This window comes from Xenopus laevis, chromosome 9_10S (genome assembly GCF_017654675.1).
Source record: "Xenopus laevis strain J_2021 chromosome 9_10S, Xenopus_laevis_v10.1, whole genome shotgun sequence".
NCBI classification, from domain to species: Eukaryota; Metazoa; Chordata; class Amphibia; order Anura; family Pipidae; genus Xenopus; species Xenopus laevis.
In genome coordinates this window covers 113,889,384-114,030,193 of record NC_054388.1, presented here as the reverse complement: position 1 = coordinate 114,030,193, position 140,810 = coordinate 113,889,384, and the positions used below count along the sequence as shown (strand labels likewise).

The 140,810-nt window shown below is 44.3% G+C and overlaps 7 protein-coding genes across 20 annotated transcripts; 4 read left to right on the top strand and 3 right to left on the bottom strand.

Moving 5' to 3' along the window:
- Positions 1-13,612: 13,612 nt before the first annotated feature.
- Positions 13,613-17,118, top strand: LOC108704295 (zymogen granule membrane protein 16). Its single transcript, XM_018240804.2, has 4 exons — positions 13,613-13,674; positions 13,958-14,001; positions 15,124-15,256; positions 16,572-17,118. Exons 1-4 carry the CDS (start codon positions 13,628-13,630, stop codon positions 16,888-16,890), a joined length of 543 nt encoding a protein of 180 aa, XP_018096293.1. The 5' UTR covers positions 13,613-13,627; the 3' UTR covers positions 16,891-17,118.
- Positions 17,119-25,451: 8,333 nt separating this feature from the next.
- On the top strand, positions 25,452-29,762 carry zg16.S (zymogen granule protein 16 S homeolog). Of its 2 annotated transcripts, none has more exons than XM_018240800.2 (4): positions 25,452-25,618; positions 27,450-27,511; positions 28,651-28,783; positions 29,362-29,762. In XM_018240800.2, exons 1-4 carry the CDS (start codon positions 25,467-25,469, stop codon positions 29,684-29,686), a joined length of 672 nt encoding a protein of 223 aa, XP_018096289.1. In that variant the 5' UTR covers positions 25,452-25,466; the 3' UTR covers positions 29,687-29,762. The 2 variants fall into 2 exon arrangements, with proteins under 2 accessions (XP_018096289.1, XP_018096290.1); XM_018240801.2 differs by lacking the exon at positions 25,452-25,618 and adding an exon at positions 26,852-26,956.
- A 13,009-nt stretch (positions 29,763-42,771) lies between these two features.
- On the top strand, positions 42,772-72,154 carry doc2a.S (double C2 domain alpha S homeolog). Of its 3 annotated transcripts, none has more exons than XM_041578454.1 (11): positions 42,772-42,886; positions 44,060-44,316; positions 57,956-58,035; positions 58,907-58,981; positions 60,385-60,494; positions 61,015-61,141; positions 63,035-63,094; positions 65,631-65,788; positions 68,360-68,441; positions 68,756-68,852; positions 69,372-72,154. In XM_041578454.1, exons 2-11 carry the CDS (start codon positions 44,067-44,069, stop codon positions 69,506-69,508), a joined length of 1,176 nt encoding a protein of 391 aa, XP_041434388.1. In that variant the 5' UTR covers positions 42,772-42,886; positions 44,060-44,066; the 3' UTR covers positions 69,509-72,154. The 3 variants fall into 3 exon arrangements, with proteins under 3 accessions (XP_041434388.1, XP_018096266.1, XP_041434389.1); XM_018240777.2 differs by having other exon boundaries at positions 42,772-42,893; XM_041578455.1 differs by lacking the exons at positions 42,772-42,886; positions 44,060-44,316 and adding an exon at positions 56,078-56,294.
- A 2,706-nt stretch (positions 72,155-74,860) lies between these two features.
- ino80e.S (INO80 complex subunit E S homeolog) lies at positions 74,861-77,546 on the bottom strand. 7 transcript variants are annotated; one of them, XM_018240790.2, is made up of 8 exons: positions 77,408-77,546; positions 76,787-76,887; positions 76,621-76,691; positions 76,231-76,283; positions 75,965-76,040; positions 75,713-75,809; positions 75,376-75,504; positions 74,861-75,187 (listed from the first exon to the last, which is right to left on the bottom strand). In XM_018240790.2, the coding sequence occupies exons 2-8, from the start codon at positions 76,865-76,867 to the stop codon at positions 74,972-74,974; spliced, it is 723 nt and encodes a 240-aa protein (XP_018096279.1). In that variant the 5' UTR covers positions 76,868-76,887; positions 77,408-77,546; the 3' UTR covers positions 74,861-74,971. The 7 variants fall into 7 exon arrangements, with proteins under 7 accessions (XP_018096279.1, XP_018096277.1, XP_018096282.1 ...); XM_018240788.2 differs by having other exon boundaries at positions 76,787-76,967; positions 77,408-77,536; XM_018240793.2 differs by having other exon boundaries at positions 74,861-75,184; positions 76,787-76,967; positions 77,408-77,536.
- A 70-nt stretch (positions 77,547-77,616) lies between these two features.
- On the top strand, positions 77,617-90,608 carry hirip3.S (HIRA interacting protein 3 S homeolog). The gene is made up of 7 exons (XM_018240740.2): positions 77,617-77,821; positions 77,895-78,015; positions 85,487-85,607; positions 85,749-87,037; positions 88,057-88,216; positions 88,321-88,419; positions 90,274-90,608. The coding sequence occupies exons 1-7, from the start codon at positions 77,751-77,753 to the stop codon at positions 90,462-90,464; spliced, it is 2,052 nt and encodes a 683-aa protein (XP_018096229.1). The 5' UTR covers positions 77,617-77,750; the 3' UTR covers positions 90,465-90,608.
- Positions 90,609-90,615: 7 nt separating this feature from the next.
- dusp14.S (dual specificity phosphatase 14 S homeolog) lies at positions 90,616-96,889 on the bottom strand. 4 transcript variants are annotated; one of them, XM_018240630.2, is made up of 2 exons: positions 96,806-96,889; positions 90,616-91,655 (listed from the first exon to the last, which is right to left on the bottom strand). In XM_018240630.2, exon 2 carries the CDS (start codon positions 91,573-91,575, stop codon positions 90,937-90,939), a length of 639 nt encoding a protein of 212 aa, XP_018096119.1. In that variant the 5' UTR covers positions 91,576-91,655; positions 96,806-96,889; the 3' UTR covers positions 90,616-90,936.
- A 14,786-nt stretch (positions 96,890-111,675) lies between these two features.
- Positions 111,676-134,442, bottom strand: sez6l2.S (seizure related 6 homolog like 2 S homeolog). Of its 2 annotated transcripts, NM_001093958.1 has the most exon segments (18): positions 111,676-112,270; positions 113,403-113,505; positions 114,101-114,218; positions 114,505-114,543; positions 114,841-115,032; positions 115,640-115,831; positions 117,012-117,206; positions 117,774-117,970; positions 118,605-118,743; positions 119,296-119,490; positions 119,804-119,967; positions 120,053-120,233; positions 120,768-120,953; positions 121,371-121,563; positions 122,200-122,333; positions 122,916-123,152; positions 132,568-132,717; positions 133,814-133,935. In NM_001093958.1, coding segments are annotated over 18 exon segments (2,703 nt in total). In that variant the 5' UTR covers positions 133,872-133,935; the 3' UTR covers positions 111,676-112,240.
- Positions 134,443-140,810: the final 6,368 nt, after the last annotated feature.

The window sequence follows — 140,810 nt, the reverse complement described above, 5'->3', positions numbered from 1 at the left end:
CCATCGGGGCAGCCATTCAAGCACAGGATACACAGTAGATAACAGATAAGTACTACTATAGTTTATATAAACAAGCTGCTGTGTAGCCATGGGGGCAGCCATTCAAGCACAGGATACACAGTAGATAACAGATAAGTACTACTATAGTTTATATAAACAAGCTGCTGTGTAGCCATGGGGGCAGCCATTCAAGCACAGGATACACAGTAGATAACAGATACGTACTACTATAGTTTATATAAACAAGCTGCTGTGTAGCCATGGGGACAGCCATTCAAGCACAGGATACACAGTAGATAACAGATAAGTACTACTATAGTTTATATAAACAAGCTGCTGTGTAGCCATGGGGGCAGCCATTCAAGCACAGGATACACAGTAGATAACAGATAAGTACTACTATAGTTTATATAAACAAGCTGCTGTGTAGCCATGGGGGCAGCCATTCAAGCACAGGATACACAGTAGATAACAGATAAGTACTACTATAGATTATATAAACAAGCTGCTGTGTAGCCATGGGGACAGCCATTCAAGCACAGGATACACAGTAGATAACAGATAAGTACTACTATAGTTTATATAAACAAGCTGCTGTGTAGCCATGGGGACAGCCATTCAAGCACAGGATACACAGTAGATAACAGATAAGTACTACTATAGTTTATATAAACAAGCTGCTGTGTAGCCATGGGGGCAGCCATTCAAGCACAGGATACACAGTAGATAACAGATAAGTACTACTATAGTTTATATAAACAAGCTGCTGTGTAGCCATGGGGACAGCCATTCAAGCACAGGATACACAGTAGATAACAGATAAGTACTACTATAGTTTATATAAACAAGCTGCTGTGTAGTCATGGGGGCAGCCATTCAAGCACAGGATACACAGTAGATAACAGATAAGTACTACTATAGTTTATATAAACAAGCTGCTGTGTAGCCATGGGGGCAGCCATTCAAGCACAGGATACACAGTAGATAACAGATAAGTACTACTATAGTTTATATAAACAAGCTGCTGTGTAGCCATGGGGGCAGCCATTCAAGCACAGGATACACAGTAGATAACAGATAAGTACTACTATAGATTATATAAACAAGCTGCTGTGTAGCCATGGGGACAGCCATTCAAGCACAGGATACACAGTAGATAACAGATAAGTACTACTATAGTTTATATAAACAAGCTGCTGTGTAGCCATGGGGACAGCCATTCAAGCACAGGATACACAGTAGATAACAGATAAGTACTACTATAGTTTATATAAACAAGCTGCTGTGTAGCCATGGGGGCAGCCATTCAAGCACAGGATACACAGTAGATAACAGATAAGTACTACTATAGTTTATATAAACAAGCTGCTGTGTAGCCATGGGGACAGCCATTCAAGCACAGGATACACAGTAGATAACAGATAAGTACTACTATAGTTTATATAAACAAGCTGCTGTGTAGTCATGGGGGCAGCCATTCAAGCACAGGATACACAGTAGATAACAGATAAGTACTACTATAGATTATATAAACAAGCTGCTGTGTAGCCATGGGGGCAGCCATTCAAGCACAGGATACACAGAAGATAACAGATAAGTACTACTATAGTTCAAGTCTGAAGGGGGGCTCTGGTACAGTGATTCTCTTTATGGGTAAAAAGGTCCCCTGCTATTTGTCTATAATGTCCTCTAATGTACTTGTAAAGTGTAATCATGTCCCCTCACAAGCGCCTTTTTTCCAGAGAAAACAACCCCAACCTTGTCAGTCTCATAATTTAACTCTTCCCTCCCTCTAACCAGTTTAGTTGCACTTAGTCTCTGCACTCTCTCCAGCTCATTTATATCCCTCTTAAGGACTGGAGTCCAAAACTGCCCCCATACTCCAGACGAGGCCTCACCTATAAAGAGGCAGAATTATGTTTCATCCCTTGAGTTAATGCCCTTTTTTATACAAGACAGAACTTTATTTGCTTTAGTAGCCACAGAATGACACTGCCCAGAATTAGACAACTTGTTATCTACAAAGACCCCAAGATCCTTCTCATTTAAGGAAACTCCCAACATACTGCCATTTAGTGTATAACTTGCATTTATATTATTTTTGCCAAAGTGCATAACCTGCATTTACCACCACACTTTGTAGTCTATCTTTTAGCCAGTTCTCTATCCAGGTACAAATACTATGTTCCAGGTCAACATTCCTTCATTTAACCAGTAACCTTCTGTGTGACACTGTATCAAATGCTTTAGCAAAGTCGAAGTAAATCACATCCACTGCCATCCCAGAATCGAGGTCCCTGCTCACCTTCTCATAAAAAAAATTAAGTTAGTCTGGCAAGATCTATTACACATAAAACCATGTTGGCACAAACTCATAGTATTGTTATTTGCTATGAAGTCCAGTATCTTATCCTTTATTAACCCTTCAAAAAGCTTTCCTACCACTGACATCAGACTAACTGGCCTATAGTTTTGAGGCTGAGAACAGGATCCTTTTTGAATACAGGCACCACTTTAGCAATTCACCAATCTCTCTGCACTATGCCAGACCTCAATGAATCCTGAAAAATTATGTAAAGAGGTTTGGCAATCACAGAGCTAAGCTCACTAAGTACCCTGGGATGAATACCATCTGGCCCTGGACCTTTGTTTTTCTAAACGTGTTCTAGTCTCTTTTTAATTTCCTCATGTGTGAACCATGCATCATTAGTTGTATTACTAGAATTGGGACTATTAATAAGGAAACATTCATTAGCTGGTTCCTCATTTGTGTAGACAGACAAAAAATATGTGTTCAGAATTTTGTTCAAAGTTTTTTTTTGTTCTCATCAACCAGCTGACCCCCCTCTGATATTAAAGGTCTCACCCCTTCCTGCTTCATTTTTTTCTATTAACATATTTTATAAATAATTTTGGATTCTTTTTACTGCTTGCTGCAATATCATTTACCATATCAATTTAGCCTGCCTTATAGCTTCTTTGCATGATTTATTGGCCTCCTTGTACCTTATAAATGATTCGGCTGTACCAGCTAACTTAAAAGCCTTAAAAGCAGGTCTTTTCTTAACCACCTCAACACCAACGCTTCTATTGAACCAAAAAGGTTTTGCTTTGTAACAATGTTCCTTGCTTACAAGTGGAATATACTGACAAGTATATTTACTGTATTTAGCAGCATTTTAAAGACTTCCCATTTTTGTTCTGTGTTTAACCCTGTGAAAAGCATTTCCCACTTAATATGTTGCAGAGATGCCCTTATACTGTCACAGTTTGCACGTCTGAAATTTAGTGTTTTAGTCCCTTATAGAATTGTTTCTGCAACAGAATCTCAAAGGAGACCATGTTATGATCACTATTCCCTAAATGCTCACCCACACAAATGTTAGAGATGAGTTCAGTATTGTTAGTTATTACAAGGTCCAAAAGAGAGTTATTCCTAGTAGGTTCTTGAACGAGCTGGAATAAAAAGTTATCATTCAGCATATTTACAAACCTACTAGCTTTTTCTGTCTTAGCAACCCCATTACCCCAGTCAATGTCTGGATAATTGAAGTCACCCATAGCAACAACTTGACCCAGCTGTGAAGCCGCTTGTATCTGCAAGAGTAGCTGGGCTTCATACTCGACACTTATACCAGGTGGTTTATAACATACACCAATGAGAATTCTCTTTGTTACCTTTTGTCCAGTCAAAATCTCTACCCAGAGGGATTCTACACCCTCACCAGTGGCAGCTATTGTTATTTCTTTAGCGCATGGCTTTAATTCAGGCTTTACATACAAACACACTCCTCCACCCACTATTTAATCCCTCTGTCCCTCCTAAAAAGGGTGTAACCATTTAAATTCACAATCCAGTCACATGTTTCATCCCACCAGGTCTCAGTGATACCAATTATATCATAATGTTTAGAGCATGCAATTAATTCCAGGTCTCCCATTTTACCTGACAAACTCCGAAATTTACATTACTTAGTGGAGAATTATATGTTAAGTTAGTATTATTTTGTTTTCCTTGTAACAGAGGGACCTCCTTAGCTGGTAAACTGTATGCCCCCCTCACTCCTCCCCAATGACCACTTACTAACCCCACTGTCCCGTCTACCCTAGCTCCCCCATAATTCTTTATCTCACCCACCCCCCCCCTTGCCTAGTTTAAACACTCCTCCAACCTCTTAGCCATTCTTTTCCATAGTGGACCTTCCATTGTGGGGTAAACCGTCACGACTGTATAGGTTGTACCCCAAGGAAAAACCAGTCCAGTGTTCTAGGAACCCAAACCCTTCCTTCCTACACCAAGACTTGAGCCACACATTTAGCTCCCTAAACTCACGCTGTTTTCCTAAACTTGCACGTGGCACAGGCAAAATTTCAGAAAAGATGACATTGGAAGACCTTTCCTTGATCTTAGAGCCTAGATCCATGAAATCTCTCGTTAAGGTCTTCCATCTACCATCTTTTTTGTCATTAGTACCGATATGCACTAAGACAGTTGGGTCATGCCCAGCCCCACACAATAATTTGTCTACCTGATCAACCACATGCCCAACCCTGGCACCAGGTAGACAGCAAACTGTTCTGTTATAGCGATCTGGGTGACAGATTACCCTATCCACTTTCCTAATAATTGAATCCCCTATAACCACAATCTGCTTAGGCCTGAATCCTTACTTTTGCCCACCTTAGATTTTCTAACTGTCACCCAGCTAACTGCCTCAACATCCTGCTGCTGTTCTGTTCCCCCCAAACTATCTGACCCCGCTAGGTCCTGCTCAGTGAGCAAGAGACTCCTCTCAAGATTGTCAATCGACCGCAGTGTTGCAATTTGTTGCTCTAGTGCTCGAGCAATTTGTGCACAACCACCACAGAGGTAAGTTTTGTGGATCTCTTGTTCCAAATCTGCATACATATGGCAGACTGTGCACTGAGTCAGACCTTCAATCTTGCTAGCACTCATTATCCCAGTTACAGATCAAAACAGGAATAACACAATTAGGGTTTGACCTAGTTTGAACCTCTTGCAGCTCCACTTACAGATCCCCCACTTAAAGAGCAATATAGTCAAATCAGTAAGGTGCCACACTCACATTGAATCGCCTTTTGAAGCGTCGGTTGCACAACTGTGTTCCTCCCTGCCAAGGAATATATCCACAATAAAGCAATAAATCCAGCAGCACTCCGATATGTGATTCAATTATTTATTCATGCCATTAACAAAGCGACGTTTCGGGCTATTCCAGCCCTTTATCAAGCTAAAACTTAACGAGCAAACACTTAAGAGAAGCTAACACTAGAGCAAGCTCCACTGGAGTCCCAGGGGTTCTATTTATACAGTCTGTTCAGGTGCAACTAATCAAGTCCAACCCCCTCAACAGGGGCAATAAAACATTATATGGTAATTCCTTTAACACACTTTCATTTTTAGTTGTTACTGTTACTTTAAAAAGGACTGATTTATTGAAAATTTCTGAAAAAATGCTACTAGTCCCACCCCATCTGTTTCACTTGCTGCTGCCTCCTTTCCCAGGCTGTGCAGGGGAGCTGTGGGCACTCAGCACACTGTACAGTAGGACAGGGACCAATCAGCAGCTAGCAGGACCTGATAGGAAACTGAAGCCTGCTTGTGTGACTGCAGGACTGTGATTGGCGCGCTCTCCTACTATCTTTTGAAACATATACAGGGATTGTTACAGATCTATAGGGAGATCCAATAAAGAGGCCATTTTAATTTTAATTTTTTGGCCCCAAGTGAAACCAGCACTGTGTATTATTTATTATTGTCTACAAAATAAGGTTGTTTTTTTTTTACATATTCTATGCGTCTTCTGTAATGTGATCACACCCCCAAGCTGAACTAAAACAGCACTTCCTACTTGTCAGATTATCAGGACAAATGCCTTTGAATGGAGGTATCCCAAAAAAAACATTTAATTTTTGCATTTCATGATATTTACTTTATAACAAGAAACAGAGTGACACCCCCTGAATGAATTAACAAACAAACAGCCTTTGGGTCACTTTATCTCTGCAATCTTTATTTTCAATCTTATCCACTTGGTGGCAGCACATTATAAGAAATACTGCTTTATAGCTCCCCCCCCCCGCACCTTAATGATTTATTAATCAAATAAAAGCTCATATTCAGCTATCAACAGTATAAATACACTATATATCTGCAACAGAAAGGGGAAATCCCACTCTACTTTAAAGATGAGCATCATTTGGGTGCTTAAAGGATAAGTAAACCTTTAAAATAATGTCAAATTGATGTGGGGGCTATTCTAAGCACATTTGTCATTTACATTCATTATTTATTTATTTTTTACTCCAAGATATTTAAGGAGAGATATAGGATAAATTTAAAAAAAACTCTAATTTTGTAGGCAATTATGAGTAATATATGGTGTTGCTTTTACATGGAGCTAAAAATTAATATTATCTTTAAAAATAGCCCCTTTATTGGAGCTCCCTATAGACATTCTCTGGTCCCTGTCTGTGTTTTAAATGAGGGGTGGGCGTGTCCTAACGGTCCCTGCCAGAAGCACAGTAGGAGGGGGACAGCCAATCACAGCCCTGCAGTCACACAAGCACAGACAGGCTTCAGTTCCCTGTCAGGTCCTGCTAGCTGCTGATTGGTTCCTGTCCTACAGTGCAGTGAGCTGAGAGCACAGCCTGGGAATTCAGGGAGCAGCAAGTTACATAGTTACATAGTTACATAGTTAAATCAGGTTGAAAAAAGACAAAGTCCATCAAGTTCAACCCCTCCAAATGAAAACCCAGCATCCATACACACACCCCTCCCTACTGTCACATAAATTCTATATACCCATATATATACTAACTATAGACTTTAGTATCACAATATCCTTTGATATTATGTTTGTCCAAAAAATCATCCAAAAATAATTCACTGGCACTCCGAGGCTGATGCAAGCAGAGACAACCCTTGCGTGTTTATTAGCAGAAAATAGTTTTCTGCTAATAAACATGCAAGGGTTGTCCCTGCTAGTGATGGGTGAATTTGCACCGTTTCGCTTCGCCGGAAAATTCACGAATTTTTTTTGAGTTTTTGACGCCGGCGCCCGCTTTTCGACGCCGGTGCGAATTTTTTTCGCGAATTTTCGCGGGCGTTTCGCGAAATTATTAGCTGGTGGTGAATTGCGCAAATTTGCCGCGAATTCCAACTTAGACAAATCACTGTGCAAAGTGGCAGCATCCTGCATGGAACCTATAGTTCTGCACAATTTAGTATCATCTGCAAAAATAGAAACAGTACTTTCAATGCCCAAGAGAAGGGAGGGATTATTAGAGTTTTTGCAGAAACATTCAATAAATCAACCTGAAACACTACTTTTTAAACACAATTCTTTTATATCTAAATGAGTATAACTCACAAGTACATTCTTATTTTTTACACAAAATGTCTCCTTTAAGGAAAATCTGTACTGTTAATATGAATGAATTTTGTTACAACAGCACCACCTGCTGGTCAGTTTCCCACCAGTCTGACCCCCAAGTAGTCAAGGAAGTTGTCAGAGAAAGAAAGAGGCTGCTCCAATGTTGGACTGGGATGCCAGGGGCCCACCCGAAAACTTTAGGCTGAGGGCCCACATTTCAAACTTTTATACCTCCTCACTCAACCTCTTTATTCTCCTAGTCTCTTTTTTCTACATACTATATTCTATTCTTCCATTATTAAGCCTCTTTGTTTCCATAAAGAAACAGGAAATGACCATGAAATAGGCCAAATGGTTAGAAGCAAGAGGCCCATTAACACCTGGGCCCACCGGGATTTTTCCTGGTATCCCAGTGGGCCAGTCCGACACTGGACTGCTCTGATGTTCTTCTGCTTAGGAATAAAATTAGAAAACTTTCTCACATCTTTCCTAAGCAGAAGAACATCAGCCTCTTTCTTTCTCCTGACAACTTCCTTGACTACTTGCTGGTCAGACTGGTGGGAAACTGACCAGCAGGTGGCGCTGTTGTAACAAAATTCGTTCATGTTAACAGCACATGTATCCCTTAATATCTTGGAATGAAAAAAGAATAAATAATGAATGTACAATGCAAAATTTCTTAGAATAGCCCTCTCATCAATTTTACATTCACTTGTTTTAAAGGTTTACTTATCCTTTAACGTAAATCCTAGGTGCAAAGAGATGAACCTACTCATAGAATGACCCAATATCGTATGGTTCCCGGGCTCTTAGCTTTAGCCAATAATCTAAAATAAACAGATGCAGAGACAGCTTGCAGGTACAGTGACAATCTTTATAATGGGAACCTCCCCATTAACATCCTATATTATTATCCCTATCCCTGTTATCATGATAAAGAGGCACATCATGTTTATAGAGGGATTATTACACATTACAAGATCAATAGGTGCAAAGGAATACACGCATAGGTGAGAAACAGAATACCTCATATATGGATCTAACTAATAATAATATAGTGAATAAAGTACCCCCTCTTGTAAAATATAAGGATATTATAAGTTACCGAGGAGTTTCATGACCATATAAAAACACGAGGCCGAAGGCCGAGTGTTTTTATACAGGTCATGGAACTCTGAGGTAACTTCTAATATCCTCATATTTTACAACTGGGGGTACTTTATTTATTATAATACACAAATTTTAGTGAGTCATGTGACAGAAATTACATCACTACTCACCGTTTATAACTGATGACATCACTACTCACCGTTTATAAGGATATAATTTACAAGGTATTCATGGCTTTTGTGTATTATAATAATATATATTGCCTCTATTTAGACCATGTTCCCTATGAATAAATATAGCGCCTAGTGACAGGGAGCAGACAAAGCTAAGCCTCTCAGAGAATATTATTCTGGGCATATCTGTGGCTGATTATGATTGCAGTGCCTTTGATTATGGGTGCAAAGGCACTGCCCATCCTGATGGTGACACAGAGGGACGTTTTGTGCAGAAGTCCAAACTGCCCCCTCTGGCAGACAACTAGCTCTAGCACTGGTCAGGTGACAGGTGATCCCTTGGGTAAACTGCAACTGGCATTTGCAAGTGACAATCATAAGTCAAGGTCTAACACAGACACATGCAGGTATTTAGCAAAGAAAGTATTTGGGTTGTGCCCCAAATCACCCCATGTGCTATTGGCTGGATTGTATAATCATTTCTCATTTTTACTCACCCCAAGCTTCCATGAAAGTATTACTAGTTCAGCCTGGGTCCCATAATGTTTCTGGTCTGCTGGTGAGAGAAAACTACTAATTTGCCAGATTGACTGGCTAAATGAGTTGTCACAGGACCCTTAGATTGCAAGCTCCACAGTGGCAGAGGCTGATGGGAATGTGATAGGGACCTTAGAGTGTAAGCTCACTGGGGCAGGGAGTGATGGGAATGTGATAGGGACCTTAGAGTGTAAGCTCACTGGGGCAGGGAGTGATGGGAATATTATAGGGACCTTAGCTTGTAAGATCAATGGGGCAGAGACTGATGGGAATGTGATAGGGACGTTTGGTTGTAAGCTCACTGGGGCAGGGACTGATGGGAATGTGACAGGGACCTTAGATTGTAAGCTCACTGGGGCAGGGACTGATGGGAATATGATAGGGACCTTAGATTGTAAAATCACAGGGACTGATGGGACTGATTGGAGTGGTGTATAATAAAGTTGGTCAATACAGTAATAGTAATAGTAATTTTCTCTGTATCTGTAATGTGTCCATATGTGGGACACAGTATTTGCCGTCATTATTGTAAGAATAAAAGTAGTGAGAGTGGCACCATTAATCTGCCATTAGCAGTAACTATAGAGCAGCTCTAATTACTGACCCCCCTGAAATGACCAGAGAAAAGGCGTTTGTTAAAGGTGATGTCTGGGGAAAAGGGATAAGTGCTGAACACTTTATTATCCATATAGACTCATGTATTGTCTAGTCTGTAAAGATTTGGGGTGAGTGCTTATTTGTACCCTGGGTACCCCTGGAACTATAGCAGGATGACACCCCAATGTTTCTATATATCTGTAACCTTGTTATGAGCTAAGGGGGCCCGGTCTGAAGGTCAGTTAGGGGGAGATTTGGGGTGAGTGTTTATTTGTGCCCTGGGTACCCCTGGAACTATAGCAGGATGACACCCCAATGTTTATATATATCTGTAAACTTATGAGCTAAGGGGGCCCAGTCTGAAGGTCAGTTAGGGGGAGATTTGGGGTGAGTGTTTATTTGTACCCTGGGTACCCCTGGAATTATAGCAGGGTGACACCCCAATGTTTCTATATATCTGTAACCTTGTTATGAGCTAAGGGGGCCCAGTCTGAAGGTCAGTTAGGGTGAGATTTGGGGGTGAGTGTTTATTTGTACCCTGGGTACCCCTGGAACTATAGCAGGGTGACTGTTACCCCAATGTTTCTATATATCTGTAACCTTGTTATGAACTAAGGGGGCCCAGTCTGAAGGTCAGTTAGGGGGAGATTTGGGGTGAGTGCTTATTTGTACCCTGGGTACCCCTGGAACTATAACAGGGTGACACCCCAATGTTTCTATATATCTGTAACCTTGTTATGAGCTAAGGGGGCCCAGTCTGAAGGCCAGTTAGGGGGAGATTTGGGGTGAGTGTTTATTTGTACCCTGGGTACCCCTGGAACTATAGCAGGGTGACACCCCAATGTTTCTATATATCTGTAACCTTGTTATGAGCTAAGGGGGCCCAGCCTGAAGGTCAGTTAGGGGGAGATTTGGGGTGAGTGCTTATTTGTACCCTGGGTACCCCTGGAACTATAGCAGGATGACACCCCAATGTTTCTATATATCTGTAACCTTGTTATGAGCTAAGGGGGCCCAGTCTGAAGGTCAGTTAGGGGGAGATTTGGGATGATGCTTATTTGTGCCCTGGGTACCCCTGGAACTATAGCAGGGTGACTGTTACCCCAATGTTTCTATATATCTGTAACCTTGTTATGAGCTAAGGGGGCCCAGTCTGAAGGCCAGTTAGGGGGAGATTTGGGGTGAGTGCTTATTTGTACCCTGGGTACCCCTAGAACTATAGCAGGATGACACCCCAATGTTTCTATATATCTGTAACCTTGTTATGAGCTAAGGGGACCCAGTCTGAAGGTCAGTTAGGGGGAGATTTGGGGTGAGTGTTTATTTGTACCCTGGGTACCCCTGGAATTATAGCAGGGTGACACCCCAATGTTTCTATATATCTGTAACCTTGTTATGAGCTAAGGGGGCCCAGTCTGAAGGTCAGTTAGGGGGAGATTTGGGGTGAGTGTTTATTTGTACCCTGGGTACCCCTGGAATTATAGCAGGGTGACACCCCAATGTTTCTATATATCTGTAACCTTGTTATGAGCTAAGGGGGCCCGGTCTGAAGGTCAGTTAGGGTGAGATTTGGGGGTGAGTGTTTATTTGTACCCTGGGTACCCCTGGAACTATAGCAGGGTGACTGTTACCCCAATGTTTCTATATATCTGTAACCTTGTTATGAGCTAAGGGGGCCCAGTCTGAAGGTCAGTTAGGGGGAGATTTGGGGTGAGTGCTTATTTGTACCCTGGGTACCCCTGGAACTATAACAGGGTGACACCCCAATGTTTCTATATATCTGTAACCTTGTTATGAGCTAACGGGGCCCAGTCTGAAGGCCAGTTAGGGGGAGATTTGGGGTGAGTGCTTATTTGTACCCTGGGTACCCCTGGAACTATAGCAGGGTGACACCCCAATGTTTCTATATATCTGTAACCTTGTTATGAGCTAAGGGGGCCCAGCCTGAAGGTCAGTTAGGGGGAGATTTGGGGTGAGTGCTTATTTGTACCCTGGGTACCCCTGGAACTATAGCAGGATGACACCCCAATGTTTCTATATATCTGTAACCTTGTTATGAGCTAAGGGGGCCCAGTTTGAAGGTCAGTTAGGGGGAGATTTGGGGTGAGTGCTTATTTGTGCCCTGGGTACCCCTGGAACTATAGCAGGGTGACTCTTACCCCAATGTTTCTATATATCTGTAACCTTGTTATGAGCTAAGGGGGCCCAGCCTGAAGGCCAGTTAGGGGGAGATTTGGGGTGAGTGCTTATTTGTACCCTGGGTACCCCTGGAACTATAGCAGGGTGACTCTTACCCCAATGTTTCTATATATCTGTAACCTTGTTATGAGCTAAGGGGGCCCAGCCTGAAGGTCAGTTAGGGGGAGATTTGGGATGATGCTTATTTGTGCCCTGGGTACCCCTGGAACTATAGCAGGGTGACTGTTACCCCAATGTTTCTATATATCTGTAACCTTGTTATGAGCTAAGGGGGCCCAGTCTGAAGGCCAGTTAGGGGGAGATTTGGGGTGAGTGCTTATTTGTACCCTGGGTACCCCTGGAACTATAGCAGGGTGACACCCCAATGTTTCTATATATCTGTAACCTTGTTATGAGCTAAGGGGACCCAGTCTGAAGGTCAGTTAGGGGGAGATTTGGGGTGAGTGTTTATTTGTACCCTGGGTACCCCTGGAACTATAGCAGGGTGACTGTTACCCCAATGTTTCTATATATCTGTAACCTTGTTATGAGCTAAGGGGGCCCAGCCTGAAGGTCAGTTAGGAGGAGATTTGGGGTGAGTGCTTATTTGTACCCTGGGTACCCCTGGAACTATAACAGGGTGACACCCCAATGTTTCTATATATCTGTAACCTTTACACACATGCCTCCCTCTGTCTAACTCCTCACTATCAGACACAGCTGGTCGGGTGCAGCAATAATGTGTGGGTGTCTCATCTCCTGTTGCACAGCTGTGTGTGTTTGTGAGTCACTGGGTGATTGACGTGTGAGTGTGTGTCTGTGTGTGTGTGACTGCTCCATGCTGTGTACATGTGTTTGGGGAGCACTGAGAAAACCCTACTAGGCCCCCTATCTGTCCCACTTGCTTAAACACCATAGAAAATATTTAGGGAATGTATTTTGCAAAGTTGCTTAGAATTTTCTTTCATTAGGCAAAACATAATTTTTTTGGGTAGACATAGGGTTGGACTGGAGCAATGGGGGCCAACGGGAATTGCCACATGAAGGGCCCTCCAGGCAGTCACCGGGGGCCCTCTCCTGGCTTCCTTCTGCACTCCTGCCGGTGCGACGTGCAAGTTGGGCACCAATGGGTTAAATTTCATGCCCCCCCCAATACAGAGAGACTCGGCAGATCCACGGAGAGCAGTTTAAATGAGTTCTGGAGCCCCCTAGTGGAGGGAGTGGTGGTTGAACTGTAACTGGTGGGGATCTGGTTAATCATCAGCTTTCAATGCAGTCTGTCCCTACAGCATGTGTTAACCCTTTAATAACAATTGCCTCATGGGCTCAAGAAGAAGGATATGGATTTGTGGTTGTGTTGAATACCTGGGCTGAATATTCTACATGACAGTCCAGCAACAGCAGGAGGGCTGACATTTACATATATACTAAAAATATCTACTTTTTTTCCTTCTTGACAGCAGAGCTGATACTCTATAGTTATTTTTCTATTAAGGCAAAGCAAATAGAGATAAGACAAGGGATTGCCCTGACCCCATTTGTCCTCCCTTATCTGCTCCTGCCCCACAGCTGTGCTCTTGCTATTTGCTCAGAAGGAGGGTCCTGTGCAATAAACCAGCCCCCTGTCCTATTAATATGGGTGAGAGCCGCTCAATCGTCCCAGAGGTCACAACTCCTAACAGGTAATGGTTAGACTGAAGCGCCACCTGGGGGTCAGGTTGAGGCACTGCACGACATTCTATGGTGATGGGTCTAACCCTGGGACAGTAGAGGGGCTCATACTGATATATTCTGTTCTGTTGCCATTTCTGGGTTCAAAAGTAGTTCTTGTGGGGGCTGCCATCTTTCTTGCAATGCTTTGTATAGGTAGTAATATACAATATAGTATACAGTATGATGTAGTACTTAGTGTGTTATTTATGGAGGTACAAGACTGTGCTAATGCTGTTCTACATCTCCCCCCAGAATGTTGCTGTGGATCCTGCTCAGTGTGTGCTGCCTGGTTGCAGGTGAGACCCCCCCCCATCCCAGGTTACTTAAAGGGGAACTGCCAGTATGGGATCTGTTATCCAGAAAGCTCAGAATTACAGAATGGCCATCTCCCATAGACTCCATTTATCCAAATAATCCAAATTTTTAAGAATGATTTTCTTTTTCTGTGTAATAATAAAACAGTCGCTTGTACTTGATCCCAACTAAGATATAATTAATCCTTATTGGAGGCAAAACCAGCCTATTGGCTTTATTTCATGTTTCATTGATTTTCTAATAGAAAGTAAACCTTTAAAATAAGTGACTGTAAAACTGACGAGGGGGCTATTCTAAACACTTTTTTCATTTACATTCATTATTTATTTTGTTGTTATAAGGGATACATGTACTGTTAATATGAATGAACTTTGTTCCAACAGCGCCACCTGCTGGTCATTTTCCCACCAGTCTGACCACCAAGTAGTCAAGGAAGTTGTCAGGAGAAAGAAAGAGGCTGGTCAGACTGGTAGGAAACTGACCAGCAGGTGGCGCTGTTGGAACAAAATTCATTGACATAACAGTACATATATCCCTTAATATCTTGGAATAAAAACAAAATAAATAATGAATGTAAGTGCTTAGAATAGCCCTCTCGTCAGTTTTATATTCACTCTTTTTAAAGGTTTTCTTATCCTTTAAGGTATGAAGATCCAAATTATGGAAAGATCCATTATCTGGAAAACAGCAGGTCCCAAGCATTCTGGATAAAAGGTTACATACCTGTATTATCAGCTATTTAGAGCAATATACAATACAGTAGTAGTGGGCACCAACTCCAGGAAATAAATTCCAGGAATAAAGAAGTCAGGTGTCCTGGGCCAAAGACTCACAATTTAGAAAATAGATTTTATAGTCATTGGCTGCAGTACCACATCTCACCAGTCTGAGTCAATGGGCAGTTTTCCATACAGGCTGAAGCAGAACAGCACCACCTTCTCAACTGTACTGCAGACACTGAAATCTGATATGGAATAAGGTTTGGATGAAGAGTCTGACAGAAATGAGTTGGGGTTAATGAGCTGGGGGTTCAGTAGATGTGTATGTCCTTCTGTATGTCCATCTGTCCGGTGTATTGCTCCCATGTTTCTATGTTTCCCCAGCTCAGCAACGCAGCTCCTCCTACTCTGGAGAATATGGTGGTGGAGGTGGCAGGAGGTTCTCCCAATCTGGGAACCAGCTGAATGGTCCAATCACAGCTTTTCGGGTACGGGTGAACCGCAACTACGTTGTAGGGTAAGTTATACAGAAAATGTTTTACTTCCTCTGTATTGTGATCTGCCCCTACTGTCAGTAGTACAACTGTCATATGGACACTCTGCCATTTTACACTCTTTTTCCCACCACTGCCACCATCTTGTCTGTGCCATGTCTATAGTATCACCATATTGTCTGTGCCATGTCCATAGTACCATCTTCTTGTCTGTGCCATGTCCATAGTACCATCATCTTGTATGTGCCATGTCCATAGTACCATCATCTTGTATGTGCCATGTCCATAGTACCATCATATTGTCTGTGCCATGTCCATAGTACCATCATATTGTCTGTGCCATGTCCATAGTACCATCATCTTGTATGTGCCATGTCCATAGTACCATCATATTGTCTGTGCCATGTCCATAGTACCATCATCTTGTATGTGCCATGTCCATAGTACCATCCTCTTGTATGTGCCATGTCCATAGTACCATCCTCTTGTATGTGTCATGTCCATAGTACCATCATCTTGTATGTGCCATGTCCATAGTACCATCATCTTGTATGTTCCATGTCCATAGAACCATCATCTTGTCTGTGCCATGTCCATAGTACCATCATCTTGTATGTGCCATGTCCATAGTACCATCATCTTGTATGTTCCATGTCCATAGAACAATCATCTTGTCTGTGCCATGTCCATAGTACCATCCTCTTGTATGTGCCATGTCCATAGTACCATCATCTTGTATGTTCCATGTCCATAGAACCATCATCTTGTCTGTGCCATGTCCATAGTACCATCATCTTGTATGTGCCATGTCCATAGTACCATCCTCTTGTCTGTGCCATGTCCATAGTACCATCATATTGTATGTGCCATGTCCATAGTACCATCATCTTGTATGTTCCATGTCTATAGTACCATCATCTTGTCTGTGCCATGTCCATAGTACCATCCTCTTGTCTGTGCCATGTCCATATTACCATCATCTTGTATGTGCCATGTCCATAGTACCATCATCTTGTCTGTGCCATGTCCATAGTACCATCCTCTTGTCTGTGCCATGTCCATATTACCATCATCTTGTATGTGCCATGTCCATAGTACCATCATCTTGTATGTGCCATGTCCATAGTACCATCATCTTGTATGTGCCATGTCCATAGTACCACCCTCTTCTCTGAACGTCCACCAACTTATTTTCTTTTTTGTGACCTGCTGCCATCTTGTCTTCTACTTGTCCGGGGGATGATTATGGCCCAGTTCCTGGCTGTGACTGTTGTTGGGTTGGACTGGCCTCACCATGGCTATAAATTTTAATGATCACATGCCAATGTTCTGTTGCAGGCTGCAGGCACGCTATGGTACCATCTGGAGCGACTATAAAGGGGGCAAACTTGGAGATTTAGAAGAAGTCTTCTTGCACCCAGGCGAGCACATCATCCAGGTCTCAGGCAAATATTCCTCTTACGTGCGCCAGCTGGTGTTTGTCACAAATAAGGGTCGCTACCTCCGTTTTGGGAAAGACTATGGGACCAGTTTCAATGGGGTGCCTCTCTTCCCCAACACCGTCCTGCGGTTCTTCAGCGGGAGCTCCGGATCCGTCATTGATGCCATTGGCTTCCACTGGGACTACCCTAACAGCGGCTGCACTCACTGCAACTAGTGATCTTGTGAAGCTCGCCCCCTACCAGCAGGACTTTGTATCTCTTATATAAATCATTTTACATTCACCAGCCCTTGTATTAGCGCCCCCTGCTGTGCAACACACACATTACACTGCAATGAAACCCCTGAAATTCCTTTCAGCCTCCAAGTAACTGGCCTCTATTACCCTTATCCTGAACCTAAATGTTACTAACCCTAAATGCTTGCAATTAAATCTTTATTCCGAGTGTTGTGTTGCTTCTTTACTGGGTTAAATCTACGAATCAGGATTTTAGGGAAAAGGTCACATTTCCATTTTAAAATTAGATTATATGAAATAATGTCTTTGTTCAATGGTCACTGTCATAGCTACACAATCCAGGAACTTGTCCATAAGGTGTCAGTGTTCCCACGGGGACTGGAGATAAGTCGCTATCACAGAGGTGTTTGAAGGCCTATAAAGAAGGGCACTGAAGTGCATCTCACAGCCACAAGGTGGCAGCATCTCACTGACGCCTCTCTTCTAAGGTTATAATTTTGAAGTTCCACCACACCAGCTGCTTGGCTATTCCATGTTGGTGGGATCAAGTACATGTGCATTATAACTGCTAAGAGTGCTTTAATGGATATCCTCACAAAATGGGCCCTTTCTCAAGTGTGACCCGTCAGTTCTAGGTGCCCCACCAGTCATGGCAGAATAGGAATAGGGTTGTCTTTAGAGTAGATTAGGTTTGGGCATAACAGATTCAAGTCTATGGTCCTTTGGTTGTTATAGTACTCTCACCCCACTGAACAGCCTGGGGTTTGTAGTTCAACAACAGCCGGCAGCAACAGGTTTTCTTCCAAAAACAACAAAAATAGCTTTCAATAGCAACAACACAAAAAGCCAATGGCAGTAACATTACAGACCTCTGAGCAGGTAACTGTGTGTGAGTGTGAATGGATACATAGACTTCTGTATGTTTGGTTGCCAAACCTCTCTCTGTGTCTCTCCCAGTCGGAGATCCTTGAGAGACTGAACAGTTTGGGTTTTTAGGACTACTGATAAGCCATCAGACCTAGCTGGTCAGCCAGTAGTACCTCATTCTGCTAGACGTGACCGTTATTGGCACTAGTTCTCCATATTTCTACTGATATATTCCAGAATCTGCATCATGTACTAATGTCTCTATTTTACCCTACTGCATCTTGCCCTACTGTCTCCATCTTGCCCTACAGTCTCTATCTTGCAATACAATCTCCATCTTGCCCTACTGTCTCCATCTTGCACTACTGTCTACATTTGTTCTACTTTCTCCATCTTGCCCCAATGTCTCCATCTTCCCCTACTTTCTCCATTGTGCCCCACTGTCTCCATCTTTCCCTACTGTCTCCATTTGTCCTACTTTCTCCATCTTGCCCCACTGTCTCCATCTTGCTCTTCTGTCTCCATCTTCCCCTACTGTCTCCATCTTGCACTATTGTCTCCATCTTGCTCTTCTGTCTCCATCTTCCTCTACTGTCTCCATCTTGCCCTACTGTCTCCGCCTTGCCCTACTGTCTCCATCTTGCACTACTGTCTACATTTGATCTACTTTCTCCATCTTGCCCCACTGTCTCCATCTTCCCCTACTTTCTCCATTGTGCCCCACTGTCTTCAACTCTCCCTACTCTCTCCATCTTGCTTTTCTGTCTCCATCCTGCTCTTCGGTCTCCATCTTGTCCTACTGTCTTCATTTGTTCTATTTTCTCCATCTAGCCCTATTGTCTCCATTTGTTCTACTTTCACCATCTTACCCACTGTTTCCATCTTCCCCTACTTTCTCCATCGTGCCCCACTGTCTCCATCTTTCCCTACAGTCTCCATCTTGCCCTTCTGTCTCCATCTTGCTTTTCTGACTCCGTCTTGCCCTACTGTCTCCATCTTGGTCCTCTGTCTCCATCTTGCCCTACTGTCTCCATTTGTTCTACTTTCTCCATCATCTCCTACTCTACAAGCTTTCACAAGTATGGTTTATAAGTAACTCTGCTTGGCACAAATAGTCAAATTGACAATCCCTGCTGGAAGGTGCTCAGTGATTTTCTAACTGGGCAAGAGCTGGTGGGAGCCTATCACCTGCCTTAAAGGAGGGGTGGGAAAAGAACTTTGAGCAGGATAATGTGCTACTGTAGGCAACACAGTGTTTGTACTTGCAATTCTATGTGCTATTGTATGTGTCCAATTGTATGTACATGTGTCTATAGGAGTGTTTGTGTGTAAGATGGCAGTGTATGTATATACTGTATATGCTGTGCCAGTGTATTTATGATTTTGTCCAGTGCATAAAACTGGGATTGGTGCCACTAGTCACTGTCACAAGGAATATATCTCCATAGAGCCAGAGGCCAAGAAGAGTCTCTGATTGAGTTTTCTCTGACTCTTCCTCTGTCCTGTACTTCTTATCCTCACACCCCCACTTCCCCCATATACGTATCATCCTTACTCCTACCCATTGTCTTCTTCTGTCTTTCTCACATTCTCTATCCTAACCATCTTCTATATCCGTTCCTTTCTCCCACCATCTTTAATCTTAACATGATCTGCAAAGATTTGACTCCATGTTGTGTTTTCATTCAGCATGAAAAGGTCTGACTTTATATGCTGAGAATTTAAAACATGGAGGATCAGGTTTTGTAGCATCTCACAAAATCTCATGCTGTTGCACAGTGTAACATGACAAGATCAGAGCCCAGATAAAGTCTGACCCACAGAATCTGATAGCAATCTCCTGTGCTGCTTCAACCTAATTCCCAGTTATACCAGAGGGCTGGCTGGGGGTGTTGGATTTTTGCTGACCCAGATCAATCTACAGGTAGGAGCTTAGTCACACAATGAGACGGCTCTGACCCTTGATGGATGTGTTTCCATAGAAGCAGAGCAGCCTTGTTAGAGGGGATGAAAGATCCCCTAAGTCACTATAGAGAGAACAATGATTATTGACTTTCCTCCCTCCCTCTCACTGTTGCCGGTGTTCTCCATCTTATTGCAGTGTCCTAATTCCTCTCTGTAAAACTGGCCCATAAAATAAGCAGCAGCCAGGGAGCCATTGATCTCTGTCAAGGTGAATTAATAAGGCCAATAAATTGCAAACAGCACAGTAGAACATACAAATAACAGTACCCAATTACATGAAGATATTACTGGACAAATTCAGAGCTGTAAAGCAAAGAGTGAGGAAAACACGGTGTGTGAGTGATGTTCCCTTCAATCAATATGGCTTGTCCCAGCCAGTAGAATTGTATTCATGGGTTGGACTCCAGGTGGCGCTGTTTTATCTCACATATACCTCTCCAGCTCCCTCATAAATAAAGATACAATTAAAGCCACAAGGAGCTTTATTCAGCAACAGATTGAGAGATTGAAGATTATTATTTCCTATTCCGTTTGCTTTTCATTTTTATTAAAGGGAAAATCTAGTTGTAATTAAACTAGGGCTTAAAGACTCAAAAGGTTTCTGCCCAGGTAAATGAATTAATAGTACTTTCTCAAGTACAGAGCTCTGGTTGTCTCTATTTCTTTGGCTGCTCTCTTTCCCATCGTCAGACAGGAAGTGTTCCCAGTTAAGTGAATCAATCTCTCCCAGCATTATCCCAGGTACAGAGATCTGATTCTCTGTACTTCCTGCTCCTGGGCTGCTCTCTTTCCCATGGTCAAACAGGAACCTACCCATGGGTAAATGAGTCAAATTTTTCCCTGCTCTGACCGGATCTCCAGGTGCAGGTGGGCCCCTAGAATCAATGAGCCTTGTGCCTTATCAGCTCTGAGACAACTTCTCTTGGGCAGAGGCTGATGGGTTTGGTGAGCAGAATACGTGGGCGCTAGATCAATAAATAATCAATGAAAGAGATTAGATTAATGAGGGATTTGCATAACTTTGATGCAAGTGTATTTTCATTGATAAGTGTTGAATGAATAAGATGTTATGGCCGGGGGCAGGAGAAGAACGAGTGGCTAATGAGTGTAAGTACATGAGGGACATGGGGCTAATTGGGAGGCATCAGAGAAGCAGAGAACCCAGTGGGACATAGAAGCCCCCCATAAGGCCGACAATATACAGAGAGAGATGATTAGAGGGTCACAGTGGGGGGGGCAGAACAAGGGAAGAGAGGCTGCTGGGATGGTGTCAGTGGGGGCCCTGCAGGGAGTAAATAGCAGAAGAGGGGCCTAGGGAAGGATCATAAACTGATAGAACATTACAAAACAAACACAAATGCACGCGGGTAAGGCTGCACATATATTCACATGAATATCCAGCTTGCAGGCGGCACTTGCAACAGCTGACAGATAGAGCTGCCCATTCTACTGCCCTGAGAATTGCTGCTCATTTCATTTTATAGTTTGTGTGGATTCACCTGGGTCATTGGGTGTGAGGGCAATTCGCTCAGCACTAGATTCCCACATATTGTCCTGGTTGGGCTAAGGCCAAGTGCTGCCCACATTGTACAGTATGAGCCATCCACACCTTCATGGCCAGAACTCTCTGGGCCAATCATTGTTTTGCAATGGTGAGGAAAGGGTGCAACTGGATGGTCAGTAGTAGGGGACAGAGGAGACACGGGGTGGTCAGGGAACGGCTTGTAGCTCAGGCAGGGTCACCTCTAACTGGAACTGGATTGGACAGAAGTCATCTCATAATGATCCATGTATGTTTATGCCTGTGAGAATGGTATGGCCCATGTATGTCCTGCATAGTAGGATCCACACATGTTTCTGACTTTCCACAGAGTTGGATTCCTGTGTGTTATTGATGGTGTGTATGGTGTGATCCATGTATTTTCCTCAGTGTGCCAGTGCTGTAGTCCATGACACAGCATGGTATGACATAGTGGCCCAAGCATTACAGGGAACAGTGGCCCCAGCAAAGCATTATTGCACTGTGCCCTAACATGTCATCATATTGTAGGACCTGCAAGCCTGGATTTACAAACTTGCTGCCCCTAGGCTGGCTCTACCCCTCCCCTGCCGGTGCCGTCCTCTTCCCCCTGCCAGGTGCCCTCTTATACCTTCCTGTGGGTGCGTATGTCTTAATACTTGGGAAAGGCATTGGAGACTGACGTGAGTCTCCAGTGCTAGTTACTAACGCAGATGCCACCCCTAAAATTCTGCCACCCTAGGCCCGGGCCTTTGTGGACTTGGTTCAAATCAGGGCCTGGGTGCTTGAATTGCCCATTGTAATGAAAGGGGCACAAGCGGGATCTTGCAAACCCCATGTCCCCAGAACCTCCTTCTGCCTCTCCTCTCCATGATCTTATTGATAAGCTGCTGGGAAATGGCTACTGGAATTTGCTGTCCCGCCATATCAGACACAGAATGGTTCTGTCTAAAAGACATTATCAGTGTCGGCCGGAGGGCCTGCAGCCTCAGGGGACCCCCACACCATCCCCCGAGCCCCAGCCACAAAGTCCTCTCTATGTCGCCTACCGGTTGGCCCTCCGACTCCCTCCCCCGCACTCATGTGCTTGTGTAACTCACAACCACTGCTGGTGCCCTCTCCAGACCTGCTCCCTGCACTCCCTCTCCAAGACCACTGCTGGTGTCTTGGAGAGGGAGTGCAGGGAGCAGGTCTGGACTGGCAGGGCACAAAAGAGCCAGGGCCCAGCGGGTTTTTTTCCCAGTATCCCGCCGGCCCAGTCCGACCCTGGACATTATACTGATGATCTGTGCAGTCTTGGGCCCCTCTAAAATCATGGGTCCTGGGTAGCTGCTCCAATTGTCCCTATTAGTAACCAACACTGTATGTTCCTGTGCATGTGGTACGATCCATGTACAGTATATTCCTATGTGCATTTATTGACCTGTGTGTGTTCCACGTCATGCGCATGATACACGCTACATTACAGTTCTACAGAGGGATCTTCACCTCTCATTATAGGGGCTGAATCCTGACATGAGCAGTATATATTGTATTACATGAACCCGCTGACCCCGTCTGTATCTCTCATTATTACCCACAGAATTTTCTCTGAATCCCTGTGTGACTGCTGCAAATATCACTCAGAATAAATGCCAGTTTATTGAGCATCACCATAGCCTGTGACCTCCCTGTCCACCCCCTCGTATTAGGTTTTCTATATAAATCACCCACCTACACCCGTCCCCAGACAGGAGAAATGCAGTTGATCCCATAGAGGAGCACCCATAGAAAGTTTAATTGGAGAGAATGGCTGATTCACCAATAGGGATGCCCATTCATCTCCATTCAGTTCAGGCAGAATATAGGGTGGGGAATATTTGGCATTATTTAGTGGCCCGGTGCCATTCTTTTATGGTGTGACTTGTGGAATGTTTGTGTATCGTTGGCTTAAGTCCCGGATCTGGGTGCATGTTTGGACTTGTGTTCTCTCAACTCCTTGACCTGCAGTTAGGTGACAACAAGGTTTATTTTAGTTCCGTAAGGTGTATCCTTTATGTAATATCAAGGAAATACTTATATAAAATACACATGCACCCGTGGGGTAACTGCAAGGGGCACAGGGATTGGGAGGGTATCCGAGCCCAGGGTCCCATTTAATGTCATTTACATTCTCCCGTCATAGACTCCTATAGATCATCATCTCTAAGGAGACAGATACAATGGTGCTTGAAAGTCCTAAAGTAGATGAAGAAAACCCAGTTAAACAAATGAAAGAAAAATGATTATATTGGGTCATGTATTTATTAATAATAAATGATCCAATAACATTTCTGCGTGTGGCAAAAGTAAGCGAACTCTTAGGATTATCATATAATTTGAAGGTGAAATTTGAGGCTGGTGTTTTCAGTCAATGGGATGACAATCCGGTGTGAGTGGGAGACCCTCTTTTACTTAAAGAACGGGGATCCAACAAAATCTGATCACACATACAACACATTAGTGGATGAGTATCATGGCTTTAACCAAGGTGATGTCTGAGGACCTCAGAAGAACAGTTGTTGATGCCCATAAAACTGGAAAAGGTGACAAGACTATCTCTAACGAGTTTTGGACTCCACCAATCCAGACAGATTGTGTAGAAATGGAGGAAATTCATTGTTACTCTACCCAGAAGTGGTCAACCATCAAAGATAACTCCAACTGCAAGGCATCTAATAGTCCTAGAGGTTACAAAGGAACCCAGAGTCACATCTAAGCAACTGAAGGACTGTCTCAAATTGGAGAATGTTGATGTTCCTGATTCCACCATAAGGAGAATACTGGATAGCAATAGTGTATATGGCAGGGTAACAAGGAGAAATCCACTGCTCTACCCCAAAAATATTGACTGTCTACAGCTTGCTGAAGATTATGCGAACAAACCAGAAGGATACTGGAAGAATGTTTTGTGGGCAGATAAAGCCAAAATTAAACTTTTTGTCTTAAATGAGGAGCGTTATATATGGAGAAAGAAAAACACTACATTCCAGCATAAGAACCTTATCCCATCTGTGAAACATGATGGTGGGAGTGATCTGGTTTGGGTTTTGCTGCATCTGGGCCTGGATGGCTTGTCATCACTGATGGAACAATGAATTGTGAACTATACCAGAGAATTCAAAAGGAAAATGTCAAATCATATGTACGTGAAGTGAATCTCAGGAGACAGTGGGTCATGCAGCAAGACAACCATCGTAAACACACAAGCCAATCCACCAAAGAATGGTTAAAGGAGACATATAGAATAAATGATAAGGCCCCCATAGATGATCTCTGGTCCCTCTGTTTCAAATGAGGGGTGGGTGTGTATCTGCAGTAGGAGGGGGCAGCCAATCACAGCCCTGCAGTCACACAAGCACAGACAGGCTTCAGTTCCCTATCAGGTCCCGCTAGCTGCTGATTGGTTCCTGTCCTACAGTGCAGTTAGGTGAGAGCTGCCGGCTCCCCTGCACAGCCTGGGAAAGTAGGCAGCAGCAAGTGGAACAGATGGGCGGGACTAGTAGAGTTTTTGCAGAAATTTTCAATAATTTAGCCCAAAACACAACTTTTTTTTCAGCTCATTCCTTCTATATTTATAATTCACTGGCATTTTCTTGTTTTTAACACAATATGTCTCCTTTAAGAAGTCTATGGAGACAATCTGTTTCAAGGTTTTGTACTGTATCTTCATGGGAGTGATGAGAATGTCATCATCTGGGAGTTTTGCATCAATGCAATATATTCAAGGATGTTCAAAAAAACTTATTATTTTCATTGAATGTGTCACTGAGTGGCAGAATGCAGTATTAATATTATATAGATAGAACATTATGACATTTTAAGGGAATGCAAGTTACTCTAAACAGTATAAAGAAACATAATCAGTGCAAAGAAACAAAAGTGAAAGTGCATTCCTGTGTCTATTCAATAAGGATCAAATAAGGGGTTTCTACCCCAACTGGATCCAACAAGTCGGCACATGCCTACCTATGAACAATAGGCAGAAAGTTCCAGCAGGGGGAGCTAATCCAACCCAACAAGAACCAACAAGTCTATACATGCTTTATTAAGCACTATTGGCGCATCCATCAGGGGGTGATCATCCAGGCCCATAGAATCCAAATCTTCACACACCTACCTGAGATGAATAGGCACCTACTGGGAGGCAGGGCCAGTCTCAGGGATAAAAACAGCAGGAGACTAAATGGTGATATTGAGGGAGAGAGACAAGGATTCCTGCGCTTCAGCTTTGGTTCTTTGGGATCCTGCCCTAATCTCTTACTTCTTTGTCTCAGATACAACCCAGATACCCAGATACAACCCAAAGGAGGCTCCTCTTTGCAAGGACTTTTACAGGTACTTAAACAAGGAACTCTACTCTGCTAACCTGTGGATTCCTTAAAGGGGACCCTGCTTTATCTGCCCCTTACCCATAACCAGTTTGTTTGGATCACTGACAGATAGTTCCACTCCCGTTCGATATGGCTAATGACCATTTCAGCTTGTTCTATTCCTGATCCATCTATAGGAATGAGGTTCAGTGAGACAGGTAGTTTTGCTCCTGAGCAATCTACAGAGCAAGACAGGGATTCTGAACCATCTATAGGACTAAGGGTCAATGACAGGTGGTTCTACTCCTGACCCATCTAAAGAGCAAAGTATCAGTGACAGGTAGTTCTACTCCCGACCAATCTGTAGGACTTAGGATCAGTGACAGGTAGTTCTACTCCCAAACCATCTAAAGGGCAAAGAATCACTGTCTGGCAGTATCACCTCTGTTTATCTATAGGGCAAATGATCACTGATGACTCAAAAATAGTTCATGCATAAAGTCCAGGGAAATAATAAGTAAAATATTTAGTAGAAATAAAAGAAATAGGGACATATGTCTCCAGTGGTGCAGCCTGGGAGGAGGAATATGCTGAGGGAGTGGGCGAGAGTACAGGTATTGCGTTTATGGTTCTTCCTCATGTGTCGGAAGCAGAGGAGCAGAATAGAGTAGAGAATAGTCAGTCAAGGACAGGCATGGAAGTGGGATGGAGACTTGGTGAGCGTAGGGGACCTTGTGTGAGAAGTAGGCAACGTGAGATGGGAACACGTGGAGACAAGTGAACAGACATGAGCACATAGACAGCTCTGCTCATTTACCAGCTATGTCCCATTGTACATAAACATAAAAAGATGTAGCTTCCAGCCTTCCGGGCAGGGAGAATAGAGGTGGCATGGAAAAGAGGCTTCTCCCAGTGTGCAGCCAGGAATGACATGGAACCACATCCCAACAGGCAGCACTGAAGCTGAGGATGATGGGAGCTGTCACTCTACTGCAGCCAAAGGCTTCTCTTCAGTGGCCTGAGAATGACAGATGTGTGTATATGTGAATATACTGTGTGGGTGTGCATCAATTAGCAGCAGATATGGGCCCCTCCTCAGATACAATGTCTTTGTAAATGTTTGGCCTTTGCCCCTCCTGGGAGAATCCGGCTCACATTAACCCTTAACACCATCTAGTCAAATGCTCTTGCTCTATTTGCTGAGCCATGATACCAGCTGGCATTGAAAGAGTTACCAGGAGCTGAGGCCTGAGCCCATCATGATACCTGGGAAAGCAGCTGGCATTTGTACTGGGGAGTCATATAAATACAGGCACAGGCCAGGGGGAGCCACATACACCCTGTGAATACTTACTGCCTGCAGGTAAGAGTGGGCCACATAACCTCTAGGACTGGCGGGATGGAGGGTTATAGGATTTGGGGGGCATAATGATACTGGCACCTGTAGGACTGGTAGAGTGGAGGATTATGGGATTTGGATCCCCTTGCGGCACAGAGAACTGTTGGCAATGGCTCCCAAAATGTGGGATCGCTTTCTCTAGAGGGTGGGCGGTCAGTTGGCCCATTATAGTGATATTTGTTATGAATGGCAATACTCTCAGACTAAGGGTTAAATAGGGTATGATTTGAGGGGAATCCTTATTTGTTGCTCTAGTTACTGTTTCAACTGTAGTTGACTGGCTGATAGAAATATGCTTCCATGTATCTGTAACCTTGTTATTAGCTGAGGGGGTCCGACCAAATGCTGGAACGCAAAGAGGGAGTCTTCAAAAGAACAAGCTCTAGGGCTTATAATATGACACCTCTAGGACCCTGCACTCTCTCCAGAAATAAATGTAACTCTTTGTGCCCTGCAGGATGTTTCTATCCCTGGTGCTGTGCGTTGGAATCTTGCTGGGATCATCAGCAGCCTCCAGCAGTGAGTACCTCTGTGATTCTGTGTGTGGCCCAACATTTATCTGTCCCAGAAATCCTGTACCAAGAGGGTTACTCTGTTATACATCCACCCAGTTATATTGTAACATCCAGCTGCATTAAGGCAAATTCAATTACAGAGAAGGGCATACATAAGACTGAGAATAAAACAGAGATGGAGAAGGAAATGTATTGACTCTATTATATATTTTATCAAATTCACATTTGCCTTATACAGAGGAATAATAATACTAATTTCATACAGGGGTATAATAAAACATATTACACACAGAGGTATAATAAAACACATTACATACAGGGGTATAATAAAACTTATTAAATACAGGGCACAGGGGTATAATAAAACTTATTAAATACAGGGGTATAATAAAACATATTACATACAGGGGTATAATAAAACTTATTTCATACAGGGGTATTATAATACTTAATTCATACAGGGGTATAATAAAACGTATTACATACAGGGCTATAATAAAACTTATTCCATTCAGGGGTATAATAAAACTTATTACATACAGAGGTATAATAATACTTATTACATACAGGGGTATAATAAAACGTATTACATACAGGGCTATAATAAAACTTATTTCATACAGGGGTATAATAAAACTTATTACATACAGAGGTATAATAATACTTATTACATAAGGGGTATAATAAAACATATTTCATACAGAGGTATAATAAAACATATTAAATACAGGGGTATAATAAAACATATTACATACAGGGGTATAATAATACTTATTTCATACAGAGGTAGGGTTGCCACCTGGCCAGTATTTTACCCGTCTGGCCAGTAAAAATAATGGTTGATCCCAATGTTGTTAATAAGGAAAAAAGATAAATATATAGGAGATAGGAAGGCCGGTATTTTTTTTCAGAAAAGGTGGCAACCCTATACAGAGGTATAATAAAAAATATTACACACAAGGATATAATAAAACGTATTACATACAGAGGTATAATAAAACACTATACGGACGCCCATTGAGGTATAATAATACTGGGTTGGAACAAGCAGAACTAATCTGAATCTGTTTTATCCCCTGACTCTCTGCCTCCTTCCCACCAACCTCTGTTTATCTCACTTTCCCTTTGTGTCTCCCCCTGTAGTTCAGTCTCGCTTCTCTTCCTTTGCCGGGGAGTATGGCTCGGGGGGTGGCACCGCTTTCTCTTTCTCTTCAGAGCAGCTGAATGGACCAATCACTGGCCTGCGAGTACGAGAGAACCCGAGCCACGTTATTGGGTAAGAATCTGAGACATACAGTAGGTGTAGATGTACCTACTGGATGGACTGGACTGCCATTGGAGCACAGGCAGTGAGCATGCCCAGTAGGCACCTGAGCATCTTCACAGTCAATGAGGGTCATTTATCAACAATGGGCAAATTTGCCTGTGGGCAGTAACCCATGGCAACCAATCAAACTGCTGCATTCATTGTTCTACTTGCAGCTGGCTTTAAAAAGCTAATCACTGATTGGTTGCTATAGGTAACTGCCCATGGGCAAATTTGCCCAGTCTTGATAAATGAGCCCCACTGAGAGAAGGAGAGCGCAGAAAAGGGGAGGAGCTTTAAGCTGGACCAGGAAGTAGCTGGAATGAGTTACAGTTTTCAGCTTTTGATTTAGAAAAGGAAATGAGAAATGTATGTTATTCTGGGCACTGTTTAAAGTAATTTTAGAGATTTAAAAATAAAAGTTTTACTTATCCTAATAATAGTGACATGTTTAGCATTCTGGTGAAGATAGGTCTGGCTCCATATTTTGGCCTCCTGCTAGGAGATCATCTCTTATTGTTCATCATGCTTCTCATCCCTCAATCCAGACTCCAGTTCCGATATGGAAATACGTGGGGAACCTATTACGGGAACACAGCGGGGCCCATCCTGGAGTTTCTGCTCCTCCCAGGAGAGAACATTACCCAGGTATCAGGGAAGACTGCTGCCTACGTAAATGAACTGATGTTTGTGACAAGCCACGGGCGCATCTTCCGTTTCGGCCAACCCTCGGGCACCAGCTTTAATGATTTCCCTTTGTATCAGACCACCGCCCTGCGCTATGTGAGTGGTCGCTATTCCTCCGTCATACACAGCATTGGCTTCCACTGGGGCTACCAGCCGGGCTGTGTGCACTGCAAGACTGAGGAATAGAGGTTCCACCCTTACCCAGGCTTTATTGCCCCCCATTCCCAACTTGATCTGTAGTCAATAAAGGAGATTTTCCTGATATCTGAGTGTTTTTTTCATACATGTAAATATGCTGCAACTCTCCTGAGCAGAGACCCAGTGACTAACACAAATGGATTAAGCTTTACAAATAGGTCAGTGTATTATTATTATTATTAATATTATTATTATTAGAGATTTCAGTTATCCAGACTGGGGCCATGGGCTGGTCAATCAGAGAGAGCGCATAGGTTTGTAAAAATGGGGCAAAACTATCAATTATTTATTATTAGTTATTATTCATACTTATTTATTATAATTCTAAATTCCAAATTATTAAATTACTTTGGTTTCAGGAAGACACTAGTAAAATAAACTAAAAAAAAAGATGTGGGATTTTGGGTGTATTGGGGGAGGGACCTGTCAGTCATGGTGAGGTGTGTCCAGGACACAGAATGGGCATGGCCTGATACATCACAAATCGAATACTGGGAGGTATGCAGCTGAGCATTATATATATTTGTATATTCACCCCACCCCCCAATTCAGTCACAGGCCGCAGTTTGTTCCTCTGCAGCGCCCCCAGCTAATACATTACTGTCAATGCGATAGAGCCACCTGTAAACCTGCAGGATCAGAAACAAGAGCTGAGCAATAGAAAATCCTTCCTCTAATAACTGTGTCAGACAAACACACACTGGAGGACATTAAGGGGCAAATGCATCAAGGGTCGAATATTGAGGGTTAATTAACCCTCGATATTCGACTGGGGAATGAAAATCCTTCGACTTCGAATATCGAAGTCAAAGGATTTTGCGCAAATACTTCGAACGATCGAAGGATTTTAATTCAACGATCGAAGGATTATCCTTCGACCAAAAAAAGTTAGCCAAGCCTATGGGGACCTTCCCCATAGGCTAACATTGAGTTCGGTAGCTTTTAGGTGGCGAACTAGGGGGTCAAAGTTTTTTCTTAAAGAGACAGTACTTCAACTATCGAATGGTCGAATAGTGGAACGATTTTTCGTTCGAATCGTTCGATTCCAAGTCGTAGTCGAAGGTCAAAGTAGCCCATCCGATGGTCGAAGTAGCCAAAAAAACTTTTTTTTTTTCTTCTATTCCTTCACTCGAACTTAATGAATGGGCCCCAAAATATTAAAGGCTCTTAAAGGAGACATATAGGATAAATGAACAGACCCTAATTTTGTAGGCAATTATAAGTAATATATGTTGTTGCTTTTACATGGTGCTAAAATTAATATTATCTTTAAAAATAGCCCCTTTATTGGAGCTCCCTATAGATGTTCTCTAGTCCCTGTCTGTGTTTCAAATGAGGGGTGGGTGTGTCCCTGCCAGAAGCACAGTAGGAGGGGGACAGCCAATCACAGCCCTGCAGTCACACAAGCACAGACAGGCTTCAGTTCCCTATCAGGTCCTGCTAGCTGCTGATTGGTTCCTGTCCTACAGTGCAGTGAGCTGAGTGCACAGCCTGGGAATTCAGGGAGCAGCAAGTGGAAGAGAAGGGAGGGATTATTAGGATATTTGCAGAAATATTAAATAAAACACTACTTCTTTAAGCACAAATCTTCTGTATCAAAATGAGTATAATGTACTTGTACATTCTTATTTTTTACACAAAATGTCTCCTTTAATGGAAGGGTCAGAGCAATCCCTGCAAAACTAACTGTAATTATGGATGATTCCTAAATACTGGGATAGGGAATACAGGTTATTGCTCTGTATGCTTGGCTACGTGACTGCCTGACCAGCATGTTGCTTTAATGATCTGGTAATAGGGTTTACAAGCAGTAGCAACTCTTTACTAGCAGAGGAATTCCTTTATCCTATCTCTGCATTCTTCTCCTCTATGAGACTCTGTAACCCCCACTCCCAATTACTTTCCTTTTAATGTTCCGTACATCAAGTTACTGCTGTTGGGCAGCACAGTCCGACATCCTCTCAAATCAAATCATTTGTCCCCAAAATTACAGTGCTGGGTGTTTTTATTGTGGAGATTGCAGCGCTGCAGCTTGTGGAAAAGATACATACCCAAAATGTTCCGAAATCTAAATTTAATGGCTCCTTGGGCTGATATGAAAGGGCTTTCTTACCGACACTGTTTTCTAACAGGGTATTTGCAGGATAAATGGAAGAGGCACAAATTATACTACTAAGCAAAATCTTATGATGAATTTGGGAAGCATAGTGCCCAATCAGAACTCAGAACTGGTTTTAGGACCCCCCCCCAAGCATTAGAGAAGTCCCATGATGAGCATTGGGGAACTGTAGATTTACAAGGCCTTCAGATGGTGAGACCATATGTTGGACTCCCTGATTAGTTGGAAAGGTGCTTTGGTTTCCTACAGTAAAGTTGGCCATATATAGAGATCTCTCCCCGATATGTCCAGGACGGCTGGATTGAGGTGGTTCTTGATCCTACAGGATTTTTTAACCTGTTTGATCGACATCTCACTGACTTTTGGCCAGAAATCAATCGATGGACCCCCATATACTGTCCAAATAAACTGCCGGCTTAATCTGCTTGTGGATGACCCCATAAATTCCATACTGATCTTGCATAAGAACTTCCCCCAGTGGCTGCTGGGACAGAGATATATGATTAGAGCCATTAGAAAATGAGCCAGTGTGCAAACATGATGATACATAGACAACCTCATTACCCCCTTCATGGGATCTGGAGGGATGTGACCTCAGATAACTCCTTGGATAATGTGATAATCCCCTCACAATAAATCTCAGTCTGATGGACAGTGTCACAAAGGAAAACCAATAAAGTTTTAAAAAGATAAACTGAGCCCTTATTGTCAAACCTTCCCCCATCACAACAGTAAATTGTATCTAGCAAGCTGTCCAGACTCTCTTTCCCGCAGACCAGGATATCTGAAGGAGTGGATATCTACATGACATTAAAGCATATTAAGAGCCTGAAGTCATAAATGTGACCAATAAGATAGAGGTACAATATTTACTCTGTAGCAGCCAATCAGCAGGGTAATGCAGGGCCCCAACATACAGAGGGCCCTGCAAGAAACCCATCTCCAATTATTTGCATCTTCTAATTCCCCCTGTGTTAGGCGCTTAGCAGTGTATTATCTTAATGGGATTATTACAATGCCCCTTTAATTTATCCAGAGTTAGATTCCCATCCATCCCTGTGGCATCTCTGGCTGAAGGGTTTCACGGCACTGGTTGAAGGATGGGCGTATTTGTGTGCATTTGACTGCTGCAGGACTACAGATCCCAGCATTCCCCGGGCTCATACTGAGAGATTTAGTTCAGTAACATCTAGATGGCTCCAGACTATTTGGTAGGAAATCATAATAGAAAGTTGCTTTGCAGATGTCATACTATTTCTGTTGTGCTCCAGCAAGGACTGGACGCTGTTGGGCCCAGAGATGAAGCCCAATCCTGGCGCTGCCCCTGGTGCTGATCAATAAATGATGTCTCCTGTACAGGTTGTACAGGAGACATTATTCTATGGGCACGTCTTCCCAGCAGGCAACGGGCCCTCCTCCTCCCAGGGCCCCAATGTGACCTCAATAGCTATGGAATAATGAGAACAAACTGCCTTTCCCCGGCTTTACATATTAATGGAGAACAAATAACAGGCAAATCCCTGGATGGCGCAGAGGAAAAATCACGCTCAGATTATTGGGGGGGGCACAATTACAGGATGGAGATTATTTCCACCCTCCCTTTGCCCCTTCCACTGAGCGATGGTGCTGTCAGCTTGTACACACACATACATTTCCAAGATGGCAGCTGTAACGCCAACATCACTCCACACATTCCACACACGGTCCGAAAATCGTACGAATCCTCGATTCGTACGATAGGATCTTTGCGTCTATGGCCACCTTTACTTTATAGCTAACAAATAACTTTTGAGTTTATGAGGGAGTCACTGAAGTTGGGTTGGGGAATGGCTGCCAGTCAGACCACACTTTATCCTATTTTGTTCGTTTATGTTCATTTCTGGCCGCCATTGATTCCTTATTTGCTCTAGAGTCAATAGAGTTTATTATTTGCTGCACATCTAGTAATCCACTTGTTTTCCAGTTTTTGGCAATCATTAATGTTGTGGCGTTGGAGATGTGGTATAATCATTTCTTCTTTAATTTTGTGATATTGTTTGGCAAGTACAACAGCAAAGCTGAGTCGGGTGTGTTAGGAACGTTGAGCTGGAGATCATCATTGACAAGAGTGAAGATTTTCTTCCATAGCTCAGTGACTGTGGGGCATGTCCACCTCAAATGTAATTAAGTTCCTTGTTGTCCGCATCCTCTCCAGCACAGAGAAGAGGTTGTTCCTGTTGTTGGCATGAGGTGCCATCTGTAGAGCAATTTTATGGTTGCCAGTTTTATGCCATTGCTCAGGGGTTAGATCTATATATAGGTCTTGCTCCCATTTAACAATGTGCTGATGTTTATAGTCCGGTGGCATGGTAATTAGTAATCGGTAGCAGTCTGATAGGACTCCTCTTGCTTGACCACCCGCTTTGCATAAATGTTCTATTATAGTTTTCTGTTTTGTAAATTGGTGAGATTCTACTGAGTTACGTGTAGTGCTCCTTCTCTTGTAGATGGTATTTTTCTTGGAGCTCTGTAAATATACATTTATTAGATATCGGTCAGAGATTAGGGTAATACCATTTTGTGTCCATTCTTGTAAGTCTTAATCTTGCATCAAGTATTTCACATTGGTCAATGGCATGATAGGTGAGGGGAATCGTCCTCTTTCTCCTTTTTTGTTTAGTGTGTCCCACGTAGAGATGATGAGTTTAGTTGTAGGTATGTTTACGTTTTTTTGGTCTATTTTTAGCAGGCAACCACAATAGCTGGGGTAACAACAGAAAGCATATTATTTTGAGGTTATATTGAATAACTTCTGTCTCCATCAGACTAAAGGCAAAGTTCTCTTTTAGTAAGAGCATCAGTATCAATATTTAGTATTTAATGTTGGTGGTGAAAAGCGGAATGTGGCTAATGAGCCGCAGCCAATAGAACCAGCGGCCGCATGGGCATGTGAGTGATCAGCTGGAAGATTTGCACACCCCTCCCAAGGATCATGTAGTGCACTTATCAAATGGGTAATCAATGAGCTGTGTAACATGCATCTCCCACTCGCCTGTTAATGATCATTCTTGCTTGTGGCTTCCTGATGGCTGCTTAATTCAGCCTGCTAATCCCTTTACTTTCCCTTTATGGCCTATTCCAGGTCTGCAAATTAGAGTTTATGAATGATGCACATGAGTGTGAGGGATCAGATAGGATCTGTGCAGCCACTGGGACAGAATGTTCTGTTATACAGATAGCTAGAATCTCAGCTGCCATAAAGCAGGGCAGGACTGCTGCTTACAATGGGGATCAGATAGGATCTGTGCAGCCACTGGGACAGAATGTTCTGTTATACAGATAGCTAGAATCTCAGCTGCCATAAAGCAGGACAAGACTGCTGCTTACAATGGGGATCAGATAGGATCTGTGCAGCCACTGGGACAGAATGTTCTGTTATACAGATAGCTAGAATCTCAGCCATAAAGCAGGACAGGACTGCTGCTTACAATAGGGATCAGATAGGATCTGTGCAGCCACAGGGACAGAATATTCTGTTATACAGATAGCTAGAATCTCAGCTGCCATAAAGCAGGACAGGACTGCTGCTTACAATGGGGATCAGATAGGATCTGTGCAGCCACTGGGACAGAATGTTCTGTTATACAGATAGCTAGAATCTCAGCTGCCATAAAGCAGGACAGGACTGTTGCTTACAATGGGGATCAGAAAGGATCTGTGCAGCCACTGGGACAGAATGTTCTGTTATACAGATAGCTAGAATCTCAGCTGCCATAAAGCAGGACAGGACTGCTGCTTACAATGGAAATGGGATTAGAGACAAACATAATTATTTCATGACAATATCCCTTACAGTTAAATGATATCACTATAAGCAGATAAAATGTATTTTGGTTGGGAGTGCTGGTTCCCGCAGAGCAGAAGCTGTTTGATGTATGAGACTCTCCTTCCCGTCACAGTAACACTCCCGGCACTACTTGATTCTGTAACTGCTGGTTATTTAAATTGAACTGATCCTTCAGTTCTTCATTCTCTCATTTGTCTGTGACAGGTTCTGAATAATGCAGAGCGGTTTCCCCCTGAACAACTTGCTTTGGTTTAAGGTTGTCATTCGCTTTCTGCTCGTCTCTGTGCTCCCAGCTAAGCACTGTATCTGCAAACAAGAGAGTCTGGCATTCTCCCTGGTAAGAGACACAACACAACCTGCCCATAAGGAATCACAGTAGGCATGCACCCCTCTCGCCATTCCCGCAATACTGGGGCACATCCAATAACCTTCCCAAATCCCTTCTGCCCTCCTTGCTCTTTCCTAGGCCTGGAAGTTCCTGGGACAGTTGGGAAGTCAGAAGCTGCCGTGCAGTATACCCCTTGCCAGTGGGGCCTCTTTACATATTGGGCTCTAAGTGCAAAAAATAAAGTTGCCCCAAAATGTATGTTGTCCCTTATCTCTGTTGCAATGAGAAGCTCGATTCTCCTGTTCTTTTCTTTATGTTGCTTTTTGACATTTCGCCTCTTTCGCACAACCCAAAGTCTCAAGTGCAGAAGGGTAACAGCATGGGTAAGTTTATGTCCCCAACTGGCCCGCGTGCATGTGAATTCAGCTAAATATTTCTGGTTTCCCAGTTGGAATTAGGGTAGAGCCCCAAAGCGCCCCCTTATGGTGCCAAAACAAATGCTATAAATATGTCCAGCTGCTATTGCTGAACTGCAGATTTTGACTTCAGGTTCTTACCTGACCTGCACCATACCAAAAACTAGCCTATTGAGTGTAGCAATGTCTACACACTGCCATCTGCTGGTGGAAGGTGGTATATCAGTAGATACACATGACTATAGGGAAGCTTAGGCTGAACTGCTAGCACGAGACAGGTCTTCTCTTCTATTATTATTTTATGAAATATATAATCCAATGGCACAGACCCCCACCGCACCATTAGATATGGGTGACCCAGTTCCCACACGAAGCCTTTGGGTTGGATTGGGCTGCCACACATACAGTATATGAGGCTGGGCTCACTCTGTATATCAGTGCCCAAGGAATTCCATCAGTATGTTCTGCTACTGACTCCTTGGGTGGAGGTCACAAACTTCCTTCATTCCCTTTAGGGGTCTTGGAATCCTTTGAGGGATGGACCAGTTGTGTTAGATGTAGAGCATGACACACATCACACTGATACACATACACAATGAGATTCAGACAAACAGACACAGATAGGCACAAAATAAGCTGTACATGTGCCAGTGGGAAGAGGAATGAGGCAGGTACAAATCTGGATGCCATGTGCCAGGAGCTGGTATAGATGTATGACTGCAGTCAGACAGAAATAGCTTGTTGCTTTTATAGAAAAATATGAACCAGATCCCTTTATACATTCACACATCTCCCTTCTCTACTATACTCATAATGTTATAAGGGAATCCCTTTAATCAGAGGTCCCCTGCATCTTATTTTGGGCGCCCCTGCAGCACCTCCTCAACAAGCAGAATCAAGACTGAGAGTAATGGGCGAGATCAGCCAAGTAAAAGAGCTATAAATAAATGAAGAGCTGTGTGTATTAATTCCCCGAAATCATGAGAAATTGAAGAGGAAGGGGGGAGAAGGAGCGAGGGAGCAAGGGAGGGGTGGGCAAGAGACTGTGTCGGATACAGGGAGATTGGCTGAGAGAGAGATGGAGAGGGTGCAAGAGAGTGACACAGGGAAGGCAGGGAGGCACAGGGAAACAAAGTAGTGAGCAGGGAGAGAAATAGGAGAATCAGGGCAGAGGGTGCAAGCAACAAGCAGATATACACTGCTGATAATATATAGAGAGAAAGAGAGAGAGAGAGAGAGAGAGAGAGAGAGAGAGAGAGAGAGAGAGAGAGATAAATAGATAGACAGACAGACAACAGACAGACAGACACAGACAGACAGACAGACAGACAGACAGACAGACAGACAGACAGACAGACAGACAGATAGATAGATAGATAGATAGATAGATAGATAGATAGATAGAAGTACCTCACCCTCTTGGCACCTATAATGATACAGATGCAACCTGTATTTTAAAGTTTCATAGTGGGGACTGTTATGACTTTGTGTTGTGTAGTAAATAGTTTTAGTCCTACAGATCATTATATACAGTATTAAGCATAAATACTTGTAAAGTCTCTGGGCGTCAGAAGTGCACTTACCTTACACTTACCTTACACTTAAAGTGAAGCCCTTCTGTCACAAAGTTATTTGCCCCAGTGGGGAGGATGGGAGGTGGTGAGGAATGGGGATGGAGGGAGTGTGTAAGTGTGTATATGTGTGTGTTTGTGAGAGCTATATTGGGGCTATTACACATTCTTTCTCCCTACCATTGCTCCTCTGTGAGGCCCCCATATTTGAAGGGTGTCATCAGGTGAGACCTCCCCAGTGGCAGATGTAGGAATGAGAAGGAGCAGAAGGGAATGGGGTAGAGATTAAGAGGGGGACTGGCAGGCAGAGGGCATGGGGAGGAGAGGGGGCCGTGTGCGTGGGCAGCTCACCCTGAATATTGTGTCTCTCCTCTGTCCTGAGATTTCATAACCCGTTCCTTGGCTGCCAGTGAAATGGGGTCACTAGAGTGGATAACACTGCCTAGAAATTGAATTTCCAAGATCTGTTATTTTCTACTGTTGCTGTCTCTGCCGGTGCTGTGGTGCAAGAGTCAGGCCAATGGGCAGAGGATTCATGTCTGGCAGGGGGTACATCTGATCCCGGGTGCAGGGCAAGTGACTGAGGGGACAATAAACCTTATATTGCACATGGGAAGGGGTAAATAATGCTGTGCATGAGAAAAAAAGGCTGCATGGTCAGCATGATACTGGATATCTGGACACAATATATATATATATATATATATATATATATATATATATATATATATATATATATATTTGCAGATATTTCTACAGGTGTCCCCTGGTCTCCATCGGTAGAAAGTATTTGACGAGCACTCCATTCACCCATACAATTAAAAGAAGTAAACTTTTATTTTCAACTTATTAAAAACATTGATTCACTGACGCGTTTCGTATCTTCCAATACGTAGTCATAGGTATTACATACATATACATGCAGCTAACGGCTTTTCAAACTGGTGCTCCGGACATGACCTAAGCAATTACATTAAAACAATCTGGGCAAATGCTGCAAACAATATTTTAACGAGTGAAAAATGAGTACTACTTCCATACTTCACATTTAAAAATTAAATAAATAAATTACATTGTAGCATTAATTCATCAACTCGAATGTGGTTAAATTATGGCAGGAATTCATTGAAGGTACAGTTCAATTAGGTTGCAATCCAAATAAATTACATTTTAGCAAAAGCACATTTACTTAAATGCAGTTGAACATCTTAATATACTTAATTTTTTAAGACACAGGATCCAGTGAAAATCATCTTTATAGAAAGCTTCACCTCTTAAAACAGTCAGTGTGTGTATATATATATATATATATATATATATATATATATATATATATATATATATATATATATATATATATATATATATATATATATATATAAATAATGAAGTTACTCAGATTGTAAAATATAGAATTATTCAGATAAGTATATGAAATGTAATACAAAATTTACCGATTTAATGTTTTTGATATTTATAATTTATTCCATTTTTAATCCAATTTAGACCCCTGGTCCCCAACCTTACCTACAGTGATCAGTTTGGTGGACTAGAAAGGGGGAGTTATTTTCTTATTGCCATTAATGAACTAACCCTTGCCAAGAGATTCCACTACACATGGGCAGGTCTAGCTGCAAACAGAATATAGAAGGTGCCCACTGCAAACACTATAAAGCATTTTTTGACTGCACCTAAGGAAAGTAGATGAAAAGGGGGCTAGAAAACACACTCCATCCAAAGCCTCTGGGATAACAGCACCTGCTGCAGGTTTTTCCCAGTGGATCAGACTGCAGACTTTGATGCACAGGTGACAGGCTGCAGCACTGGGGGAAAGAGAAGATGGATGGGATTGTCTGTGGCACTTTGTAGCCAACTGTCACACAAGCATTTTCCTTGCAAGGGGGTCAGCTTATCAGGATTGTAAGGAACTCACCCCATGGGATTCAGGGGAGATGATAAAGGTAAAACCACCAGCATCTCTCATTTCATTAGCAAATGACAAACCCCAGCCATACGCTGCACCGTCACATAAACACCGTTACTTCTGTTTATTCAGCCTTGTCATTATTTGTTTCACTTTACATAGGGAGAAAACAGAAACTGTCACTCTACCCTTCCTGCTGTATTTCCCCGATCTTGGCAGTATGTGAAATATATGAATACAGTAGAGGAGCCGTAGGTTTGTAGTAGAGGGTCAGCAGTGTAACAAGAGGGCAACAGCCCCCCCATTACCCGGGCATACATAAAACATCTCACACCCCTTGCCTGCCTACTGCAAATTCAGCAGGCATGTCATTTTTCTGGTTCTATTGTGGTTATAAGTGAAGTAGATGCTGCAATCCAGGTCCCTCTGTTCCCTGCACCCCACCCCAACTTTATACTTAGACAACTGGGTAACATAGCCTCCTTTTAACAGGTGGAAGGTCCGGACAGGTGGCAGAGTGGGTGATGTAGGGGGTGGGCAGAATGATTACATTTGAAGGTGGGCTGGTGACATAAGGGGAGGGCCAGTGATATCATGTTATTGGGTTGTGATGCAACAACAGGAAAAGACCATTGGATAGAGGAAGAAACCACTGACTAAAGGTAGACATTATTAGCTATAGGAAGAAAACACTGGCTAGATGGAAGAGACTATTGGTTAGGGGAAGAGACCAATGACAACAGGAAGAGACTATGCGTTAGAAGAAGAAGAATCCATTGGCTAGATGAAGAGTCCATTGCCTAGGGAAAGAGACCAATGGCAACAGGAAGAGACCATGGGTTAGAAGAAGAAACCACTGGCTAGAGGAAAAAACCATTGGCTAAAGAAAGAGACCATTGAATAGAGGAAGAAACCATTTGCTAGTGCAGGGGACCCCAAACTTTGTTACCCATGAGCCACAATTAAATATAAAACAAGTTGGAGAACAACATAAACATAAGCAAAAGGTTCCTGGAGGTGCTAAATAAGGGCTGTGATTGGCTATTGGTAATCCCTATGTGACTTCAAGCCAGGAATTAAAAAATAAGCATCTGCTTTGAGGCCAATGAGAGTAACATCAACGGGTTGGTGAGCAACATGTTGCTTGCGAGCCATGGGTTGGGGATCACTGGGCTAAAGGAAGAGACCATTGGCTAGGCAGACTGATGGGCCTTGCTAAGAAGAAGCTACATTGAGGAAGATGCTCTGCTGGATAATGTATTAGAATGAAAAACAAAAGGGGATATTGAGAAAAAGGCATCACCAAGAAGAGGCAAATATAGTCAGTTGACAGCTGGTGGCTAAGTTGACATGTACAAAACCTGCTAGTTTTTGGTCTTAATCTTCATTAACTTGAGCCACTCCATTTACATCTAGCTACATGTACAATCCATAAAGTGCCACCAGCTCACTTGGGTCCATCGGTCAGAGCAGTTGGGACTGGGAAATTACTGTTAAAGATAATAGATCCCCACAGAAGAGCAAAATGAGGCAGGAACAGTAAAGATTGTCAAACACTTGAATATAACCCAAAAAAAAGCTCAACTTGCCTGCAAGAAAATCCATGCTATAAAAAATAAAAATGATGAAAGAAAACACCCTGAACGACTAGGAAAGAATCCTGATGGAATCTTACTCATCTCGCTCGGAAATCAATAGAAAATAATTAGTGGAAACAACCCCAAATACACAGGGTTATCTCCCAATCAATAGGACTGCCACAGGGGTTGGACTAAAACTCCTACAAAGAGCCCTTAAAGCAGATGTGTTGTCAAGAACAAGTCTTTGCCATTGAATTATACGTATCTAAAACTAGAAGTTCTGTGTCAATACATTTTCATTTGCATGGGGGAAATATACCTCCTGGAAACCCTATCAGTATCCTCCATTGTTTTCCTTTCTACTGGCAGCTTTCCCAGGCTCAGCACATTGATTAGGTGGCCCAATCCTACTGTTCTTCTGAGGAAGGATCATTAGGACAAACTCGCCACTTGTTTGTATCAGACAAAGACCAGAGAGGTCACTCTAGCTTTGTTTTTCTAACCATGATTGCATTGGACTACATTGAAATTTGGGTTCAAGAATGGCTTGTCATAAGGCATGTATTGTACTCTATATGAGATACAAGCAAATGACAGTCAGTGTCTCCTCTCTAGAGCTTCCCATGGGGGCCACTGCCCTGGGCACAGTTGCAGGTTGAAGGAAAGCAGGTTCAGGTGCAAGAGATGAGTGAGGTGAAGGATAACACCTTATGCTAACTGTTCATATGACAATATCAGGGACAGGCTCAGTCACTGTCAGGTTTTTATTTAATATTGTGGTTCGTATGACAGTATCAGGGACAGGCTCAGCCATGGCCAGGTTTGTATTTAATATAAGGGTTCATATGACAGTATCAGTGACAGGCTCAGCCAGTGCAAGGTTTCTATATAATATTGGGGTTCATATGACAATATCAGGGTCAGGCTCAGCCAATGCCAGGTTTCTATATAATATTGGGGTTCATATGACAATATCAGGGTCAGGCTCAGCCAATGCCAGGTTTCTATATAATATTGGGGTTCATATGACAATATCAGGGTTAGGCTCAGCCAGTGCCAGGTTTGTGCATTCAGATAAATGAGAGTGTACAGAGGTTGTGTTAACTGTGCCAGGACCAGAGCAGAGGAGCTCCCCCTACCCAAGTGGCAGAGGAATAGCGAGTCCCTTTTAGCTCTGTCTACACTCTTTCTTTCTCCCATCCTCTATTCATTTGCTCCTTTGTCTCCTCCTCCTCTGCTTCTCCCCCCTCTCCTTCCCCTGCTGTGAGACACAGAGAGAGCGAAATCAGCACAGACCATCATCCCTGCATCTCTTCCCTCTGTCTCTCTCCCTTCTTCTCCTCCTCTTCACACCTGTTCCTTCCCTTTCTCTCTGCCTCTCTGGCACTGCCCGACACAGTCCTGCTGGCCTCGGACTCCCCGAGGTGAGAGGTAAGAACTGATAGGGTTAACTGGCAGTGGAAAGGTGAGACAGCAAGCAAGGGGTTATTGGAATGGTTTGGGGAAATGCAACTGTCAGAAAGGGCAATGGTTAAATGACCCTCAGCAAACAGTGGGCATTGATAAGACCCCCAAAGTCTAGGAAGGGTTAATGGTGCAAGGCTGCGCAAGTGATGCTGCATGATGCAGTTTCCCTGCAAGTTCACAGACCAATGCTCCCACCGCATGGACGTGGCCCCGATCTGTAGTGCTGGGCAAGAAGGGGTGAAGAGTGCGGCACTGGGGCTGCTGGGCTGTTGATGGGGGGGTTGGGGTTCAGTTTAAGTCAGGGTCCCCTGGCAAGAGAAATGGTTAAGGAATAAGCTTGTGCCCAAGGGGAGGGCACAGTGATGCCCTGCTTTGTAGCAACCGCATGGGATAACAACCTCTGGTAAAGTTTCTCAGGAAGGATTATAACTGGGCACCAGGTAGGGCAGGGGGTCAGTGACTTGTATGGAACTAATACTTGTGCTTTTTACTCTCTGTATCCCTGGGCACCTGCTGCCCACTCTCCTGTAAGTGTAGCCCAATGTTGCCCTTTCACTTTAACTCTTCCCCCTATTAATCTGGCAACCCCATTTTCTGCCTTATCCTGCTACCCCTAAATCTCTTTATACCCCTTTCTCTGTGTCATTCTTCCCTCTTTCCCTCCTTCCCCATCCCTAAATCTCTTTATACCCCTCACATTCTGTGATTGTTCTCTCCTGCCCCTTGCCTAATTCTCATGTTACCCCTAGCTCTATCATTATTTCTTGTTCCTATCTAGTTGCCCTGTTACCCCTGCTTACTTTTTTGCCCCTTGTTACTCTTGCAACTTCTTTACCATATGCACACAGTTATTTCACCCTTATGCCCGTTGCTGCACTGGGGGACCAAAGCTACATCACCCACCTTGTTCTAATCCCCCTTCTGTCCAGCCCACCTGCTGGGCCCACATTATAGTTGCTTTGTCTGACTATGCACTGCCTCACATTCCAATGTACTTCTCTTGGGTTGACTTTAGGAATAGTACTTTGTATCTGAACATTTAAGCTGTTGTCCACCTGCAACATTTATTCATGTAATGATCCCACCTTCTACCCAACTGTTTAACATCATTATCTGCCCCTCTTCTTAAGATTACTGATGACGGTCCGGCGGGGAGACAAGCTTCATATCAGCATCCAGGAGCATATGGCCATCAATGTGTGCCCAGGACCCATAAGACCCATTCAACAGATCTCAGATTACTTTCCCCGATATACACCTTGGCCAGAACGCACACCGTCCCCCACTGGGAACCCCCACAACCTCTCACCTCTGGTTATATCACCTGGTGGTGCACAAACAACAGATGACTCTGCAGATGTGGACAACTATGACTCTGATGATAGCAGTAGGTACCTTTACGTGTAGCTGTATGTCTCAGATGGAGCATGTATGGTTAGATGCACGTGGAATAGTAAGCACACAGCAATTATTCACAGCCTGGGGCTGTCACAGATCATAGAGCACAATCTGCCCATCTACAATAGAACTCTCATGGACATGAGCCATACAGTGAGGGGCACCTTGACTTGGAGAATAGATTTAGGCACATGCTGGCCAATGATATCTCCCATCATCATATTCCATCTCTCCATTCAGTGTATGTAGGCTTCTTCCATATTTCTATTTGACCATCTTTCCCTGAAGCTTCTCCAGCATATTTTGTCTTTGCTCTCCCCCATATTTTGTTCTTCTCCCTCATTGTTTCTCTCTCTCTCTCTCTTTCTCTCTCTCTCTCTCTCTCTCTCTCTCTCTCTTTCTCTCTCTCTCTCTCTCTCTCTCAAATCAAATCAAATGAGCTTTATTGGCAGGACCAGATACATTAAGCATTGCCAAAGCAGGTAGAAGTGGGGTCTCTCTCAGTCTATGACAGTCTCTTATATATTGTGCAGCTATTGTTACTGTCAGTGCCTCTTCTCCCAGTAGGAAGTGGAGTTTCCTCTCTTCTTTTATGGATGTGAAGTCTGGGATGTGACTGGAAAATCTCTGGAAGTGGGTGTCCCTCAGTGCTGAGTATTTGGGGCACTGTAGCAAGAAGTGGGCCTCATCCTCCATGGCCTCCTGGTCACATCGCTGGCACAGTCTGTTCTCTCTGGGTCTGTAGGTCTGTCTGTGCCGTCCCTGTTCTATCTCCAAGTTGTGGGCACTCAGTCTGTACATACTCAGGATCTGTCTGTCTTTGGGGTTCTGTAGCCTTTCCAGATATGGGGCCAGTCTGTACTCTCTCCCCAGTGATTGGTAGATAGAAAGTTTCTGGGAATTTGATATTTCGTTCCTCCAGTCACAGACGTATTGCTCTTTCACTTTGTTTATTTTTTGTGTTATTTGGCCTTTTGTCAGTTGGTGGGAGTCTTGGGTGAGTAGGGTGCTGATCAGTTGTTTCAGGGCGCATGGTTTGCCCTGGGTCTGGTTATTCAACCAGGCTTTATGGTGGTAGCTCATGGGGCTGCTGTTCTGTAGATGTGCCCAGTATGAGAGCGCCCTCTTCTGTATGGCAAACATTAGGGGAAATCTGCCCAGCTCAGCCCGACAGGCAGAGTTTGAGGTGCTCCTGTGGACCTGGAGAAGGTGCTTACAGAATTCCAGGTGAAATATTTCTGTTGTGCTAGAATCCCATTTGGATTGGTCTGGGTAAGTGACAGGAGCCCAAACTTCGCTTCCATAGAGGAGGATTGGAGCGATGACCCTGTCGAAGATTCTAAGCCAGACTCTCACTGGTGGTTTAAGGTGGTACAGGAGTCTTCTGATGGCATAGAAGGTCCTGCAAGCCCTGTCTTTTAGGGCAGCTATTGCTGGTTTAAAGCTTCCTGATTGGCTGATTTCTAGGCCAAGGTAGGTATAGCTGTCAGTGCCATTCAGTGTGCAGTTGTTTAGTGTGAAGGAGGGATTTTTGTGTTGTTTATTCTTCTTTTGGAAAACCATGACCTTCGTTTTGTTTGGGTTAATGGGCAATGCCCATGTTGTGCTGTACTTCTCCAGTACTGCCAGGCTGGCTTGCAGGCCACTCTCTGTTGGTGAGAGGAGAAGGAGATCATCAGCATACAGCAGGAACTTCACCTCGCTGTCATGTCATTTCAATCCTGGTGCTGAGGAGGAATCTAATGCTGCTGCCAGTTCATTGATGTAGATCTTAAATAGAGTTGGACTCAGGCTGCAGCCCTGTCTGACTCCACGGTCTTGTCGGAACCACTCGCTTCTCTTCCCGTTAATCTTCACGCTGCATTGGTTCTCAGTATATGAGCTCTTTATGACATCATATGTCTTCCCTCCTATGCCACTCTCCAGAAGTCTCAGGAATAGACCTGGGTGCCATACTGAGTCAAATGCCTTTTTAAAGTCTACAAAACAGGCAAATATTTTTCCATGTTTTATATTGTGGACGTGGTCCCTGATGAGGCTGTGCAGGGTGTAGATGTGATCAGTGGTGCGATGGTTTGGCATGAACCCTGCTTGGCTCTGGCTGAGGACATGATGCTGGGTTAGGAATGTGAGGATTCGCCTATTTAGGATACTGTTGAACAGTTTGCCCATTGTGCTGCCCACACAGATCCCTCTGTAATTGGCTGGGTCATACCGCTCCCCAATTTTGTAGATGGGTGTTATGAGAGAGTCTCTCTCTCTCTCTCTCTCTGTCTCTCTCTGTCTCCTAATCAGACATATTGTTTGTAATTGTGCAGGGAGTGACAAGTTTCTGTTCGTGAGTTCCTCTGGCAGCGACATTTTACAATGGGAGGACAATTAGCAGAAGATATATTATATATTATGAAACACATTTGCCTGTTTATCTGTGCGAGTATTACTCACAGTTACTCCTTATTGTTCACTGCTGTATCACCTGAGCAAGAGAGCGAGGCTTGTTCTGCACAATGAACTGTCAGAGCAAACAGATACATGGTATGGTTGGGTATTATTAATCTCTTCACTGCAATGCAGAAATGGTTTTTCCTTATAGTCTTAATGTACCTCTTCGGATGCTGCCACTGTCTGCACCAAATCCTAGCCATTAATTTAGCCATTCATTTTTATTTAAGCATGCCCAGAGCATGCTTAGTATTCTCTCATTATTGGCCCATCTGAACACTCATATGGCTCTGTCCTAGGGCTAGGACTAGGGCAACCTGACCACTCCAACTAGCCTCTTAGGCCCTTTGTGACCACCTGTTCCAGAATGCCCAACAGAACTCATAGATCCAACATTTCAATAAATACAAACCCCAGTATGTTGACAGATACATCAAGTTAATACATGCTCAAAACCCCAGCATGTTCCCTACATCAGAAATGTCCACAAGATCTCACAGATCCATCAAGTCAATTCATGCTCAAAACCCCAGCATGTTCACTACATCAGAGATGTCCAAACTATATCATAGATCCATAAAGTCAATACATACACATAACCCCAGCATGTTCCCTACATCAGAGATGTACAGAAGATATCATAGAGCCATCAAGTCAATATATGCTCCTAACCCCAGCATGTTCCCTTCTTCAGATTTGTACAAAAGATATCACAGATCCATCAAGTCAATACATATACCTAACCCCAGCATGTTCCCAACATCAGAGATGTCCAAACGATATCATAGATCTATCAAGTCAATACACACTCATAACCCAAGCATGTTCCCTACACCAGAGATGTACAGAAGATATCATAGAGCCATCAAGTCAATATATGCTCCTAACCCCAGCATGTTCCCTTCTTCAGATTTGTACAAAAGATATCACAGATCCATCAAGTCAATACATATACCTAACCCCAGCATGTTCCCAACATCAGAGATGTCCAAACGATATCATAGATCTATCAAGTCAATACATATACCTAACCCCAGCATGTTCCCAACATCAGAGATGTCCAAACGATATCATAGATCTATCAAGTCAATACATATACCTAACCCCAGCATGTTCCCTACACCAGAGATGTCCAAACGATATCATAGATCTATCAAGTCAATACACACTCATAACCCAAGCATGTTCCCTACACCAGAGATGTCCAAAAAGCTGTAACTCATCCAACTCTCCAATCAGTTAACCAGCCTTAAAGTGATACTGCCACTAAACATTTTCCTTTCAAAATATTAATCTACATTAAAAGTCAACCTTACTGTCCCTTCTTAACCTCTTAGTTAGAGTTTCTAATGCTAACGGACTATTGCTGCACAAATATGGCAACCCCCACATAGAGGTACAGGGTAGTAAGAAAGGTAATGTAAGAGCATCAGGCAAATACTTATGGCAAAATTATAAATAGCATTCAAAGACAATGTTATGATAGATAATAAAAAAATGTATTTTCTGATGTCAGTTTTTCTTTAACTCAAATCACTCCTCTCCACCCAGCGGCCAAAAGCTCTCTCAACTTCTGCCACCCAGCTCCTCTTACATACACAATAGCACACCCCCCTCACATCCACTTATTCATTCAATACTCCAAGTCCTCAGACTTAGTAAACCCCCCTCCCAATTATATAAACCCAATTCCAAACCAGTCAGATAGTGGCTGCCCATAAAGTGATGTCCCCTTAGACCCGACTAAGCAACTAGACCTTGATCCATTCTTAGGTCTGGTCAACTAACAGGTGATCCAAACCCCCTCATCCTTTAGGTGTCCAATTGAACTCAATGTCTGGCTGATTCCATTGTCTTGACTCTCACTTGACTATGTCTAAATACAACTCGATATTCAGTGACGGTCATTAGATATGGAACCTCACTGTACTCTCTATATTTTACTTTTCTTTAAACCTAAATATGTCACTCTCATTTGACTTTCACTGTATTGACTTCTCTCAATTTGGCTCTTACTGGACTTTCCAAATTTCATTTCACTGTATGTTACTCTCATTGGAATCTAATATTGACTGTCTAAATGTGACTGTCACTGGGCTCCCTGAATGGAGCTGTCTGTATATGACAGTCTGTAGATGTGACACTCAGTGGAAGTGACTCTCAGTGGAGGTGATGCTCATGAGAGGTGACTTTTACACAAAGACCCATAAAGATCCCTGTAAAGTGCCCACAATATTGATGCTGGCGAGGTCCCTGCTGTGCCTAAATACTGAGAGGGAAGGGGCTGCTGAATGCACACAAGCTGGCAGGCTTAATAAAGAGGGGGGAGGAGAGGAACAGAAGGGAAATAAAATGAATCAAAATAATGATGTCTGTATAAAAAACAAACAGAAAAATAAGGAGGTGCCAAATGAGAGTGAGCGGATATAGAGGTGCTGATCCCAAGCAGGGCACAAACAGGCACAGCTGGAGACGAGATATACGTCTAATCCTGTATATATATGTATATGTGTGTGTGTATGTATTGTCTGATAGATGCACAAATAATAAGTAATGAGAGGAAAGGAAATGACTATACACACTAGCTGCGCTGGGGAAACTTGAGAACAAGCAGATTCCACAGCATTAAATAAATTGTATTCATTCTTCAGTCCCCCGGGGCCCCTGTTACAAGGATCTTACTAATATGAGAGCTCTCACCCTGCTGACACCTTCTGCGTGTCTGGCCAAGGAATTTGTCTGTCTTTATTGAATTCCTGCTGAGTATGTAATTGCTTGTTCATTATGGGCTTGTGCCCTGCCCTCCTAGAGTCATAAATAATTTCAGGTGCAACAGTTACATGTACTTATTCCACTGCACTGCTTGTATGTAACCTGCGGCCTCTGACACTTCTCACTGCACACCAGGGGACTCTGAATACCCCCTACTGTAAATGATAAGGATATTAGAAGTCACTGAGGGGTTATTCTGTGACCATATAAAGGCACAAGGCTGCAGGCTGAGTTATACAGTGAACTCTGAGTATCACTCATGTATTATAAGGGATAATGTACCCCCTACTGTAAATGATAAGGATATTAGAAGTCACTGAGGGGTTGTTCTGTGACCATATAAAGGCACAAGGCTGCAGGCTGAGTTATACAGGGAACTCTGAGTATCACTCATGTATTATAAGGGATAATGTACCCCCTACTGTAAATGATAAGGATATTAGAAGTCACTGAGGGGTTGTTCTGTGACCATATAAAGACACAAGGCTGCAGGCTGAGTTATACAGGGAACTCTGAGTATCTCTTGTGTATCATAAGCAATAATGTACCCCCTACTGTAAATGATATGATAAGGATATAAGAAGTCACTGGGTTTTTTTTTTTTACTATACTGTATAAAGGCATAAGACTGACGTTCAAGTTCTTTGTACATGTCAAGTTGACTTTTTAAATTTTTATGTAAGTACGTGTGTGTGTGTGTGTGTGTGTGTGTGATCTACAGTATATTAATTGGTTGTTTAACTTCTGTAATTTATTGTTTGCAGTATGTGATGTCAGAATATCATGAATACATATATTTCCCATATATATACTGTGTGTATTTATATATATATCTGGCAGCCTCTCCTAATTGGTTCATTATAGCTGCTAAATAAAAGCAGTGCAGTTACACAAGAGTAACCTGTGTAATGTGCTTTGATCAGGCTACTAGAAGTGACATCTGATTTTATTATTATTAACATGTATTTATATAGCGCCAACATATTGATTGGTTGGTATGAGTAACTGCAACAGGGCAGATTAGTGTCTATATCCTTATTAAATGATTAATCAGAGTTCTATGGCCTCATAATGAGTGTGTCTTTCTTCTGGACTCCATACTGACCCAAAAATGCTCCTCAGTGTGCAAATGGCAGGGGCTACTATAGAAAGGGCAAGGAAGGTACAGACACCCCTGGCTCTCCCATCTGAGGGCCAATCAGTGCAAACAACAGCAGGTTGAGGGTTTTCTGGGAGTCTGTGGGGAGTTGGAGATGCCACACTGAGTGAAATTAGTTTCTTAAAGGGATCCTGTCATCGGAAAACATGTTTTTTAACACATCAGTTAATAGTGCTACTCCAGCAGAATTCTTCACTGAAACCCATTTCTCAAAAGAGCAAACAGATTTTTTTATATTCAATTTTGAAATCTGACATGGGGCTAGACATATTGTCAATTTCCCAGCTGCCCCCAGTCATGTGACTTGTGCCTGCACTTTAGGAGAGAAATGCTTTCTGGCAGGCTGCTGTTTTTCCTTCTCAATGTAACTGAATGTGTCTCAGTGGGACATGGATTTTACTATTGAGTGTTGTTCTTAGATCTACCAGGCAGCTGTTATCTTGTGTTAGGGAGCTGATATCTGGTTACCTTCCCATTGTTCTTTTGTTTGGCTGCTGGGGGGGAAAAGGGAGGGGGTGATATCACTCCAACTTGCAGTACAGCAGTAAAGAGTGATTGAAGTTTATCAGAGCACAAGTCACATAACTTGGGGCAGCCGGGAAACTGACAATATGTCTAGCCCCATGTCAGATTTTAAAATTGAATATAAAAAATCTTTTTGCTCTTTTGAGAAATGGATTACAGTGCAGAATTCTGCTGGAGCAGCACTATTAACTGATTCATTTTGAAAAAATGTTTTTCCCATGACAGTATCATTTTAAAGGCTTTAATCCCCAGGGCCCTGGGATTGTGTGAGACTGTCAGACAGTCACTGAGAGAGAGAGACTGATCCTTGAGAGTGTTGCCCTTATCTTCAAATGAAAAGCAGTAATTAACTATCTCTGATTGGATACGGCGAGCGGCAGCCCCTCTGTTCTTCCAGGAATAGGAGATAAGGGAGTTTAGCTTATAACACACCACTCAGAATAATACATTTACCCCCCCCCCCATGGCCAAGGATCCAAGGCAGAAATATATATGGGAGAATATTTATTGGTGGTGCATAATTATAATGCACCAAATCTATCTGAGGGCGTCAGTACGGATATATAAATATGCAACAATGTGTCTCAAAGGCAAAGTAAACCCTATTTATAATTCAGCAAATTCTCTTCGTGACTGGTAAAGGAGCAATGTTATATGTATACAAATCCAGCAAGTTCTAATTGATAAATATATGAATTAATAGGTTTTGCAAATGCTATACTACATCCATGCTGTGAGCCTCCGGCCAAGGCCTCTGACTAATGCCGTCTATCAGGCAACAACAGCATGAGTCACTTCTGAGCTTGTGACAACAATAAATGTAAGTGGAGTTTAGGGGTGAGATACTTTGCAATATTTAAGACTGCTCCCAGGGCAGAAGAATGTGCCAGTGAGTGTTTGTGAGCTTGTAAAGAACAGAGGGACTGTCTTATACTCATTTATAAGGTACATCTTAGGCACAGTCAAATTCCCCAATCCATTAATTAAGGAGAGCACTTCGAAGCAATACTGCTGTGATTAGATTTTTATTCGTAGACTTCCATTCCCACAACATGTTTCGGCCTTGCGTGCCCTTTCTCAAGTGTGCACAGTCAAATTCCTATTATTCAGGGACAATAAACAGAGGAGTATGTACATGAATAAATAGGTTACACTATTTCCCATTTAAGGGACATGTATTGTAATGCAGCCGCAAGTACAGTCATGTAATTATATGTGCGGAGCGCCCCCTCCCTGTCATTCAGACCAAGAGCCCAGCAAGATGAATAGAGTCTGAATAACAAGAGTCTGGAACAAAGGCACAACTGCAATGATCAATGACATTCCCGAAAGTCTGTCTCTCCGGCCTTCCAAGCAGAGACGCCAGAGGGGGTGGAAGTGTGGGTGGAATGAGAGTGAAAAAGATGATTAATGCGCCAAAAACAAAACAGCATTTACAGAACCACTGGTATAGTAGGGAGAGATGTGCCTATAGTAACAGTGGATAATAGTCTCTGGGAAGGGAGTGTGACTGTGGGATAGCAGGTATAGTAGGGAGAGATGGTGTCTATAGTAACAGTGGGATAATAGTCTCTGGGAAGGAAGTGTGACTGTGGGATAGCAGGTATAGTAGGGAGAGATGGTGTCTATAGTAACAGTGGATAATAGTCTCTGGGAAGGGAGTGTGACTGTGGGATAGCAGGTATAGTAGGGAGAGATGGTGCCTATAGTAACAGTGGGATAATAGTCTCTGGGAAGGGAGTGTGACTGTGGGATAGCAGGTATAGTAGGGAGAGATGGTGCCTATAGTAACAGTGGATAATAGTCTCTGGGATGGGAGTGTAACTGTGGGATAGCAGGTATAGTAGGGAGAGATGTGTCTATAGTAACAGTGGATAATAGTCTCTGGGAAGGGAGTGTGACTGTGGGATAGCAGGTATAGTAGGGAGAGATGGTGCCTATAGTAACAGTGGATAATAGTCTCTGGGAAGGGAGTGTGACTGTGGGATAGCAGGTATAGTAGGGAGAGATGGTGTCTATAGTAACAGTGGATAATAGTCTCTGGGAAGGGAGTGTGACTGTGGGATAGCAGGTATAGTAGGGAGAGATGGTGCCTATAGTAACAGTGGATAATAGTCTCTGGGATGGGAGTGTAACTGTGGGATAGCAGGTATAGTAGGGAGAGATAGTGTCTATAGTAACAGTGGATAATAGTCTCTGGGAAGGGAGTGTGACTGTGGGATAGCAGGTATAGTAGGGAGAGATAGTGTCTATAGTAACAGTGGATAATAGTCTCTGGGAAGGGAGTGTGACTGTGGGATAGCAGGTATAGTAGGGAGAGATGGTGTCTATAGTAACAGTGGATAATAGTCTCTGGGAAGGGAGTGTGACTGTGGGATAGCAGGTATAGTAGGGAGAGATGGTGCCTATAGTAACAGTGGGATAATAGTCTCTGGGAAGGAAGTGTGACTGTGGGATAGCAGGTATAGTAGGGAGAGATGGTGCCTATAGTAACAGTGGGATAATAGTCTCTGGGAAGGGAGTGTGACTGTGGGATAGCAGGTATAGTAGGGAGAGATGGTACCTATAGTAACAGTGGATAATAGTCTCTGGGATGGGAGTGTGACTGGGATAGCAGGTATAGTAGGGAGAGATGGTACCTATAGTAACAGTGGATAATAGTCTCTGGGAAGGGAGTGTGACTGTGGGATAGCAGGTATAGGAGGGAGAGATGGTGTCTATAGTAACAGTGGAGAATAGTCTCTGGGAAGGGAGTGTGACTGTGGGATAGCAGGTATAGTAGGGAGAGATGGTGCCTATAGTAACAGTGGATAATAGTCTCTGGGAAGGGAGTGTGACTGTGGGATAGCAGGTATAGTAGGGAGAGATGGTACCTATAGTAACAGTGGATAATAGTCTCTGGGAAGGGAGTGTGACTGTGGGATAGCAGGTATAGGAGGGAGAGATGGTGTCTATAGTAACAGTGGATAATAGTCTCTGGGAAGGGAGTGTGACTGTGGGATAGCAGGTATAGTAGGGAGAGATGGTGCCTATAGTAACAGTGGATAATAGTCTCTGGGAAGGGAGTGTGACTGTGGGATAGCAGGTATAGTAGGGAGAGATGGTGTCTATAGTAACAGTGGATAATAGTCTCTGGGAAGGGAGTGTGACTGTGGGATAGCAGGTATAGTAGGGAGAGATGGTACCTATAGTAACAGTGGATAATAGTCTCTGGGAAGGGAGTGTGACTGTGGGATAGCAGGTATAGTAGGGAGAGATGTGTCTATAGTAACAGTGGATAATAGTCTCTGGGAAGGGAGTGTGACTGTGGGATAGCAGGTATAGTAGGGAGAGATGGTGCCTATAGTAACAGTGGGATAATAGTCTCTGGGAAGGGAGTGTGACTGTGGGATAGCAGGTATAGTAGGGAGAGATGTGTCTATAGTAACAGTGGATAATAGTCTCTGGGAAGGGAGTGTGACTGTGGGATAGCAGGTATAGTAGGGAGAGATGGTGCCTATAGTAACAGTGGATAATAGTCTCTGGGAAGGGAGTGTGACTGTGGGATAACAGGTATAGTAGGGAGAGATGGTGCCTATAGTAACAGTGGATAATAGTCTCTGGGAAGGGAGTGTGACTGTGGGATAGCAGGTATAGTAGGGAGAGATGGTGTCTATAGTAACAATGGATAATAGTCTCTGGGAAGGGAGTGTGACTGTGGGATAGCAGGTATAGTAGGGAGAGATGGTGCCTATAGTAACAGTGGGATAATAGTCTCTGGGAAGGGAGTGTGACTGTGGGATAGCAGGTATAGTAGGGAGAGATGGTGTCTATAGTAACAGTGGATAATAGTCTCTGGGAAGGGAGTGTGACTGTGGGATAGCAGGTATAGTAGGGAGAGATGGTGTCTATAGTAACAATGGATAATAGTCTCTGGGAAGGGAGTGTGACTGTGGGATAGCAGGTATAGTAGGGAGAGATGGTGCCTATAGTAACAGTGGGATAATAGTCTCTGGGAAGGGAGTGTGACTGTGGGATAGCAGGTATAGTAGGGAGAGATGGTGTCTATAGTAACAGTGGATAATAGTCTCTGGGAAGGGAGTGTGACTGTGGGATAGCAGGTATAGTAGGGAGAGATGGTGTCTATAGTAACAGTGGATAATAGTCTCTGGGAAGGGAGTGTGACTGTGGGATAGCAGGTATAGTAGGGAGAGATGGTGCCTATAGTAACAGTGGATAATAGTCTCTGGGAAGGGAGTGTGACTGTGGGATAGCAGGTATAGTAGGGAGAGATGGTGTCTATAGTAACAGTGGATAATAGTCTCTGGGAAGGGAGTGTGACTGTGGGATAGCAGGTATAGTAGGGAGAGATGGTGTCTATAGTAACAATGGATAATAGTCTCTGGGAAGGGAGTGTGACTGTGGGATAGCAGGTATAGTAGGGAGAGATGGTGCCTATAGTAACAGTGGGATAATAGTCTCTGGGAAGGGAGTGTGACTGTGGGATAGCAGGTATAGTAGGGAGAGATGTTGTCTATAGTAACAGTGGATAATAGTCTCTGGGAAGGGAGTGTGACTGTGGGATAGCAGGTATAGTAGGGAGAGATGGTGCCTATAGTAACAGTGGATAATAGTCTCTGGGAAGGGACTGGGTGAGAGTAGGTATAGTAGGGAGAGATGGTGGGCTAATAACCAGTATACTGTATAATACAATGGTGTCTGGACTGTAAGGGGGTGACTGAGAGTGTAGTGTGAGTGTAGTGAAAGCGCTAAAGGTTGGCCAGTTGTAGTTTATATAAAATACAGGGTGCAGCTATGTCAGTATAGGCCTACATGTACATACTTGGCTGAGTAGAATTGTATGGGCAGTGGGAAGGCACAGAGGGGATGCCGGGACCCCTGTGTCAGTTGTTAAGATCACTGAGATGAATGAAGTAAATAGTAACTGCATTTAGTAGTGGGTTTCCTTTCATGTCGCACTCAGTCAGTATAAAGAGGAGCAGCAGTTAGTGGCAGTTCCCTGGAGGGCCGAGAGCTGCATCGCTGCTTGAATTTCCCCCAGAACAATATGAAAACTGGTTCATTCTCAGGTAAATCTATTGCATGTAGTGACGGCACTTGGGGTGCTGTTGGTATAAGTGTCTCTGTAGTGAGCCCTAAAATGGCAGTGATTCCCCTCTAATAATAAGGAGAAGAATAAGAGTGTATATTAAGACAAGGCCTGTGCCCGGTATTTGTTTAGTTCCAGTTTCCTCGGGGGCCTGAATGTGTCACATAATGAGGCCATAGAGGTGGAACCCCTGGGGGTTCAGGGAAAATAGTAAGCAGTGGGGAGGCAAAATAATGTGTATTTGCACATCCTGATACTGACGTGCCAATTGCTCTGACATCAAATAACATCAGCCTTGGGGGGTAACAATACAAAAAGAAGCAACTTATTTCAACCATTCAAATATCATATGCAGAGGTTTGCTTCCCCTTTTATCTTTTTCTACATGTGCAATACAACATGTATATTTATTACTATGCACACATGCTGCCATACTGCTTCCTCTCTTCATATAACCTGTAGATACTAATAGGGCCTGTATCAACCAATTAAACCTCCCTCCCTGCAGCACATAACATGGCTAGATTCTTATACAGGTATAGGATCCCTTTTCCGGAAACCCGATATCCAGAAAGCTCCGAATTACGGAATGGCTCCATAGTCTCCATAAACTCCATTTTATCCAAATAATCCAAATTTTTAAAAATGATTTCCTTTTTCTCTGTAATAATAAAACAGTAGCTTGTACTTGATCCCAACTAAGATATAATTAATCCTTATTGGAGGCAAAACCAGCCTATTGGCTTTATTTCATGTTTAAATGAATTTCTAGTAGACTTAAGGCATGAAGACCCAAATTACGGAAAGATACATTATCCGGGAAGACCCCAGGTCCCGAGCATTCTGGATAACAGGTCCCATACCTGTACAGGTATGGTACCTTTTATCCAGAATGCCTGGGACCTGAGGATTTCCAGATACAGGGTCTTTCTGTAATTTGGATCTTCATACCTTAATTCTACTAGAAAATCATGTAAATGTGAAATAGACCCAATAGGCTGGTTTTGGTTCCAATAAGGATTAATTATATCTTAGTTGGGATCAAGTACAAGTTACTGTTTTATTATTACACAGAAAAGGGAAATCATTTTTAAATATTGGTATAATTTGGATAAAATGGAGTCCATGGCCTTTCCGTACTTCAGATCGTTCTGGATAGCAGGTTTCCAGATAACGGATCCCTGTATAATTATTTAGGAATGAGACCATGTGACTGTAGGGGGGCCCAGGAGGTACAGGTATCAGACTAATAAGTTGTCTCAGTGACTCATTGACTCTAGTGTTTAGTGGGCCTTAAATTGATTTTGCTGTGGGGCCCAGTGGCATATAGTTACTCCTCTGGCTTCATTCTCCCATATAATAGTGTCCCGTTCAGAAAGTCTATATAGGTACCCCCCATCCATCCAGTGCTGGGGGTGCTCTCTACTGAGTCCTCTACTCTACTGAGAGTCTGTGGCTGCTAATGGGACTATAAATCACCCGGGGAATGTGGATAAAGTCTCCTCTCTGATGGGTGAGCAGAGCTGTAATATCTCTGTAAAGAGAATGGGGATGTGTGACCCCACGAGTGAAGACCTGGTGGGGGTCAAGGTAAATATGAAAGAGATTAATTGGTTCCTAAAAGGGGTTTCTCTGTTTCAGCGGCGCTGGGAACTCTTGAATTTGACTTGTTGTACGAGCCAGAACAATGTCGCCTGCAGTGCTGCATCCTGAGAGCCAAGGTAGGTGATCTTTGTACCCCCTATTTGTGACTAACTCTCCTGGGGGAAAGGAGGTCTCACCATCAGCACAGGAGGGGTCCCTATACTGTAAGAGCAATTGGTGTTTCTGTGCCCCTCTGTCCTGCTGGAACTAAAGAGCCTTCCTTTGCCACTGATCAAACAGCCCTCGGGGGCACATTCTGCACTTGCCCAGGAATAAGTGGATTCCCTCTCATCCCTATAATCCCCGATAGATCTGCAGCTCTCACAACATAAATCCACGGCAGGTATTACCCATAAATCTCCCCTCTCATCTACAATATCCCCTAATCTTGTTAGTGGCACAGATCTGAGGCTGAGGGCCAATGCCAGAGAGGAGGAATAATGTGCCGGAGTCACACACTGAGACTGATCAGCCGCCTGGAGGTTTAGCCTATTCCTTCCTGGCTCACAATTAACCCTATTGTTTAACCCAATGCAGCCAAGCTGAGCTTACACTCACTTTGTTCTGCACCCGGGGGGAAGGGGGGGTTCACTATATTTGGATTCAGCCCAATGATAAGAATGGGAATGTCTAAGATGGACAGAGTTGTCTGGTCTATTTCATCTCTCGTCTCTCTCTCTCTCTCCGTCTCTCTCTCCCCGTCTCTCTCTCCCCGTCTCTCTCTCCCTGTCTCTCTCTCCTTGTCTCTCTCTCCTTGTCTCTCTCTCTCCCTGTCTCTCTCTCTCCTTGTGTCTCTCTCTCTCCCCTGTCCCTCTCCCTGTCTCTCTCTCTCTCTCTCTCTCTCTCTCTCTCTCTCTCTCTCTCTCTCTCTCCCTGTCTCTCTCTCTCCCTGTCCCTCTCTCTCCCTGTCTCTCTCCCTGTCTCTCTCCCTGACTGTCTCTCTCTCAGGGCCTCAAGCCGATGGATTTCAATGGTTTGGCAGATCCGTATGTGAAGATTCATCTGCTCCCTGGAGCTTGCAAGGTGATAATATCCTACATAGAGGGGCTTATACAAGCACCCTGCCACCCTTCTCTTGGTGCTAATGGGCACGACTCACGATGGCTCTTGGCCACAACACACTTGGCACACACACACACACACACACTGGCTGCACTAGTCATGTGACAGTGAGCAGGGCTTGGACTGTAACCAATCAGAGCATGGTTTATAGAGTGTGGACTGATTGCTCACAGTGCAAATGTCAGAACTAATTGCCAATTGGAATATGTGTCATAGGCTGAAAGCAGCACCTATTGATTCCACTTTATACAGGGTATAAGCCCTGCACCTATTGTTCTGGGGTATCCAGACCAAGCCCCCCACCTGTTCCCATTATCTGTGCCTTGTAATCTCTGAGCCAAACAAGCTCTGGGAACCAGTAGTAATATGGTTTATTGTTCCTTTCCTTTAATTACAGCTCAATTCCAGGCTCCTGTATTGTACTGAGGGCTCGTTCCACCTCTTCCACTTCTTACAGCAATGAATCAGCCCCCATAAAGCAGCCTCTGTTATACCCTCTGTATATGCTGCCTGTCTCTTTCTCTCTAATAACCTGCTCGTGCTCTTCCCATGTCTCTGCAGCACACACTGCCCCCACCAGCTCCCCTTTCTTTTCATCTTCCACTCATTAGATTTCATATCTGCCCAGTGCAAAATAAAAGTGCAGGAATTAATGGGAGATGCTGATGTCGTGTCTACACAAAAGACTTCTTTCCTTCATTTATTGGATTTTTGGGGGGCCAGTCCCCCACAAATCAGTTGACAGATTTCTTTTTATAAGATGTCTGCACTATTTCTAGGACGTGGCACAATATATAGTGTGAATATAACTGATAGGGACATTCACCTTTGAATTCAAATGATGTGTGTTAAAGTGACACTGACACTAAAAATTGTATTTTAAAATATTAAAATATCATACAGGAACATGGGGGTAAGAAAGGCAATGTAAAAGCATCAGGCAAATACTTTTATGGCAAAATTATAAATAACATTCAAAGATAATGTCCAGATAGATATTAAAAATGTTTTCTGGTGTCAATATCTCTTTAAAGATGAGCTCCATCTAAGCACCTTTGCATTTGGCCATTGTATTGCCAGTCCTTTCGGGAACATCTTCCTTATAGTGATGGCACTCAGAATGCCTATTGGGGCAATGATGCTACTATTCCTCAAAGTCGTCTTGAGATATCTACATGCCCAACTTCACATAAAAAGCCATTGGTGGCTTCAGGTCTTTTCGCCACTTCAGAACTTCATCTTCGTCTATTTTGTGGCATCAGGTCTTTTTTCCGCTTCAAGACTTCAACTTGGGCTATTTTCTTGGCATCCAGTCTTTTTTCCGCTTCAGATCTCAAGATCATTCCAGACTCTTTTCCTTCTAGGCCAACAAGCTAAAGACTCGAATAGTGAGGAACAGCCTGAACCCCACATGGAACGAGAGTCTGACATATTGTGGGATTACCCAGGAGGACATGGGAAAGAAGATTCTCAGGTGTGTGAATCCCTAGTTTCAAACTAATAGTTTAGACTGTAAACATCCTAAAACTGATTGAATACCAAATATGTCACAGTCAGAGCATAAAACATGAGCTTTCTTTAGTGGAAGTAGGCCAACGTTTGGAGCTGTGGGTCTCCACTGGTTATTGAACTACAAGTGATTGACAGAGGATCAAAGGATTTGGCCAAATATTACATTTTGCCCTACAGCAACTCCATCTTGTCTCAGTGTCACTATTCTGACCTACTGATATACTGTCATCTTGCTCGGCTTCTGAAATCTGTAGGGAAGAATACAGGACATGATGATAAAATGTAGGAGTTAAAGGGATGTTAAACATAGTAAGATCTGGCCAGAAGGGATTTACCCCAGAGAAAGGGATCAGTTAATGGATGAGCACTGCCAATCTGAATCCTAGATATGATCCATCTTAATCCCTGGCTGCGCTGTACTGGCCATATTGTCTAGCCATGTGGGTGAAAACCTCTCTGATTGTTGCTCCATCCCCTTACAGGATCTCTGTATGCGACGAGGATAAACTGAGCCACAATGAGTTCATCGGAGAGACACGGGTTCCATTGCGACGCTTAAAGCCAGGAGAGAGGAAACACTTTAATCTGTGTCTGGAGAGGCAAATCCCTGTGAGTATCTGCACCATCAAACACCAGTAGTATTCACATAATGATGGAGGGATCAGCTGATAGATACATATACATCTGAATTAACCAGAGGTTTGGGATCTGAACTAATGGGGGGGGTAATTATATTCAAATGTTGGGGATCAGTACTGAGAAACGTGACAGATCCACCGGGGGGGGGGGGTCAGCACAAACAGGAGGGACAGTTCCAGCAAAAGGTTAGGGATCAACACAAACAGGAGGGACAGTTGTAGCAGGCAGTTAGGGATCAGCACCAACAGGAGGGACAGTTCCAGCAGGCAGTTAGATCAGCACCAATAGGAAGGACAGATCCATCATCTAGTTAAGGATCAGCACTAACAGGAGGGAGAGTTCCGGCAAAGGGTTAGAGATCAGCACCAACAGTAGGGACAGTTCCAGAAGGCAGTTTGGGATCAGCACTAACAGGATGGACAGTTCCTACAAAGAGTAAGGGCTCAGCACTAAAAGTAGGGACAGTTCTGGCAGGCAATTATTGATTAGAACTAACAGGAAGGACAGTTACGCCAGACAGTTAGGGATCAGCAATAACAGGAGGGAGAGTTCCGGCAAAGGGTTAGAGATCAGAACCAAAAGGAGGGGACCGTTCCAGCTGCCAGATAGGGATCAGCACTAACAGGAGATATAGTTCCTACAAAGAGTAAGGGGTCAGCACTAAAAGCTGGAACAGTTCTGGCAGGCAGTTATTGATTAGAACTAACAGGAAGGACAGTTCCAGCAGGAAGTTAGGAATTACAACTAACTGGAGGGACAATTCCAACAGGATATAGGGATCAGCACTAACAGGAAGAACAGTTTTGACAAGTAGTTAGAGATTAAAACTAACAGGATGGAAGGTTCTGGCAGGCAGTAAAGGATTAGAACAGTTCCAGCAGGTGGTTGAGGATCAGCTCAATTGTAAATATGAAGAATGTGAAGAATGGTCCAACAATATCATAAAATAACCTGGCTAAACTGTACAGAAGATGATGGAGCACACCTTTGGGTGGGTCTGAAAAGTGTGTGAGTAGTGTGACTTGCTGCCAGTGTTTCCCGGATACCCTTGTGCTGTGGGCAACTCCCTGCAACTCTCAGCAGTGTGTAGTGGCTCCTTTAAGCACCTTAACCTCAGTCGGATCCTGGGTGGCTCCTGGTGCTTGGAAATAACAGCCGTCCAGGTCAATAGTTTCAACCAAATAACTTATTTATCAAACAATAACAGAGGATATGTCTCACAGCAGTCAGGCAGTATAAAGCTTCCAGTACAGTCACAGTAATCAGTAGAAAATATTCACACTTTCTGATATTTCCAGTAGATCCCTATCAGGGGGTAGAGCAAACTGCCTTGGTGATATTCCCCAGCACTAAGGATCCCACGGGGTATGTTGCTCCTTGGCACTTTCCCCATTCCTGAGCTCACCCACTAGTGTCCCTGTCTGGCGGCTTGATCATTGTAAAGGTGCTAATCCCAACTACTCTCCTCATTGGAGACAATCAGAGGCAGTGTATTGGGCCTGATACGGTCCAGACCCACTCCTCTACTCAACTCCCTGCAAGGTGGGATCCAGGAAGAGAACTATGAGCACATGTGTGAGCTCCCTTTTAAACTTTTATACCCTGCCCCCTACTGGGCGAACCTTGAACTACAATGGACCCAAGAAAAGGGACACAGCTGCCTGGGCGAATCAAAGATCCCTTAGGAGTCCAAATAAAGAGGTTATTGAGTAAAACCATACCTAAACCACAGGGTGTTTACAATGACTAAAGACAATAGGTCCTTTTAGAGTTAATTGCAATGTCCTGCTATTTAGTTTTTCTCTACCCACCCATAACTGTCTAACCCTCTTTTTCTCTCTCTGCTGATATTGTCTTTCTCAGCTGGCCTCACCCTCCTCCATGACAGCAGCTCTCCGTGGTATATCCTGCTATCTAAAAGAGGTGAGAACATCGTTTTCTGTCTATTTGATAGCTTAGTCCTCTTGGGAGTGAAACCAAGGCCCCTTTTCCTGAACCCCACTAAAACCTCCCCTTGCTCCACTTTGCAAGATACATGGCTTCAGGGCCTTGTGCTTCCTGCACTTGAGCTGATTTCTCTATTATGGTCTCTCATGGGGTGGGCCTTGAACACAATGTAATGAGCTCCCATTCCATTGGCCTCTGGGGATGAGGGGAAACATATTGAAGAATAACTCTACCATCTTATCAGATTCAGGCCACTGACACCTGCATGACAATTTGTAAGAAAATAGGGAGTGTGGGGCTCTATTCCTAGGTGAGTACTGGGGAGATAATAGATTAATGGGCTCAGGGGAGCTTGGTGGGGCTCTAGTACAAATGAATCGAAGTGTCATGCTAAGTGCATTTAACTACAATGAACTGAAGTGTTCTGACACACACACCATGAGCAGTCAAATAAAAAAATATTAGAAATGATATATTTATAATACACAAAAGCCATGAATATCTTGTAAATTATATCCTTATAAATGGTGAGTTCTGATGTCATCAGTTATAAACGGTGAGTTCTGATGTCATTTCTGTCACATGACTCACTGAAACGTGTGTATTATAATAAATAAAGTACCCCATGTTGCAAAATATGAGGGTATTAGAAGTTACCACGGAGTTCCATGAACTTTATAAAAACCTTCGGTCTCGTGTTTTTATATGGTCATGAAACTCCTCGATAACTTATAATATCCTTATAATTTACAAGAGGGGGTACTTTATTCACTATATATACATGTGCATTGATATTGCTAGATCTCATCCCAGTCTTCTTAATATACAGTGTATATATATATATGGAAAGAAGATCAGCACTCACTGTAGTTTTGGTGAAAATTGTGTTGATTTATTAATCAAGAATCACATCTTATCCGACGTTTCGGTCCCACATGGGGACCTTTCTCAATGTGGGACCGAAACGTCGGATAAGATGTGATTCTTGATTAATAAATTAACACAATTTTCACCAAAACTACAGTGAGTGGTGATCTTCTTTCCATATATGCATTACATTTGGATCGTGCACCTCTGGCTTCATCCTTGGGTTTGAGTGCAGGCACTGTGGGACTATATATATACATATATATATATATATATATATATATATATATATACATATATATATATATATAAAGTGAATAAAGTACCCCTTCTTGTAAAATATAAGGATATTATAAGTTACCGAGGAGTTTCATGACCATATAAAAACACGAGGCCGAAGGCCGAGTGTTTTTATACAGGTCATGGAACTCCGAGGTAACGTCTAATATCCTCATATTTTGCAACTGGGGGTACTTTATTTATTATAATACACAAGTTTCAGTGAGTCATGTGACAGAAATGACATCAGAACTCACCGTTTATAACTGATGACATCAGAACTCACCGTTTATACGGATATAATTTACAGGATATTCATGGCTTTTGTGTCTTATATATATATAACCCCCGAATCCTTCTTGAAAGATGCGGCCAAATACCGAACTGAACCGAATCCGAACCCTAATTTGCATATGAAAATTATGGGTGGAAAGGGGAAAACATTTTTTACTTTCTTGTTTTGTGACAAAAAACCACGCGATTTCCCTCCGCCCCCTAATTTGCATATACAAATTAGAATTTGAATTCCGTTCGGCCTGGCAGAAGGATTCGGCGAATCCGAATACTGCTAAAAAAAGGCCGAATCCTGGCCAAATCCCAAACCGAATCCTGGATTAGGTGCATCCCTAATATATATATAATTCCAGCACTTTTTATTCTATGCTCTATGATCATGTGGCCCCAGAGGCAGGGTCCAATCTCTCTCTAATCTAATATCTAATAATACCGTAATGAGCTCTGCTTTGTCTCATGAGCTATCATTGTCTGACTATGTCCCCTGCTCTTTCCTCCTCGGCTCATTAGCCTCTTTCTCTCTGCTTCGCTTTCCCCTTCATTTGTGGCACCTCCATGGTACAGTCCCACCTCCCCCCAGTCCCTGTAATGTGACATTTCTCTGGATTTTCCTATTTTTATTCCCTGTGCTTGCTTACCTCCTGCGGGGGCTGCAATGAGAGACTGGAGAGGGGACAGGGAGCAGGGATAGGGTGGATTATGGAGAAATTGAATTCATTCAACCTGCTCCCGGCTATTTTCTTGCAATAGGCACAAATCAAAATGTCTATATTCCCACTCAAGCATCCTGTACTAATCTCAAACAATATCTGCACTCCTGGCATTGTGTACTAATCCCAACTATTCTCTGAACTCCCAGCATCCTGTGCCAATCATAGATCCTCTCTGCACTCCCAGAATCCTCTACTCTTCTCTGGACTCCCAGCATCCTCTATTAATCCCAACTCTTCTCTGGACTCCCAGCATCCTCTACTAATCCCAACTCTTCTCTGGACTCCCAGCATCCTCTACTAATCCCAACTCTTCTCTGCACTCCCAGCATCCTGTATTAACCATTGTTCTGTATCCATAGTTGGAGCGTTGCCAGGAGTGGGAGCTGGAGGAGAGGGGGCGCATCTTTCTTGCACTCACATACAACACTGAGCGTGGAGGACTAGTGGTGGGAATAATGCGGTGTGCTCATCTCGCCGCCATGGATGTAAATGGATTCTCAGACCCTTACGTGAAAACGTGAGTAATATGGGGATACTGAGGTCTTGGTGTCATTCCCCTGTTAGTTATTTGGGGCCTGGCTGGTACATAGGGGAGGGCCAATGTCCTCTCTGCACATAGAACAGCAAATACGGCATTACCATAGCCACACACAGAATGACAAGGCTGGAGTGAGTAGCCCATCAGTGTATCTGCAGCAATTCCAGTAGTAGAAATTCTGTTAGGGTTTTAGATAAAAAGGATAAGTGAATCTAGAAGGTCCCTAACCATTGGCTGGAATACAAATGGGAATCCTTTTGGCCAATCACATATTACTTTTCTCCAGCAAAACTCTTGGGGTTCCAGTATCTGGGGGTGCACTGTTGGATAGCACTTTTCCAATAGGTGTTATTTGGGATCTAGAAACACAATAACACCTCACTGGTTTTAAGTATGGTTTTAGGTGCTTATTATCTTGCCCTTCAGTGTCAGCAGTTCCACATCATCAACCTCACCCTCCCCTCCCCTCCTCTTAATCACATGTACACAATGTGCTAAATGTGGAGGAGATGTGTTAATTCATTCTTTTGTGGTGCAGGGCTGTTTATAGTCACTTGCTGGAAAGGCTTTAGATGTGATATGAAACACAGGGTAATAGATTAATATAGACAGTTAACCTCCAGGAAAACAACAATATGAATCATAATAATTACTACACAGACACAGTGGGATACTAGGTCCAACATTGGCATTCTTTCATATGGAAAAGCTGGTTTTCACACACACTCAGAGATAAAGTGAATTAAAAAGAGAGCTGGATACAAGTAATAGAGACAGTAGTGCAAGATGGACACAGTAGTCCAAGATAAAGATATGAGGGCACGATGGATACAGTAGGAGAAGGTAAAGATAGTAAGTAGGGCAAAATGGAGACAGTAGGACAAGGTAAAGATAGTAGGGCAAGATGGAGACAGTAGATCAAGATAAATATATGAGGGAAGATGGATGCAGTAGGAGAAGGTAAAGATAGTAGGGCAAAATGGAGAAAGTAGGTCAAGATAAAGATATAAGGGCAAGATGGAGACAGTAGGAGAAGGTAAAGATAGTAGGGCAAGATGGAGACAGTAGGAAAAGGTAAAGATAGTAGGGCAAGATGGAGACAGTAGGACAAGATAAAGATAGTAGTGCAAGATGGAGACAGTAGGACAAGATAAAGATAGTAGGGCAAGGTGGAGACAGTAGGAGAAGGTAAAGATAGTAGGGCAAGATGGAGACAGTAGGTCAAGATAAAGATATGAGGGCAAGATGGAGACAGTAGGAGAAGGTAAAGTAGTAGGGCAAGATGGAGGCAGTAGGAGAATGTAAATATATGAGGGCAAGATGGAGACAGTAGGACAAGGTAAATATAGTAGGGCAAGATGGAGACAGTAGGACAAGATAAAGATAGTAGGACAAGATGGAGACAGTAGGAGAAGGTAAAGATATAAGGGCAAGATGGAGACAGTAGGACACAATAAAGATGGTAGGGCAAGATGGAGAAAGTAGGAGAAGGTAAAGATAGTAGGCAAGATGGAGACAGTAGGCCAAGATAAAGATAAGAAGGTAAGATGGAGACAGTAGGAGAAGGTAAAGATAGTAGGGCATGATGGAGACAGTAGGCCAAGGTAAAACTAGAAGAGCAAGATGGAGACAGTAGGCCAAAATAAAGATAGTAGGGCAACAGTAGGGCAAGATGGAGATGGTAAAGCTACAATAAATATGACAGTAGGGCAAATTGGAAACAGAAGGACAAGGTGGACACAGTAGGCCTAGATGGAGATGGTAGAGCTAGATATGACAGTAGGGCAAGATGGAGAAAGTATATGGATTAGAGCTAGATAATCACAGTAGGACAAGATGACAGAAGCAACAGTTCATATCAGCCTTAAGGAACTATATAAAGCAGCAGTAAAATTGTTTTACCCCCAATCGAACAGCTACTACAGATCCTGTACTAATCCTGTATCTGGGCTGGGACTAGACACTTTGCTTCCAAATGCATATGGATATAAAGAGCAGCACATCATTATAAAGCGGATTCAAAGACTGTGACCAATCAGTCTGTGCTTATATGAATGTAATCCCTGCAATCGAAAAGCCATTTGTCACTTACATGCAACATGAAAGCTCACATGTAGATAAATGAATGTGTTCCTGCTCAGCAGTCTCCTGTCCCTCAGGGAGAGCTGACCTGTTTGTGTCTCATGCAGAGACAAGAGAGGACAATATCATGAGGTTCATCCTGGATCCCTGGGGAAAGCAGATAAACACAGAAATAAACAGGGTCTCCAGGGATTGGCTGCCTGTAGGGGTGGGGTGGAAAAGCAAGGAGTGACTGCTCATAGCTCTTGCTCATAGTTGTATCTGAGCAACTCCCAATGGCCAGTAGTTGGACTTAATATTAGTAATGATTCCCTCATCCCTGTCCCTTATTGTTATGGGTACAGAATCCTCCAAGGAAACGGTGCAAATCGAGATATCTGGGGACATATCAAGTAGCCACCTTGCCCTGGGCTTTGACCTTGCACACTCTTTGGTTCCAGGCCTGACTCTGTATCTAATGCTTTGCAGGTATCTAAAGCCAGATGTTGAGAAGAAATCCAAGCACAAAACAGTTGTCAAGAAGAAGACTCTGAATCCAGAGTTTAATGAGGTGAGAGAGCAGCAGAGAGGTCTACTAGGGTGGGAGCCCATGGGGGTTGTTCCCAGCACCCCAGTAGGCTAGTCCAGTTAGGAATAGCAGGGTTCACAACAGGGCATATAATGCCTTACAAATGTGGGCTGTGGAGGAGAACAAAGCAAATAGTGGTGTGTTGTTATATCATTATATCCTAGAGAGCAAAGGCAATATGGCGGCATTGCTACAGGTGTGCAGAAACACTGGGGGGTTTTATGATGAAGACTTATTACTCTTTGTGGGTGTTGTGCAAAAGGGGAAATAAAGAATGCACCTTTCTAATTGGCCAGGAGTTCTTCTATAACATCAGTCAATTGGAGCTGCAGAAGAGAAGCCTGGAAGTCACGGTGTGGGACTATGACCTGGGGAAATCCAATGACTTTATAGGTGAAGTGAATTTCTGCCATTCTTGTAACACAAATGCACTAAGTATCATGTCAGCTCAGTTACCCTTACTCCCCAGTTCAGAGCAATCAGACCAGCCATTAGTAGAGGTCCCTGTGACCAACTGGGGCCCTACAATGTAAAGCACTTTTTAACATGGCACGCTAGGGGCAAATGTTCCATTTCTGCAAGTGCCCCAAAGAAACAATCACAATCATTGTATAGGATGCCCCCTGCAGCCATGTGAAGGCGCTGATTTGGGATGACTCCCCATTTACATAGACTGCCCCCGGGTGAATTTGTGTTTAATATCCAGGATAACAGAGGGAGGCGGTACAATCACACGTCTAATCTCCAGAGCACTGACCCAACATGACTGGTCCTCTGAGAAAATGGCACTTGTGCCTGCCAGCTGAGCCATTGGGGGAGGGGCATGGATAATATATTAACTTTCAATAGAAGTTGTTAAATTGCATTTATACAGCCAATGCCATTATTCCTTACCTGCCTTTTGCCCCACAGGGGGTGTGACCTTCGGGATGAGCTCCAAGGGCGAGTGTTTAAAGCAATGGATGGACTGTCTCTCTTCCCCCAATAAGAGAACTGAGCAATGGCACACGCTAACCAATGAGCTTCCAGGATCCACGTATGCCGACTGAACAACACCTCCGGATTGGAGAAAGGAGCTAAGGAACAACCAATAGGAAACAGGAAGGGGCAAAAGTGACAATTTCACTGAAAACATAAAATATCTAGAATTTTGGCTCATCACCTTGAGCTCAGGCCAGAGACCAAATATGGCTATTCAATCCTCCTTTCACCTTTCATACACGACACCAACATGCTTTTCTATTCTGATCCTTGGAGGCCATTTTGTATTTTTACATGGACATCTCAGGCGATGCAACTGATCTTGTCTCCACAATATTCCTCTCTCTCCCTGGGATCCTCGCTGCTTAACAAGCCTATCATGGGTAATCTGGGCTTACTATTAACTGTACAGCCATGTTATATGTGCTGCTGGCTTGATGGCTATCCTTCCTTCCCTCTGTTATTGGAGTACCAGTGAAGTCCCAGCATCCGCCCTGGGAGTTATAGCCTAACAGCTGGGGCCACACGCTGGGGGCCCTTAGATGGAGCCAGTCCTCAGGGCTGAATCTTGTATACTGTATCCTCCTTAATAACCAGTCTACCAACAACCATGCGCCATATATTCCTCGTGCACCTTGCACTTACTTCTACAGGCTGAGCCCTGATAGGCTTCTTATACAGGGGGCTCAGGGGGACTTGTATTTTGCCATCACAAGTTAATTGTGGTATTTAGAGTCTGTCTTACCCCCTGTAAGTTTTCAACTGGGAGATAGCCATAGCTATAGGATACCTTCTGCAACTCCCAGCATGATGAGCAGGGCATGTAGGGGGAGCTGGAGCCCTGAAGTTTGCCTGTCCCTGCCCTACAGATCATAAAAGGGAAGAGTAACAGGTGTTTGCCCCATGTTTAATAACCAATTGCAACCAATCAGATTTAAGCAAATTCTACAAGCTGATTGGTTGCAATGCATTACTGCCTCCATAGCAAACATAGCGCACAAACTAATATGGGGCAAGGCACCATTTTTTAGCCCCTTTCAAATTCAGCTTTTGTTGGACATAACTTTCGTACGATTGCTGTCAGGGGCAGAACATTGTCTAATCTGTTCTTTTACCACTTTATTTGATCTGAATGGTTAGTGGCAGGTCGGGAGATGGGGAAGTCTGATTGTTCGCGGATTTGAACGATCGGATCTTTGCGTCTATGGCCAGCTTAATTCCCCAACCTCTTTCCTGTAGTCTGCGACGGTAACAGAGCTTTGTAGTAACATTCCACCATTCCAATATGAAGTTTATACAATATGCACAGGTACGCCCCCTACTGTCAGACAGGTGGGTGTGCAAAACTCAAAAATCTCTACCTTTGTTTACAATTAGTTGTAATCAATAATCAGGTTCCTGGGCAATGCCCGATCAGCCTGAGAGCTCTGCCCTTTCCAAAATGCTCATTTTGTATCCAGAAGAGTGGGATTTGTCCTTAACTGGCTAGTCTTTAAATTCATTCACTTGGGCTTAACATCTCCCAAAAAGGCTCACACATTCCCGTGGCACAGCATGGTGTCGCACTCGCACCTTAAAGAAGCTTCTTATGGCAGCTGCCCCTTGTGACCCAATTTACCGACTATTCCTTTGATTAAACAGATCCCCAGTCACTTGTTCATGTTGATCTGTCACTAAAATATCCCCTACATCTATTTTGTTGTTATCTGTACTTTTTGCACTTCAATACTTGTGTGTATTATTAATTGATTTGTGCCACCAGTCACCGGAATGTGATTGCCCAACTGGCACGTATCTATGTATGAGAATAGCTCAAAAGATGTTTTCCGAGGGTTTTAGCTGCATTCCTATTTAATACACAACAGTCACCTGGTTACCCAAATCTGAAATCCATTTGTGCTGGAGAGGGAAGACGGCTGAAGGGATGCACATATGGGGCCCCGTGGCCCTAACACACACACAGCTATGCACAAGCAACTCACTATGGACTATGCACACACTTGACACATTCACTATTTGCACGTTTCCCCAATGTTTTGTGACTTCTTGTTTTGTATATTTGGGGAATGTTGTTTTCTATACAGGAGATGCATCGGTGCTCGAGATTTGCACGTAGGCACTGCGTTTATGCAATGTTTTTGTGTCTTTTTTGTAACTTTATTACTTCTAGTTTATGATTGGAATGCACTGCCAGCTAAAGACTGTATACACCATCCAACTGAAGTCCTTTGATAAGTTGTTGGAGCAATTGATTGGATGTGGTGATAGGACGGTGTATAAATTCTCCTGTTGCCTAATGCTGGTCTTCAGGGGTCAGGTGGGTGTCCAAGAGGTCGTGATGAACAGTACAATGGATTGTCCATATATAGGAAGATATTCTATGGTGGTGAGTGAAGGCCAGGGCAGGTCATACTGAAGGATGGAAGCAAAAATCAGTACTCACTGTCAGCGCTGCCGATATTCCATACTGAAGGATGGGTCTTCCATAAAGGAGCCTTTTGTATGTCAAGATGAAGAGTCAACACTGAAGCATGATGTGTCTCTGGGTTACAGTGGTGGAGCTGGGGGTGGGTTGCAACACTGGAGGGGAAGTGTCTGTGTTTTTTCTGTTTGTGCAATGTTGGGGGTGGGCTGCAAGGGAGGCTGCTCATCCTGTAATTGCATGTTACAGCCTCCTCTTGACTACTGCACTCAATAAAGGCAAATCCACCTCAGCTGAGTCTCTGTGCAACGTATTTACTACAAGCCGGGATGAGAAAGGGGAGTAGAAAGTACTTTCTGAGCTCCAGGCTCCCCTATTTCTGGGGCCACAGCAGCTGTGCATAGTGCCTCATACCAGGGTCAATTTGTTACATGCCTGCTGTGGAGGGTTCAATATACAGTAGCAGCTTTTATTGGCCTGTGTATGACCATCTATTAGGAGACATATAGGAAATGTTAACCACCCTCCCCCCAATCTTGCAGTCATTAATAAATAATATATGGTCATTATATGGTCCCCATAGATCTGTTATGGTCCCTGTTTCAAATGAGGGGTGGGGGACAGCCAGTTACAGCCCTGCAGTCACACAAGCACTGACAGGCTTCAGTTCCCTATCAGGTCCTGCTAGCTGCTGATTGGTTCCTGTCCTACAGTGCAGTGAGCTGAGTGCACAGCCTGGGAATTCAGGGAGCAGCAAGTGGAAGAGAAGGGAGGGATTATTACTGTTTTTGCAGAAATATTCAATAAATCAGCCTGAAACACTACTATTTTAAGCACAATTCTTCTATATCTAAATGAGTATAACGCACTGGTACAGTTATCTTTAAATAAATCCATATAGATGGCGCTATGAGGAACAAATGGTTAACCTGCAGAAAGAAGAAGCCGTTGCTCGTGTGTTTGAGTAATGAAAGTGACCTTTAAACCACCAACGTGCTCAAACTCCCTTAGCTGGTCCCTGAAAAGCTGCCATTAAGAAAACCTGGATCAAATAATAGAAGGTCAAACCAGTTTTCTCTTGTTGTGCCTAATTGTGATATTTAAATAACAAGAGACCCACAGGGCTGACTCCGGGGGCGCGGGCAAGTCAAAGCCATGAATTTAATGGCCCCAGCAGTTGCCAAAGACACAGGACTCATCCTCTAAGTCAGTGATCCCCAACCAGTAGCTTGTGAGTAACATGTTGCTCTCCAACCCCTTGGATGTTGCTCCCAGTGGCCTCAAGGCAGGAGCTTATTTTTGAATTCCAGGTTTGGAGACATGTTTTGGTTGTATAAAAACCAGTTGTACTGCCAAACAGAGTCTCAATGTAGGTTGACAATCCTCATAGGGGCTATTAAATGGCCAATCACAGCACTTCTTTGGCAGCCCAAGAACATTGTTCATGCTTATGTTGCTCTCCAACCCCTTTTACTTACTGTTCACAGGTTCTAAAGGTTGGGGATCCCTGCTCTAAGTGATAACGTGATCAGGAAGGCAGTCAATCAATGCTCGGTGATAATCCCACAGAGGCTGATGTGTCCCCTAAATAGATGCCATGTCCAGGATGGAGCACTTCATTCTGATCATTCCCTGGCTGCTGCCCAATGGTAATACAGTGACACCGCTGTAATAATAATAATAAGCTCTACCCATATCTAGTGTATGTGTCTCGCTGCTGGGAATGAAGATGTTGCAGCCAGTCAAGTAGAAATTAGCTGTTAGTGACAGGTTTAAATGTCACAGCAAAATATTGGGATAGGATTACTGACACGGCCTCTCCAAAGATCCAAACCCACAGCAAAGCCTGCTGCAATGAGAATGGATACAGCACATATTGGCTGGAATTAGTATTCCTCTCCCCATGCGGGTATAGGGAGAAAACTCTTTACAAGTATTCCTAAGCCTTCACAAATACACACTGCTCTTGGATATCACTGTGTGTGTGTGTATATATATATATATATATATATATACATATACACACACACACATACATACACACACATACATCCTTGGGACCCACTGCGCAAACAACCATGAAAGTTCTGGTCAAGATCCTGTGAAAAGAAAAAGAATGTACCAGTGCATTATACTATTAAATATAGAAGGGATGTGCTTAAAAAATATGTGTTTTGAGTCGATTTATTGAGAATTTCTGCAAAAACCCTAATAATCCCTCCCTTTTCTTCCACTTGCTGCTCCCTGAATTCCCAGGCTGTGCACTCAGCTCACTGCACTGTAGGACAGGAACCAATCAGCAGCTAGCAGGACCTGATAGGGAACTGAAGCCTGTCTGTGCTTGTGTGACTGCAGGGCTGTGATTGGCTGTCCCCCTCCTACTGTGCTTCTGGCAGGGACACGCCCACCCCTCATTTGAAACACAGACAGGGACCAGAGAACATCTATAGGGAGCTCCAATAAAGGGGCTATTTTTAAAGATAATATTAATGTTTAGCACCATGTAAAAGCCGCGCCATATATTACTTATAATTGCCTACACAATTAGGGTTTTTTCATTAATCCAGTATGTCTCCTTTAATCTGCAGGCTGGTTAGGCACTAAATAGTAATAAAAGGCACAATAGTAATCCGGCAACACATCTCAGTGGAAATGTAAAGCATAAAAATAATTTGAATTGTTGTATAAATAGAGAGTCTATTAAGGATATTAATAATAAAATGCTCACCCCATGTATTTGCAGTTATAGCACAGTCAATGCTTGTCTTGGTACAGGAGCCCCATCTAGTGGTCAGTAAGGGAAGGTGCCGCTGGATTCCTTGTGAGGCAACTTTGGACGACTTCGGAAAACGAATTGCCACGTGTGATTAGCGCCGCCTTTTTATCATTTTAGCCGGCGCAGAGTGAGGGAAGGCGTTTGGGGAGATTGGTTGCCGCAAAAACGAGGCCAGTGTGGCCTGACCCTTAGGAGTGAGATCTCTGGATGGATACTAATGTATCAGCTTGAATAAGTTTATTACAAAATATTTACATTTTAAAGCTGGAAATAGGGGAAATTGTCAATAGACAGAAGGTTTAGAAGGAAATAAAATTCACCAAGTGGACGTGTTTATTCAGGAATGTCTATAACTAGATCATCCTCCTCGTCCCCATCCGGACCTTCATCCCCACTTCCTTCTCCTCCGTCGCTGAACATCTGTTGGGGTACAGTGCTGAGGATGGTTGGGGTGTGCTTGCTAGAGGAGGAAAGGGGCGGGAGACTGGATGAACGAGGGCTGAAAGGAAGGACTCCACCGCAGCTGGGAGAAGAGCTGAGAGGTATCTGCTGGAGTTGAAAGGTCCATAGAGAAGGGAGAACAAGCAGAAAAAGAGAAGTGGGGGAGGGGAAGACATAACAAAATCCCATTAAAACCCAGGCATCCACTTGTGTTATGTCCACTCACACGTGCACACTCACCCTCACTTGTGCACTCTCACCCTCACTTGTACACACTCACACTCAAGCGCAGGTACCTTAGGCTTCTTAGGTTTAACCCCACGATTCTTCACATCTTTCTTGGCACGTTCAGGTTTGGGGGGTGTGGAGTTGGGTAGAGGAGCCAGATATTCCGAGGGAAACGGGGTGTAAGGGGGTGAGCTCATCTGATGACGGGGGTGAAAAGGTGAAGGGGAGAAAATAAATCATGAGGGGGAATGAGACGGGGGGGGGGAGAAGTGCAGAAGAGACGGATGATAGCAAATAAAGAGAAGGTGATACTATATATATATATATATATATATATATATATATATATATATATATATATATATATAACAGAACAGGGGTGACTGGGTTTGGAGGGCTACTCACCGCACTTAGGTATGGCCCCCCCGCTGTGTGCAGAGACAGGCCAGATGAGCAGGAGGTTGGGGGTGGGGAGGCAGAGCCAGCCGGAGGACTTCGCTTCCTGGGAAATGTAAAAAACATAAAATAACGTCACAGTCAACTCTCAGCACTATCCCCATTCACTTTAGCCTATCGCTGCATCCATTATAAGTGCAAGTCTTACTACAGTACAAGCCAAGCCAGAGATTAAGAACCTGTGCTTGGTCCCTCACTCACCTCTTGCTCGGGGGGGTGCTTGGCCCACGGCCCCCTTCCACATCACTGTTGTCTGACGATGCAGTCACATCAGAGTCTGACATACAAGGAGACAGGAGAAGAAACACATAGAAAAAGGCTTCATTCTTGTAGTGATATTTGTGACATTATGCTTTATGGCAGGTCACTGGGAGTTGCAGTATGATGTAGTGATGTCAGGCATGAATGAAAGTGTATAATGTATCTATTTGTCTTCTACCCCGTCCTTCCCATTTCTCCTTTTGTACCTGATGAATCCTCGTCCACATTCTCATACTGCATTATTCTGTCCAATAGGAAACTGTCAGACACACAGAGATGGCAGTCAGTGGGGAGACAGAAAATTAATAGGATAATAGCAGAACCATGGGATAGAAATTATACTGTTTGTCTTAGAGAAATGCGAAGGCTTGTTGCTAAATAATGAAGAGTTGCGCCCTGTATCCAGGAAATGGATCTCACGGCAAAGCAAAAGGTAAGGGTTAAGAGTTTCCAGTGTATTTCTGGTGCATTGGCGGTGCATTGGTGGTGTATAAGCAGTGTATTGGCAGTGTATTGGCAGTGTATTGGCAGTGTATTAGCAGTGTATTGCCGGGGAAGGGTTGATGCTGCAGTGCAATGGGGAGGGGCATCTGTACCTCTTGTCTCGGGAGACTTTCAGTAGTTTCCTCTGGGATCTCCTCAGCTCCTCCTGAAAACATTCCTGTTCCTGCAAGAGACACAGAGTGTTGTAGTTCTGCTCTCAGTAGGAAGGGGGTTGTGTCCTGGCAAAGCTACCCCAAGTCACAGGCAATGGGCACTTACATAAATGAGGAACTTGAGCTTGCGCTTGAGATTCTTGTATTTTCGCTTGTAGTCCACCTCATCATCAGTCTGTCCATTCATCTCTGCTTGGGAAGCAGCGGCTGTGACACAGGGGTGATTCTATTTACTGACCCACAAATAAATAAGGAATAACTCTGTCCTGGCAACATATAATGTCTACCTGAAAAATAATAAATGGAATTGTGCACAGGGGCAGAATGTAATGTATCACTTAAAACTCACAAACACCCTGGCACAGAAATTGTGTCACACAGAGTCCTCATGGCACAAGCCTGGCAGCATGAACTTATTCACCCAGCCTACAGCAACCCTGACACCCACATAACACAGTCCTGGCACCCACAGTATATTAGGAAAGATGGTAGAGTCCTGGTACCCACAGTATATTAGGGAACATGGTAGAGTCCTGGTACCCACAGTATATTAGGGAACATGGTACAGCCCTGGCACCCACAGTATATTAGGGAACATGGTAGAGTCCTGGCACCCACAGTATATTAGGGAACATGGTAGAGTCCTGGCACCCACAGTATATTAGGGAACATGGTACAGTCCTGGCACACATCAGAAAGGCACACCAATGTAGCGCCACATACTCACACGAAATATCGGTCCCGTTATGACCCAGGAAACCACCAACCCAAGCACGGATCCAGACGTCACTTCCGGTGTTATTATCCACCCACAGCCTGTTCCCCACACTCGAATCAGGAAGGAGGAGAACGGTGGGCGGGGCACAAGTGTATACGAAATGGCAGGTTAAAGATGTGATTGGACGGCATTTTTAGGCTCGTCCTCCCAAAACCTACAATCCATACACTGATACAAGTTTTTTTTCCACCGAATCATAACAATCTTTAAGATATGGGCGTGGCTCTGTTTCAGTTGCCAATCAGAAGTGAGTGGGCGGGGCGCAGGCTTAGCGCTGGCTGCGGGTTAAAACATGGCGGGAGAGAGTATGAAGAAAATGAGGCGATTTATCCGTGAGCTGTTCCAGGGCAGCCCGGACCTCAGGTAAGAATGATGTCACTGTCGGGGTCATGGCGTCTCCCGCACTGACGTAAATCACGGTGCTTTCTCTCCGCAGTGTCCTGACTCACTCCAGAGTGCGCGCCCAATTCCTGGCACACACCGGCCGCTCGGCTCTTAACCCTGAGGAGGTTCGGCAGCTGAAAGGGCTCGTGGAGGAGGAGCTTGTCAGGATGCAGGTATAGCCCTGTATAGTCACATGTCTGTATCATTGTCACTACCATTAGTCCCCACGGGATAAATACCAGTAATCTACCACTGCCATCAGCGGCATGTGATGAGTGGCCGCAACCAATCAGCAGGCAGCATTCACTGGTCACCTGCTCCAAAGCAATTCTCTTATAGGGGTGTATGGACTTGGCTCTATGGGGGCAGGGCCAACTGTGGGGCCCCCTAAATGGAGTTTTGTCATATGGCACAGGGTTTCAGGGCTGAGTGGCAAATAGTGACTGTATTACCCTCTGTGCCATGATAATTACTCACTACATTTCACTTATTTCTTTTTATTGACTTCACCTGCATAAACAGCACAGGAATTAATTTTCACAGTATATGTAACCAAAGAACTACCCTCTTGTTGTATGGTAAATAGTACAGGGAATACCTATACTGCCATAGTTTTATAGGATCTCTCTGTACAGACTATGAGCAAATTTAGGGACTGTTTCTGCTAAATTGTGCTTAGTACAGGGAATACCTATGCTGCCATAGTTTTATGGGATCTCTCTGTACAGACTATGAGCAAACTTAGGGGCTGTTCCTGCTGAATTGTGCTTAGTACAGGGAATACCTATGCTGCCATAGTTTTATGGGATCTCTCTGTACAGACTATGAGCAAACTTAGGGGACTGTTCCTGCTGAATTGTGCTTAGTACAGGGAATACCTATGCTGCCATAGTTTTATGGGATCTCTCTGTACAGACTATGAGCAAACTTAGGGGACTGTTCCTGCTGAATTGTGCTTAGTACAGGGAATACCTATGCTGCCATAGTTTTATGGGATCTCTCTGTACAGACTATGAGCAAATTTAGGGGCTGTTACTGCTGAATTGTGCTTAGTACAGGGAATACCTATGCTGCCATAGTTTTATGGGATCTCTCTGTACAGACTATGAGCAAACTTAGGGGACTGTTCCTGCTGAATTGTGCTTAGTACAGGGAATACCTATGCTGCCATAGTTTTATGGGATCTCTCTGTACAGACTATGAGCAAACTTAGGGGCTGTTCCTGCTGAATTGTGCTTAGTACAGGGAATACCTATGCTGCCATAGTTTTATGGGATCTCTCTGTACAGACTATGAGCAAACTTAGGGGACTGTTCCTGCTGAATTGTGCTTAGTACAGGGAATACCTATGCTGCCATAGTTTTATGGGATCTCTCTGTACAGACTATGAGCAAACTTAGGGGACTGTTCCTGCTGAATTGTGCTTAGTACAGGGAATACCTATGCTGCCATAGTTTTATGGGATCTCTCTGTACAGACTATGAGCAAATTTAGGGGCTGTTACTGCTGAATTGTGCTTAGTACAGGGAATACCTATGCTGCCATAGTTTTATGGGATCTCTCTGTACAGACTATGAGCAAACTTAGGGGACTGTTCCTGCTGAATTGTGCTTAGTACAGGGAATACCTATGCTGCCATAGTTTTATGGGATCTCTCTGTACAGACTATGAGCAAACTTAGGGGACTGTTCCTGCTGAATTGTGCTTAGTACAGGGAATACCTATGCTGCCATAGTTTTATGGGATCTCTCTGTACAGACTATGAGCAAATTTAGGGGCTGTTCCTGCTGAATTGTGCTTAGTACAGGGAATACCTATGCTGCCATAGTTTTATGGGATCTCTCTGTAAAGACTATGAGCAAACTTAGGGGCTGTTCCTGCTGAATTGTGCTTAGTACAGGGAAATACCTATACTGCCATAGTTTTATGGGATCTCTCTGTACAGACTATGAGCAAACTTAGGGGACTGTTCCTGCTGAATTGTGCTTAGTACAGGGAATACCTATGCTGCCATAGTTTTATGGGATCTCTCTGTACAGACTTTGAGCAAACTTAGGGGCTGTTCCTGCTGAATTGTGCTTGGTACAGGGAATACCTATGTGCCATAGTTTTATGGGATCTCTCTGTACAGACTATGAGCAAACTTAGGGACTGTTCCTGCTGAATTGTGCTTAGTACAGGGGAATACCTATGCTACCATAGTTTTATGGGATCTCTCTGTACAGACTATGAGCAAACTTAGGGGACTGTTCCTGCTGAATTGTGCTTAGTACAGGGGAATACCTATGCTGCCATAGTTTTATGGGATCTCTCTGTACAGACTATGAGCAAACTTAGGGGACTGTTCCTGCTGAATTGTGCTTAGTACAGGGAATACCTATACTGCCATAGTTTTATGGGATCTCTGTACAGACTATGAGCAAACTTAGGGGTTGTTCCTGCTGAATTGTGCTTAGTACAGAGAATACCTATGCTGGGCATAGTTTTATGGGATCTCTCTGTACAGACTATGAGCAAACTTAGGGGACTGTTCCTGCTGAATTGTGCTTAGTACAGGGAATACCTATGCTGCCATAGTTTTATGGGATCTCTCTGTACAGACTATGAGCAAACTTAGGGGACTGTTCCTGCTGAATTGTGCTCAGTACAGAGGAATACCTATGCTGCCATAGTTTTATGGGATCTCTCTGTACAGACTATGAGCAAACTTAGGGACTGTTCCTGCTGAATTGTGCTTAGTACAGAGAATACCTATGCTGCCATAGTTTTATGGGATCTCTCTGTACAGACTATGAGCAAACTTAGGGGACTGTTCCTGCTGAATTGTGCTTAGTACAGGGAATACCTATGCTGCCATAGTTTTATGGGATCTCTCTGTACAGACTATGAGCAAACTTAGGGACTGTTCCTGCTGAATTGTGCTTAGTACAGGGAATACCTATACTGCCATAGTTTTATGGGATCTCTCTGTACAGACTATGAGCAAACTTAGGGGACTGTTCCTGCTGAATTGTGCTTAGTACAGGGAATACCTATGCTGCCATAGTTTTATGGGATCTCTCTGTACAGACTATGAGTAAACTTAGGGGACTGTTCCTGCTGAATTGTGCTTAGTACAGGGAATACCTATACTGCCATAGTTTTATGGGATCTCTCTTTACAGACTATGAGCAAACTTAGGGACTGTTCCTGCTGAATTGTGCTTAGTACAGAGGAATACCTATGCTGCCATAGTTTTATGGGATCTCTCTGTACAGACTATGAGCAAACTTAGGGGACTGTTCCTGCTGAATTGTGCTTAGTACAGAGGAATACCTATGCTGCCATAGTTTTATGGGATCTCTCTGTACAGACTATGAGCAAACTTAGGGGACTGTTCCTGCTGAATTGTGCTTAGTACAGGGGAATACCTATGCTGCCATAGTTTTATGGGATCTCTCTGTACAGACTATGAGCAAACTTAGGGGCTGTTCCTGCTGAATTGTGCTTAGTACAGGGGAATACCTATGCTGCCATAGTTTTATGGGATCTCTCTGCACAGACTATGAGCAAACTTAGGGGCTGTTCCTGCTGAATTGTGCTTAGTACAGGGGAATACCTATGCTGCCATAGTTTTATGGGATCTCTCTGTACAGACTATGAGCAAACTTAGGGGCTGTTCCTGCTGAATTGTGCTTAGTACAGGGAATACCTATGCTGCCATAGTTTTATGGGATCTCTCTGTACAGACTTTGAGCAAACTTAGGGGCTGTTCCTGCTGAATTGTGCTTAGTACAGGGAATACCTATGCTGCCATAGTTTTATGGGATCTCTCTGTACAGACTATGAGCAAACTTAGGGGACTGTTCCTGCTGAATTGTGCTTAGTACAGGGAATACCTATGCTGCCATAGTTTTATGGGATCTCTCTGTACAGACTATGAGCAAACTTAGGGACTGTTCCTGCTGAATTGTGCTTAGTACAGGGAATACCTATACTGCCATAGTTTTATGGGATCTCTCTGTACAGACTATGAGCAAACTTAGGGGACTGTTCCTGCTGAATTGTGCTTAGTACAGGGAATACCTATGCTGCCATAGTTTTATGGGATCTCTCTGTACAGACTATGAGTAAACTTAGGGGACTGTTCCTGCTGAATTGTGCTTAGTACAGGGAATACCTATACTGCCATAGTTTTATGGGATCTCTCTTTACAGACTATGAGCAAACTTAGGGACTGTTCCTGCTGAATTGTGCATAGTACAGAGGAATACCTATGCTGCCATAGTTTTATGGGATCTCTCTGTACAGACTATGAGCAAACTTAGGGGACTGTTCCTGCTGAATTGTGCTTAGTACAGAGGAATACCTATGCTGCCATAGTTTTATGGGATCTCTCTGTACAGACTATGAGCAAACTTAGGGGACTGTTCCTGCTGAATTGTGCTTAGTACAGGGGAATACCTATGCTGCCATAGTTTTATGGGATCTCTCTGTACAGACTATGAGCAAACTTAGGGGCTGTTCCTGCTGAATTGTGCTTAGTACAGGGGAATACCTATGCTGCCATAGTTTTATGGGATCTCTCTGTACAGACTATGAGCAAACTTAGGGGCTGTTCCTGCTGAATTGTGCTTAGTACAGGGAATACCTATGCTGCCATAGTTTTATGGGATCTCTCTGCACAGACTATGAGCAAACTTAGGGGCTGTTCCTGCTGAATTGTGCTTAGTACAGGGGAATACCTATGCTGCCATAGTTTTATGGGATCTCTCTGTACAGACTATGAGCAAACTTAGGGACTGTTCCTGCTGAATTGTGCTTAGTACAGGGGAATACCTATGCTGCCATAGTTTTATGGGATCTCTCTGTACAGACTATGAGCAAACTTAGGGGCTGTTCCTGCTGAATTGTGCTTAGTACAGGGAATACCTATGCTGCCATAGTTTTATGGGATCTCTCTGTACAGACTATGAGCAAACTTAGGGGCTGCTCCTGCTGAATTGTGCTTAGTACAGGGAATACCTATGCTGCCATAGTTTTATGGGATCTCTCTGTACAGACTATGAGCAAACTTAGGGACTGTTCCTGCTGAATTGTGCTTAGTACAGGGAATACCTATGCTGCCATAGTTTTATGGGATCTCTCTGTACAGACTATGAGAAAACTTAGGGACTGTTCCTGCTGAATTGTGCTTAGTACAGGGAATACCTATGTGCCATAGTTTTATGGGATCTCTCTGTACAGACTATGAGCAAACTTAGGGGACTGTTCCTGCTGAATTGTGCTTAGTACAGGGAATACCTATGCTGCCATAGTTTTATGGGATCTCTCTGTACAGACTATGAGTAAACTTAGGGGACTGTTCCTGCTGAATTGTGCTTAGTACAGGGAATACCTATACTGCCATAGTTTTATGGGATCTCTCTTTACAGACTATGAGCAAACTTAGGGACTGTTCCTGCTGAATTGTGCATAGTACAGAGGAATACCTATGCTGCCATAGTTTTATGGGATCTCTCTGTACAGACTATGAGCAAACTTAGGGGACTGTTCCTGCTGAATTGTGCTTAGTACAGAGGAATACCTATGCTGCCATAGTTTTATGGGATCTCTCTGTACAGACTATGAGCAAACTTAGGGGACTGTTCCTGCTGAATTGTGCTTAGTACAGGGGAATACCTATGCTGCCATAGTTTTATGGGATCTCTCTGTACAGACTATGAGCAAACTTAGGGGCTGTTCCTGCTGAATTGTGCTTAGTACAGGGGAATACCTATGCTGCCATAGTTTTATGGGATCTCTCTGTACAGACTATGAGCAAACTTAGGGGCTGTTCCTGCTGAATTGTGCTTAGTACAGGGAATACCTATGCTGCCATAGTTTTATGGGATCTCTCTGCACAGACTATGAGCAAACTTAGGGGCTGTTCCTGCTGAATTGTGCTTAGTACAGGGGAATACCTATGCTGCCATAGTTTTATGGGATCTCTCTGTACAGACTATGAGCAAACTTAGGGACTGTTCCTGCTGAATTGTGCTTAGTACAGGGGAATACCTATGCTGCCATAGTTTTATGGGATCTCTCTGTACAGACTATGAGCAAACTTAGGGGCTGTTCCTGCTGAATTGTGCTTAGTACAGGGAATACCTATGCTGCCATAGTTTTATGGGATCTCTCTGTACAGACTATGAGCAAACTTAGGGGCTGCTCCTGCTGAATTGTGCTTAGTACAGGGAATACCTATGCTGCCATAGTTTTATGGGATCTCTCTGTACAGACTATGAGCAAACTTAGGGACTGTTCCTGCTGAATTGTGCTTAGTACAGGGAATACCTATGCTGCCATAGTTTTATGGGATCTCTCTGTACAGACTATGAGAAAACTTAGGGACTGTTCCTGCTGAATTGTGCTTAGTACAGGGAATACCTATGTGCCATAGTTTTATGGGATCTCTCTGTACAGACTATGAGCAAACTTAGGGGACTGTTGTTGCTGAATTGTGCTGTGACCATGCCCACTATTGGCGACATATTGAAATATTGAATATATAGGTAAACATTTCTTTTAGCTGTTCCTAAAACACAAAACCCATCTAAAAAAAAAGACACTGATGCAATTTGATTTATAAACCCCCCAAAAAATTAGCAGGATAAACACAGTTTCCATGTATAATACCCCCAAAAGCAGAATTAACACAGCGAGAATTTCATGTATAAAAACTCCCAAAAATCATATCAGAAAGCACAGTGGCAATTCCATGAATAAATACCCAAACAATGCATAACAGAAGAATGGTACAAATGCAATTGTTGCCAGTAATGAAAGGGTTACAATTCACAAGGCAGTGAAATTAAGATGATTTGTAGCATTTTTTCTGCACGGATAGTCTGGGGGAGAGGATGAATCTGCAGCACCATCGTCCACCATCCATAGTGACTTGTTAGCGGAGTACAAACAAAGTATAATGGCGTCTTTCTCCCCTGCCTGCAATTGGCTCCAGTCCCGTGGGCACAGGGTCCGATTGGGCGCAATGGGTCTAATCGGCCTAAAACCGACACTGTGTGGGGGGACTTGACTATGGGGGTGTGTGTGGGGATTTGGCTCTATAGTTGGGACCTACCCATAACCTCTTAGTCTCTGCTATCGGCTCACTTGGGGGGGGGTTAAGTAATAAAAGGTACTAAGTTTGCCCCAGAGCAGCAACCAATCAGCAGGCAGTATTTACTGGTCACCTGCAAACATCTTATTGGCTGCTATTGCTGCTTTTGGGCCACCTCAGTGCCCTCTGTTACTTATATAATATATAATCCTGTCACTGTCATCAGTGCCCCATCTAGAGCCAACGCAGAGCTTCTTATTGGGCAGGAGAAATGCTGCACTGGCTGTGGGAATGAGCCTGTTTGCAATTACCAATCTCCTGTGGGTTTTTAGGTGGTAACTGCTTTGCCTTTAGTTCATAACCAGCACTAATGTTGCACTAACTGGCAGCTACAGGACCTGCGTATAATTTTTTTAAATTGTTTGAGGAGGTTAATTAAGGTCCAGATTTGGTTTTGTGCAAATGCATTTATATTAATTCCTTCCTGGCCATACAGCTGCACAGGAATAGGCCTGTAAGTGTTAAAGGTAGACCCATGTTGAAGACTTTTGTTTCTGTAACAGGAGGATTCCAGTGACGATGAGCCATTAATCAGGCAGGTAAAGAAGAGAGGCAGAGACATTAATGAGCCTGATGGTGATGGAGGCAGAGAGCCCCCAGGGAAGAAGCGGAAGCCCACAGAAGGTGAGGGAGGGTGAGAGGGGTTAAGGTGGGTATGTCCCAATTTTAAGCTGGCCATGAACATACCAATACGTATCAGATGAGATTCTGTATAGAGTGATGACTAGTGGCCACCTTTATGCTAATAACTGTCTTGTATTGCAGGCCATGCTTCTGAGGAGGAGGATTCTGGGATTGAACCCTTTGGGAGTGACAACAAGAGACTGTCTGGAAGCTCCTCTGAGGCAGCCGCTGCTGAGAGACCAATTGCAAGCAGGTTGGAGAAGGAAAAGGGATCAGACAGCAAGAGCAATGAGAGTGATGGTGATTCTGATGTGCCGAGCCCACAAAGGAAAAGAGCACCCAGAAAGAGTAAGGTGTCTGGCAGCAGTGATACAGAGGCCAAAACAACACCCGCAAAATCAATTGGGAAACAAGGGGCTTCTGGCAAAAGTGTCAGGGAGGGGAAGCAAGGGAGCTCTCCTCCAATGAGGAAGGGAAAGAGAGTGTCTAATGAGCTGTCGGGCAGTGAGAGTGAAACAGAAGTGACCAATACCAGGCAAAAGAAAGGGCTAAAGAAGGAGACAGACAGTGAGAGTGAGGAAGAAAACAAAGGAAAGAAGGCTAAAAAGGAGCGTGCAAGTCCAAAGAGAGCAGCACAGAAAGGAAAAAAGGCTCAAAAGCCAGCAAAGAAAAAGAAAAACAAAGAGACAGAGAGTGAAGATGAGAGTGCTAGTGATGACGAGGAGCAGATCCAAATAGGGTCTTCTGAGAGTGCCAGTGAAAATGAGACTGTTAGCAAAAGAACAGCTGGCAAATCAAAAGGCTCAGACAGTGATGATGAAGAACAGGAACAGCCGTTTGGAAAGGGTGAGGGGTCACAGATAGTGGGGTCAGACAGTGAGGATGAAGAGACGGATACCAGGCAAAGGAGTAAAGAAAAGAGCAAAGCTAAGAAAGCCAAGAGTGCAGGGAGTCCTAATGTTGCACTACAGAAAGGAAAAGGGAAAGACAAGGGAAAACCAGCAAAAAAACAGAAAAAGACCAAGGCAGATAGTGAGGAAGAGAGCGATAATGATAAGGGAGCCAGAAGCGAATCTGAGAGTGAAGATGAGATGTCTGAAAAGAAGAACTCTCCAAAGAAAGAGACAGACAGCGAAAGTGCAGAGAGCAGTGCAGCCGAGGGAGATTCAAATTCTGAGAGTGAAAAAGAGAGTCCAGGACAGAAGTTCATGTCCAATAAGGAAAGCAGCAGTGCCAAGAAAAGGAAGAGACAGCCTGGGAAGGAGGAGACTGAAGGAGAGGATGAACATAAGGAGAAGGGAGAAGACACCAAGAAGAACAGGGAGTCTGGTGAGGAAACCGCCAATAAGAAAACACAACCAAACGATGGTGACAGTGACTGTTCTGTGGGATCTGACGCCAAGGAGAAAGGCAACAAGAAGCAGAGTAAGGTGAGTAATATTACTCCAGTGGCCCCTCCGTCCCATGTCTGCACTGGGTGTCACTGTGGCCCCTCCCATGTCTGCACTGGGTGTCACTGTGGCCCCTCCCATGTCTGCACTGGGTGTCACTGTGGCCCCTCCCTCCCATGTCTGCACTGGGTGTCACTGTGGCCCCTCCCTCCCATGTCTGCACTGGGTGTCACTGTGGCCCCTCCCTCCTATGTCTGCACTGGGTGTCACTGGCCCCTCCCTCCCATGTCTGCACTGGGTGTCACTGTGGCCCCTCCCTCCCATGTCTGCACTGGGTGTCACTGTGGCCCCTCCCTCCCATGTCTGCACTGGGTGTCACTGTGGCCCCTCCCTCCCATGTCTGCACTGGGTGTCACTGTGGCCCCTCCCTCCCATGTCTGCACTGGGTGTCACTGTGGCCCCTCCCTCCCATGTCTGCACTGGGTGTCACTGTGGCCCTCCCTCCCATGTCTGCACTGGTGTCACTGTGGCCCCTCCCTCCCATGTCTGCACTGGGTGTCACTGTGGCCCCTCCCTCCCATGTCTGCACTGGGTGTCACTGTGGCCCCTCCCTCCTATGTCTGCACTGGGTGTCACTGGCCCCTCCCTCCCATGTCTGCACTGGGTTTCACTGTGGCCCCTCCCTCCCATGTCTGCACTGGGTGTCACTGTGGCCCCTCCCTCCCATGTCTGCACTGGGTGTCACTGTGGCCCCTCCCTCCCATGTCTGCACTGGGTGTCACTGTGGCCCCTCCCTCCCATGTCTGCACTGGGTGTCACTGTGGCCCCTCCCTCCCATGTCTGCACTGGGTGTCACTGTGGCCCCTCCCTCCCATGTCTGCACTGGGTGTCACTGTGGCCCCTCCCTCCCATGTCTGCACTGGGTGTCACTGGGGAATGAGGGAAACTAACTGTAGGGATTGAGTCTGTAAAGGAGCAGATATCCTTAATGACTGCAAGTGCTGCTGAGCCTCCATCATATGTAACAATAACTCCCAGACTCTCTGATCCCTCCCTAGAGTTCATCCCGAGAGGATCACCCCTCAGTGGTGCGGTTGAAGCGCTACATTGCAGCCTGTGGGGCGAGGAAGAACTACAAGAAGCTGTTCCAGGATTGCAGCTCAGTGAAGTCCATGGTGCAGATCCTGAAGAATGAGCTGGAAGAGTTGGGGGTTAAAGGTGAGGCTACAGTGGGGTGGGGTCTCAGAAGGGAATAGACACAGTGAGAGGGTGGAAAGAAGAAAGCTCATTGGTTGATCAGAGGAATTGTTTGTCCTGTGCAGGGCAGCCATCACTCTCCAAGTGCCGCATTGTGAGAATGAAGAGAGAGGAAGCGGCTGAGCTGGCGGAACTGGATACCAGTAACATCATTGAGACAACTGGTGAGTTACTATGGAGACTGCTGGAACCTAATGGGGGTCTCTACAGGCTGCAGGGCCCGACCTATAACTCTCCACATACCAGAAGCAGTTTAATCACAGCTTTCCTATTGTATGTGAGGGCCGATCTCTAGCTGTGTAGAACTGCAGTCACAATCAGGAAAGCAAGTGCCTCCCTTATCATCAATCCTCCTACTCATCGTGCACCTTATTTATGGCACCCCTTTCCTTGCTCATCACCCACCGTTTATTTGTTCCCTCCTTCCTGCTGTACAGAAAATATCTTCCTTCTGTGATAGATAATGGGAGGGGGGATACTTCCTGTTGTAGTTGCACTGCTCCACCACAACCTGCAGGAGTCGTAACTTGCTTCATCCTTCCTTCTAAAGCGTAGCTACAAGCTGAAGGACACATGTAAAGGGCAACTCATCCCTACACAACCCTTATTTCAAGCAGTAGTGTCATGTAGATGAATAACAGAAATAATAGTAAGTCCCATGAATATCTAAGTGATATTGCTATTTCTCTTTCTTGCACTGCTGCTTCTGACTACATGCGCCATTCACCGACTACAACTAAGGTGTTTCAGTGGTACATGTAGTCAGAGCCAGCAGTGCAGGGAGTAGCAATGACCATTCTTAACAAACGTATATCGGGAAAATGATTATTAAATCTTTATTTTATAAGGCAAAGTGTTATTAAATGGGTTTCTTTTGTTTTCCTCTGTGTCTCATGAGTAACACTGGTCTCCTCTGGAGGCAATTCCAGCCAATCATCACTCTGCTGACACTTTATTTTTGTTTTTCTTTCCCATACGGCCAGTGTGTTCCCTCCCTTCTCCCGGAGATGACCCTACAGAGCTTGATATAAAGTCGCTCATCCACATTAAAGGAGACAAATAGGATAAATGACCTAAAAAAAAAACCTAATTTTGTAGGCAATTATAAGTAATATATGGTGTTGCTTTTACATGGCGCTAAACATTATTATCTATAAAAATAGCCCCTTTATTGGAGCTCCCTATAGATGTTCTCTGGTCACTGTCTGTGTTTCAAATGAGGGGTGGGCGTGTCCTAACGGTCCCTGCCAGAAGCACAGTAGGAGGGGGACAGCCAATCACAGCCCTGCAGTCACACAAGCACAGACAGGCTTTAGTTCCCTATCAGGTCCTGCTAGCTGCTGATTGGTTCCTGTCCTACAGTGCAGTGAGCTGAGTGCACAGCCTGGGAATTCAGGGAGCAGCAAGTGGAAGAGAAGGGAGGGATTATTAGGGTTTTTGCAGAAATATTCAATAAATTAGCCTGAAACACTACTTTTTTAAGCACAATTCTTCTATATCTAAATGAGTATAATGCACTGGTACATTCTTATTTTTTACACCAAATGTCTCCTTGAACTCTCCCGCTGTGTCCTGTATAATACATATATATAATATAGATGTTTGGCCTGTATGAGGGAAATGACTGCTTAGTTGTTCTATTCAGTAAAACAAGGTGCTGACTAAGCAGCTGCTTCTCTTCCAAGTTATTTCTGTGCAAGACTGAACAAGTATTTACTGTTAGTCACAATCTGGAAATGTTCTTTTGGGTCTGAGGAAGGTATTTAGTATTGCTTTGTATAAAGGCTGTGAGGGTGGTATCATGAGAACATTAACCCCTTGTGTGCCACTCACTCCGGCCAGTACCAGCATACCATGTCTGTAGGAAATAAAACTGATTTATAAGTTATTCTCATTTCCTATAGGTTTGTGGCACAAACTGCCAGTTGTGTGGAATATACTGCCACTTTTACTCATCTGCTTATTGGTTGTCGTGCATGTTCTGTCTCCTTACTACTGTTTTCTCCCCCACCCTCCAGGTCGCCCAAAGCGTCGTAACACCTGGAATCCTTACAAGACTTCTCCCTCCCGGGATGTCTCTCCTCCCGCAGAATACCGCAAGTCTGTGGCATCAGATTCTGAGGATGAGGAGGCCCCGCCAAGGAAAAAGAAACCAATGGACTGGTCTTCTCTGAAGGGGATTATCAGTGACGATGGTGAGAGTGAGTGAGCTTGGCTTTGCACACTTACCCTCGCTTGTGCCGGCACTTTCACTATCTGCCAGTTACATTGTCTGTCTGCTCACCTTATACAGTTTCTGGTTGCACATTATTTTTATATGTCATTTTTGTAAATAAATGTTTCTTGTGGAACACACCGGATTCTGCTTGATAAATAACTTTTATTTAGAAATCTGTGCAAACAAGCCGCAACCTCCCGCCCTCCCTCCAGTGATTTCTCCTTAGCAACCGGGCACACGTTACACGGCAACAAACGCTTGTGCAACTCTGCTCATACAAACAACACAAACCTCTGCTGCATGGCATTCCCTGGTTATTTCTCATCCTTATGGAAGTTGATAAATTAAGTGGGCAACCTATAAAATATTCTCCTAAGATTAGAAAAGGTCCAGTAAGTTATGCCCTCCTAGTATAAAAGGGAAAGAGATGATGTCTGTGTGTCCCGGAGGAGAAAGTGGAAGTTTATCTGAGTTTCCACACGGGGATGAGGTTGTGGGTCTCTCGCTCATATATATCGGGGATAAGGCCCAGGGGGGAGGGCACCAGCCTCACAGTGTTCTTGCCAAAAAGCTTTTTCTCGTACTGGATCAGCTGCTGCCAGAAGCCCATGTTGGGCCGAACAACGGGCCGCCGGGTCTTCACCCACTGGTAGGCATCAAGGAGAGCGAGCCGGTGGTACTTCATCAAGTAGGCGATACACAGGGTCGCTGAGCGGCTCACCCCGGCCACACAGTGGACTAGTGTCCGGCCATTCCTCTTGCCATTCTGGTGGATGCGGTCGGCCACTGAGTCAAAATACAAAGCCAGAGGAGCGTGGGGGAGGTCGGGCACGGGCACTTTCATGTAGTCCACATCTGGCCAGTTGGAGTTGGGGATTTCCAAGGTGGCATTGACGATGCACGTGACATTACGAGAGTAAACCAAGTGTCGGCTGCCGGCTGCATTCCCGCTGGACAAGTAAAGACAAGGGCTGATCTGTGCCATGCTGCTCAGGCTGGAGGGGCCACTGATTGATGTTGGTTTGGTGGAAATCGGAGGAGGCGGAGAGCGTCGAAGGAGCCGGTGGCTACGGAAATTCATTGTGAGGAGCTGCAGGGGCATAGAGAGAGTCCACGAACTGAGCTGCAAACTGACAACAATGGGGAACGTTTCCTGGTACCAACGTGATCACTGGGTACAACCTGGGCATAAACATAGAGAATCCTATGAACAAACCAAATGGTAGAAACAGTATCGCAAGCCCTAGCCCCATTCTCCTTGTGTGTGTGTGTGTGTGTTGGAATGAGTGTGTAAAGCAGTGCAAATCTATACAGCCACCTACATACTCACTGTGTTGCTGAAAGATTCCTCCTACTCACTGACAATAACTGTGACTCACACTGGATACTGACAGCTGCCCAACTGGCGTCAGGCTGAATGTAAGGAGAATGGTGGAGAGTGGGGGCATCGAGGGGGTGAGGGGACTCGGCAGCACAACATCCATTGGAAGTGGAGAGACATGGAGGAGGCTCAGTGCTGGAGAGGGTGGGAGACTCCATGTGAGGGGATTGGCTGGAGGGTCTGGGAAGAAAACAGGCCACGGACAATGGAAGCCACGGGTCAGGCTGACTCATGGAGTGAATGAGGGCAGAGCTGACAGGTGGAGGGGTGACTCAGACAATGTCACTATTCAATAAGCCTGGCACTATTGGGGCATCACAAGGATCCACCACATGTGTTGCCTTCACCCTCCGATATTCTCCTTTACGTGTCAGTTCTGATAGGGAACCACAACTGTCACCCTGCAAATGCCACCCCAGCAGCTTTGTTAGAGGGCAAGATGGCAGCATAGGCTTATCTCATGGTCTCTGAACCTTAACTTGGCAAAAAGGCATTCTTGCCAGCATGGTGTGTACCGAGGAAGGGAGGGTTGGCACTGCCATACACTGTGAGTGTAGATGGGTGTAATGGAGGGTTGGCACTGCACACAAGTTGTACATAATATAGTGAGAGGTTGGCATGGTACAAGGGCATATGTAGAAGTGAGTGCAGCAGGGCGGCTGGCATTGCAGTGTGGTATATTCATGTTATAGAGATAATGGCAGTGAGAGCAATAAATACTGCTGCAGTAAGTGTGTGGGTCAGAGGGGTGACATTTCGTCATCTCATAACAAGGAAACTGTTAAACTACAATTCTCAGTTCTACAGCCCCACCCACCCGTGCCAGGGTGCAGTATAAGACACATTGGTATCCGGGTGCCAGTGCTGTGTATAAATGGAGGAGTGAGGGCACAGAAGAGAGTAATGGGGGAGTCTGGCAGAGGCCGGGGTGTCAGCTCTTTGCAGCAGGGGGTGAGTCTGGAATCATTATGGGAGGCTCATTGTATAAAATACACTTACCTGTGATGTGATGTCTCATGCCCGGAGCTGGGTGCCCATACACTGCGTCTCTAACTCTTTATGTGTCGCTCTGCAGAGAGGAGGGTGCTGGAGTCAGGGAGAGGGTGTGAGGGGGGCGTGTGAGAGGGGGGGCCTTGCTCTTATTCATATTCATGATGAGCATCTGAGCGCTGCTTCCGTTAACTGCTTGACTGCTGGAGACCACTGCAATGCTTCCCTCCTATGTCTCTTCTCTCACATAAACTGCTGAGCATGTCACCCCTAAGCGCTCTGCACCACAACTGCACCACAACTGCACCCACAGCACATGCATTCAGGCAAAATGGAACTCTGGGCATAGCAGTGATTTGGGGCTCCAGTTTTCATCTGACAGGTCTTTGGGAACCCCCAAAATGGGTAGTAGGGCAAGATGGAGACATTAGGACAAGATGGAGACATTAAGGCAAGATTGAGACAGTTGGGCAAGATGAAGACTGTAGGGCAAGATGGAGACAGTAGGGCAAGATGGCGTCAATAGGACAAGATGGAGACAGTAGGGCAAGATGGAAACAGTAGGGCAAGATGAAGACATTAGGACAAGATGGAGACATTAAGACAAGATGGAGAAATTAGGGCAAGATGGAGACAGTAGGACAAGATGAAGACTGTAGGGCAAGATGAAGACTGTAGGGCAAGATGGAGACATTAGGGCAAGATGGCGTCAATAGGACAAGATGGAGACAGTAGGGCAAGATGGAGACAGTAGGGCGGGCAAGATGGAGACAGTAGGGCTAGATGGAGACAGTAGGGCAGGCAAGATGGAGACAGTAGGGCAAGATGGAGACAGTAGGGCAAGATGGAGACAATAGGACAAGATGGAGACTGTAGGGCAAGATGGAGACAGTAGGGCAGGCAAGATGGAGACAGTAGGGCAAGATGGAGACAGTAGGGCAAGATGGAGACATTAGAGCAAGATGGAGACATTAGAGCAAGATGGAGATAGTAGGGCAGGCAAGATGGAGACAGTAGGGCAAGATGGAGACATTAGGGCAAGATGGGAGACAGTAGGGCAATATGGAGATAGTAGGGCCGGCAAGATGGAGACAGTAGGACAAGATGGAGAAAATAGGAGAAGATGGAGACCGTAGGGCAAGTTGGTAACAAGATGGAGACAGTAGGGCAGGCAAGGTGGAGAAAGTAGGGCAAGATGGAGACTGTAGGGCAGGCAAGATGGAGACATTAAGACAAGATGAAGACAGTAGGGCAAGATGGAGACAATAGGACAAGATGGAGACAATAGACAAGATGGAGACAATAGACAAGATGGAGACATTAGGGCAAGATGGAGACATTAGGGCAAGATGGAGTCAATAGGACACCATGGGGACAATAGGACAAGATGGAGACAATAGGACAAGATGGAGATTGTGGGGCAAGATGGAGACAGTAGGGAAAAAGACGGAGACAGTAGGGCAAGCTGGAGACAGTAGGGCAAGATAGAGACAATAGGACAAGATGGAGACTGTAGGGCAAGATGGAGACATTAGGGCAAGATGGAGACATTAGGGCAAGATGGAGACATTAGGGCAAGATGGAGACATTAGGGCAAGATGGAGACATTAGGGCAAGATGGAGACATTAGGGCAAGATGGAGACATTAGGGCAAGATGGATATGGAAGAACACAAATGCCACAGAAACACTTTGTATATGTTGGCCAATCTGTGCCCCTTAATCTGAATTGTTGGGAGTATGAGGTGAATTGTAGTTTAGCTATTGCTGAAGGGGAATTTGTCTTGTGTCTGGCCCCATCACCATTAAAAATGTCCCTGTTTTATGCTACTGTGACTGGATCTGCTAGGCCTGGTGGGGCCCTTGGGAAAAATGTGGCTCTTGGCAGAAGTCTGGGAGCTTTATGCATAATTCAGCAGCAGCAGTATATCACATCCCTATACACAATACATATATATAATCACTCGATACACCGTCACCCCTCTTTGCAGTTCCCCTTTGCCAGGTGCAGTTTATTTTGGGGACTATGATGTCACAAGCCTGGGTGGAGCCTGAAGGAGAATACGAGAATTTCTGACATCACCAGAGAGACAATAAAGAGCCAATCAGATGCCATGCACCCTTTCATGACTGATGCTGAGAAGAAGAGGAATAGCAGCACAAAGGATTGGGCAATAAATCATCCAATCATCAGAAATCATCGATGTGTGTCTCTTTGTTCATTGCTTAGCTGGGTTATTAAAGGGCCACATTCCTGTCCAACATGAATTAAATAATGGCTGGTAAAAATTGTTTCCTATACAGAATAGCTCAGTGAATTGGTTATTATTGTGCCAGAAATCTCTACCACTGCTTAGTGAATCTGGACCAAAATGTCTTTCAGGCTTGTCCCTATGTCCCAGTAATATTGGGCACATTGTTTGTATATAAACCCCTCTCTGTTATTAAGGGTCACATTTGAGTTCTCTATTTAGGTGCATGGCTGCTTGGAAGACACTTTAGGCAACTCGCATCCCAAATGCTGCAGAATTAATTAGGGTTCAGGGGCATTAGCCAATCAGAATGCTGCTTTCATTAGTGCCACAGCAGCTGAAGAAGAAGAGCTGATTGCTGATTGGTTCCTGGGATAATACACAGTGAATTTCAGGTTAACCCATTGCAGCAGCTAATTGGTGGCCTGGGATTGGACGCTGCTAATTAGGTGATAAGTAATAAGGGGCCCGTCTCTTGCTGGGGTCATGGGTGAGTATGTTGTGGCCCCACAATGAGGGAGTTAGTTCCCCTGGACATGAAGTTCTGAATCTCAGTATCCAACCCTTGTCTCTTTGTGTATCCTGTTGGCTGCAAAGTTATATATAATCCAGGTGTCAGCTCTGCAGCCAACATGCCCAAACGTGAGCCAAGACTCCTGCACCTGAGCCGGAACTGACTCTCTCCCCCCCTGCAAACGCCTTGGACTGTGGGGGACAGGCAAGATGGGGGGCACATGGGTGATGTGAGGTTTATAATGCCAGAGGCCTATGGATTGGGCTGACACCTTACATTAATATTAGTTTGTTTCCATGCATGCTGCAGTCTGTGCTGATTCTGAGCAGCCATGCAGAATGTACTCTTTTACCATAATATTTATAAAAGCTGCATTTTAAGTGGTGACCCTAATAGTGGCCCTAGGGGTAACATTTAGTGTCTCTTGGGGTTATAATATTCATTTATTTCATTACAGTTCCTGCAGCTCTAGTCTGTCCCATCTGGTTGCTAGGCGTAATGCCCATAGCAACTAGGAATCTGCTGGATTGTTAGAATGAGTAAAAGGAAAGATTAAAGTCTAATGAAATCCAAATCTGCCTTTGAATAGAAGCCAATGAGAAGAGGAGAATGGGGGGGGGGGATAATGTTTGATTTGAAGAGAATAGTTTTCCTACTGGGGGAGGAAGGCAGCACAGAAGGGGGGGCAGGCTACTTATTCTCCCCACTCCCCAAATCTGACAGTCCCATAAGAACCTACCCAAGTAGCCGACCTGTAATGTCTCTGTGTGTTGGGGGGGTCTCTATCACTAGTATTGGGGGGTCTCTATCACTAGTATTGGGGGGTCTCTATCACTAGTATTGGGGGGTCTCTATCACTAGTATTGGGGGGGTCTCTATCACTAGTATTGGGGGGGTCTCTATCACTAGTATTGGGGGGGGTCTTTATCACTATTGGGGGCCACACTGTTACTTTTCTCACAGCCCCCCAATACTCATTGTACTGACAAGAGCTCCCCAGACTGAATGAGAACAGGAGAGACTGGTATGGGCCGCTGAGCTCACACTCTACAGTTAATCCATATGATCAGCAGAGACAGAGCCGACACACTGTGACTTTATACTGAACTTATAGTGACAAGTGACTGTAATACTGAGCCTGTTCCTCTGTAGTTACACGTGTGTCTATAGCTGACGGGTCGGACCTGCTTATTCACCTGCCCGCGCTCTACCGGGGAAACAGCCTCCAGCATTTACCGTCCTCTCGTCTTCGGAAAAGAACGGGTTACAGTAACAGCAGCATCACCTGACTCGATCTAACCAATGGGACAGAGCTGCTAGGCTTCGCCCATCCCAACCTCACGCACGCCCCACCTGCTCAGCCGCAAGTGCCAGCAACAGCCAATCACAGCGCAGCTCGTTCCGCCCTTGCAATAACGTCATGGCCGGTGAAGTCAGTCCGTTGCTATGGGAACAGTGCGTGATGACGCTAGTGATGCTCTGAGAGCTGATCTATTTTAGGGAAAGGAGATTGGCAGCTGCGGGCGCTGTATTTATATGTAACTAGACAGACTGAAAGTATTTAATGTCCAGCTAGTGGTTAGAGCGTGGGTTACATGTGACTCTAACACTTCAGGTAGGGCCGTCACTAAATGGAAGATTTTAGGAATGGTGTAGTTTAACTACAACTCTCAGGCTACTGTGCAATCAAATAAGGAATAATGTCTGCCGGGAGATTGTTGTGATGAAACAAAGGAGTAACTTTTATTTGTACACAGGTTTCCTTACAGTCACGTGACGTATATACAAGTAGTATTAGCAGCACTGACACAGGCAGAGATCATACAGCTGAGCATGTGACTCCCATAAGGCATTGCAGTCAATTCCACAGGCAGAAATACCTCAAAGTCATCTGGATGCCACCCAGCGGCTCAGTGAGAAGGAGTCTAAGCCTCACACCCCATCACTGTGGTCCCTTCACTAAAGACAATCTAGGAGCCTTGGGAAGTTACTCCCTGCTACTGATCCTTGATGGAGCACAAAGCTGCTCATTCTATCTGTCCTCTCTATCTCACTCTGCTACAGAGTCTAGAACAGATATAACCTGTCTCTAGCTAATCTCATTCACAGGGATCCCTGGTCCCTCACTCAGACACTAAAGGTTCTGTCACTTTAGGGCAATGACTTTACAGGGCCTTGTTGTACCCAGACTCAATGGGAACATCCAGTAGGTAAGGACACCAGCAGCCAAAGAGGAACATCCATCCCTTTCCAAACACTTTATGGAAGTGTGGCAGGAACTGGTCATTACACCTCTTGGCCAATAACACTTTGCAAAGTGATCTGTCTAAACTGGAAAACTGGGCAGCAAACTGGAAAATGAGGTTCAATGTTGATAAATGCAAGGTTATGCACTTTGGCAAAAATAATATAAATGCAAGTTATACACTAAATGGCAATGTGTTGGGAGTTTCCTTAAATGAAAAGGATCTAGGGGTCTTTGTAGATAACACGTTGTCTAATTCTGGGCAGTGTCATTCTGTGGCTACTAAAGCAAACAAAGTTCTTGTATAAAAAAGGGCATTAACTCAAGGGATGGAAACATAATTATGTCTCTTTATAGGTCCCTGGTGAGGCCTCATCTGGAGTATGGGGGCAGTTTTGGACTCCAGTCCTTAAGAGGGATATAAATGAGCTGGAGAGAGTGCAGAGACTAAGTGCAACTAAATTGGTTAGAGGGACGGAAGACTTAAATTATGAGGGGAGACTGACAAGGTTGGGGTTGTTTTCTCTGGAAAAAAGGCGCTTGCGAGGGGACATGATTACACTTTACAAGTACATTAGAGGACATTATAGACAAATGGCAGGGGACCCCTTTTTACCCATAAAGTGGATCACCGTACCAGAGGCCACCCCTTTAGACTAGAAGAAAAGAACTTTCATTTGAAGCAACGTAGAGGGTTCTTCACAGTCAGGACAGTGAGGTTGTGGAATGCACTGCCGGGTGATGTTGTGATGGCTGATTCAGTTAATGCCTTTAAGAATGGCTTGGATGATTTTTTGGACAGACATAATATTAAAGGCTATTGTGATACTAAACTCTATAGTTAATATAGGTATGGGTATATAGAATTTTAATTAAAAGTAGGGAGGGGTGTGTGTAGGGATGCTGGGTTTTCATTTGGAGGGGTTGAACTTGATGGACTTTGTCTTTTTTCAACCCAATTTAACTATGTAACTATGTAACTATGTAACACTGGATATATAAATATAAACTAGATACATTTGCCCAGCAACTAGGGAAAAGGAGGATGTGTGTAAGGAATTAAAGCCATAGGGGCTTAATAACCCTATGGGTCCCTATATATATATATATATATATATATATATATATATATATATATATATATATATATATATATATATCCGTGTACATCTTAGTGTAAATGATAAGGATAAATGATAAGGATATTAGAAGTCACTGAGGGGTTGTTCTGTGACCATATAAAGGCACAAGGCTGCAGGCTGAGTTATACAGGGAACTCTGAGTATCACTCATGTATTATAAGGGATAATGTACCCCCTACTGTAAATGATAAGGATATTAGAAGTCACTGAGGGGTTGTTCTGTGACCATATAAAGGCACAAGGCTGCAGGCTGAGTTATACAGGGAACTCTGAGTATCACTCATGTATTATAAGGGATAATGTACCCCCTACTGTAAATGATAAGGATATTAGAAGTCACTGAGGGGTTGTTCTGTGACCATATAAAGGCACAAGGCTGCAGGCTGAGTTATACAGGGAACTCTGAGTATCACTCATGTATTATAAGGGATAATGTACCCCCTACTGTAAATGATAAGGATATTAGAGGTCACTGAGGGGTTGTTCTGTGACCATATAAAGACACAAGGCTGCAGGCTGAGTTATACAGGGAACTCTGAGTATCACTCATGTATTATAAGGGATAATGTACCCCCTACTGTAAATGATAAGGATATTAGAAGTCACTGAGGGGTTGTTCTGTGACCATATAAAGGCACAAGGCTGCAGGCTGAGTTATACAGGGAAATTGAGAGGGTGTTTGCCGCACCTTCTAACCTAATGCCTATACCTCGGGAGGTCCCTTGGCCGAGGGTCTAGACACCTCGGTATAGATGTGCTGACTACTCCTATGTAAATAGAAAACTGATTCAATGCTCAAGGGAGAGACAAAAATCGGAGTACATGGCGTGGCACAATCTAATAGTGGCCTTGTATTGTGTCTTTCAATATTGAAGTGATCAACTATGATTGTACAAAATAAACATTGTGATTTTTGTGAACGTGTCCTTTGTGTTTATTGCGTGGAAAATAAGGTGAAACTCTTATAAATACATGGTGAGTAGAAATGGTTAAAGTGCATAATGCTTAATGTGAGCAGGGTGGCGTACTAGAACCCACGACTCGGACGCCAATTTAAGAACCAGATAAAAAATAACTTTTATTTACTCCTTTTAAAATTCATGGACTGTGAAAGGGAATTAATTGATGAAACCATTAAAAACAATTAAAAGAAAGGGTGGAAATTCGATCCAATATACAAGTGAAATGGGAATAACAGTATAAAATGATTGGACTGTTCCCATGTGGATCTTACATCACCCGTATCCCTATAATAGCTGAACAGTAATTGGGGGTACTCTGAGGACTAGATTGGCAAGGTCAGTGATATTCAGAGAGGGTGGGTGCGAAAACTCGCTCTGAGAAATGGGGTTTGATAGTGGAACGGTTCAGTATAGTATCCTCAAGCGCAGCAGAGGCCAATAGTATTACAGGTAAGTTATAACAACAGGCCCCTCTGTTAGAAGGATGAGCTGGTCAGCCACTGTACAGTATGGTGTGCACGTCGTTTTTAACTAACACTGTGTCCTCTCAGAGGCACCTATGATGTATGGCCTATTCCATAGACACTGAAAAGGCAACACCTGCTGACAAGTCGGCTAGACAATGCGCATACGGATTCTGAACCACCACAGGATAGTCGTACCCTCCGTTCACCCCCCTGTAAATTCTCTGCCCCACTGCACGCTGCCTTTAGATTCCTCTTTTACCCCTATCTTAAACCGCTAAACGAGCGGCGGAGCTATAGTGCCTGACGCACGTTTCGCCGATTATAGGCTTTTTCAAAGGGAACTCTCAGTATCACTCATGTATTATAAGGGATAATGTACCCCCTACTGTAAATGATAAGGATATTAGACGTCACTGAGGGGTTGTTCTGTGACCATATAAAGGCACAAGGCTGCAGGCTGAGTTATACAGGGAACTCTGAGTATCACTCATGTATTATAAGGGATAATGTACCCCCTACTGTAAATGATAAGGATATTAGAAGTCACTGAGGGGTTGTTCTGTGACCATATAAAGGCACAAGGCTGCAGACTGAGTTATACAGAGAACTCTGAGTATCACTCATGTATTATAAGTGATAATGTACCCCCTACTGTAAATGATAAGGATATTAGAAGTCACTGAGGGGTTGTTCTGTGACCATATAAAGGCACAAGGCTGCAGGCTGAGTTATACAGGGAACTCTGAGTATCACTCATGTATTATAAGGGATAATGTACCCCCTACTGTAAATTATAAGGATTTTAGAAGTCACTGAGGAGTTCTGCGACTGAATGTTCACAAAAAAGTTATGTTACACACAAACACATGCTGTATAAATAATGGATTTACACCATTTATCCTGCTACAATGGCTCAGAAAAGAAGGACAAACATGCAGCTTTCCAGCCATTGAATAACATTGCTGTTGGGGGAGACTCACAGGAGGGGTGGGGAGAGAATATGCAGTGAGGTAATAAAGTGACAGTGGGGCATTATAGCAGTTAGTGCTGTAGGTGGCACATGGCTCATCTATGTAGCCGGGGGTGAGCAGCTATTTAGTCCTGTATGTGGGAGACAGATTCTTTCCCAGTAGGCTAAGGCTGGTGTGTGGTCCATGGGCAGGAGCTGACAGTGAGAGCTGGACGCCATTATTTCTCTGCTGTGGAAGTGTCTGTATGACGTGTGAGAGCTGGTGTATCCCCTTACACCTGACTCCTTCCTCCACTCCCTGTCACCTCCAGGACAATCTCATCCGTGACGAGTGATTTGAGAGGTCAGTGCTCCTCTGTTTGTTTTGGAAAGGTTCCTTCTCCATAACTCAACCCACTGTAACAATCTTGCACCAGCTTTCATTACACAGAAGTGACAACTTTTCTTTCTCCAATCCCATTGGCCCATTGTGCGTCACGGCTGAATAGGGTGCAGGGAGAATGTGATAGGTGCTGACATCTGAAACCAAGTAATGTTGGGTGCCTATTGAATTCATCATGGTGTCATGTCCCTCCTGTCTGCCCTGCAGTGTCTGCCCCTCCTCCTGCTATCCCAACCCAAAGGTTCTCTTGGCCTTCACTTTTTCCCTTGTTAAATATTTCATTTAACTACATTGAAAAAAAATAAATGAATAAAACTATTAGCGTTTTGTTTCCTTTGCCTTGTTAAGTTCTTCAGTCCCAGGTAGAGGCTCAGTGAGATGAGACATGAGTCTGTTACTTACTTGGCACATTCCAAGCTCAGAGATTCCACAATGGGAACAGGGTGTAACCTCTCAATCCTGAGCCAGGAATAAGCAGCACTTGGCAGGGATCAGACACTGCACTGGAATCTGGATCATATATCATAAGCTCGCCCTGTCCATATCAAGTTCCATTGCCCCATCTTGCTCTGTTTGTCCAACCTGTGGCCCTTTAGTTACTGGGGTTCTGCTCTCAGCACCAAACTGACAATAAAAGACTTTATCCTGGGCCCCGTCACTACTCCGGCTGCCCCAGGAGAGAATGTTCTATTGTGTCTGTATATTAAACTGATGATCCTTCTCTCTTGTCCAGGAATCAGAGAGGGAATGTCATTGGACACGGGCGTCAATTTCAGCTTTTCACATTTTTTTTTTTGTAAAAATGTCCGAATTTCACGATTTTTTTGTGAAAATGTCCAAATTTCAAGATTTTTTCGTGAAACTTTCTGATTTCACGATATTCCCGAAATTTTTTGCCGTTTCGCGAATTTTTCGGGAAATTCTCAATTTTTTCGACAAAGCAAAACGGGAGAAATTTGCCCATGACTATGAAGGGTTAGTAAACTTTATATCTGTAATGTCAAAATGTTTCTATTTCAGCTAAAAACTTCCCCCCGATGGGGCAAATGAGAACATCTACTATTAGGTGAGTGAGAATTCTATTTTTAACTGTCGGGGTGTTGCCTATGAATTATCTTCTAGGGGATCTTATAAATTTATAAAACACCCTTTACAAATGGGCAGCCTGTACCCCTAATACTGTTGTCTCTGCAGCATGTCTCGAATGTGGAAAAAGTCAGGCCACTCCCAGCCTTAAGAGGACCCTGAATATGCTCGTAGGGTAAGGAAAGTGCCATCTGCTCAGCCATAGAATAAAATGCCAGCTCTACTGGGAATGGGGGTCTTGGTGCCTCAAGTGGTGCCATGGATAATGTGCATGATATAAATATATATATAGATATATATATATATATATATATATATATATATATAACAAACAAGGGAAAGTTGTGCTCACCACTAGTTTTTAAAAACATTAGGCGGGGGTGCAATGAGGGTGTGACCACAAAATACATATAGACAAATACAAGATTCCTCTGCACTCAACCCATTATCAATATATTTAAGACAGACATTTTGTGCTACTGCTACTGAAAAATGCCTTACCCTTTAAACAAAACAGGGATTGTTTGTCCATATATTGCAATATATTTAAGCTGGCCAACTACGTCAAAGTCATCCCATATCTGGCCAGTCCTATGCTCAATTTTCATCTGATTCATTAAAAATTCTATGGTTTAATTATACATTTTATAAAAGGGACGAATACGTTTTACCTGCAACTTACTAGCTGCTTTCAAAGTAAAACTCCCAACCTTGGCTGCCCTTTTATTAGACACCAGTGGGATCACCATACGGGCAAACTATTTAAAATACAGAATTGGCTTACTTGCACCTCATCCTTTGTGATATACATAGTCACATGCCCGTGTGGCTTGTACTACGTGGGAAAAACCACTACCCCACTATGTGACAGAATAGCCAAACACAGATCTGCCATAAGCAAAGCTTTAAAAGAAAAAAGCTGTGGCTAGACATTTTTTGCAGTTGGGCCATGGTTTGCCCACCTTTCGCTGCATGGCAATCAAATTCTTACCTGAGCTCCCAAGGGGTGGGAACAGAGACCTAGCCCTGCTCAGACGTGAATTCAGATGGATATATCGCCTATACTGTAGCCCCCAGGGGGTTGAACGAAACCGTCCCTTTGGGCTGCTTTATATGAACTCTTATGTGGAAAGATGAGGATATATAAAATGAACTGTTCCAAGGGCCTAATATTTGAATCCTAATCTTATTTCAGACATGTCCAAAGTGCGGCCCGGGGCCCAATTGCGGCCCTTTTTCAAATTTACACTGACCCTCAGACTCCATTATGAAATGAATAATAATGAGGCCCCCCAGCATAGTGTGGAATCCCATAGCAGTAATATGTGGGCACATTAGTGAAATGATGTGCCACTTGGTCTATACTGCTGCCTGTGAGCTGAAGGTGTTAGTAATAGACATGTACTTACACATAGTGACACACTGCTCTCACATACTTCTTTAGGGCTGAAGGTATGAAGAAGTATGGCGTCATTAATGTGCCCAAATATTACTGCTACGATTACTCGATTCCTGTAATGTAATGTTAATGGGCTGAATGGTCGGCCCCCACACATTTTCACCTCACCAAATCTGGCCCTCGTTGCAAAAAGTTTGGGCACCCCTGTCTGATTCTCAAGTATCAATGTTGATTGTTCTGCTGCATTTATTTGCACAGTTTGTTGATACATGTGCAATTACCTAGTAAACGCATTTTTATCTCTTTGTGAGAGCACGTTTTTAGCCACTGATAAGTCCTCTGTTGTCTTCATCCTTATCTTTGTGAGCTTTTTCCTTATCTTTGCTCTAACTTCTGCATGCACCAAATAGACCAGATGCCACCCGATTCGGCTCGACGAGTGATCGAAGTAGCCTGTGCGATTAAGTCTCTTGCAATAGAGATTCTCCCGGTGGATAAGAAACTATAAATATGTGAGGCACACAGTCTGTATTTCGATTTAACTTTGGCACCATGGCCAGACTATGAGTACACAAACTCAGCGTTGCTAGGGCTCCTTACGAAAATGGGGGCACCATGGCCAAAACGGCTGGTTGTTTCCTACTAAAATAATACAATATGTGCGTTAAATAAACCTTTTTTGTTTTTTGCAACATAAACCCTGTGAGTGCCGCAAGCTTTCTTTCTATTGCAAATAACCAGTGCTGGCACCCAGGTAGTATCTGAGTCCATGGAGTGCACCATTGCTTCTCATATATATATATATATACTGTATATAAATCTTATTCTCCAGGGTCGGACTGGGCTGGTGGGATACAGGGAAAAAACCCGGTGGGCCCCATCAGACTCGCTCCGTATCCAAATCTGCTGCTGAGCTCCCTCTCCAGGCCGGTTGTGTCAAAATACAAACATGTGTGAGTAGGGGGGCCCCTAGACAGCATCCCTATGGGCAAAATGGAGCTGGTATAGGTAGAAAGTGTAACTGTCAGGGAGCCGGGAGCCCCCTCTCGGGAGTAGTCCGGATCTAGGAGGAAGCCCCTCAGGAGGGATCAGGGTCGTGGTATCCAAGGGTAAGGCAGGAGAATAAACAAAGTCCAAGCACAGGTCAAAAGACAGGCGGAATACAAACAAAGTCCAGGGCCAGGCAGGGGGTCAAATGGCAGGCAGAGTATCAGCGAAGTCCAAGTCCAGGCAAGGGGTCACAACAAGGAATCAGGCAGATATAAGCAGGGGAAACAGCAAGGGAACCCAGGAATCTCTCAGGGAACAGGATCCTATTTTCGGCGCCATCTTGGCGCCTCAGGCGTCCTTTTATCTTTGAATTTGGCGCCCTTGCGCCAGCGTCAGCGCGCCTGCGACCGTCGCGCCGTGCTGGCGTCACAACGCCGGCGTCGGAACCCACGTGGGTTCCCTGGGCGCCGCCATCTTGGATTCTTCGCCGCCGGGAGCGGACGCGACTCCTCGCGCTCCCGGCGGTCTTGACAGTACCCCCCCCTCACGGGGGCCTCAGGACCACCGGGACTTGGTTTCTGGGGAAACTTGGAGTGGAAGTCTCTTACCAAACGAGGAGCATGCACATCACGGTGTCCCTCCCAAGAGCATTCTTCGGGGCCAAAGCCCTTCCAATGGATGAGGTATTGAAGGGACCCTCTGGAGATTCTGGAATCAAGGATTCTCTCCACCTCTAATTCTTGTTGACCCTCCACAGAGACAGCAGGAGGAGGAGATTGGACACCAGAGAAACGGTTGGAGACGGTGGGCTTCACCAGGGAGACGTGGAACACGTTGGGGATTCTCATCTCTGGTGGGAGTTGAAGTCTGATGGCTACAGGGTTAATTATCTCCAAGATGGGGAACGGACCCAGGAACTTCGGACCCAACTTGGGAGATGGCACCTTCAAGCGAATATTCCTGGAAGAGAGCCAGACACTATCACCCACCTTGTAGGGAGGAGAGGACCTTCTACGGCGATCCGCGAAAGTCTTGTGGACTAGAGCACACTTCTCTAGATTAGACTTGGTTGCAGCCCAAATAGCAAGCATATGGGCTGCCAGATCATCTGCAGCCGGGACGTCCGACAACACGAAGTCCTGAGGAAAGGCTTGAGGGTGCTGTCCATACACCACCATAAATGGAGACCTTCCTGTGGAGGAATGACATGCATTATTATGAGCAAACTCCGCCCACGGGAGGAGGTCAGACCAATCGTCCTGGCAAAGAGACACGTGGTTCCTCAGGAACTGTTCTAAGGCTTGGTTCACACGTTCAGCTGCCCCATTCGTCTGCGGGTGGTAGGCAGACGAAAATTTAAGTGTTATTCCCAAGTCTTTACATAGAGAACGCCAGAACTTGGCGGTAAACTGGGTGCCTCTGTCGGAGACGATCTCCACCGGGAAACCATGCAGGCGGAAGATGTACTTAATAAAGAGTTGGGATAATTCCACCGCAGAGGGTAACTTCTTCAAAGGGATGAAATGGGCCATTTTGCTGAAGCGGTCAATGACAACCCAGATCACAGTATTCCCACCGGAGGGAGGAAGTTCGACAATAAAGTCCATAGAGAGGTGCGTCCACGGACGAGAGGGAACCGGCAAAGGCTGTAACAACCCGCTGGGGCGGGAATGGCTAGGCTTAGAAGTGGCACAGACATTACAAGCAGCCACAAAGTCCTTTACATCCTTGCGGATATCAGGCCACCAGACTAGGCGCCTCAAGAGTTCAAGGGTCTTGGCCGGACCAGGATGTCCAGCTTGCCTGGAGCAGTGGGTTTGTTGCAGGATGGCCAGGCGAAGTTCTGGAGGGACGAAGGCCATGCCAATCGGAGTATCTTGAGGAGCCGAGGACTGCCCAGCCAGAATCTGGTCGGCAAATTGGGGATACAGAGAGGCAATGATCTTGACTGGTGGAATGATTGGTTCCTGCCTCTCAGGGTCACGGTCCACCGGAGTGAAGCTACGAGACAAGGCATCGGCCTTCAGATTCTTGGAACATGGGCGATAAGTCAAAACAAAGTTAAATCGGGAAAAGAAAAGGGCCCACCTGGCTTGTCTGGGATTTAGCCTCTTGAGGGACTGTATAAACTCCAGATTCTTGTGATCTGTGAAAATCTGGACAGGAATTTCAGAGCCCTCCAGGAGGTGACGCCATTCTTCAAGGGCAAGCTTGACTGCTAAGAGTTCTCGATTTCCGACATCATAGTTCTGCTCTGCGGATGAGAACTTCTTGGAGAAAAACGCACAGGGGTGCAATTTTCCATCAGTGGAGTGTCTCTGAGACAGGATAGCTCCGGCTCCGACTTCAGAAGCATCAACTTCGATGCAGAAGGGTAGTGCAGGATTGGGATGTCGGAGAACAGGAGCGGACGTGAAGGCCTCTTTCAAGGACTGAAAGGCTTCTATGGCAGATGGAGGCCACAGGCTGGGTTTACCTCCTTTCCGGATGAGGGCCAGGATAGGTGCAATGCGGGAAGAGAACCCCCGGATGAACTGTCGATAATAATTAGCAAATCCGATGAATCTCTGGATTGCCTTGGTACTCAGTGGGAGAGGCCACTCCTGGATGGCCGACACTTTCACGGGGTCCATCTCAAATCCCTCTGGAGAGATAATGTATCCTAGGAAGGGGATCTTGGATACCTCGAAGACACACTTCTCCAACTTGGCGAAGAGAGAGTTCTTTCTCAGACGAGAGAGTACCTCCTTCACCTGGGAGCGATGACTTTCAAGGTCCTTGGAAAAGATCAGGATGTCGTCCAAGTATACGACTACGAACCTTCCTAGGAGATCTCGGAACACATCATTAACAAACTCCTGGAAGACGGCAGGGGCATTGCAAAGGCCGAAGGGCATAACAAGATATTCATAGTGCCCATCCCGAGTGTTGAATGCCGTCTTCCATTCGTCACCCTCCCGGATGCGAATGAGGTTGTAGGCCCCCGGAGATCCAACTTGGAGAAAATCTTTGCCCCTTTCAGCTGGTCAAAGAGCTCGGCAATTAAGGGCAGGGGGTACCTGTTTTTCACGGTGATCTTATTCAGACCCCGATAGTCTATACAAGGCCGAAGGCCTCCGTCCTTCTTCTCCACGAAGAAGAACCCAGCCCCTGCAGGAGAGGTAGAAGGGCGGATAAACCCCCGCTGGAGATTTTCTTGGATGTACTCCTTCATAGCGGTAGTCTCTGCAGGAGAGAGAGGGTAGGTGCGCCCTCTGGGGGGCATAGCTCCTGGCAGGAGTTCAACCGGACAGTCGTAGGAGCGATGTGGGGGAAGGAACTCTGCAGACTTTTTACAAAACACATCAGAAAACCCCTGGTAAGTGGAGGGCAAAGTCTTTAGTTCCGCAGTGGAGACATTCACCTTCTCGAGGGGTTTTGGCGGAAGGCAATGTTGCAGGCAAAATAAACTCCAACGAGAGATCTGCCCAGTGGACCAGTCTATGGTGGGGTTATGCAGACGTAACCACGGAAGACCCAATATTACTGGAGTAGAAGGGCAGGGAATGATGAAGAAAGAAAGTTTTTCTTGATGCAGCGCCCCAACTTGTACAGATAGTTCCGCCGTGAACATTGTGACGAATTCAAACTCCAGGGGTTTGTCATCTATGGCGGTAATTCGCAGGGGTGAAGACAATGGAAGCAGGGGAATCTTCATGCGTTCGGCAAAGAAGGCGTCCATGAAATTGCCATCCGCTCCGGAGTCGAGGAAGGCCCTTTCGAAGACAGGTGAATCTGTAAAGGAAGGAGAAGTCTGCGTGAATTTTCTTGATACTTCTCCTGAGACCCTCGAGTGATGCCCCCTACATGAGAAACCTGAGACATACCTCGGGGTACAAAACTCTTGGCTTTGGCAGGACAGGCGTTGGCAAAATGGGAATGCCCACCACAGTACAAACAGAGACCTGCCATACGTCTTCGGAGTCTTTCCTGCTCGGAGAGGCGAGCCTTTCCTACTTGCATAGGTTCCTCCAGGGGAGACGTGGACACATGAGTCACAGGGACAGCGGATGCTTGCAGAATCGGCCTTTGAAAGCGAGGGGCCAACATAGGAGAAAATCGTCTGCTGCGCTCTCTCTCCACCTGGTGTTCTCTGAGACGGGTGTCAACCTTAATGGATAGAGCGATCAGCCCTTCCAGGGTGTCAGGAGTCTCTCTGGAGACGAGATCATCTTTGATGCGGATGGATAGGCCTTGGTAGTATACGGCCTTGTAAGCGTCATCACACCAGGAAGTCTCCGCCATCAGAGTTCGGAAGTCTATAGCGTACTCATTGACACTGCGGTTTCCCTGCCGGAGCTGCAAGAGACGAGCAGGGGCGTTCGTAACTCGACCTGGAGCATCAAAGACTATGCGAAAAGCTTGGAGAAAGTCTTTAACATCATAAGTCACCGGGGAATTCTTCTCCAAAAGAGACGTTGCCCACTCCAGTGGCTTGCCTTCCAATCGAGACATCACATACCCCACCTTGGAACGCTCACTTGGAAACTGTGTGGGTTGGAACTCAAATTGAATTTGGCATTGTGTGGCAAATCCCCTGCAGGCTTGTGGGTCCCCACTGAAGCGAGGGGGAGGTGGAATGCGAGGCTCACCTGTCGGGTAGCTTGCGTTCGTAGAGGCTGCCGCCATGGGGGGATCTCCAGTAGGTGGAGCAGCGGAGGGCGTAGAAGGCACTTGAGCTAGCAGGACATCGAGTGCTTGCCCAATGCGAACCTGCTGGTTTTCGTAGTCCTCCATGCGGGATGCCAGTCCGCGGAGCGCTCGTCCGACATGAGGTGTGGCTTCCTCAGAAGGATCCATGGCCCGAAAATAATGTCAGGGAGCCGGGAGCCCCCTCTGGGGAGTAGTCCGGATCTAGGAGGAAGCCCCTCAGGAGGGATCAGGGTCGTGGTATCCAAGGGTAAGGCAGGAGAATAAACAAAGTCCAAGCACAGGTCAAAAGACAGGCGGAATACAAACAAAGTCCAGGGCCAGGCAGGGGGTCAAATGGCAGGCAGAGTATCAGCGAAGTCCAAGTCCAGGCAAGGGGTCACAACAAGGAATCAGGCAGATATAAGCAGGGGAAACAGCAAGGGAACCCAGGAATCTCTCAGGGAACAGGATCCTATTTTCGGGCGCCATCTTGGCGCCTCAGGCGTCCTTTTATCTTTGAATTTGGCGCCCTTGCGCCAGCGTCAGCGCGCCTGCGACCGTCGCGCCGTGCTGGCGTCACAACGCCGGCGTCGGAACCCACGTGGGTTCCCTGGGCGCCGCTATCTTGGATTCTTCGCCGCCGGGAGCGGACGCGACTCCTCGCGCTCCCGGCGGTCTTGACAGTAACACACACACACCCTGCATATTTGGAGGACTGCCTCAGTGGAGCCAGGGACAAAAGAAACTTTCTGTATATGATTATTTATATAAAGTAAGACTCTATGGCCTCTCAGATATTGCGGTCCCGGGAGTTGATTAAAGGGGAACTATCATGAAAATGTAATATAAGCATCATCATACTGAAATAAGAAACTTTCTGAATACAATCAATTAAATATTCTGTACTGTTTTTGAAATAATCAAGTTTATGTTCACTATTCCTCTCTCGGCATCTGTTTCTCTTCATTCTCTCTTCATGCGGCAGTTGGGTGTCAGATGTTCATTGACAGTTAGATCCAATATATATCAGTGGTAATGTAAAACCTGTGCGTGTATTCGGGTGGTGCTCAAGCTGGAAACCTTGCTGCAAACCTTGGTTTCAGTAATCCATATATATAGTAGAAAATCAGATGACACACACTCAAATGTGCAAAGAACTTGTCGTTTATTGAGATCCATACACAACGTTTTTGGATGTACAACCTCCTTTCTCAAGATTTTAGATTTTGTTTATACTGGAATCAGTTAATTGAGTGAGCTCTAATACATCTGTTAGGCAAGGAGACCCCCTATCAGATATATTGGATCTAACTGTCAATGAATATCTGACACCCAACTGCTGCATGAAGACAGAATGAAGAGAAACAGATGCTGAGAGAGGAATAATGAATATAAACTTGATTATTTAGGAAACAATGCAGAATATTTAATTGATAGTATTTAGAAAGTTTCTTCAGAATGAGGGAACTTATATTACATTTTCATTTTCGCAATAGTTCCCCTTTAATACATGGTACTGGTTTCACTTTGGGGTAAAAATTATATTCATTAAAAATGGCCTTTCTGGAATTTCTACCCTTCCCATGGATCTGTAGGGATTGTTACAGGATGGGCACCCTTTGCACACACAGTGTTTTGTAACATAAACTGCACTGAATTTTTGTGCTGACAAAATGCATTTTGTGTGTAAAGATGTCCTGTGTACTAAAGAGGCCCCCACAGCCCACTCTATATTGATAACAGGAGCCTTTATTTTACAAATCTCGCTCTTTATTGCCTGAAAATAAAGCCAGTTTGAGAAGCGTAACCGGGAGTGATGCAGACAAACGCTGTGGAGGAGATTTAAGAATATCTGCCGCCATTCACTAACAGAAACTGCAACTTTGTAGATATATTTTAATCTCCAGGAGTAGGTTATCGAACAGATGAGATGAAGTTGTAGGCTTGGCAACTGAGCTTGCGCTCCTCCTCCACCAGGTCAGTATGGTAGTGGCTGAGGAGCACTGTGGAAGGCCTCATGGAGAGATGCTGGGGTGATGGAGCAATGTTCTGCACATCTGATGGGGGGAGGGGTGACATTCTGCAGCCCCATGCAGGAGCCCAGGCATTGAAAGGGTTACTTTGGCACAAATGACATTTTTATTATTAACAAAAGTGAAAGTTCACACGGTGAGCGATGGAACATCACAAGGTGAAGGATGGAAGGTCGGTTGGTGAGGGACGGTGTAGCTCTGTACATAACGACCCCCTCATTCTGTGTATAATTAGATACATTCCCGTGTATTCCCGTACCCCCGATCCCATAACTGCCCCAGCTTCAGATCGACACTTCGTATTCCCGTGTATCCTGAAACGAGAAACATGTCATTAGATAGGGTTTATCTGGTGATATGGAAAACACTAGCCCCCAACCTTCTCTCCTCTCAATCTCACACCTGCAAAGATTCCCCCTTCCCCTACTAATACAGAATCCCCCCTTCCCTACCTGCTCCACACCCAAAAAACTAAAACTACAGAGCTCTCCAAAATCCAATGGTCAATGAACACCATACAAACCTTCCTGCCCTCATTCTTCTCACCCCAAATATCCAGATTGCCAGGCATTCCTTCACCTTCCTCCTATGCACCCCTATGTGAGATTCCCTCTTATACCTGTAACTACCCATTCACTGCACCCTGCCTATATATACATAACCGCAAACTTCTCCTTAGGCCTCTGCATTTTCCATTGTATTTGCAGCACCAATGAGATTGCACATTCATCATTAAAGGATAAGTAAACCTTTAAAATAAGTAAAATTGATGAGGGGGCTATTCTAAGCACTTTTGTCATTTACATTCATTGTTTATTAATTTATTTATTTACACAGGATACACAGGTTTCTAATCTTTTTCCTAAGCAGAAGAACATCAGAGCAGCCTCTTTCTTTCTCCTGACAACTTCCTTGACTACTTGCTGGTCAGACTGGTGAGAAACTGACCAGCAGGTGGCGCTGTTGTAACAAAATTCATTCCTATTAACAGTACATGTATCCCTTAATATCTTGGAATAAAAATAAAATAAATAATTAATGTAAATGACAAAACTGCTTAGAATAGCCCCCTCATCAATTTTACATTCACCATTTTAAAGTTTTACTTATCCTTTAATCCAAATATCTGCCCCTGTTGCTTGGATAACTCCCCAGACAATCACAATCACATCCACATTGGTTCAGAAACACTGGAGATGCGCAGGAGATATTATAGTTTTTAAAACTTCCCATGCACTAATCCCCATTGCTCCATAAATGTGCACAAATAAAGGGGAGGGGACAGGGGCGATGAACGACAGCAGGCCTATGGGCCTATGTAAATCCAGCCCTGCACACACGGTGTACACACAAACACATGCCCTGCCTCACACTGTGGATACCCCTCCTCACAAACACTGTGTTACACACTCACACTAGGCTGCTCCCCATATGGTTAGGACTCACCCCAGCCTCGTATAATGGGTTGTTAAAGTCGGACTCCACGGTGATGGGACTATAGGAGTGAGATGCTGGGAAAGAGAATCCAAAGAGAGATTTCCCTTGGAACCTATGGAGTGGCAGAAGAAGATTATTAAGGATATGAATGTCGTTTCTAGGAAGGGCCTGGGTTTCACAACAATCATTACAAAGGGGCACTGGCTTTACCATACAACATACCAGCTTGTATCATCCTTGGCTGCTAAATATGGCCTCAAATATCTACAGACTGCAGTCCATGTTTTATTACCTTTGTCATATGGTTTTGGAGGTGCCGCTAATCTTCGGCTTAAAGTGCCATGTACCTGGCTGGCTATTGGATTCCTGAGTCGTTGTATTATGTGTTTAGGCAATGTTGATGGCACATATCTACATCTATGTCCTTCCATGCTGTTGGGTGGTAGGTGGAACACACTAAGGATGTCCTGTAGATGCTCCTAACCAAGGCCCCCCGATGCCATGAGTCAGTCATGAGGCTACAGGCAGCAGCTTATTGTAAATGAGGCTTATATAAGGGGAATAAGGGCTTTCAAGTGATCACCTTCAGACTGCATCTCACCAGGCACGGGAGTTTTTGCACCAACCAGAGAATCACGAATATTCTGCAACAATGGCTAATACATAGGCAAGAACTGAGTTTTCTGTTCTGCCAATGGCCAACCTACTTGGTGTAGTAGATATAAATGCCTCCAATCAACAAGATGACCAGGATGATGGGCAGAAAGATAGCAAGGGCAATGTTTCCGCCTTCCATTTGGTGGGATGGGTCGGTCGTCTGGGTCACTGCAAAAAGAGGAAGAACCAATCAGACTCCACCACTGGCTTTTGGACCCACCCATAGAAGACTTAGAAGGATCACAAACCTCAAACATGAGGCACAAGGAAGTGTGATAGACACATGGGAGGAAGTGATGTATAAATCCACCGGAAGGGGTGCAACTGACACAAAACAATGCATGATTGGCAGGCAGGGGAACCAATGGGATGCAAGAGTAATGGTGATGCGTTCACAGAAATGGACACAAGTGTAACTGATGTCACGACAGGTTCTGATGTCAGACAAGCAAACCTTCCAACTTCCTGTCATCCAGCAGCTCCTCGTATGCAACTAAAGGGAAAGAATCAGCCGTCAGTGTGTGCGGTTACACTTACCCTTTCAGTATGAAATACTATAGCCAACTATAACCAATTTTCTGGGCCCCAAAAGTGGCTTGTGCTTGCCTAGAGGTAGCTCTATGGTTATGCTGGGGTACTGTAGAAGTTCTCAGTATTCTGGGACTAATTTGCTACTATAGGTGCTATATATATTGTGTAGTGGCCTTGGAAGATCCGGCCTACAGTCCTGCAGCTGTTGTGCAGTTATATGTAGTTGTGCTCCTAATGTGTTGTTATGGGGCAGACTCACCTTTACACAGTGGGGGCTGGCTGGTCCATTGTGATGGGTGCCCAGGGGCACAGGTGATAGTGACTTCCCCTATGAGCTCGAAGCCCTCGTAGCAGAAGAATCTCAGTGCCTCCCCTGCTTGGTAGTGATGTTTATAGAGAGTCTGGTAGCCATTCTCTGGCACGCCAGGGTTCAGACATGGCTCATACTTCACTGGAAAAGACATTACAGTAAATCAGAATCGTCAGATACTGCATCTCGGTGTTAGGCAAAAGACACCTGCACCTTAAGCTGCCAAGACTTAACTCCCAGCATTGCCCAACAGCTTGGGCGAGTCCCCATTTATCAATCTATCTCAGTAGAGTACAATATTAGTCTTGTATAGGGCCACAGGCAAGTGGGTTTCTAGTGACCGCCCTGTAACCATATGTTGGTGCATAACACAATACAAATGGAGTGATGGGCTGTGCCAGTGACACCATGTGGTTGGTATGGGTACTGCATGGAAGTTTTTAAGCCAGGCTTCTCCACTTGGGGGCAGGATGCAGAGTGATTGAGAAATAAAGTTTCTAAAAATGGACCATCTGGGATGATATCATCCCTTTAAGACCTGTGAGGAGCCGAGTTTCTGTTTTGTAAGCAGGAGGTGGTCACACTGCATAATTCAAGGAACTAGACGAGGACTTGGTACACTGTAAAGCACTGCTGTAGCTATGGAATCATACAACATCCCTGCAATGAGTACATTATATTTGCCTACAATGGCTTCCTCATTATAAATACCATTATTTAATATATAATACCATTGCGTATAACTCACAGACACACTTGGGGATGCGGTCACTCCATTTGGGGGTCCCTGTGTCTCGGTTGTAGCAAGTCAGAGTGCGACTCCCCTCCAGGGTATAGCCCTCATTACAGGAGTATTGCACGTGAGAGCCAATAGGGAAACGTGGGTCCGATGCCCTTCGTACACCATTAGCGATCTCTCCAGGGTCCGCACAGTTCAAAACTGGGAAACAGAGAGAGAGACACATTATATCATAGAGAAAAAAGTAAGAAAAGCAATGGATTCACCCAAGTCATGTAACCCACCAACAGAATTATATTCTATATTATAATATCAAAACAATCCTATTGGTGTATGACATGGCACCTGGGCGCCAATACTTTACTGAAAACCTGGTACATCAAAACGATTTGCCTTTTTCCCTCCTCCCCACTTTCCCTTCATATCTGTGCCCTCTCTGCCTCCTCACTGCTCCATCTCCAACTCCATGCCCTCTCCTTCTCTATCCATCTCTGTGCCCTCTCTTTCTCCTCACTACTTCATCTCCAACTTCATTTCGTCTCCTTCTTTATCCATCTCTGTGCCCTCTCTGCCTCCTCACTGCTCCATCTCTAACTCCATGCCCTCTCCTTCTCTATCCATCACTGGGCCTTCTTAGCCTCCTCACTGCTGCATCTCCAACTTTATGCTCTCTCCTTCTCTATCCATCTCTGTGCCCTCTGTTCCTCCTCACTGCTCCATCTCTAACTTCATGCCCTCTCCTTCTCTATCCATCTCTGGGCCTTCTCAGCCTCCTCACTGCTGCATCTCCAACTCTGTGCTCTGTCCTCCTCTACTCATCTCTGTGCCCTATCTTCCTCCTCACTGGTCCATCTCCAACTTCATGCCCTCTCCATCTCTATCCATTTCTGTGCCCTCTCTGCCTCCTCACTGCCCTCTCTTCCTCCATCCATCTCTGTGCCCTCTCTGCTCCATTGTCAACTCCACACCTTCTCCTTCTCTATCCATCTCTGTGCCTCTTCATTGTTCCATGCTTTATCTCCTCTTCTACCCCCCTCCTTTGCCATCTCTGTGCAGTTTCTTTCTTCTTACTGGTCCTTCTCCAATCTACATGCCCTTTCTTCCTCTACCACTCTCTCTCACCATCTCCATGCCCTCTTCACCTCCTCTCTGGTTCTTCTCTAATCTCTGTACTTTTCTCTGTGCTGTCTCCAACTCCTCACTGCCCCATGTCCTCTCCTTTTGTACCCCTCTCCTTGCCCTCTCTGTGTCGCCTCTGCCTCCTTCACAAGTCTCTGTCCTCTGTTTCCCATGCTCAGTGTGCAGGTACTCATTGCAAACATATTATGACCCCCAGTGGGTACAGTATCTGCATTGCAAGGCAGGAGGGAACATGTCTCACTTTTCTCACAAGTCGGAGGAGCATTACTCCATGAGAGATCCCACTGGCAAGTCAGTATGTCAGAGCCAGAGATATCGTAGCCAGGTTCACACTGATAGGTCACTACAGTCCCACGGATCAGGTCTGGGTGTGAGGATGTTTTCCAGCCATTTGGAACCTCAGGAAGAGCTGGACATGTGTCATTCCGTGGCACCTCTATGGGGGAAATTGACAGTCAGTGACACCCCTGATATTCCTCACCTTTTATACTCGGGTCTTTGTATAGCCACAGGACATCGCTGAGCCTGCTAAAAGCAACATTGTTTTATTCATTGCAGCAGGGACCCCTTCTCATGGAGGCTACAAGTCAGGCTGGACAAGACAATTTAGGTTAAGACAAAGTAAATGAATGTGTTGAACTGTTAAATGATATGGATGTATGACATCTGAACCACTAATTACACAGAAAGTAACAGAACTAAATCATTACATGATGATGTTATTCCTCCTCTATGCATCATCTTTTTTACCAGAATGTTGCTTTGCCCCCATGCTTCTATCAATTGCGGGTCTTTTGTTCAATGAAGGAACATATTTTGGAGGTTCTGGGGCAGAGTTTGGGCTGAGCTCGGACTATTTCATTAAACTCCAAAAATGATAATGATCTAAATATGCCTGGAGCACGACTCCCCATCCCTCACTCTTTCCACTAGAGAGCTATTTGGAAATTCAGTAGATTAGTTTGCACATAATGATAGGACAGACCTGGACAGAACTTGGTACCTTTGAAGTGAATGATGAAGCCCTGACTAAGGCTGAACACTGGGTCATTGGAATCAGACTGGAACTGTAGGGTCACATCGTTGGCTGAAGAGAAAAGATTGAACCTTTGGTGGACGCCCATGTACTGACCCAAGACCCGGGCTGTCAGATCATCTCCGTCATACACGGTGAGAGCATCGCTGCGCCGGATGTTCAGGCTGTGGATGAACAGGGTTTGGTTAAATCATGCAAGGACACAAGTATAGTTTTGTAGGAACATTTGGTGTGTATACTACAGGGCCAAGAGATTCAGCCCTTAAAGTGAATCAGACTTATTGAGCAAGGCCTAGTGCCCACATAGGTTGTCCACTCTGCTGCCCCTGTGTAGATACAGACACAAGCACCTTCAGCTCAGCACCCATGGTAAATAATCTATGGCACCTTCAGATTTAATTCTGGGCCAATATTTATCCTTTAAACAATTACATCTTATGGGGAAATCCTCTTCTGTTTCCCAAATGATCCAGAGACTGATCCTGCTTCATGGTGACTCTCTGGACAGAATATAGAACATTGTTATATTGATGAGAAATGTTAAGGGCCAAATCCATTTATTTTCCTTCCAAGCATTACCTTGACATTGGCATGTTTAATTGACCATTGGCAAGTGCCGAATACAGATCAATATAGGTTACTGAGGACAATATCTCTGTGGAAGGAGTGTCAACCCTCATCAGATTTAAGAGCTATGTCTCTTTAAATAGGAGAGACATATGTACACAAAGCTGTATTGGGACTGCATTTCAAATACATATGTAAGGCTCGGAATAAATAACAGTATTTTATACTTACATCTCTATCTCGAGCAGAACCCTCCGGTCCTCCTGCACATGAATGCCCCATACGCAGTCTTGCCCCTTCCCATAGTTCTGTGGCCAATCAGGAGAGAGGATCACCCCTGCGGGCTCAGAAATCTCCCCTCCGCACAGTGCTGTGATGCAAAGGAAAGAGTGTGGAAGGGAAATAAAAGTAAGTGGCAAAGAGTGAACAAACTTGATTTTATTGGCAGAGGGAATTATATTTTAACTATATTAGTCTTTTAAGTGTAACCCTATGGAAGAACATGTTGCCTAGCATCTTATGGAGCAAGATGTGATTATCTAACTAACCATCATAGGGTTAAATCATAATCTCATTATTAATCATTTAATATCTTGGCTGCTTATAAATAATATAACTAGGCTTTCTGTGCCCTGGAAATAATTAAGTATCTCTGGGACTTCAGTAGAACTCTTGAAAGGCCGAGTAACTTGCCCAATCTGATGGAGTTGGCTCTGCTTGGGAGATGCATTTGGCTGCTGGAGGGCAGGTAGGAAAGAGGTGGGCCCATGTAGAGACATTGATAATGGGTTACACACCCAAGTATCAAGGTGCAGTCATCAATGGTGTGTTTGATATTTAGTATAGGACATCAGGCAACCAGTAGGTATCAAGATCTGTTGTTCTCCCAGTTACTTTTACTCTTCTCCCCCCCCCCACTCACCTTTACAGACTGGCTCACTCTCGTTCCAGTGGGGGTCTGCAGGATCCACACACTCTATAACAGGTGGCCCTTGCTCCAGCATATATCCTGCATTACAGAAGAAGGAAACCAGGGAACCAGGAGAGTAGAGAGGGTCCGTTGTGGTGAAATTACCGTGGGCCAAGAATGGTTCATAGCAACGAGACTCTGAGAATACTAAGCAGGGAGAAAAAGAGTTGTGAGGCGGAGGAGAGAGACAATTGTGGATAAACAGACAATTATGAGACCCCAGAAGAGTGAAAGAAGTGAAACAATGGAGTCATGGATGACAGATACTCAAGGGATCACTGTACCTACATATGGTACTTGGAACTAGGACTAGTAGACACACTTATAAGATTATATACAATGTATTATATGTAAATGTTTTATATACAATTTTAAGAGGAAGACAAGATAAAGTGGGCAACAGAGTGGCAAGGGGAAGCACCAAGAGAAACCCAAAGCAAGAGGCCAATGATGTAGCCACCTTCATAGCGCAAGCTCAGAAGCAAAGGGACTGCTGGATTGTCAGAGATGAGTTCAATATAAAGAGACTGTGCATCACTCAGCAGGCCCCTCTCTGGGACGTCATCTATATCTGAGTCATAGATCACAGGAGAAAGAGGAGAACTCCCTGAACGCACAACAAGCCTGAGAACAAAGCCAGAAAGAAGACTTGAGAGAGACAGGAATTCATAGAAGGTGCTAGAAGCTTCATGGGCAGGTGATGACTTACCTGTCATTGTCCTCGTCCAGTGACACCCTCTCAAAATGCAGGTGTAACCTCTGGCCTTCCGCTGCCTCAATCAGCCAATGGCAGCTCAGGTTATTACCATGATTGTTGCTATGACTGGTGCTGATATCAGGGGAGACAATGCGCCCCACGGTAGCATTCCGGATGACTCCCCCACAGGATGCTATGGGATGTACAGAAGGTTCTGCTTAGTCTACTAATTATGCAGCTTTCTGACCTAATGGGTCACCCTGTATCTCTAAAATCTTGATTCTCTCCACTATTCATATGTCATTGGATCTCACTGTAAGGATAACATATGTTGTCCTGCTTGAGTTACACCTCCACCATATACACCACAGACTGCAGCTTGTTTGATGGACCTAGTGGGCTACCCATTTAGGCAGTGGCGTAACTAGTTGTTACTGGGCCCCATAGCAAATTCAATTTAGGGCCCCAAAATATTTATAAGTTGGCCTATTTTACCAAGATATATTAAAATTGCTAATTAATTAGGGTCTCACTGGGCCCCTACACTCCTGGGCCCCCCTGCAACCGCAGGGTCTGCTTCCTCACAGTTTGCCCTGCTCATCTGCACTGCCTTCAAATACACCGCTCAAGCTAAAATATCCACTCTCTATACAGAATTCCATCCATCAATAACCTCACACCAGCCACATGGCTTGGCCTCTATATGCCCAGCAAATGCCCCAATCACCTGCACACACTGGTGGCTTCCCGCTCCATGCAGGGCGGCTGATGTTTAGGCAGACGAGGGACTCTCCGCCTTTCAGGGTAAATCCTGCAGAACAACGAAAGTTGGCGGCTCCTCCTGGGTGTAAATCTGTTACTGTGACCTCCCCATTCTCAGGCCGAGGTGGGAACACGCAGCTGAGCACAAAGGCTATGGAAGGAGGAAGATTATTTATGTATGAATAACATAGTTGCCCCATGCACGATGCAACATGTTTCCATTTACTTAGAGGTCACTTCTACAAGTAAAATGCACCCCCTCTTTGTTGTGTATGCTGATAACAGGATCTTCCATGGGTGGCAGTACATACCCCATCCTATAGGGGGAGCCGTTTGCAACTATAAAAAGGCAGTCTAATGCTCCTGATTTGTCATATTTTGTTAGGGTAGTAAAGGCTGAGAACTGTCTCACTCTCAACACACACAAGATTATCCAAACTCTTTCCATTTAAGAGAACATTTGGAAATGAATAGAATATATAGAATATTTGCAAACATTTTATAAATGTTTAGAACCAAAGATGAGAAGAGGGGAGTAGAGTCATACCAGCAGCACCAGAGTAGTTACCTTGATAACGGAGTCTAAATGCCCCTGGGCTGGTGGCACGGTATGTTTGGAAGCGTACTGCAACATGATTGGTTGGACTCCGGATCACCTGACCTTCAGCCATGAGTGTCTCATTGGCCAGCAGGAAACGCCGGTCTTCCTCCAGCCCCTCTATGCTGAGTGCTTCCTCCTTGGAAAGGTTTAGCCTCTCCACCTATATAAACAGGTATTAGTCAATAACAACTATACTGCTCTGTACATACTGGAGAGGGAATGTGTCATCTTTATGGCTATGGCACTATATGTTCTAGGGTTGGGTGGCTAGTGATTGCCATAGGGTAGTAACACTCGTCGGAGGCCATGGCAAACGGTTTCCCCAGTGTAACCTGTAGAAGCTAACTACCATTTGGTTGATTCTAATCACTACAGAAGGTCCACTTTACCCTCAATTACTGTGGGCCAAGATGGGCACTGGCTGACCAAGATGGAATCTCCCATAAAGAAGGAGGGTCTTCTCCATTTTTGTCCAAGATGGATTTCTCCAAGAAAAAGACACTGTCTGTCAATGGGGCTCATCAATCAACATAATTGTAATGCAATTTCATCTCATCAGACTCGTCTAAAATCTCTATGTTATTTCCATTGTATTAGATTGGAACAGCTTTGTATTTGATTGGAACAGGCAGAATAAACAACCAATGGGATATGGCGTATTTTACTAGAGGTACAATAAAATGGTCAGTTGAGGAATGCAGTCGGTCCCACAATGGCCTCCCCTTCCCAAGTATAATTTTCTATTACATTGAGTGGTACAGCATGACTTGCAGTCTCCCTCCTGACCCATACTTACCCGAATCTCCACTCCGTAGCCCAAATACACAGACACACTGTAGGTACAGTCCAGACCCCCAAAAAAAGTGCTTCCTCCATACTCAGGGGCCTCCAGCAGTCCCTCCGACTCGGAGATGTTGTTATTACAAAGCACTGCAAAAGTAAAGGTATGATAAGATTCCAACTGCCACATCCATATATATATATATATATATATATATATATATATATATATATATATATATATAAATATGCCAATGTGCATGGAATGTTTCTGATTGAGAGTCTCTGATACTGGCTACCCAAGAATTACCATAAACCTCCTATTGTGTAATATGCCTATAACAGGCAGCCAGTCCTTTGCACCATTACATGTTGTTATTACAAAGCACTGCAAAAGTAAAGGTATGATAAGATTCCAACTGCCACATCCATATATATATATATATATATATATATATATATATATATATATATATATATATATATATATATATATATATATATATATATAAATATGCCAATGTGCATGGAATGTTTCTGATTGAGAGTCTCTGATACTGGCTACCCAAGAATTACCATAAACCTCCTATTGTGTAATATGCCTATAACAGGCAGCCAGTCCTTTGCACCATTACATGGGACACTTGATGTTGGGCATTCTAATGCTCTGAATAGATGTAGGTAAATGTGGATTCACTGTTCCAACCCAGAAATAATTTGGCCCTTCCTTACCTGGACTGTGTACTGTAGTTACAGTTGTTGTAGTGATCAGGGTGGTTGTTGTCTCCTCCTCGGCCTCAGGAGAGGGTCCTGGACCCCCAGTGGGAGCAGGTGATGGTGGAATCAGTGTGCTGAGCTGGGGAGGCAAAGAGAAGGCCCCCCCAACTGCTGTGGTGAGAACCCCTGAAGCATCACTGACTCCCTCTGTTAGAGAGATGGGAGCAGCCCGAGTGGGGATGGCAGTTGTTCCTGTTTAAGAAGAGAAAAGTCAGTTGTGCCTATTATATCATTTGGGAAGAGCGTCGCGTAACCTATATACAGTATATATATATATATATATATATATATATATATATATATATATATATATACAGATGGATAGATAGATGTATGGATGGATGGACAGACAGACAGACAGATAGATGATAGATGGATGGATGGATGGATGGATGGATGGATAGATAGTGAATAGATAGATAGATGATAGATAGATAGATAGATAGATAGATAGATAGATGATAGATAGATAGATAGATAGATAGATAGATAGATAGATAGATAGATAGATAGATAGATAGATAGATAGATAGATAGATAGACTAAGAGATAGATAGATGATAGATACTGTAGATAGATAGATAGATAGATAGATAGATAGATAGATAGATAGATAGATGATAGATAGATAGATAGATAGATAGATAGATAGATAGATAGATAGATAGATAGATAGATAGATAGTGAATAGATGGATAGAGAGAGAGAGAGAGAGAGAGAGAGAGAGATAGTGAATAGATGGATGGATGGATGGATGGATAGATGGATGGATGGATGGATGGATGGATGGATGGATGGATGGATAGATAGATAGATAGATAGATAGATAGATAGATAGATAGATAGATAGATAGATAAATAGATAGTGAATAGATGGATAGACAGACAGAAACACTGCGACAGTTTTCTTCTTTTTTTTTTTTAATAAATATTTAATTACATATACTGTACAACATATTAGGATGGATGGGAGGGGAGCTTTTTTTCTTACACCTCCCTCGGTTGCTGGCGCAGGGGGTAACGATCGAAGTCACGCTTGCCGCTGCCTTATATACGCTCTCCAACCAATCGGGAAGTGATGCGATGTAATTGGTTGCCACCGGATCTGATTCCTGCCTAATTCACCGCTATGCATGGTTCAGCCTATCATTCTAAACACAGGGGCACAGGGTTCTTGGGACAGTTCCAATGATATTGCCATTGAAGGATAAGTTAACCTTTAAAACAAGTCAGTGTTACATTGACGAGGGAGCTATTCTAAGCACTTTTGCAATGTAAATTCATTATTTATTTTAGAGCAACCTCTTTCTTTCTCCTGACAACTTCCTTGACTACTTGGTGGTCAGACTGGTGGGAAACTGACCAGCAGGTGGCGCTGTTGTAACAAAATTAATTTATATTAACAGTACATGTATCCCTTAATATCTTGGAATGAATAAAAAAATAATGAATGTCCATTATAAAAGGTGCTTAGAATAGCCCCCTCATCAGTTTTACATTCACTTATTTTAAAGGTTTACTTTTCCTTTAAGCGTATTCAGCAACCCACTAGCACTGAACAGCAGAGCCAGGCAAAGGGCCCACCATCCACTGCACCCTCCACTGCACCATCCACTGCACCATCCACTGCACCCTCCACTGCACCCTCCACTGCACCCTCCACTGCACCATCCACTGCACCCTCCACTGCACGACCTGCACAAACTTCTGAACCCCCCTGGGGGATATAGCTCAATTGCTGGGAAGAAACTATGCATCCGTCCTAAGTAGGTTGGATGAGCTCAAAATTGATTTCAGTTTTGTCATGATGTACAGAACTTAAGAGACACTGAGAGACGCATCTCTGACTTGGAAGACTTGGAAGACGCAAGATACAATGTGCAAGATATCAGCCTTGCAAAACCGTGTGGAAGACCTAGAGAACCACCTCAGGAGGAATAATATCAATATAGTTGGCATCCCTGATGGGTGAATGGTCCACACGCTCTCTTATTGCCAGGCTGCTAAATGATAAGGGCAGAGACGCAATTCTTCATGAGGCTAAAAAGTGGGTCAAATACAATACGAAAACCAATGTAACCAAAAATGGAAGTTCAACACAGTGAAAGCAAAACTGAAACAAATACAACTCCCATACTCCATGGCTTTTCCCGCATGACTGAGAGTTGTCAAACACAACAGGGTCCACTTCTTCACTCTCCCTGAGGATACCATCCATTGGTTGGTGACCAACTTCCACCAAAGGCAGATAAGTAATAGATGAAAAATGATCAAGGTCACAGAGTATTGACTCACCAACATTCAGAAGAGGCCCAGGTGCACCGTCCCAAGCCTTCAGCTAGAGGAGCGGGTCAAACAAGCGTGTTGTAGTAGAACAGGCACTCAAAGAGCAGTCTTCCCACCAGACGTGTAAAAGTTCAGAATAGTTTATTTGGGGTACATGGAAGGTTATTTTAAACATTTACACACTGCTCTTTGAGTGCTTGCTCTTCTACAACACGTGTTGACCACCTAAATGCACCCTCTCTCCTACTCAATCCACAAGACGTCCATGGGCAAATGGTCTGCAAATTAGCACCCACTAAGAGATGACCATAACATCCATACCACTTCATCCGCCAACAATAATGCTACTGCACCCTAGTACATGTGTCACCTACCCCCCTAACTACAACGTTTAAAGGATAATGCGAAATATGTTGGTGCTATATAAATACATGTTAATAATGTTAATAATAAATCTTTAAAATAAGTGAATGTAAAATTGATGAGGGGGCTATTCTAAGTACTTTTGTCATTTACATTCATTATTTATTTATTTTTTATTCCAATATATTAAGGGATACATGTACTGTTAATATGAATGAATTGTGTTACAACAGTGCCACCTGCTGGTCAGTTTCCCACCAGTCTGACCAGCAAGTAGTCAAGGAAGTTGTCAGGAGAAAGAAAGAGGCTGATGTTCTTCTGCTTAGGAAAGATGTGAGAAAGATTTCTAATTTTTTTCCTAAGCAGAAGAACATCAGCCTCTTTCTTTCTCCTGACAACTTCCTTGACTACTTGCTGGTCAGACTGGTGGGAAACTGACCAGCAGGTGGTAGGGTTTCCACCTGTTCAGTTTTGGACCAAACAGTTCGGTTTTTCTAAGGCCTGTTGGGGTCTCAAATTTCTGTTTGGTTTTCAACCTTGTGAAAACCGAGCAATAATCTGGCGAAATGAAAACCAATTAAATACCAAAAAAAACTCACCTTGACATGGCTTAGTTATTATGAAGTGCAGTTAATTTATTGTTATTAAAGAAACAGAAATAAGCAAATCAATCAAAAATAAGAAATATTTTTTCTAAATGAGCATTGCTGTATTTCAGAGCTTTCTGGATAACTGATTTCAGCATAATAGATCCCATACCTGTAGTTAAAGGATTGGTCTTACTCATCAGGCAGAATAGATAGAGGTAGGGTTTCCAGCCGTGTGGGTTTCAACTGGACATCTCAGTTTGTCAAAGGGCTGTCTGTTCAAAACTTCTGTCCCATTTAAAACATTGCGAAAACTGGACGGAAATCCAGCCATTTGCATATAAGTGATGTAATAACCCTGACCCGGCATCATAACTCCATGACATTATTGTGCCTGCCTCTGATGTCATCATGCCCACCACAAGATCACTGCTCCACCCCCAATGCTATCTGCCACGCCCCTATTGTTCGGGTTTAGCCAGCGGCAAAGGTGGCAACCCTAGCAGGTGGCGCTGTTGTAATAAAATTCATCATATTAACAGTACATGTACTCCATAAAGGAAACATTTTGTGTAAAAAATAAGAATGTACCAGTGCATTATACTCATTTAGATATAGAAGAATTGTGCTTAAAAAGTAGTGTTTCAGACTGATTTATTGAATATTTCTGCAAAAACCCTAATAATCCCCAGGGACGGATTTACATAGTGGGCACCCCTAGGCCCACTGCCGTTTGTCACCCCTGTCCCCTCCCCTTTATTGGTGCAAATTTTCATCATCTGGACAGGAGCAATGGGGATTGTCGCACGGGAAATTTAAAAAATGATTGTATCTCCAGCGCATCCCCAGTGTTTTTGAACCAATGTGGGTGTGGTTGGGCAGCATGCCGCCCCCCTAAAATCCTGCCGCCCTAGGCCCGGGCCTAGGTGGCCTTTCTACAAATCCGGGCCTGATAATCCCTCCCTTCTCTTCCACTTGCTGCTCCCTGAATTCCCAGGCTGTGCACTCAGCTCACTGCACTGTAGGACAGGAACCAATCAGCAGCTAGCAGGACCTGATAGGGAACTGAAGCCTGTCTGTGCTTGTGTGACTGCAGGGCTGTGATTGGCTGTCCCCCTCCTACTGTGCTTCTGGCAGGAACCGTTAGGACACGCCCACCCCTCATTTGAAACACAGACCGGGACCAGAGAACATCTATAGGGAGCTCCAATAAAGGGGCTATTTTTAAAGATAATATACATTTTTAGCACCATGTAAAAGCAACACCATATATTACTTATGTAACGCTTTCTTGGCCTATACCGCCAATTAATAATCACCTAAAAAATATATATGTCTCCTTTAATATCTCAGAATTAAAAATAAATAAATAATGAATGTAAATGACAAAAGTTCTCATCAATTGATGATATCTGACATTGTTCTACCCCCCCCCCCACTAGAAATCCACAGTTATGGAAATCAAACCTGGCCAAGTTGGGGGTGGACAGGTAGGAAGAGACAAAATCCTGCTACAACCACGTTCTTCAGCTTGTTTAAACTCCCCTAGCCAGGCTACCCCCGATTTTTCCCTAATGCATACCCAACCTCTGGAGGAGAAACTCAATTATCCCTCACCCCCTCTACAGCAATTGGAACATTCCCTACTGTATTCTCCCTTCAAGACTACCATGGTGGAACCTTCAGTCCTTTCTTGGAACTTAAGAGGACTTAGTTGCCCTTTAAATTAGGGATTGGTCCTTAAATCCATTGAAAAACTAACCAAATCTGTTACTTTGATAGGGAAAGGATAAGAAACACTGAGTTGGAACTATTTGAATAAATGAATATAATGATAGATCCCCAGATTCCCTGTTCTTGAACCCTTCATGCATTGGAACTGCCTTTGCTTTAATCTCATTGAATGTTTTTGTGTCCTCCAGAGATATGAACTGATGAATAAGCTTCTGCGGGGCTTAATGTATCAGCACACTTATATATTTATACATAGTGACTATAATTCCCCATAAGTGCCTCTCTTGCCGTGTAATTAATCCCAGCCTGGCCGGCCTGTCATTATATATCAAATCCTCTATTCCCTTTATTAGCTTTGTCGCTCTTCTCTGCATTCTTTCTATTTCCATAATGTCCATTTTGTGCACTGGAGACAGAACGATACTGAATATTCCACATGGGGCCACACCAGCACTTATTAAAAAGGCAGAACAATTCAGTCCTCCTCCTTTTTTTGGAGATGAAAACATTTAATTGTAATCAACTTTCCAATACGGATGAAAACTTTACAATAGCTGCTTGTAAATGTAAATGCTAATGAGAGCAGCATCTGTCTAGCTGTTTACTGTATCTGCACTGCTGGCACCGACTCCTGAATCAACATTGGCAGATGCTGGCTGATTAACAGACATGAACGGAGAGAACAGAAAGGGGCAGACAGACTCTGCTTTCAATAGCATTGAAATAACATTAAATAATTTAATTTGCACAGTTATTCTCCCTCTCAACAGCAAGTAGCTGCGGCAAAGCTCCCAATGGTGCTCCCACTAAATCTCTCCCTTCCCCCCGACATTCCTTCCCAGGAGGATCTGACTATTCCTGACTGTCAAATAAAGGTTACAGATTTCCCCCGTGAATCCATAAATAATCCCCATGTCTCAGCTTTGCTCTATAGAAAGTGTGCCAGCGCAGTGATGAAGAAGAGCAGCTCAGCCTTCACAACGTTACAGCAGGGGACACAGCACAGATATATGGAGCTGGCACTTCTAATAAACTAGAACTTAGCACAAAAAAAGGTAAATGCAATGAGTGTGATTCTGTGTATATACTTTTAGTTTCCTACTCAACCCAAAGAGAACCCCCCCCTCCTCTCCAACTTACCCTGACCCTCCTGCACAGGCTTTAACCTTCTATATCTGCTGTCCAGTCATGCCAATCCCCCAATCATATTACTGCATTTCTACTGACATCACATCTCTCTTCCAATGCAATAGCTGAAGCTCACCCATTTACCAGTTAAAGGAGAAGGAAAGCTACAGAGGCAGTTTATTGCCAATAGATTAGCTGTAATAGTTCAAGCTAGAATGCTATATTTATTCTGTAGAATGCTTTACCATACCTGAGTAAACAGCTCTAGAAGCTCTCTGTTTGTTTAGGATAGCAGCTGCCATATTAGCTTGGTGTGACATCACTTCCTGCTCACTCATAGCTCTGGGCTCAGATTACAGCAGGGAGGGGAGGAGGGAGGGGGAGAGGAGCAAACTGAGCATGCTCAAGCCCTAGCCCTGGAGGTTTAAGCTGAAAACAGTTAGTCTGATACAGAAGCCCATGAGTACACAATAGAAGGAAAGAAATGTGCTGTTTCTTTTGACAGAGGACTCAGAGCAACACTACATTGAGGATTTACTGGTATATTTAGGTGGACGTTTCTGATAAGGCTTACTTACTTTTAACCCTCCTTAAAGCGTCTTGTAAAGGAAAACATACATTTAATGCTGCTCCCACCATTCTGCATGTTATTTGCAGGTACAGATCCTACCAGATATACAGTTGGACTGCCCTGGAGATGAAGTAGGGCAATAACAGGCTGTATGGGGCAGTTATCAGACTCCAGTGGGAACAGGAGCCTGAGTTATTTCCAATGGAAAACAATGGAACAGGATGGAATACGTTTGAAGGTACAAAGAGGAATGGACTGACTAGATGGGACTAGGTGGGATAGTCATTAGCCTGTACTGGAGATGATGAAGATTTAGGGCTGTAGATAGATGGGTGAATGGTCTAAATAGGTGAGATGATCAAAAGGACATAATTTAGATGAAGGCAACATGTGGATGTTATGTTGAAAGAGAAATGGGCTGATGAGGTGGGATGATCATAAGGCTTTGCTGGGTTGGATGAGGCCTGATGACTTTAGGTAGATAGGGGAATGGGTAGACTTGGTTGGATGGTCATAAGGCCTAACTGGGATGGAAGAAGACTGAGGACTTCACGAAGATAGGGGAAGGGGCAGACTAGATGGAATGATCATAAGGCTGTACTAGAGGTCAAAGAAGCCTGAGCTGTCGTAGAGATGGAAGAGGCTTATGGACTTTAAAGGGATACCGTCATGGGAAAAAATGTTGTGGAGTAATATCACCCCCTCCATTTCCCCCCAGCAGCCAAACAACAGAACAATGGGAAGGTAACCAGATATCAGCTCCCTAACACAAGATAACAGCTGCCTGGCAGATCTAAGAACAGTACTCAATAGTAAAAACCCATGTCCCACTGAGACACATTCAGTTACATTGAGTAGTAGAAACAACAGCCTGCCAGAAAGCAGTTCCATCCTAAAGTGTTGGCTCTTTCTGAAATCACATGACCAGGCAAAATGACCTGAGATGCACCTACACACCAATATTACAACTAAATACACTTGCTGGTTCAGGAATTAAATTTTATATTGTAGAGTGAATTATTTGCAGTGTAAACAGTGTCATTTAGAAATAAGAACTACACCATAAAAATAATGACAGAATCACTTTAAGTAGGAAGAGGCCTGGGGACTTTAGGTACATAGGAGAACGGGATGACTGGGTGGGATGGTCATTAGGCTGTACTTGGGATGTAAGAGGCCTGAAGATGACTTTGGGTAAATAAAGGAATTGGTAGACTACGTGCAACAAACATCGGGCTGTGCTGAGGGGGCAGAAGCACCAATGCCTATGATTAAGTGAGCATGCACACAAAATTCGTCAGGTGGATCGTTTCAGATGGATCAATAAAATGAAATTGTAACAGGCATCCAACTGGTGGAAGGTGTGAGTCGTTGTTTCCATTGAGATAGGGAAATTGGCTGACTTCATGGAATTATATGACTGCCTGCACTTTTGGTGTTATTAATCAGAATCATTAGCACAAATTGGAGCCAGCACACACAAAATCCTGCTAAACCTAGCAGCCATACAACATAGTAAGAACATCTTATTGCTAATTAGACCCCATTCCCAGGATATGAACAAATGTTTAATGGCACATGGAATGATTAGGCATGCCCCTAAACCAATCAGAATGGGAGATGTACACTAAGCCTGAAGAGGTTGTTCATCTTTGAAGTAACTCTTAGTATGTAACATCTCAAGGCCATAGTCAGTGCATAAAACATTCCATCTGTGATACAAAGCAAGCAAGTGTATATGGCTATGTTGAACTATAACTCTACTACAACTATAACTACTGTACTAAATATTCTAGGAAATAAAATACTAAAGAACAGGGTTAGATGGCAGAACAGATGCATAATGCCGAGAGAGTAGAAAGTTCATACCCATAATTTATATTGACATATGTAACGTTTATCTTTCATCAGTAACCAGTGCAATATACATCCTTCCCATTATGAAGAGCAAGGCTCTCCAGCTAGGGGTGAATAGGCCAGAAGTAGTCCTCCAAGAGATTTGTATGGGCCCCAGCCTACCCAAGAGCTCCATAGACTTTTTTCCATTACATCAACATATTAACATAACCTGGCCTTTAGATACCTGGCATGTCAACTGATCTAATCTGTTGGTTTGTTTCCAATCAAATAGTAATGAGGTCATGGATAATCCATATTAGATCAATAACCTGTAATACGAATTCAGTAAACTCTTGGATACTCCATCCCTACAGAATTTCTATTAACAGGTCAATAATCATGGTTTATATACCGGTGAGACCTTCAGGAATCCTCAGACAGCCCTGCTAGAGTCTACAGGCAATGGGTGTATGAAATAAGAGAGGAAAGTCCATAAAGGAAGGGTCTGGTACTTATGAATGGACATTGTCAGCATTATGTGGCGTTATTAACATTATGTGCCAGCATTTGGGTTCTTGGTCAGTTAAACAGGGCAAGAGGGTTGATCTCCTCCATCTCCATGTCATAGATCCTAGAAAGCAAAGGTTGGATTAAGTAACCTATTTTACCACCAAGAACACATTGAAGGCCTTCGCAGCCAACTCTTAAGATGCCACTGTTCAGCTTATGAACATTTCTTGTTTCTTACTGGAAGATAAGCAGTTGCTCATTTCCCAGCAGACCTCTGTGAAACTGAACTACCATCAGCAAACCCATGGGACTCAGTTACCATTCCTATTAGCCCCAATGTAGCCCCATAGGATCAAGCAAATCAGTCAGCATTCCAGGCATTCCAGTCCTATTCAATGCCTAGGGGCCCAGTATGGAGATGATGGTATTTTTGAGAGATGGAAATGTTCATTATTCCAGGAGACCTCGGAGATACATTGTGACTCACTGAGTGACTGTGCAAATGGTTACCATGACTAAATGTTAACTCAGTCCCAGATTTAACTATCAAGAAACAGTTCCTTCAGCCAAGAGCAACTCATCTCCTCACCTGGGAAGAAGACATCCTGTGCCAGAAAGTCCTTCTTCAAAATAGCCTGATGAACGAGCTGCTCCAGAGCAACAGGTTCTACGCTCCCCTTTGGGGGGTTATTCAGCAGGTCAGGGTGCTGTGTACCCTCCCCATCCTGTAGGGGCAGACCTAAGGGGCAGAAGAGAGATGCTCAGATCTATTTGCTGCTATCATTGGCGTGTTCAGCATATAGAGAATAAGCCTCAGCCTAATAGGAAGCCTATGGCCTTGATGTGTTGCAGCTTCCCTCTCTTATTCCATCCCTGCAGCGTTGGTCCCTTCTCCTTTGTTCTCTCTACACTAGTTTGTACCTCCATCTCTCCAGGTTTCTCCTCTGTTACAATATCATTCCATCTACCCATAGTTCTCCTCTCCCCTTGTCTCATCCTCACACCCAGGCAAAGAGAGGAAGAGAGGCAGGAGAAGGTCACAGCGACAGAAAAGAAGAATCTTCAAGAGCAGGAGGAGAAGGGAGCAGAATGGAGTTGCAGGGAGAGAGATTGAAGGGAGGGAGCATTGGGAAAGACACCTATCCCTCTCTCTCCTCCCTCCCTAAATAAAATATCTCCCACATGTGACAGCTCTATGCGATAACCTAACTCCTGGGGGACCTGATGTGCAAAGCCCGGGTCCAGCAGGACGAGCAGGTTGCTCAGTGTGTGAGATTAACCCTGTGAGCGTTACAGGAGCACGTAGCACATACATCAGCAAGTGCTGCCTCCCACCCATACAGGCTTATAGACATTATACTGTATATATCCATTTATATACTGACATATAAGGGATATATGAGAATACTTGCCCAGCACAGATACCATATTTACTCTGATGTATGAATGTACATGTACTAGAGATAGACAAAAGCAATTAGTGGCCTTTTTTCCAGTCTGTCGCACATAGAGCATTAAGGAAGAATTGCTTCACCCTCATTCACCAATATGTGCGTATGTATATTCTCTATCTGCCTGTCTGTGCCTCTAGAATGTACGTGGCGCAGGATAATACTGTGTATATATGAGCATTATACATGAAATAAAATATCAGATGCACTGGATTTAAATTTGTTTATATAGATATATGTGACCCCCCAGCAGCCGTGCATATCATAGAGGGTAGAGAGGGGCTGCGGGTGCAGTATATGTGAATCCCCCCTATTAATATGAGTCAGTGTATGAATATAGGAAACGTAGATATATAGATGTTATATAGTTCTATCCCTCCTCACCTTGTACAGCTGAGAAAAGCAGCATCAGATTCCAGGCAATCCCAGCGAGAGGCATCATCCTGCCCTCCGGATAGACCCTGGGAAGGGCTGCGGAGTCTCTGGATCCAGTGAGAAGGTGCCGGTGCTGCTGTCTGTGAGGAGGCTGAACACACACCTCCTTGTGTCTTATGGAAAAGGTGCAGCTCTCTCCCACCTACCAATCTCCCACCCCCCCACCTCACTCACTTCTGCCCCCTCTAGGGGATGAGATGCGGGGGGATCTGGGCAGTGGGGTCCCCCTGGTGTTCCAGACAGGATGGTGGATGGGGGTCTGTCAGCTGAAGGTGATTCTTTAGCCAGGAGCTGAATCAATATGGGGTTTTGGAAGAGGAGGGGAGGCTTGGGGGGAGGGAGGAGAGGCTGCTGGTGATGAACGTGTTACCAGATGGGACTCAGACAAAATCTTGTCCCCAGTGGGAAAACAAACAGGGTGGGGATTAACCCTTAAGGGGCAGTGTTAACCCTGATCATTTGGGGGAATTTCAGTACTGTGGCGCAGCTGGGGGTTCATCTCCTTAGTATACAGCACATGATCAGGCGGCCTTATTATATGAAGAAGACAAGGAGGGGGGCAAATATAAAAAGTTGTTGCTTTTGTGTGAGTATTTAATTAGAATATAATTCTGATAAATCTTTACCCCCCACTCCAGAATTGGCACAAGTACCCGCCAGCAGGATTCTTGTGTCATGTCAATATGGCAGGAGCTGCCCTTGGTCCATTTGTGGTGCCCACGCTAATGCCGTGTCATAGGAACAAGTAGCACATCTGTGTGCAATAAATATACATTCCTGGGGGGCAAATACCAAAAACAAGTGCAAAGCAGCAACCTCAGAAATCAGTGTCGCTCTTTTGCAGCAGCTGCTTCCTTTAGTAACACAGATGCCAATCAGCACTGGAACCAATCAGACGATCGCTTTCATTATTTTTATTGGACTAGACCAATCAAAGCTGACTTCTGATTGGTTGCTATGGGCTGCTGCAGAGGAGCAAATCTGCTCTTGGTTTAGTTGATGGGCCCCATGGTTCTGTATCAGCCACAAAACTGCAGGGCCCCTTTCACATTAAGAAACTCTAAGGCTCCAGTTAAAGACATGATTTAGCTTTTGGCAAGTTAGTTGGATCTGCTTGTGTTGAATTTAAGTTACTGGCCGCCAAGAACCCCCACCGAGATGGAGAGGGGTGCAAGTTAAGGGTCAGTCCACACGAGCAGATTTGGGGAGATTTAGTCGCCTGGCGACTAATCGCCTCTCCTTCTGGGCGACAATCTCCCCAAACTGCCTTTGCGTGTCTTCCTGTCTGCTATAATGAAAAGTCGTTTGCACTAAAGCACACGCGGTGATTCGTTTTCCGAAGTCACCTGAAGTTCGAGGAAACTTCGGAAAATGAATTGCCGCGCGTGCTTTAGCGCAGGCGACTTTTCATTATAGCCGACGGGAAGACACGCAAAGGCAATTTGGGGAGATTATTGCCCAGAAAAAGAGGCAATTAGTCGCCAGGTGACTAAATCTCCCCGAATCTCCTCGTGTGGACTGAACCCCAAAAAACTTCTTTATAATCATTTCATTCAGAACTACAGAACTACAAATCTCATCTCTACATCAGAGGATTGTGGGAGTTGTAGTCCAGTAAGAGAGGGGGGATTATATATAGTGAATAAAGTACCCCCTATTGTAAAATATAAAGATATTATAAGTCACAGAAGGGTACTTTAATTATTATAATACACAAGTTTTAGTGAGTCATGTGACAAAAATTACATCACTAGTCACCGTTTATAAGGATATTATTTACAAGATATTCATGGCTTTTGTGTATTATAAAGGGTCATTTACCTCACAATCCATTTATGTGACAGTTGCAGTTTCTGGCTTGTAACGAGCTGAAAAGCAGCACAAAGGGTTAAGTAGCAAGATAAGGAGCCTCTGCTCCCAACACTCCCATTTCAGCACCTGATTCTCTGGATAGCTCCCAGTCCATCACTTGCTGCCTGAGACTGAAGCAGGACCTGTACCATGTGACCATTATGATGAGACAGTTGTGTATGTCAGATCAGGGCAGTCACACTCATGTCTATGTGCCTGTCTCATTTGTCCCTCTCCTATCTCTCTCTTTATCCCGCTTCCAATGATTTCCTTCCCAAGATGTAGCAGAGTCTTTATCATTTCTTCCCTCCCCCAATGCTCTGGCCTCCCTGTTGCTGCTCCCCTGTCCCCTCCCTTCCCTCCCTACTCCCCCTCTTTGTGTCTCTGCATTGCAGGCTCTTCCGGCCACTGGGAGGAGGAGGAGGAGGAGGAGAGAGAGAATCAATAGGAAGACTAGGAGGGAATGGTGTATGGAGGAATGGGCTAGGGGCAAAGGGAGGGACAGGGAGAGGCAGAGAGAGGGTGACATAGATCAGCAGCAGGAGTGAGAACCCACAGTGAAACTGGGTATCACATGAAATAGCAGCACCCTTAGCTCAAATGCACCCATACACATGGCACCCAGCACTAGCATGTCACACACAGTACTAGTGCTAGAATTGCCCCGGGGTGCTACAGTGGTCACACTCAGTCAGTATTTCCATAGGCAGTGAACACAGCGCAATGTTGGGGGGGGTGAGATTGGAACAGGTGCAAAGTTACCTCTGGGCCCTAGATACCCATAGCAACAGCCAGCAGGAAGTATTTGTTCTAATGCAAGTAGAGTAATGAAATCAAACAGCCGATTGGATGCTGCACTTTCTTTACTGCATTTGCCCCAATGTGACAACAGTAAGGGCTGCAGTGTGCCTGTTGAATTCCCATATCCAAAATCACCGTAAGGCTACCTTTCCCCCTGAGAGATCCATGAGCCTTGGCCTGGTGCTGATATACAGTAAATGTTCACTATAAGCCCATAAGTGCTAAAGAGAAATTAACTTTAAGAACCCTATCTGGGACAAGGACTTTGGCAACCAAGGCAATGGACTGTGGGACTTAAATGCTATCACTATTATTATATTTCTCAGTGATATTATTTCTCTGTAGACCCTCCTCTATTCATTTTTATCCCAGTATTCAAATCACGGGTTGCTAGGAACACTGAGCCATAGCAACCTGAGCAGTAAGTTTCCAGCTGCAGAGGAAATAACAGTTCAAACTTACATATATGGTCTAACATATCACTATGGCGACACACTAGGGCAATAAACAGTTTAAGAATATATTTATAGCAGGGTGACTGTTACCCCAATGTTTCTATATATCTGTAACCTTGTTATGAGCTAAGGGGGCCCAGCCTGAAGGCCAGTTAGGGGGAGATTTGGGGTGAGTGCTTATTTGTGCCCTGGGTACCCCTGGAACTATAGCAGGGTGACACCCCAATGTTTCTATATATCTGTAACCTTGTTATGAGCTAAGGGGGCCCAGTCTGAAGGTCAGTTAGGGGGAGATTTGGGGTGAGTGCTTATTTGTACCCTGGGTACCCCTGGAACTATAGCAGGGTGACACCCCAATGTTTCTATATATCTGTAACCTTGTTATGAGCTAAGGAGGCCCAGTCTGAAGGTCAGTTAGGTGGAGATTTGGGGTGAGTGCTTATTTGTACCCTGGGTACCCCTGGAACTATAGCAGGGTGACACCCCAATGTTTCTATATATCTGTAACCTTGTTATGAGCTAAGGGGGCCCAGTCTGAAGGTCAGTTAGGGGGAGATTTGGGGTGAGTGCTTATTTGTGCCCTGGGTACCCCTGGAACTATAGCAGGGTGACTGTTACCCCAATGTTTCTATATATCTGTAACCTTGTTATGAGCTAAGGGGGCCCAGTCTGAAGGTCAGTTAGGAGGAGATTTGGGGTGAGTGCTTATTTGTACCCTGGGTACCCCTGGAACTATAGCAGGGTGACACCCCAATGTTTCTATATATCTGTAACCTTGTTATGAGCTAAGGGGGCCCAGTCTGAAGGTCAGTTAGGGGGAGATTTGGGGTGAGTGCTTATTTGTGCCCTGGGTACCCCTGGAACTATAGCAGGGTGACTGTTACCCAAATATTTCTATATATCTGTAACATTGTTACATCAGCATAGTGAGAGTGCCATAACTGTAATGGCAGTTATGGAATTTCCTACCAAGAGAGATTCAATGATTTAAAAATTTGGGCTTCTACATTTCTGATTACTGAGAAAATTAGAAATATGGTAAAGAATACGTGTGTAACCCCCTACCCATGTGTTCCATTGCTTTCACAGGCTGTGCAGTAGATCCTCAGTACTGTAGAATAGGAACCAATCAGTAACTGGACAGACCTGAGAGAGAACTGCAGAACCTGAAGCAATACCATGTGTAATCTGCACACAATTAATTAAGCCTCTTACATCATAGAAGTTCAGCAAATAAATCTGCTTGTATCTCCTTCATCCAGGCCAGACTGCAGCTGTGGGTGTGGGAGTCTATTGTGTCCATTTAAGAGGCGCCCCACTTTTAGGTGCCTTTGCAAATGACACTGTGTCCCAGACATTGAGAAGCAGATTGGGATCCCAATCATTGTGTCTAAATGTGCAGTTTCCAGGCCCCCAGTGAAGATGCAGCCAGTGGGCAACCCTTGATTGTTGTTGGCCGGTGGTTGTAGGTGGTGGGGCAGTAGTGCAGCAACAGGTGGGGGCTCCCAGGTACCTGCAGCTCACACTGTAACCGTGATCAGAGGGTTTGGTGTTTCAACTTGTAAGTGAACTGGACACGGTCTGTCCTGCCAATGTAGCTCTGCACTTATGAACCATAAGTCTCTTCCTACCTGCACTGTAATTGCATTTTAGTTCTGCTCTAGACCAGGAGAATGTGCCATGACTTTATGCTTGGGGTGCAAATAACTGGGGCCACACCCTGTGCAAACCAATAATAATTTTCAGCCTGGGGCCTCTTTCTGCCAATTTGTGTGCAATTCTATTAAAAAGAGGCTGAAACAGGAATCACACTCAGCCTCTGGGTCTTGCCGCTGTTTGTTGCCAGTAAACACACACACTAAGGGGGTTATGTAATAAAAGGCACTAAGTTTGCCCAGGAGCTGTAACCCACAGCAGTTAATCAGCAGGTAGAATTTACTGATCACCTTTTTAAATGCAAACATCCTATTGGTTACTGCTCCTGGGCAAACTTAGTGCCTTTTATTACATGACCCCCTATGAGTCCAAATAGTAATTTTATGCAAGTGTTAAACATTCTACATTGGCAGGAACCAAAAGGGTTAACTATCCAGCCCGCAGTTTAGCGCTGGGATGTGCAGTCTCAATACATCAGTGTCTGTATCCTACCAAGAGTTAAAGAGATACTGGCACCAGAAAATGAACTTTTTTAATATCTATCAGTGTTGTTAGTGGAGTACCGCAGGGCTCTGTACTAGGTCCCTTGCTTTTCAACTTGTTTATTAATGACCTGGAGGTGGCCATTGAAAGTACTGTTTCTATTTGTGCAGATGAGACTAAATTGTGCAGAACTATAGGTTCCATGCAGGATGCTGCCACTTTGCACAGTGATTTGTCTAAACTGGAAAACTGGGCAGCAAACTGGAAAATGAGGTTCAATGTTGATAAATGCAGGTTATGCACTTTGGCAAAAATAATATAAATGCAAGTTATACACTAAATGGCAATGTGTTGGGAGTTTCCTTAAATGAGAAGGATCTTGGGGTTTTTGTAGATAACAAGTTGTCTAATTCTGGGCAGTGTCATTCTGTGGCTACTAAAGCAAATAAAGTTCTTGTATAAAAAAGGGCATTAACTCAGGGGATGAAACATAATTCTGCCTCTTTATAGGTCCCTGGTGAGGCCTCATCTGGAGTATGGGGGCAGTTTTGGACTCCAGTCCTTAAGAGGGATATAAATGAGCTGGAGAGAGTGCAGAGACTAAGTGCAACTAAACTGGTTAGAGGGAGGGAAGAGTTAAATTATGAGGGGAGACTGACAAGGTTGGGGTTGTTTTCTCTGGAAAAAAGGCGCTTGTGAGGGGACATGATTAGACTTTACAAGTACATTAGAGGACATTATAGACAAATAGCAGGGGACCTTTTTACCCATAAAGAGAATCACGTACCAGAGGCCTCCCCTTCAGACTAGAGGAAAAGAAGTTTCATTTAAAGGAACAGAGTAGGGGGTTCATCACAGTGAGGACAGTGAGGTTGGGGAATGCACTGCCGGGTGATGATTCAGTTAATGACTATAAGAGGGACTTGGATGATTTCTTGGACAGACATAATACAAAGGCTATTGTGATACTAAACTCTATAGTTAGTATAGATATGGGTATATATCATTTATGTGACAGTAGGGAGGGGTGTGTGTATGGGGCTGGGTTTTCATTTGGAGGGGTTGGACTTTTTTTTAAACCGATTTGACTGTGTAACTATTATCTTTGAATGCCATTTATAATTTTGCCATAAAGGTATCTGCCTGATGCTTTTACATTACCCTTCATACCCCCTTTTTTCCCTATGCGGGGGCTGCCATATTTGTACAGCAGGAGTCCGTTAGCATTAGAAACTCTTAAGTGACAAGTTTAGAAGGGACAGTCAAGTTGGTAAACCAGTTTTTACTTACAATTACTTACGAAAGAAGACCAATCTGTGAAAAACGATCAACATGACTTATATGTAACTTTTCCTGCAGATTAATATTAATCATTTTAGTGTCAGTATCACTTTAATATTGGGAGGTTAATGTGCTGTATGTAATGTATTATATCCCAGTATGGAGCAGTGCAGATGTGTATTTGGCGTGGAGGGAAAAAAAGCTGTTGATAAACAGGGTGTACTTTGCCTTTAATGCCACACAGTGGCACTGTCACTTTCCCAGAGAGGAGGCCGGGGGCTATATAAAGGGACACTGCACCATAAATCTAGCGCAATGTGAGGAGTTCCAGGGGAATCTGCTCTTCCCTCCCAGGATCTCAATCATACTTAACCTTTATTGGCCAAACTCATCTGACCTGTCCCAACTGAAATTCATGT

Coding starts and splice junctions, on each gene's coding strand:
- LOC108704295 (XM_018240804.2), top strand. CDS start 13,628: ATGGGTGAGAGCCGCTCAATCGTCCCAGAGGTCACAACTCCTAACAG. Junction 14,002..15,123: donor TGTGTGCTGCCTGGTTGCAG/GTGAGACCCCCC, acceptor ATGTTTCCCCAG/CTCAGCAACGCAGCTCCTCC. Junction 15,257..16,571: donor AACCGCAACTACGTTGTAGG/GTAAGTTATACA, acceptor GTTCTGTTGCAG/GCTGCAGGCACGCTATGGTA.
- zg16.S (XM_018240800.2), top strand. CDS start 25,467: ATGGTGATATTGAGGGAGAGAGACAAGGATTCCTGCGCTTCAGCTTTG. Junction 27,512..28,650: donor ATCATCAGCAGCCTCCAGCA/GTGAGTACCTCT, acceptor CTCCCCCTGTAG/TTCAGTCTCGCTTCTCTTCC. Junction 28,784..29,361: donor AACCCGAGCCACGTTATTGG/GTAAGAATCTGA, acceptor CCCTCAATCCAG/ACTCCAGTTCCGATATGGAA.
- doc2a.S (XM_041578454.1), top strand. CDS start 44,067: ATGACGGTCCGGCGGGGAGACAAGCTTCATATCAGCATCCAGGAGCAT. Junction 61,142..63,034: donor GTCTGGAGAGGCAAATCCCT/GTGAGTATCTGC, acceptor TGTCTTTCTCAG/CTGGCCTCACCCTCCTCCAT. Junction 65,789..68,359: donor TCAGACCCTTACGTGAAAAC/GTGAGTAATATG, acceptor AATGCTTTGCAG/GTATCTAAAGCCAGATGTTG.
- ino80e.S (XM_018240790.2), bottom strand. CDS start 76,867: ATGAATGGACAGACTGATGATGAGGTGGACTACAAGCGAAAATACAAG. Junction 76,041..76,230: donor TGTGGACGAGGATTCATCAG/GTACAAAAGGAG, acceptor CTTGTATGTCAG/ACTCTGATGTGACTGCATCG. Junction 75,188..75,375: donor TTAAACCTAAGAAGCCTAAG/GTACCTGCGCTT, acceptor TTTCAACTCCAG/CAGATACCTCTCAGCTCTTC.
- hirip3.S (XM_018240740.2), top strand. CDS start 77,751: ATGGCGGGAGAGAGTATGAAGAAAATGAGGCGATTTATCCGTGAGCTG. Junction 77,822..77,894: donor CAGGGCAGCCCGGACCTCAG/GTAAGAATGATG, acceptor TTCTCTCCGCAG/TGTCCTGACTCACTCCAGAG. Junction 88,420..90,273: donor TAACATCATTGAGACAACTG/GTGAGTTACTAT, acceptor CCCACCCTCCAG/GTCGCCCAAAGCGTCGTAAC.
- dusp14.S (XM_018240630.2), bottom strand. CDS start 91,575: ATGCCCCTGCAGCTCCTCACAATGAATTTCCGTAGCCACCGGCTCCTT.
- sez6l2.S (XM_041577805.1), bottom strand. CDS start 133,871: ATGATGCCTCTCGCTGGGATTGCCTGGAATCTGATGCTGCTTTTCTCA. Junction 122,334..122,915: donor AACTACAGTACACAGTCCAG/GTAAGGAAGGGC, acceptor TTACTTTTGCAG/TGCTTTGTAATAACAACATC. Junction 112,271..113,402: donor ACCCATTATACGAGGCTGGG/GTGAGTCCTAAC, acceptor TTCTCGTTTCAG/GATACACGGGAATACGAAGT.